Source organism: Dermacentor silvarum, chromosome 2 (genome assembly GCF_013339745.2).
Source record: "Dermacentor silvarum isolate Dsil-2018 chromosome 2, BIME_Dsil_1.4, whole genome shotgun sequence".
In the NCBI taxonomy this organism is placed as follows: domain Eukaryota; kingdom Metazoa; phylum Arthropoda; class Arachnida; order Ixodida; family Ixodidae; genus Dermacentor; species Dermacentor silvarum.
Window position 1 is genome coordinate 205,948,533 of NC_051155.1, and position 116,010 is coordinate 206,064,542.

Genomic DNA, 116,010 nt, shown 5'->3' on the forward strand with positions numbered 1-116,010 from the left:
GGGATGACACCAGTTTTGAGATATTAATTCGCGAACTTTGCGGAGAAATGCATTGGCGTTCCAGTTAGTTTCTTAACAAAACGTCGCTTTATGCATTGAAGCACGAAATGAACTGGGACGCCGATGCATTTCTCCGCAAAGTTCGTGGATTAATATCTTGAAACTGCTGTCATCCCGAGAACTCGTTCCAAGTGGATCCGCCTTGCGAAATCCACGGCTACAATTTGTAAATTGCAATGTGGGCCATCAGGTAATTAGTTAAAAACATAATTAGTGAATTTTTGTTATTAGTTGATTACGCATTTAAAATTTTTGTGCAAGTAATGTCGGCCTCTTTGGGTAGACCAGCTCATTAACTAGAATTGGGCTATCTGCCGCAGGCGACCTTAAATAAATTTTGAAACTAATTAACTATATATATATATATATATATATATATATATATATATATAGTCCTCCTACAGTCTACCTTACAGTCCTCTTTGAGGGAGACAGCTGGCCAGCAAATCCGTGATAACAGACGGAGAAGGCGATATTTAATGAAGTGCGATGACGGATACAGAGCCAAGTGGTGGCGTTGCAACCCCGAGATGTGTGCGCACTTCAAGCGACGCCCATCTGAAGCAGTGAACGTAATTGCATGGTCAGAGTATTTCTACAGACCATCTTCGCGGCGATCCTCTGGGCGCCACCATGTTTGATCACGTGGTGACGCGTCCATGCCTCAGCTCAGCTGCTTCCGTTGCCTCCGGAGTACTCTGTATATAGCGAGCGACAATAAATGTTTTTCGCCCACTCACTCCACGGTGTTTACAAGGGATGTGCATGACGCCCCGGTGCGGCTCCGCAAACCTCCCTACCCTCCCCCCGGAGCCTTGCGGAGTCTTGCGGCCCTAGGCTGGCATCGCGGCCCCCTATGCGGCCCGGCGGGCGAGCGCGGTCTTTCGGGCGGCGCGGAGTAACACGCGCCGCCCGCCCTCCCTCCGGAGCGTTGCGCGCGACTGGAAGACGGCGCGCTTCCTTCCCGCTTCCCGCCCTTGCGTACGCGAGATTAAGTCGCGATCGCCGGCTCACCCTCGCACGCTTTCACTCGCACATAGCGCATACGGCGCGCGGCGACGATTTCATCGCCCGTGGACTTGGAACCTCACGGCGACGCCAACGACAGAAATGCGCCTGGAGCGTCCATATAATTGCTATCGCAATAAAGAAAATTAAATTATGGGGTTTTACGTGCCAAAACCAGTTCTGATTATGAGGCACGCCGTAGTGGGGGACTCCGGAAATTTGGACCACCTGGGGTTCTTTAACGTGCACCTAAATCTAAGTACACGGGTGTTTTTGGCATTTCGCCCCCATCGAAATGCGGCCGCCGTGGTCGGGATTCGATCCCGCGACCGCTATCGCAATAAAAGCGCGAGAACGCAGGCAGTATACATTGACTGCTTCTAGTGCGTCTGGCATAGGCGGTCAACCTAAACAGTTCATCGGGTCACTCAGCCTCACATGACAGGACATAATGATGATGATGGTGATGATCCTCTATCATGGCTTGTACCCAGTAAGGAGATATGCCAAGAATCGAACGGCAGTGAGTAGCTAAAGAAAATGCTTATTTGAAAATGAGAAACGAAAAGTAAAAGATAAAAACAAGATTTTGGAATAACTAGACTATAGTATGCCAGCGAGCAGAACGTTATCACGTTGCCACATTGACAAAATGAAGAAGAAGACGACGACGGTAAGAATAGGAGTCAAGAATTTTCACCATGCATATATATCTTGTTTATAGAGTTGTTCAATGTGTGCCGGTTCAGCTATACTATAATTAAGCCAGTTGTCGCCAACACTCTTTTTACTTATTCTGCTTTTTTTTTCTTGTCGTAAATTAATGGACTATATACGTGGCGCAAATTTTACATTGAAGGCATTTGACAGTGAAGGCATATACGTATGTGAACTGCTAAACAAATGGCAAATAAGCTAACGCTGAACAAGTCGCGCGAGCGCGGGCATAAAGCCTCCCCGCCACTTCTTTCCACAAGAAGTCACCACAATGTGTAACTCTACGAAATAAATTTTACGCCGCTACTGAGCGTCATGCCAAGAATATTATTCTCATCTGTATCTGTGTGGATATTTGCTGCTCACTGTAATGGACATAGGCTCGGTCATACCTGCTATTACGTTCCAGGAGCCCACAGTAATATATACATTGAATTACAGACCTCATCCGTATATATGTCATAAACTTCATGGAATGCCTCGTTCATCTCAATACATTTATCGTGTAAACGCAGCTTGCCAGCAGCTTAATTCTCACCTGTTTCGTCCTCAATGCCGCCCACAAGGGGGGGCGTTCATACGCCGTGAAGCGGCACATGCAGACTTCTTTAGCCCTTATGGCATTCTTTCTTGATTAATGTTCATTAACATTACCTATTGGTTAATTAGTCTTATTTTATGTTATCCTATTCTCATTAGAATGGTTACTGTTAGCTTTACGCATTGTGTGTTTTTTTTTGTTATTTCCGTTATTTTTTAATTGTGTTCACGTTTAACATTTCACGTTCGCTTAGTGTACTAAACATTTCCTGAATGTACGTGCGCATTGAGTAATCGCCTTCGTTGTATTTGTAATAATTATTCATTTTCTGAATATTTTATTCTGCTTAGTTGACATTCTTTATTACTGTATTGCGCTAGTGTATTTTTGAACAGATCTGACCAGTAAAACCGCTGCCATGAACGTGGGCCCTCAGTCACTTTCAAGTGGTTTGCAACCGCTTTTCGTCTGAGGGACCCCCAACTACTGTTGAAAAAATAAAGAAATTGATTGATTAATTGATTGATTAATTGAATGATTGATTGATTGATTGATTGATTCTATTGTTTTCTTCATTGTTTTGCAGACACGAAATTTCAGCTTTGAGGACTCGTTTTATTTTTCTTATTTATTCAGAATCCATCAACTGCCTTTCCTAACGGGGACAGACTGCGAGCATGGGCTGCTGCACGTCGAAGTATACTTCTACCAACAAGCCCAGCATACAAACCATGGCAAGTGCCTCTTTTGTAAGTGCGACAAGAACCTCATATACGCGCTCGTACAAAACGGCGGCACTTTTCTTTCTGCAGACATGAACATGTTCACAGGTCGACCTGCAATTACTATTGAGAGCATTTCAAACATCTATGGATTTTTGGTACATTTTTTTATTTGTTGTCTTTCAACTGAAAGTCTAAAGGACGATCTATGCCTTTTTTTTTTTTTTTGGAAGTAGAGTACGCCGTTAAGAAACAAATATAGATCAAGAAATAAATCAACAAGAACCAGTGCGCAATACAGAGGGATTGAAACGTGAACGCGGAATCGAGATGCTGATTGGTTAAAAACCAATGCGACAGCTATCATTCGTGACTGATAGTTCCTGCCTCCAATACTATATACCTTGTGCCCTTCAACTCTAAGTCGCGATTTCTTATCACGTTTTTCTTACTCACTGAATTCTTGCTGAGAACTAATCACTTGCGAAGAATTTTGGTCCCACCGGCACTATAATTACTTTCCTTTTTTTTTTATTCTTTCCAGACTATACATACAATAGCGCTGATGACATGCCTGCTTATCATCCTCAAAAGTGACGACGCAGCAGTTCACCTGAAGCTAAATGCCATAGATTGCACGTCAACAGGTAAATCTGTAGGATCAGTGCACCGACAGGCCATTGATATATCAGTGGAATGTTTGTTTGTCTTTTCCAGAAATTTTCATAGTCGCTGTGTCCGGAATGATGATCACCTGCATAAGCATCCTCACGGACCTCTTCCTTCTCGTCGGAATTGAAGATGTAAGTAGACCTCCAACCGACGAACGCTGTAAAGGTTAGTTAACACGCATCAGAAACAGAGTGGGATCTTTAAAAATAGCCTGTTACAGATGCCATCATTCTATAGTCTTTATGCTGGATTGTTTGGAGAGGCGGGCATTATTTGCACAAGAAATCAAAGCATATACTCAACAAATTAACAAAAAATCACTATTTAACTTTTTAATTAATTATTTTACGGGACATATTGTAATTTACGAATTGCAGCTGGTGAGTTTGCCAGGCGTATCCAATTAGAATGTATTTCCAGAATGACAACAGTTTGGAGATATGCGCCATTAAAGTCGCCGTAAAAATGCACTGTTGTTCCACTTACTTTTTTTAACAAAACGCTATTTTGTGCATTGAAGCAAGAAACTAAATAGAACGTTCACGTATTTCGTCCCACACTTTCGAAAATCATATCTCGAAACTGATGTCATCCTGGAAATTCATTGAAAGAGGAGACGTCTTGCAAACTCACCGGCCACAATTCGTAAATTACAATATGTGCAGTAATTTATTAAGAAGTTAATTAACAAATTTTCGGCAATTAGTTGAATGTGTTTCAATTTCTCGTGCTAGTAACGTCCGCCTCTTCGAATACTCCAGATCAGGGACAATAATTATGCTATCTGCCATAAGCGATTTTTTTTAAAAAATCCGTAGAACTTAGAAATGATCAACCCGTATTTGTCCATCTCACTTTTATACGATACTGATTTCTATTGGGCCGACGGTCAACCAACCAGTCAACCAACCACCCATGAGTCACGTGTGTGCATATAATGTTCGCTTCGCTTTCACACAAACGAAAGAGTACAAGTAGGGTGCTTGCTTCCCAACACCTCGCGTCGCGAATCAGATGGTTGTCAGTGACGTAGCAGGGAATTTGTTTAGGAGGGAGGGGAGTATTTAATTTGGGGGGTGTTTTCCGCTGCACTCTAGATTTGAAATTCCCTCAGCGTTTATTCCGCGTCAGAGGCGCGGCAGCCACGTCGTGGCGTATACATAAAAGGCATTGTTGTCGTTTCGCTGCTGGCGCCGCCGTGCTGTTCTCGATGCGACGGTGTACGCGCAGCCCACACGGCCATCGGCCGAGCGCATACGCTTCCCCCGCGCAGCGATCACGTGGCCGTGTGTGTTGGAGGTCGCATGATATGCTGCATGTGCCAGGGCGAGCATGTGCCAGGGCGAGCATGCGAGGACAGTCCGAATGGGATGGTGGCTTGCCCACGCCGGAAGTCACGTGAATGAGCCCGAGCTGCCCGACGGCCACGCTAGAGGAGGAGAACGCACGTCTCCTCCTCTATAGTCGGGTACAACTTTAGAAGGCAGCAGCATTTGCCCCCTCAAAGGCGGATACGAGCCTCCACCAATGGTCGCGCACTAAAGTCTTGCGTCATGAGCCGGACGGCCGGTCTCCCCGCCGACGGAGAACATGGCAGCCTGCGCTTCAAGCCGGGGCGAGTCGCGTCAGCGGGGCTATTTCTTTAGTCGCGGAGGAAATCGGCTGCTGCGCTTCGGTCATCTGGGCGGGGCCTCTCCTGTCTTCTTAAGTTGTACCCGACTATAGTCTGGCCGCGCGGCCGAGCGCATCTGCTGCGATGCAAGGGCGAGTCGTGATGGCTGGTGGCTTCATGTGCTCCTAGTATTGCAGATCACGCAATCTGAGTATTGGAGATGTTGCAAAATTTAAATGGTGAAGTGAGCGGCTGCGCGAAATGTCCGCTTTGGGACAAGCACGAGCTGCCTGCTCCGGCGCTCATCACACCAGCGTTGTGGCAGCCGATGCTCGCGGTCGTAGAGTGAAATCTGTTCACGTCTTTCGGCGCCCGACACCACTGTTGTTTAGTTGCGAAGCAAATGTTTACAGTCCTTTATCTAGATCTAGAACTACGAAACTTACTTCGTGTAATTTATTGTCTAATAATATTTTTGTAATAATTTGTAATAATTTAATATCGTATTATTGTGAACGAGTTTCGGTTTTGGTTTCCGGGCGCCGAGTTGGACAGTGATGTCACTGTCCAGGAAGCTTGGTCACGTGGTCCCACAAAGCTGTGACGCACGCACTGCTGCATCGTCTGCTCTCGTACACAAGTTCTGTACCAGCGCAGGCAAACAAAACTACGCCCACAGTTGTCATGGCTAGCTGCGGCAGCTCCGATTCCGACTCTACGTCTGCGTCCGATGCGGCTCGAACATAGATCTATGCTCGAGGCTCTCTATGCTTGCCCGGGGTTGCGGGTCACCGCTCATTGTACGTCACTCTAATGTGGTATGACGTCACTAAAATTTTCGTTACGCTTCCAACACACCGACGGTGTACGTCGATCGGTGTCAATCGCGAAAGAGCATTTAGGCACTCTTTGGAAGCGAATTAAAATTTATTTTAAACGTTTGCTGTGTCCAACACTTCATGTTGAGTGTTTTGCATACAGAGTTTCGTATACAGTGGGCTTTTTATAGCCTCATCACTTGGTGTCTCGACCCCTTTAATGCAACTAGCACCAGTTACGTATAAAATGCAAAATTGGCACCTTTGTTTACCGTGGTTAGAGTGTTGTTTAACAGCTGTACGTTTCGGTACTAGTCTTGAGAAGGGCACTAGAATTAAGATCGGAAATAATAGCGCCACGTCTCGGTAGCCAATGCGGACACGCGCAGGCAGAGCTGACGCTGTATTTGATATGCGATTTTCAGGAGGGGTTGCACAAAATTGCAGATGTTTGTCTTAACCTTCTTAATGCGAAACCTACCGGACTTTCCTCACCGTGGCTGTTGGGTGCTGCAGTCTTGCCAATAGCCCACACTTTAAAAACGAAAAAGAAAATTTTAATTACGTTCCCGATGGTGGGATCGAACCTCGGTCACCCCTCCAGCACAGCAGCCTGAGCTCTAACCATTAGGCCATTTGCACTAACACTTTCCATTTTATTTATTGCATGAAAACATAAGTAATGTCTAGTGAACATTTACATTGCATTTAGACAAATACACGAAAAACAAATGCAAACGAACCCATGCCACACAGTCCCATGAAAGGTTAAAAATAGGGCAAACAAACGCAATGCGATAGCCACTCGATCAGGAAAGGAACCGAAGGTTTTGACCACACTATACGTACTTGTGCCAGCATCTTCTCACACTATACTTCTATCGTACCACCGCTAACTAGTTATTTGAGATGATCGCCGCGTATACGTAACATTGCCTATAGCATGGGTGCGCGAGACACATGCGCGCGCGACAGTTTACTGCAAGGACGCTAAAATGAAATGGACGAATTTAAAGCATTTGATTAACCACTTCCGAAAGCTTCGCTACACACAGATTCCTAAATGTGCGTTGGACCTGCATGTTTTTTTTTCTTTTTGTCTTCATTGCACGTTGGTATAAACTGTTCACCAGCACATTACGTAAGTCAGTTAAGCCAACACTCGTTTCTTGGTGGCATTATTACTATACGATCAAAAACGTAACGTGTTACGATCTTGTCGCACTAGTGCCACTTAAACATTTGGCGGAATCTGCAGCTTGTTTACTGCGCAGAACTGCCGGGTGGCGATGCGCCTGTTCACTTGGTGGAACAGCTTCTGCATATCACTCAAATGTATGCTGGTAATTGGCGCTCTCACCTGGAAGGTCACCAGGGAAAATGTGAGTTATGACGTTCTTGTTCTCCATAATATGTCATTTACATATGCGCCAATTGCTCCGAGATTTAGCCTCATTACTGCTTATACCTTCCGGCTTTTATTTCAGTTCACAGTGATTATCCGCTGGCTGTTACTAATAATTGTCGCCCTGATGATTAAGGTAAGTATACATGCCTGCAACAAAACAAACTGGCGTAATATTTCTGCGTAAGCATACATGCTTTCAGAAATATTACGCGAGTCGATAAACCATACCATCAGTGGCGTAGCCAGATAAGTTGTTCGAGGGGGGGGGGGGGGGGGGGGGCTCACGTTTCAGCGCGGCCGCCGCCTTATATAATTTGTCGAGGCATCAAATACATGAATAATAACTGCATTGCCATTGTCAATACCATTGTATATATTAGAAGCTACAAACAAATTATCGAACGCTACGCACTGTCAAGTAAAATATGCATTTTTTCATAAAAGAATATAGTCTTATGTCCCCAAAATTGGGGCTGAAATAACTGATATCAATGTTTCCGCGTTTTTTTTTTCGTCTATTTATTAAGTACAGAAAAATCACACGAACTTTAGAACTATATCAGTTCGAAACCAGCAAAGCAGTGCATGCAGCTGATATGAAAAAATAATCTGGCGTGGTGTGAGCGCGCACAAACATGAATAGATCACACTGAATGACTGCAGCCAACGACTGTCAAAACGCTGGCAGCGGGCGAAGGTACGTGCGGTCTATCGCTTCAACGGAAACTGAGCGGCGAATGCGCATCAAGGTCAGAGCCGTGTGGAGATAAGAGACGGTGCGGTCGAACGAACGACGAGCGCGGTTGTTGGCAGCGTATAAGTGCGCCCCCCCCCCCCCCCCGCTCCTTCCGGCGCTGGCTTCCCGCTTCCTTGCTTGCGCGTGGGAGAGATAAGAGACTGTGCGGACGAGCGACGAGCGCGGTTGTTGGCAGAGAAGTGCCCCCCCCCCCCCCCCTGCTCCCTTCGGCGCTGGCTTTCCGCTTCCTTGCTTGCGCGTGGGAGATTGAGTGCGTTCGCTCTCCGTGATAGCGCGCGTCCCCGCACGCTGCCTCTGGGGCATACGGCGCGCGGCGAAGATTTTATCTATACGGAACCTCACGGCGACGCCGACGGCGACGCCGACGGCAGAAATCCGGTTGAAGTGTCCATATAATTGCTATCGCAATAAAAAAATCTGGCAAGTTTGCACTCGGTCGCGCAAAGCTTAGGCACAGCGAAGCTTATTGGCTGCTACTGCTGGTATGGACTTGGTTGCTGCTAGGTCTTAACTTGGTTTAACTTAACTACGCATGTAGGAAGGTATTCTCGAGCGATCATTTTTGGAGGTATCTTCCCTTTCACGACATTTCGCGTGAGTAGCGCTGGACGCGTGGGCGCCTACGACCGACAGCGCTCCTGGCATGCCACAAACGCAGGCAGGCTAACCAAGTTTAGTACATTGTCAAGAACGCTGTCGCTTGCCGACGCCGAACGCGTTGGCGACATTTCGCGTGACTAACGCTGGACGCGTCGGCGCCAACGAGCGACAGCGTTCCTGGCATGCCACAAACGTAGGCAGGCTATAACCAAGGTTGGCGCAGTGCCAAGAACGCTGCTGCTTGCGACGCCGAACGCGTTGGAGGCTAGCTGCTCGATATCAATCGGCCAGCTTCGCTGTCTCTTGAGCTTTGCGCGGCCTAGTGCAAGCTCTCGCTTTTTTTTTTTTTTTTTTTTTTTTTTTTTTTTTTTTCTCCTGCTCAGCGGCCGCGGAGAGAATAAGGCAGGGGTCGTGAAGTCAGGGAGCTGCGAGGAGTAGAACGGTTCTCCTCCTCCCGCGGGTTGCCATGCTAACCAGGGCTAACGCACCACAAATTACGCGGGCTTAACACTTCGCTGTTAAACGTAAAGGCCATGAAAGAAAATTGAGGACAAATATTTTGATTAATCTTTGTCATCAAGTAAACAGCTTCGCTGTTAAAACGTAAAGGCCATGAAAAGAACAAGTTGAGGACAAATATTTTGATGAATCTTTGTCATTCAAGAACCTTGTTTACATTTTTGTTCATATGCAACAGCCAGAGAAAAACCTCAATGACGCTGTCTTTCGTTGCAATATAGATTGCGCGGGAGCAGGTTTTACCGGTCGTGTATTGTAATTACACCGAGATTATAGTCACAACAGTGAGTACATATAAAAAGTTGTCGCAGTTTCACCTTAAAGGCGAAGCATCAATTGCGATAGCAAATTTGAAGAGAGCTATACGGAGTAATGATAGCAGCTTTATCAGCTGTATAAACTTGGACATGCAGCAGCACCGGCAACACGCAGAACTGTTGTCGACGCCGTCGGCGTTTTGCCCATGTTCGCTCAAAATGCGTGCGGCGTTGGTGACTGTTGCCGGAGCCTCTGATATAAATAAGCACTTGGTGCCGCAGCTAAATGTCGCCTCCCTTCCCTCCCCCCCCCTCCCCCACGGCCTGTCGCGCGTCGGAAGAAGGCACGTTTGCTCTACATATATGGTGATTGTAGAGGAGGAAAGAGACGCCTACTTCTGCAGCCCTTAAGGGAGCACAGCGTTGAACGCGCGTTTGTTCTCCGCCATGCGCTCACTCCCCGTGAAAGCGCGCGTCCCTCGCGCCCTTTCACTCGCACATACAGCCTTCGGCGCGCGGCGACGATTTCATCTCCATTGACGTCATACGGAACCTCACGGCGACGGCGACGGCGACGCCGACGGCAGAAATCTGCTTTTGAGTGTCCATATAATTGCTATCGCAATAAAAGCAGGAGTTCTTCAAAATATACATTAGAAATGCGAAGATAGAATGGAATATACAAATGCGAAGATGCAACTTAATAAAGGACAAAGAAGTGTCGCTGGAAACAAAGTTCACTGCTTGTATACACAACACCTCGCAACAAGATATTTACATTTACGTATAAGTCTCGAATAAATCTACGTATTTAAACAAACGTCACTGTATATATTGCGTCAAACAAGACAAATAAACATGTTGCGCATGTCACAGATAGTAAGCTTATTTATGCATAGAAAGACAGACGATCCAGGCAAGAGCAAAACTATATGATCGCAGAAATCGTTATATGTATACTTGGGCCATGCGGCGGTCGCGACAGCACGATATGGGTAGAAGAATAGAGGAATAATGCAGAAATCAGTATGAAAATCTGTAATTTAGCTGCCTGTAGAGCGGCAACAAATATTATGCCCCCAAAATTAAACAAGGGTATTGCTTCGGTTCAAAAAAGAAGTAAAATCAGGTAGCTATAGAAAGGAAAGAAAAGGTCAAACAAAAGCCGCAGATATTGCGGCAAGTTGAACTACCCAATATCCTAGTGTGTTTATTGGGCAACGCATGTTTTTTGTTTATCCTAGTGTGTTTGTTGGGCTGGGCTTTCACTGAGCAAGGTCGGTCAAAATTGGTTATTGATGTCCTTTGTAATTTTCGTATTCTCAAGATAATTTTGATCATGATGCTGTTAGAATAAACGGGGAAGTTTCTGCGGTTTTAGAAGCTAATGAACAGTCATATGTTTTCATAATTACGAGTTTATGAACCTAAAGGAACAGAGCTTTTTACTTGCAATGATCTTTGCTGCTTCGCAATCTAAAGGACAAACTTCACTCGGCGGGGAAGTTTAGCGAAGCGGTCAATGACTTCGGACACGTTGATGCCGACGGCTCTGTTGGCGTACAGAAGCTCCAGCCTAACCATGTGTTCTTCAGACATAGTAGAGCGCGAGCAGATTTTTAGTAATCCCATGTTAAAAAATATTCTCTCTGCGCTTGCAGTGGTCACTGAAAGGGTGACTAGAATCTGCAGAAGTTTGTACACATGCATTTACATAGAACCTGCAGTCGCATGAGACAGGGCATCTATTCCGATGCTAAAACCTAAAAACACTCCTTCGATGCCGTTGGCATCCTTGTTTAAGTACCTTGCACAAACGTTAAGCTGTTCGATTCCAGCAATACCCATCGTTTCGTCAGCAAGTATGGATAAGCAGCCTGCAGCGTTTCTATTTGCATCTAGGATTTCTTTGATAATTTCACCACAAATTTCTATAATTTGGTTTCGTACATCTGGGCTTAAATACGAGGCATTACTGGGGCAACCTTCCAAATGGTTATTCAGATATGTATGTCCACAATCAGCTCGCATGCGAAGAAGCGATCTGAAAATACCAGTATTTTCAGCGAGGGCGTTGCTTAAATCCATAGGACCACTGTCCCTATGGCCATGGAGAGCCAGACCTTGTCGCCGGCAAAAAAGAACTGCCTCAATATAAGGCCGTTAACTTTCTTATGTTTTCTCTTATTTTACATTACCTGCCCTGATCCAGCTTATCGATCACATTGGGCGTGCTTCCTGAAAATGTTCGTAGAAAATTATCAGCTGCCAGCTGACAGTCTCGGTGATATTTAGTATTTTCGTGTGTGTGGAAGTTTGCGAGCGCGTGCTTCCATTTCCGGAATGGCTTGGACACGAGGGCTCCAGTGCGCGCATGCTGGCCGAAGTTTATAAGAACATGAAACCCATAAAGTTCCAGAATTGAAAATCTAAAGCACGCCTTTGGAAATGACAGTGCACCTTTCGCGTCAGAAGTTTATGAGAACTGTATACCCATAAAGTTTCGGAATTGAAATCCACGCGCTCCGTAGATTCCGCGGTCGCTGCGAAATGCCGCAACAATGATGACGCAACGCGCCCGCTCGCTATCGAAAAGCCCTTGAAAGTTTGTGCTCGGGCGGAGCTCCTTGCGTTATGAGACACCAGGTGCAAGGGCGTTGCCATGAAATCCAGGCCGAGTTCGCAATGTTGGTGCCGAAATGCCTTGTCGAGCGTGAAAAAGACATTGTAGACAAAATCCAGAATGATTCCCGGCGCCGGTGGTTGTTTTGGTCGGCGGTGCATGCCAGCGCGAAAAAAAATTTAGAGGGGGGGGGGAGGCTGGAGCCTTATCAGCATGAAGCTTACATAAGTCAGCATTTCGAAATCATGAGAAGTTGCATAAGATTTCGCGGTTCACACAATACGCGCGGGCGTTGCGCACTGAGAAGTTTGTTAGGATCACGTGTAAATGAGACTGAACGCATCGACATGTACAGTTAGTCGCGCCAAAGGAACGTGTGTGTGTGAAAACTTTATTCAAAGAGGTCCGCAGGATCGACTTAAGGCGAGGCGGGCCGCTCCCACGTTGGCACTGTCAAGCCAAGCCCTTCAGCGACATCATGGGCCCTCTGGACAGCCCTTAGTTGATCTTGAAGCGATGGGCTTTGGATTCTTTTTTCCCATTGTGTCCATTCGTCCGGGAGGCTGGCAAGAGTTGCGGGGCACCCCGCGAGCATATGTTTGAACGGAACGTGTCCGAATGAAAAGAAATCAAATTTGTGTAGTTTCCGTCGCACATAAGATATGTGGAAAAGTCTCACCGCTGTGCCGACGTTATATTGCGTTTGTTATCGCCTACAAATTCGTGTGAATTATACAGCCAGACGATCTTATCAATTGGTCAAGGGGAGGACATCTGTCGTCTTCCTGCATGTGGCACGGAAAACTACGGTCATCTCTTTTCAGGGCAGTGACTGTAGGTACAGGAGGCAAGTGGTTTGTAACAGCTTGTAACAAGGGTCGATCCCGGAGGCCCTAATCAGAGGCGTGAGTGTCGATCCCAACGAGGTTTTTTTTTTTTTAATTCAGCGCCAAAACACCAAAAAATTCTTTCTTTCCTTTTTTCCTTCTTTCTTGTCCCTGGTTCATTCATAACCGCATATCCGATGCGAATATGCGCCACACGTGATTTTAGTATGGTTAATCGTGACGTAACTGACGAGCATGTGATGTAATTAATGTCATGGGCTATCAGTCATGTTAGTCATCCGTTTTGACAACTGTGCTAAGGCATAACAGGCGGGAAACCGCCACGCGCATCGAGCCAAACCACCACGCCCATGAAACCTAAATGCTTATGATGATAGTCTATTTCTACACGCGGACACAATCCTGGGAGAACTAGCCCTTAACAGCTTCGCTGTAATTTTTTTAGATGCGAAGCAGCCTATGGCGGGGGCTTTGTTCGCCCCTCCCGCGGCGTCCCACACCCCCACAGCGCATGCGCGTCCCCTCCCCTCTCTCTGCTCTCCTACGCTCCCCCCTTTCTCTCCTCTAGGAATCCTCTACTGTACGGAGCGGCGCCCGCATCTCACACCCCCACAGCGCATGCGCGTCCCCTCCCCTCTCTCTCCTCTAGGAATCCGGAGCGGCGCACACGACAGGTGGTGCAACAGCTGCATGCTCCGCTGGGGGCGCCACGGTAATTCCTCGCTATGAAAATGACGGAGCGCGCGCCTCATTCTCTTTCCTGTGCAGCGCCGCGATGAGCGCTCGGGCCGCTGCCGCGAAACCATCTCTCGCTCAAGCTAACCATCTCCCTGCTCCTTCGCATCCACACATGGTTCCCTTTAGCGGGAGATGGAGTAATTTATTTACCAGCGAAGCTGTTCTTAGTCGACCCTACGCCGTCTGTCCGGCGTCACGCAGGTCACGTGACCAGCAGAGGAGGAGGGGCATGCTGGGGGAGGAGACGACCAATCAGAGGCAGAGCTGGGCGCGAGGCGGAGAAGCGATAACCGATCCTGCGCGGCGCGCCCTTTCGGATAACGCGCACCGCGTAGAGCTGCTGCCGACGCCGTCCGCGGTTCACCGCGTTCGCGCCGAACGCGCGCGGTGTCTGTGACTGCAGCCGATGCCTCTGGCGGCGGCTCGGCAGGTTTCGACCAGAGAACTGGACACTCGTCGAGTAACGTCAGAAGTCGCTGCCTCTTCTCGCCTCGCAACGTATCAATATAAGTTCCTGTTGTAGATCTGTGTTTACTTGTGTTTACGCAATTGCATCACGTGCAACACATATATGCACATGTAACACTCGGTGTAACTAACACAGCTTCGCTGTTCGACCATCTTCACGGAGTGGAACGGTGGTAAATTTTTTAAGCCTCCTTGGTCGATATCCTATAATAGTGCATGATATACGTCCTATCGCAAAGGTTTTGACGCGATAGCATCAAAACGGCCTTCGGCGATGTAGGGAGGTACATCCTCGGCGGAGCAAGTGGCGGGGTGTGCACAAGCACGTGACAGGAGGGGCCGCGGTTGCGCAGTGGTAGCGCTGGATTTGGCTGGATTGCGCAGTGCTATCCACCCCACTGCTGTTTGAAGGCATCTATAATAAAGCGATACCACAATCTACTTTCTAGCACCCCAGAATAAATGGAACACTTCAGACAAAATCCTACAGATTATTGCCACCAATCTTGAGTGCGGTACTAAATTCCAAGGCGATAATCATTATTCTATTATGCAACATTTTGATATGCTTACAAGTCGGCACCAGTGTTTTATATACAGTTAAACCTCGATATAACGAAGTCGGTAAAATGGGCAATTTGTTTCGTTATAGCGAAATTTCTTTATTAGGAGTTCGATCTTTTATGCAAATAAGTAGTCTCCTATGGATTTTTATTACATGAAAGGGGCCGCAATATTTTCCGATTTATCGGGCAATCTCAAAACGCAAATTTGAATGAGAAAAAAAATCATTTGTTGAATTTTAGAGTCGGCGACGAAAGATATATGGTTTCAAGTCGTATCGATGATATGTTCACATCGGCGGTACGAAGTAAAGCCGCGCTTTCGCGTCCACTCGCCCTCGCCCTTGCTGATAGTGTCGCCCGCAGTGGGAAGACAATATATCATGAAAAGCACCGGAATCGGCGAGCGAACGCTTCGTCAGCCTCTCGCTTCGACGCGTCTGCGAAACTGAGATTAGGACTACCTGTGTTACATAAGAAATATTTTCGGGTATATTTAAATTTACGAAAGATAAAGTCCGCCCTCTCCATTACATAGAGAAATCTGTTGTACCATGTGTTTATACTAGTTATAAGAAAAGAAGCCGTGACTTTCCTGTTCCATATATTTTAATAAATTAAAATTGAATTGTACTTTCACTAGCTTCAGTGAAGTAAAAGAGTTTCTATGTTCTTCTTTGCTGACATTTTCATTTGTCATTAGATTATGCACTCATTTGCTCTAGTGCGATTGCTGGCACCAATAAAAGTTGAATCTCTCTCTCTCTCTCTAGTGTGTTAACTATTGTGTAATGTTGCGGGGCCTGCTGTACTCTTGCCATGCTATTCATTCTTGACCGTATCCTGTTCCTTAGATAAATGTAATTAATTAAATGCTGCATTTCTGGCTGTTGGAAAGTATTTAATGTACTGTTTGCTTACTATATGTGCACCGAATATTTAAAAAATTATTCAGTATTTGTTATTCAGTGGTTAATTTAGATGTCAAAGTTGTGATTAAGCTGGACTGCCTAGTTCTGCTACATTTTGGAAGCTTACAAGTGTATTTGTTTAAGTGAATAAACACATTATTTCTTGTTTTTAACTCCAACTGTCAGGCCTCAGGCACATTCAGGCTACACTTTTGTAGCTTTTAGTCTGTGGTCCTTTCCCTAATTTTGTTGTATGAGAAAAATAAAGCCAATTTTCAAATAGAACAACAACATGTGTCTTAAAGCTTATAATAACCATTTGATTATTTCAATTCAATTCTGGGGTTTTACATGCCGAAAACATGCTGTGATTAGGAGGCACGCCATAGTGAGGGACTCTGGAATAATTTTGACCACCTAGGGTTCTTTAACGTGCACCCAATGCCCGGTATACGGCGATACTGCATTTTGACCCCATCGAAAAGCAACCGCCGCAGCTGGGTTTTGATCCCATGCCCTCAGGCTTAGCAGCGCAATGCCAAAGCCACTATGCCACCATGGCAGGTAATATGATTAATTAATTAGGCTACTAGGTTACATGTATCGCACACTCTGCGATGCCCACCATCAGTAATATTATGTAGGCACAAAAATTGGATTTGTATTTCTCACAAACATTTATTTTCATTCAAGCCCCCCAAAAAATGTTGTGCAGTATTGAGCTCTTGTAGAGTCTCAAGCCTCACGTCTCAAATTTATGCTGTCGCAGAGTCACTACACACGTCGAGTGCACGCCTACTACCGACAAGTGAAGCCCCTGAACACCCTACAATCAATGTTAAAGGGGACGGCGAGGGCAGCTGCCTTGAACTTGGAGCAGCAAAACAACCCAGGACAATCCGAAAGCAAGAAAGATGGCTTGGACCACTGACCAGAAGCAATTATAAAGGCAGCCCGATGCAGCAGCCAGCAGCCTACCTCAAACTGGACACTCTTCAATCATACCCACACTTTGTCACTGTAAAGACACTGCATGAATGATGAAAAAGCATCTTGCACCTCATTTCATGGACAATGCCCCATAGTTGCACCAGAATGTTCCACATGCAATGCTGTGTTGAGAGCTATAGCAATAACCAAATCTTTCATTTATATTAGTGGACACACCAAACAAATAAATACAATTGCATGACAGGGTCTTCAGTTACTCCCTCCTCAATATAAGCACATCATAATGTCTGCTGTAAAGTTGCGACATGATAGGCTGTGTTGTCAACCACATTAGGGATATCCTAAAATGTGTGTCAGGACATGCTGACACATTATGATCAACAAAGTTTTACGTTCAAAAGCTGCATTGTGGTTTACAAGGGAAGCCGTAGTGGAAGAGTGTATTAGTTTAAACACATGGAGCTCTTTAATGTGCAATTAAATATAAGTGCACACACATTTGGCATTCCAACCCAAATTGCATGTGGCTGTAGAAGCTAGGAATTGAATCGACACTCTAGCAGTCCGCAGCAGACCACGAAATCCACTAGGCCACCAAGCTGGAATTGACACAACATGGCTTCAATTGTGATATTAATGAGTGTTCATCATATCCTCTCCGAGTGACCGTACTGAATGTGCATTTACGTTAGTAGCATGCAACACTATTTGCAATTGTTGACATGATTTAAGTAGCAGCGAGTCTTAACTCGTTAACCCCCAAATTCCAGAAATCCATACTAATTTTCCCAAGTTCTTTTAGGTAGTCATAATTTTTTCGGTCATTTATGATTCTGAAAATATATTACTTGATACTTGATCTCATGTTTCTTACAAACTTGCAACACCTTCTAGTGTTGAAAATTGAAACCAAAGCCAATTACCAACCATGCTCATCATTGGCAATATTGGTACAACCTCCTATGCCGAGTACAGCTCGAGATTGGGGGGTTAAAGGATTAACGGCATTGCTCGGCCTTCGTGTTACAGTAAGAAAGGTGGCTATCCATGCATGCTATTCATCTCTCTCAAAGCAATGTTGAGCACACTGGAAGTCTTACCAGATTTCTTCATTTGCTTTCTCACAATCCTGAAAGCTTCTCAAGTACAAATAATTACAATTTTGACATGAACAACATATTGATAGCGGTGCACATTTCTTCTCAATCAGCTGCCCTGTGCATCCTATTGTCAGCGCCCTGACCTCTCGCAAGGCTTCCAAGCCATTGCTTTGCCCACAGCAAAGTTAGCTCATAATGCTTACACTGAACAATAGCGGGGTCCTCTCTTTTGCACATTACCCACAAATGATATTCACGCAGGTGTGTAAAATTTTTGAAATTTTACCAACAATAAAACCTAGTGTAAACACGCCATTTTTGGTAATGTACAGTGCTAACAGCACTTGCATGCCGCATGTATAAGCATGCAGCCCTGATTATGGCTTGCATGTAGCAGTGGTTTTGCATTCTGTGAACTTTTCATGCATTTTATTTAGGAGAGAAGTCACTTTCCGGGTGGTACTAAGCAAATTAAGCCAGAGATCTTTCCTTCGATGCTATTTTTCTTAAATGTAACGACTCCTTTTAACTCCCAAATACGAATCATTGATAGACTACCAAGAGCAAGATGTGAGTTGACCAGTCCTGTAGAATGAACACTATCGAAACTTTGCTGGTTTTGTTTACAGACAAAGCAGCGATTTCTTAAACCTTGGCTTTTCTAGGTAGCATGCCACGTACGAATGACCATTCATGCAATCGTACACTTACGTGCTGGCTACCCGATTATTTTTTTCTTCCTTTGTGAAAGGCCAACAGCAACTAAATTTCACTGCGGCTAAATTTGTTATAAATGAGTAGTAAATACTACTGAACCAATCTTGGCAAAGCCGCAGGGCTGGTAATTGTATAGTTATCTTCTTAGTAGCTTTTAAATAGCACCTGAGCAGACAATGCTTGCATGTGGTGATTTGTCGTTATGACGTAAATCCAAACATGTCGCCTCCGAAATGTTTTCAGCACGCCGTAGGTGCTGGATGCTTGAGCTGGCTTGCATTGCGAGCGCCTGGAGCTAGGTCGCCCACAAAGATTAATCAGAGTGCGCGGTTGTCCGAGTGCCTCAAGTGCAAGCAGGATCGTCTCAGAACTTCACTGTGACTGCGGTGTCTGTGCTATGTAGCAGACACAGCTATGCACAACTGTAGGAGTACACGCTTGCGCACTTGTGTGCTCCGGTATGGTTGTGCTATGTGGTGCAGACCAGATTTACCTTGCACAAGTATGACCAATGGATTGTAGCCAAATCCAGGTTGCACATTTTGAAGCGCTAACAAAAGCAAGCATACGTGTGGTCTGGGCTTATCTTAAAGGTCACGCCGAAGTGCTGTGAGTCAAGTCTTGCATCAAGTCATGCATCACTTCTGGCAGGCGGTAATCAGCTACAGGATCAAAAATGGCTATTTTTGAAAGCTTTCATGACGCTTCAGCTCGTATTTCAAACATGCACAAAAGCTCATTATTGTCTACACTTATCTTAATTTAGCCTTTTTACCTGCTCCAAAATTTCATTACAGTTGGCCTTGAGGCTTAACCTGGCAACCAGCAGGTTGTGCCGTGGCCTTATGAAAACACTGAAGTCAAACTAGCAACAAGGCAACTATCAGCAAATACTGGTTCTGGTATGCAAGTAGAAGCACAGCTTAAGAACACTTTCAATGTAATGTGTAATTTTTTTTTTTTGACCTGAAATTTTATCATAGAATACCATACATACTTTTCTTCATTTAGCAATTCCCCACCCTCTATATATTTTCTTGTGTGCATGCTTTCGTTCTTTGCTATTCTTTCAGTCTCTCTTTCGCCCCTTACTCTTCCCCCAGTGTAGGGTAGCCAACCAGGAGCTCTTTTGATTAACCTCCCTGCCTTTCCCACCTCATTTCTTCCTCTTTTCTTGGTTTAGTGAAGATATTGTTATGTGTGGAAAGACACAGACAAAAGAGATTATTTACACTGTGTTTACACTGCAGTCAGACCACCAGGCAGACCCTCGCTCGCGCCAGGAGCCCAGACACTTCGTCTCTCTCTCGGCGGCTCATCTCTTCAGCATCTGTCGATATCGTAATACTAACCTCCGGCTTGAGTCTGGCGACGTGGACAATGTCACTGGTTGTCACAGTGGAGGACGTAGTGGGCGTGGCTAGAATGATTTCATTTCATAAGTGACATCAGTCACTTGGCGGAGTACGCGATATTGGCCTGGTGTAACAGGGCAGTAGCTTTTCATAAAGGCCAACTTTACGAGATGGTGACAAAAGCAACACAAGGGTGCTGGGCGAAACATGAACATCGCGGTGACGAAGGTTGTAGCAGTGCTTCTGTTTGTCTTGAGACACTTGCAGTATTTTATAATAGTTCCGACTTGATTAAGCCTTCATCACACATAGGCATGTGCACTTCGGCAACGACTATGGGGAGGTCTTACACCTAAGTATAAATGGTATGACACAAAGTGCCTATCATGTATTTATGAGTTCTCTGTTGAACTGTGTAAGGACTAACATTACAGCAAAAGAAAGACATGGAACAGGGAATTTACATACGAGGTGATGAGTTCCACAGACAGTGCTTGATTTACGTGCATCTTTTTCAACTTGGACTGTGGTGTGCTTCATACAGTATTAACCTCCCTGCCTTTCCCACTACGCTTCTCTCTCTCTCTTTCATACAGTATTATACCTGTGTCATACGCATATATACATTCAGCGACTACTGAAACAAACAACCAGTGGCTCTGCTGAGGAAAATCTTTCTTGAGTTAAATAACAGGAGGTCACTTGTTTCAATTGTCACTGAAAGTGCATGAGTGACGTGGGCATCACAGACCCCTTCACCCATACGAATGTCTCTCTACAGTACTTTTCGTTCATCAGTCTTGAGATGAGAACTTGGTTCGCAGAGGTGTCAATGCTGCTGTGTAATCTTTGCAGCTGGGGCCCCTCAAGAATGACGACGCATGGCTCAGCTGCAGGGCAGCATCCGGATGAGCCGAGCCTGGCAGCAGTGTGCACTCTCGCTCTAGAATTGTGGCCATGCCTTCCAAAAGCTCGTGGAATCCAAGCGAGAGTGCAGCGCGCCGCAGTCGGTTCAGTTCCTTATAGAAGTTTGCTGTCTTTTCTGGCAGCTTCCTGGCGTGCCGCAGAATCTTCTGGATGTCTGCCTGCAGGTCAGACTGGCGGATCCACACGACCGAGTTGTGCGAGTAGCTGTGCTTGTCATTTGGCTTCACAGGAAGTGCTTCACTCCCCAAAGGAGCCAGAGCCTGCGGTCCCAATTGATCCAACTTGCCAAGCCACGGCACTGCCTCAAGCCCTGGCTCAAAGGTAGACAGCATAAGATTTGACTTCTTCTTGCTGTCGGCCCAGGAGTAGAGCATGCCGTACCAGTCCTGTCCTATCTGGCATAGGGCCACCATGCCTTCAACCTTGAGGCTCCCGTGCAACAAGACACAGAATGATGGTTGCTTGCCTTCGTCGCTGTCTTCTTCTTCTTCACCTGTACGTCCTCCTTCCTTGGGTTCAGTGGGTCTTGCCTCTTCAGGACCAGGTGCAGGGCAGCACCAAGTGCCGGGACAGAGTCGGTGGATTAGCCACCTGTTGCAGCCCAAGAAAGCCGCAAACCTGAACGGTGACAATAAGATTTAACATGTTACAAAGATAGCACTGATCTACACACATGCCATGTAGATTCACATCTACATTGCCAGTTATGCCAAAAATGAGATTTATCTCTAGAATGTATAAGGATTGCATGTGCCAGTCACTCTGGTACAAGTGACTGGACAGTTAGATGACCAAATGCTTTTTACTGCAGAAGCTGCAGTTTATGGCAGTCTCTTATAGGCTGCACTGTTGCTTTTCTAGGAATGTAGACAAAAACAAAGTTTTCTGTTACAATGATGCTGGTTCAAATCCTTCTGCAGCTTTAGCATTCTGCTTAGAGATGCTCTTTGTAAGAAGCAAAAGTTAAGGGCCCCACTATCACTACTATCACTTATGCAGGTGGATGACCTTATCCAGGCACACATGGTAAATTCACTGCCAAATTAAATCATTATACAGGATGAATTCTATAAAGCCACATAGGCTAATTTGCAGCATGGGCTTTGCTCATATGAACTAGACTCCATCAAGCTGTCTCACTATATGTGATGTTGCCTCACTCCTATGTTGTCTCACTGCATCATTCTGTCTCACTACTATGAGGCTATGGGGAATGAGCACTGGCCTTGAGGCGTTACGGCAGTTTGAGTGTGTAACTAAAATATGTTGACACCATCCATCCAGAAGAAAGGCCCCGAAAACGGCACGGCATTTTGAATGATAACAAACTCGCACCTGTGTCAACATTTGCTTCAGCCCAATGCATCCAGCTAAGCGCTGTCCATGGCCACACACATTTTGAGGAGTGCATGCGCTCCTACGTTCTAGCACACCAGTGTCCAGCTAGGTCAGAAGCTGGACTCAAGTGCCTCAAGATGAGCTTGCTAGGCTGTGTGTTACGGCGCTGCTGTTGGCACACAAATTTTCAGTGCTGGTTGCTCATAGCCTTGTAGGAGCTAGTCAGTGAGACAACATGATGCAGTTCACCACATATGTTCAGAATACTATTCCTGAAGTTCTACAAATGTGTCCACATCCTTAGCACACCATACCTGGATGGTTGTTGATGGCTGGGCCCAGCCAAAGTCCTGTGGCCTCTTCTGGGGTTCCGGCGGTGGACAGAGGCTCACACTGGACCAGAGCTGGCCGCAACGCAGCACGCCGTGAAAAGGTGCATACTGTGCCTGTGCCAAGTTCAGAAAAGCTTGCTGCACATTACGGATTGACAGGCCTCCTTCGGGCAGGAACAGACGGCCGCCCGTTCGCTGAGCTAGGCGTCCCAGCGGACCAAGAGCTGGGGGTGGTGCGCCAGTTGCAGGGTGCAAGCAGACAGCGTGTAACCGTCCCAAGCCGGCATCCTCTGATCCCCGCCAGCCACTAAGGGCACCATCGGTGACAAGGATCACCTATGTATAAGAAAATCAGGTCACATAACTGTGCTGTGCAATTACAGTCAAACCTTGTTATAATGAAGTCACATCCAATACAAAAAATATGTTCGCGATGCCCTATATTTGTTATAAGCAGCATACAAATGTTCACACCAAAAAATGTAATTTACTTTTGTATATCTGACAGTCTGTCACATCCATGTTCAATATATTGCAATTCGGCTCTATTTCAGTTAACACTTATGCACCACAAGTTAACACTTATGCACTGGGTTAACACATATGCACCACAAGTTCAAAAGTTCAAGGTGCAGTGGTCATGCGCAACCAGAGGTATATGCAAAAGGTAATGTTGCATGAACCATATTCTGCACACGAGGTGTCCCACAGAACAAAGCATACTGATGGGAGAGGAGTGCCAAAAACAGTGAGGCATCATGACACCAACCTGTGCTGGCATTGCAGATCCCCATTCATCAAGGAGCACTTGCCGTGCTCCCTGCAAACCAAGGTTGAGGTCTGTGCGATCGTGGCACTCCATCTGCACCAAGGCTGCCTTGATGCTCTCAGTGTCACGTGTGAATGGCACCACCAGCTCCCAAAGTGATGAGAACACCACCTGCATCATGATAGACATAGGTTCATTTTTTTTTTTTTACTCTGTAAATACATAAGTGAATATACAGACAGTGGGCCAATCATTACAAAGCCAAATTATTACTATACTGGCCACTTCCTTATCATTTGGATCAGTCTGTAACTGTTTCAACCAACATTAGGCCACTATCTGAAAAACAGGTCCATTAGCCCAGTAATGGGGCATGATGACAGAGAACTCAGCACACATGTGAAATCAACACCAGTGCATCAGGGCCTTAGATATGCATTGGGAAGCTTTAGGTGCCAGCAGCAGCTGAACTTGAATGTCTTTTAATAAAACAACAGTATGCATTGTGGTGCCTCTGCATCTACACCAGAACCTTGCACATTGTGGCTGCGTTGAAGGGGTGTATTTTTAAATGTAATTGCACTACCAGGTTTGTTGGTAGATACTTGGAACACGGTAACATACTGCAAGCAGGCTGAAAACACATGTCCTGGAAATGCCACTGCTACAAAGCGGCAGTAAATGAACCTGACAAATGCTGAAATTGGGCTAACGTTGCACTGCTTGTAACCATGGCACTGATTGATCGAACAAAGATTCCTCTGTGCAATCTATGTGTGCTTAATGCTTAATTTAAATGTTTCGTTACTGCAGCCAATGCAGTTGGTGACTGCACTCAGACATTCAGAACGAGCCAAGTATTATTACAATTTGCTGCATACAGGAGAAGTTATCACACTACAGCCACAGAATGTGCTCTAATGTGAGAGAGCACCAGCATGCACAGCAAAGAACTTTGGCGCAAGGACAAAGAGTGTACACCCACATCAAAAAACTGCGAATTGATGCACAAGCCATATGCTTATTAGGATGCTAGGTGGATAATGGATCAGGCAAAAAATAAGGCAATTCTGTTGTCCCATGCTTTTTGATGAACCAGCACATTGAAAAAATTAAACCAGGGGAAAGCACTTTTATGTGTTTACCGAGCTCTCTCGTCCATACTTGGTACTCATCAGTTTGTTATCTAGTGCCAGTTTTGCACTATATTAAAATGCAGGCGATTTAGCTAAGCTTTTCCATTATTAGGACCTTTGACCATGCCACGTACGGTGCAGCTATGCAAGTGTTAAAATATCATCTGCACTCGCAATTTGAAGGAACCAGTGCATACATGCTGTGCGATGTAAAATGCCACGCAAGCATGCGTAAAGATATCCTGGATGCCTCGCAACCGCTAGCAATAAGTAAAGCCTGTTTCACATGGTGCGATTTTGTCTGCGAATTCGCAGCTGCGAGAAATAGCCCCCCCCCCCCCCCCCCCGTCGGACTCTTCGTGCGTGCAATTTTTCGATGTTCGGCGTGCTGATCTTCTCTGCGAAAACGCAGATGTGGTGGTAGCCACTGTAGCGGTAGACGACCAATAGGAGGCGGCTCGCTTATACGTCATCGCCAGTCAGAATGCTTAACGAGTATGCGAAAAACGCAGCTGCCGTAGATCCATGCGAAACGGGATTGCGAATTTCGCATCTGCGAAAATCGTAGCTGCAAAAAATGCACTGCAAGATCGCACCATGTGAAACGGGCTTAAGCTCGCCTTAAGCCCATTTCACATAGTACGATTTCGTCTGCGAATTCGCAGCTGTGGGAAATAGGCCCCGCCAGGACCCTTCGTGAGTGCGTTTTTTCGATGTTCGGCGTGCTGAACTTATCTGCGAAAAACGAAGATGCGGTGGAAACAAACGACCAATAGGAGGCAGCTCGCATTGCTCATTTTTTTTTTGTTTCATTAACTACATGAATAAAACTTTCAGGAGTTTAAATATATAGTTTAGAAACATTGCATAGTCGTTATTTTAGCAAAAAAGGTAGGTAAAACATACACTGAACAATATACAAGTTTGCAAACCCTGTGCTACGAGTATGCGAAAAACGCAGGTGCCGTGGATCCATGTGAAACGGGATTGCGAATTTCGCATTTACGGAAATCGTAGCTGCGAAAAACGCACTACAAGATCGCACCATGTGAAACAGGCTTTAGGTGACGTGAGACTCAGTTACGTAAAATACAGAGAAACATTTTTAACGGCTCCATTTGATTTCTTCTTCCTCAATCGTTTTTGTTTGCTTCCTACGGCACGTGTTGAGGGAGTCGACAATAAGCAAGCAGTCGTGAAAACGCCCCACCAATGTAGATACGGTTTGCACCATCTCATCGGATGGATGAATGGACGGATGGATGAGGCTGAACCCTTTAAATCGGGCGGTGGCATACGCCACCTAGCCATGACTATTAACATATTTTGTACTTTGTGGTGGGGGAAATTTCACCCCTGCCTTGATTTTAGCCACCAATCAGATAACCTCTGTTTGGTTATTTCTACCCGCTTAGTCTATTTTGCCTTCACTGTCCCTAAACCCCAATGCTTTGAAAAAATCAGCCCCGTTGCTTTGCACTGTAGGGTTAAGCCCTTTACAGAAAAGTATGAGGTGTTCAGCCCGTTTCCTCTTCTTCTCCACACGCACCGCACAACGTGTCTATACCTTGGTACTTGACTCGGTACATCTTAGTCCGCAATGCTCCCGTCTTGGCTTCAAACAACAAAGAGCTTCGCCTAGAATTATAGTTGAAGAAACCCGATAGTTGAAGAAGCCCGCCACGGTGCTACACGGTGACCAACGCGGCAACAACGGCGGTGCTCTGACGCACCGTTCTGGTAAAAAGATTTAAAAGCCCGAATTATTCACGTCGCATGTGGAAGCGACGCGCGTCCACGTACCAATGCACAAAATTCCAGTTTACAATGCTGTGCCATGTGATCGAGGAAAGCATTGATGCCATGCACGGCCAGTTGCCGCAGTTGGAGCGATTCCGGGCTGTCGGGTGTCGCAACGGGTCGACACATGGACAGCGACACATCTAGCAGGATGACCGTCGGCATGTTGAACTGTAGAAAGTTTCTCGGATGTCACAAGCGCCGTGCTAGCCGAGACAATCGTTCACATCTTGACTGTCACCGCTTTTGAACTCCGTTACTCTCACGACTTGTGGTTCTACAAAATCCGAAAAAAAAAAAAAAAATGAACGACTATGCATTCTAACAGGATACGCTTGTGAAGTACATATTGCAAATGGTGTCAGTACCACTGGCTACAGAGCTTTACAAGAAAAGACAACGGAAAAGAAAAACACACCAAACACCAAACGTTTAGCAAAGTTTACAAAGCAGCCGGCTCATTTTGTGATCATGATGATGATAACGGTAAAACTGTGATCGTGGCTTTTTAAGACGGTTCGTGTAAAGCTCAAGTTGCCGCAGGTTAGTGCTTATGAATTAACTCGGTAAATTTTAGAAACACACGAATAAACACGCCGAAATGTGTTTGCTACCAAAGTCTGTGCACGTAGATTTGTGCACGAAGTCAGCCTCCAGCCAGAATACTCTAGCCAGATCAAGTGAAGACGAAAAAACATGGCTGTCTGCACGTTGCTTCTTAGGTCTTGTAACAAACTAAACCGCGGCAATTCCTGGCAAACGCTGCAGCAATTACTTACAAGAAACTACGCAAGGAAGCCAAGTGCAGCAGCTGCAGGTAATATCACTTTATGTTCCATCATTTCTCTCTCTAATGTCCGCCGCGCGATACTACGGAGCGCAGTGATAGGATACTAACAGCACATCTCAATTGCCGCAGTGGGACTCAGCATCCAACCCAAGAAAAAAAAGCTACCAGTAGAAACGGATCCAGAAAAACTCGTGCGCTTCTGCTGCGGCAGCAACATACTCAAAGAAGGCCAGGACGTCGAGCTCGGTCCCGATGACGCGTACCCGGCCTGGCTGTGGGAGCTGCCGTTGAACGGACCGCCGCCGTTGTCAGAGATGGACCCAGAGACTCCCGAGTACTGGGAATCTCTGCACCGGCGAGCGCTGCTGACCCAAAACATGTTGCTCAGAAAAGCACCCAAAGTTCAGATGCGCATCAACGAGAAGGAGAAGATTCGAAAGCTGAAGGCCTTGCGCTTCCGCGCACTTGCAGCGTACCACTACGACCCAGGAGTGCCGCTGCGCGAGTACGAGGAACAGCTGAAAAGAAACAGGCTCGACTGGTGATCGCCGTACAACGTGTGCGCTGTAGACTACCGCCAAACTTGCTGGCATGCTTTTGCGGTGTTCTCTTGCCGAGTGCAGCAGTCGGAGGGCCGACAGTTTCTTACTCCGCGCATTTGATGAGCGTCGTGCGTTGGGCGGAATTCATTACTTGCTTGTGGTGCTGTGCAGTGCGTGTTCTAGCAAGAAAGGAAGAGCCATTACGGGATGTCGTGGTACTTTGCTCTGAAAATAGCACATGAGATATTTGGTGCAAATTCACACTTATCTACTTCAACGTAGCTGCATAATATTCGCTTGTGCACCTGAAAGCATCGTATTGCCACGTTTTGACTTTACTTTTGGAGCACTCTTTTCCTGTAAATATACTGTTGACATGAAAAGTTAACAGGCACAGGGTCTATGAAAGAGCCATTTACATGAAGCTCGGGCACACAGCCTGCAAGTTTTAGCATGTTTGGCCTATACGCTTGCTCGCCTTTTGATAAATTGCAGTTCAACATTGCGCTTAAATCGACCTCTGATGGAACCTGCACCTCAAATACCCAAAGGTTCAGGTGTGGAGAAAAGTTATTGGAACGTAGAAGCTGTGGCTAGACTAAGCCCTCTAAATAAGCAGGGGGCTTAGGCCGAACTGCATTCCAGTGTTCCTCCAGGAGGAAGCTAGAAATTTGATCACGCGTGCCCCAGCTGGTGCTCATAACCAGCTCACACCTGTCAGTCTTGCTTCTATCCATGGATCAAAGTGTCAGATTCCGAGTTTCAGCTGCTAAAAACTCACTAGTGTGACAGCACTGATAGCACAGCTGCACTACCATACAACAAGGACAAGGACGTGTGTAGCCATACGAAATGCAGAAACAGCTGTGCTACCAGTGCCATCACTCTGGCGAGTGTCCATACACAGAAGCTACGACCAAAGCATTAAGACACGGGTCGAGAAGTGCTAAATGGCTATGGATGCTGGCCTGTGCATATGTGTCATCCGATTCCTTGCTCCCCCCCAAAGGCTACTAGAGGGCACTAGGATGCAGTTCGGCCACAGCTCTCATGACCCATACTTTTGCATGTTCGCGAATGTTAGCCTGGTGTGGACGGAGCCCGCATGCAAAAGACTTGTGCATTGTTAAGTCGATATTGCGAAATCCTCATTGCTGTACTCGGTCTTGGGAACAGTACAAAATTAAATTAGTTGTGATAAAGACACTACGACCACTTGTGTGTCAGGTTTGTTGCCCTACTGAAATTTCAATCCTCATGCAATTATAAGCTGTGTGGAATTAGTTGTCAACTCCTGCTTAGCTTTTACAGCCAGATGGCAGTGGATAACACTTTGCACAGCTGAAATTTTGTCACAAAAATACTTGTAATACTTAAATGTGCTGATCATACAAGCTTGAGAACTGTGTAGCTATTAAAATATGGCAGCCATTATTGTTCACAGCCTGTCCCCGCAAACAAAAATTGGCATCACATTAATCCTTTGGAGATGATTGGCGACGTTAATGCAATTAGCACTCTTTCTTATGATGGGTGTGCAATTGATATGTTATGATCAGGGGTGGGAAAGCCCAAAGTCATCTTAGAGCAAGTAAAATTGCGTTTTGGAGTTGTTTGGAGCAGACAAAATTGCATTTTGGAGCAGGCCAATCTGAATTTTGGTGGAATAATGGAATATGGCAGTGCACTTCGAAACCACGATGAAAAACAGAATAAACCAACACAAAACACATAATAGAAGCGCGCTTTGTAGCTATAGCGTACTAGAATATGGGCGACTGGGTCGAGCGGTGGCACGGCGCATGCTTTCCTGCAAAACCGTAAACATCAGTGGCACTACAATCGAAATATATATTCCCACTCTGATGCTCATGATAGCGGAAAATGTCATCAAATTACGTGGTCCAATCGACGCTAGAACAATTCCTGGGTTACCATATGTCACCGCGGACATAGAGAGCCGTAATCAGTCCTGGGCTGGCACAACGTAAAATTACTCCAGAAAATGTTCTCAAATTATGTGGTCCAATCGACGCTTGAACAATTTCTGGGTCACTATATGTCACCGCAGAGACAGAGCCCTGGCACAACGTAAAATTACTCCAATCTGCTTTTATTGCGATAGCAATTATATGGACAATCCAGGCGCATTTCTGCTGTTGGCGTTGCCGTGATGCACCGTATAAAGTTCAGGGGCGATAACATCGTTGTATGTGCGAGTGAAACCGTGCGAGAGTCAGCCACCAGTGGCGGCTCAATCTTGCGCACGCAAGGGAGGAAAGCAGCGAGGAAGTGCACCGTCTTCCGTCGCACATGACACAATAGGGGGAGGGGAGGGAATGGGGGGGAAGCATTGTACTTCTGCGGCTGCTACATATGGCGCAGCCGCGCCGGCCCTATCTTGAAAGCAATCTGTGATGGGGACAGAGTGCGCCGAGTGCTGATAGCTTCGTGTGCGCTGTGTTTTCTCCACTTAGTTCGCGTTGAAGCAAGAGGCAGCACGAAGGTCAATTCACTTGCTACAGCTGCTGCGCTTCCTCACTCCAGCGTTTTGACAGCGAGTTCCTGCGGTCATCGAGTGAGATGTGTTCATGTTTGCTTGTGTGCTCGTGACACCATGCTTGTTAACTTAGTAAGCGATTGTTTACAAGTTTATACGGCAGATAAAACTACTATCCTTACTTCATATAGATGTCTACTAATTTGCTATCGCAATCAATGCTTCGCCTTTCGGGCGAAACTGCGACTTTTTATTCCAAATCTGCCATTAGCCCTTCGTGATAGGTCAAAATGGCTCAGGCCTCGCCCATATGGGCATAAACAGAATGGAATAGTTTTAAGTTATACCAGCCCCGGGGACAGAGACGCTTGCCAGCTGAACCAATTGCAACGTGCGCCTCCCTAATATCTAGTTCGCTTGCAGTGCCCTCAGCCAACTTTTTGTTCTTTTGTACCTCAGCTAATGAGCGCCGCGCCACTCGGCCCACTCAACAGTATTCTAGTACACACTACAGCTGCCCTGGCCATTCTGCTCGCCGGCCACTTGCCAGAATCACTTAAATATCCAGTGTTATAAGCGCAAAAATTACAAGAAACTGTGCAGGAGGCACCGTCGCACAGCATGTGGAATGTGAATGCCTGCACTCTTTCGGAGAACAAAGGAGAACAAATCCATTCCTGTGTCCGCTCGCTGTTCATGGCCACTACCGGATCACGCATTCCGAAGCCGTTCTGGTGCAATGTGGCGCAATTTCGGTCAATTTTCTGTGTTTGGTGCAGTTTGACGCAGGAATTCGCTTTTGTATCAAAACGGCACAACGGTCGAAGGAGTTCCACCCCTGTACGATTATTGTATACGCATACCATCTGTGAGTTACGAAACCTTCCCAATCCCAAAGGTAATGCAATGCTTCATGGCATCTCTAAGTGCTAGCCTGCACGTGGGAAGTAGAGAGATGTAAGGATGCACTCACTTCATGAATACATCTGTAGCCTACTTAGGTGATTCAACTACCCAGTAGCCTTGGGACTATTGTGCTGGGGGACCCTGGTTCAAAATCCCATCATAAAAATATTTACTGGGTGACCTCTTGTACGAGACCCCCTCTTTGTCTACTTGGCAAGACAGATGGCACACCAAACACAAAGAAATATGCACAGAAAGCTTCACTTTAAACTGGCACCATTGTGTTATACAGTGTGTGTTGCTTCAGTAATACTCCATGAGAAGGGATCAGCTATACATTTTATTTTAACACAGGCGTTGGAGTACTGGTAACTAGTATCCATACGAGTTTTCAATATGCAATAGGTTCATACAATTCTAGTAAATAAGTACCATATAGATGTAAACACAAAATGCAGCAAATAAAATACCAAAAGGTAGTAGCAGTGCCATGAGCACATTATGAGCCTGCTGACATCATCCAGCCACCAGTCACAAACGCTAAATTGGACGTCTGTGCTATGTGTAATAATGTTCTTCAAATGCATACGTATAGTTGTACGCTGGTTCAAAGCAGTGCTTCGGCTACGTTCACACTTGGTCTGGGAGCACTCACAAGCAGAAATAAATCGCTGAGTAATTCACCCGCTTTTTCGCCTAAGTGGCCGGAAAACCAAGCGGCAAGCCAGATCGGCCTCGGATCGATTTTTTTGCCTTGGCGAAAGCATAATGTCGTTCTGCTACGCCGAAACCTGCACTGACATGGAAACATTAAAAATGGCACCCAAAGTTTCAGCAGCGATGCTAATTGAAATAATGAAAAAAACTCATTGGTGTACAATAAAACTCGGAGCCTCTACAAAGACTCGTTCCAAAAAAGCGAGATTTGGATGAAGATTACCAAGGAGCGGAGTACTAGCAGAAGGTGAAACAGCTAAGCATTGTCATGTCAAACTTCTTGCTTTTGCAAAGTCAGTCAATTTCATCATTGTCGCTTCTGGGGTGTCTGCTTCTTCAGCTGGGCTCGTTGTGCATCTCCAGAAATAAAAAGCTTAAATGGATTAAAACTATTTATTTCATTTGTTCATTAAAAATCAGCACGGGCATAGATGCACGCAATCACTTCATGGAACCACTTATTTTCATGACCAATGGATCAATGAATGAAACAACTGCTTGAAGCTTGAAATGGTGTATGGTGACAAGTGCCACTATGCAGACAAATGTCCTCACAGTAGTTAGATTTGGTGAAGGCGGCGGTGGCAAAACAAATGTGAACATCTTGGACATGTGCAGAAAAGATGTTTTGCCCGCTTTGGAGTTTTCGCTCTCTTTCCGCTTCCCAAGTGTGAACGAAGCTGAAGTCTATTATAGCACGAATATAGATTGTTTTAAGAATCCATGCAATGTGCTCACTAGTGTGAGTTTGCATAGGTGGAAAATTAATCACAAAAAGTTACATAATAAAAAGAATAGCCTACTGTTTGCCCTGAGAAATCTGTACACAGGAAATCACAAACATCACTCATATTGAGCTTTGTCACATGCACCTTTCTGGACGGCTTGCGTCAGGAGGGAGGGAACAACTAACATGTTTTTATGATACAGTGCATGCTTATGTGAAAGAAGCACACAGGAAAACCAGAATTTCACGTATTTGTGCAGCACACAGGTAAGTGAGGAAAATAAAGACTGGATGAAAACACTTAAGTGTATGTAAATATTCAAATCAATTTTAAATCCAAGTAGTATTTGATTTAGAATTTTATATTTCGTTTCTTTGAATATTCGATTACGGCTTCAGTTAGAGTCTAGCCCGTGCATCTGATGTCACTATCGCCGATAAAGTCTACGAGTGCGAACGTATTGGTTGCGAGCTTCCCACAACAGCTTCACACCAGCCACTCCACCGGCCACACTACTTAGGTTGCTAGGCCTAACCAGCGCCGCTTCGTTGGCAGTTGGCAATTGTAGTTGTGGTTTCATGCCAGTCGACATGCTTGCCATGTTTGCAGCATCTAATGCATGGTTCATGCCTGAAATCGCACAGTTCTCAAAAGTTGGTTGGAGACTATGACATTTTTGCTACCAGAATTTTGGAGTCATGCGAAAACAAAAATTTGCTACATAGTAACTGATACAAGTCGGATCTTGCATTTTCAATTTTGTTATAGCTGGAGGATAAATACTCCACTGAAATAAACCATGTCTGACCAAATTTTACATTCACTTCTTTATAATTATATTGAGGTACGGCTGTATTCGTATTCAGTTCTGTAATGTCACTACTAGAACACTCCTAGTTTATTGCAAATGCAATGAAACAACGTGAGTAAATGGGGACAGAAGACAATATCAGAATAATTTGGCACAAGCGCTGTCTGCCAAATCTACATTTATTGTGAATGCGTGAAAACTTCTGCCAACCACAATTAATGATCGCTTGGTAGGCAGCCACTTGTGCAATAGTGTTGCTTTTTTGTCCTTTGTCCTCATTAAACATTCAAGTTGGCAGACAGCTCTTCTGTCATATTCTTTATATTGGCCTCATAAACCTGCTCACTGCACAAATATGCATGCTTTCCAATTTGTTGAGGTCAATGTGCTTTTGCAAAGTTTCCAAGCTCTGGAAATCATTCGGAAATATCAAAGGCAGCATGGTGAAACTGAAAGAGACATCGATGTGCAACCAAATCTTAGGCCACATGTTTTAAACAATTTCTTTCACATACTACTAGACACACAACAGCAAAGCATGCAATGCTTTTTCACAGTATATGTGTAGAACTTCTCAAGGTAGCATTTACAGGCTGCCAATTGTCACGACGCTATATACAAGTCAGTTCTCCTACTGTGGTAACTTTCTAAATAAAAGGCATATGACACAAATGTACATTCCACAGGTCTGTAAATATAAACACATGGGAAAAATTTACAACAGTAACTGATGTTGACTGCACATTAAATGCCACAAATGCCCACAACTGTGGACAGCTATGAATGAAGTGAATCACTTGTTTTCTTAGACCTAAAGGACAGTCAATTGCGTGCACTAAGGTGAATTTACACATTGTGGCTAGCGATCACGCATATATCAATAGGACTAATGTATTACAGTAGATCTCTGAGGAGTAAGGTTAAAGGAAAGGAAGGAGGTATGCCTGTACATGCGAGTCCCCATGTCTGCGAAAATAAACTAGGAGAAAACATTCTTGCAGCTTATCACAATGTGGCAAACATGACACACTCTTACATAGGCGCTCTGGCTGATAAGGAACCTTGCTCAAAAGGACATTCGCACAGGTGGGGTTGTCATTAACTATAAGCGTGCAGGCATAGGATGTTGGCTTCGAAAGAAGCCCTTAACAATGCCAGTTTATGGAATTGCCGAGCTGGTTGATGCTGTGTTCATAACAGGGGGCTCTCCGTCAATCCACTGCAGTTAAAGAAAAAGAGAGAGAAAAGAATAAATGTAAGTTGCAATATCTATATACAGGGTGTCCAAGCTATCATGCACAGAGATTTAAAAATATGCAAATGCCATGTAGCTGGACAGAACCAAGGTAATGTTGTTTGTCATCGCCTGGAGATACTCAGATTATTTTTTTACATTCTGCCTAATTACATAATCAGTCTTAATTAATCAACTTCTCAATATTATAATTAGATGAAAAGTGTCAATGAGCAAACTGCAGAGCAACATGAAAAACTGCAGATACAGCTTTCTACTGCTCAATACGTGCTACATAAACGTGTTTTTCCAAGCGTGAAAGATGCCCGCGCATACATGCAAAGTGACTCGAGCGGCCAGTCGCGCGGCTATTTTGCATGCATTCGTGGGCTTCTTTCACACTTGGAAAAACACTTTTATGTACGAGGGTGGTCTGAAAAGTTCTCGGCCTGATGTAGAAAAAATCGTTTTGGAACTTCAAAATTAATTTTATTTTTCAACATACCGTAAAATTCCGAGCAAACGCCCCCCTTCAAGCAAGTCGAAATTACCGGCAAAGTTAGGGGGTGCGCTATCCCGGAACGGCACCTAAATCCAAGATGGCAACGACAAAATTTTCCCGCCAAAAAAAAAAAAAGAACCACAGTGGGAATGGCTTTAAAATTTTATTGAATACGAACTTTATTAAGCCAAAGATTTGTTAGTGGTGTTTATCACTCTCAAAACCACCGAAAGAACTACAGAAAGAGCACATCGACGCTGCACCGACGTGTCGCCGCGACTGGCGAAACGAACATTGGTTATGCAGCTTCTATTCCAGGCAAAATTATGTCCGCTAGAGTAAAGTGACGTGCAATGTTCACTTTATTAATAACCATGTCTATGGTGAAACGTTTAGCACTAATGAGAGTGCCGATACAAGTCAAGCTCAGCTGCAGTCCATGGCTACCGACAGCGAACAGCGAATCGCGGCTCGGCCATGCTCGCATCGCAGCTGGTGGCACCGCAAATATCAGCATGTTTTCTTCATCGTGTGAAATTATTGCGAGGAGAGGGTAAAGCGGCAACGACGGTAACAAAACATTGCTGCTTGGGAGTCGGCGGTTCGTTCTGAAGCGCCGTCTGCTACGGATTCGAAGTGAACTAGAAAAGGCCTAGCGACGATATCGGTGGCGTGTGATTAGCAGCGGTGAAGCTGCCAGCGACGCCGAAGCGTAGCCGCGACCACTCCTCTGTCGCCGAGCGGTCACGTCGCTGTGCCGCAGGAAAATCCTTTGTGCCGTGTGAGAGGCAGATCTCGCTGTCGGCCGGCGGTTCGTGAACAACAGACCGCCAGCCGCAGTTTGCCTCGATGCGCACGTGTGCCCACTGGTGGACCTAAAGTCCCTAGAAAAAAATATCTAGGGACTTTAGGGGCGCCGGGTGCGACCATGATTTGATGAAATGGCTCATCGGGGCACCCCGATGCGCACCGGTGTGATTTGCTGAAATTGCCATTATTTTCGCAGACTAGATGTGGCAGGCACTGGCCATCAGGAGAACCCTGATAGGATGCGGAGCGGGGGGGGCACTGTCCCGGAACGGCGCAGCAACTTGAAATTGGCCGTGAAGCTAGGGGGGGGGTGCTCTTGCACGGGTGGGGGCGCTTGCTCGGAATTTTACGGTAGTCTCCTCTCAACTCTACACACTTGGTCCATCGATGTTCCAGAGCCAGGATTCCGTCCTTAAAATGACTTTGTGGAAGTTCTGAAAGGTACTCATCCACAGCAGCAATAACTTCTTCATTTGATGAAAAACGTTGCCCACCAAGAAAGATTTTGAGTTTGGGAACAGGTGGTAGTCCGACGGGGCCAAGTCAGGAGAATAGGGTGGGTGCTCCAACAATTCGTACTTCAAAATCGTGCAATTTAGCCATTGCAAGATGCCCTTTGTGCACCGGTGCATTGTCTTGATGAAAGATAATTTTCTTCTTCTGCAAACCTGGTCTTTTCTCACGAATTTTCTGATCCAACTGAGTTAAAAGGTCAGAATAATACTCCCCAGTTATGGTTTTACCCTTTTCAAGATAATCCACAAGCAGAATGCCTTCAGCGCCCCAAAAAACAGAGGCCATCACCTTTCCTGCGGAGGGAACTGACTTGGCTTTCTTTGGTGCAGACGACCCGGCTTCAGTCCACTGCTTTGATTGTTGTTTCGATTCCGGCGTGTAATGGTGAATCCAAGTTTCATCCATTGTTATAAATCTGCGCAAAAAGTCTGCTGGATTTTTGTTGTACAGCTCCAAAGCATGCTGTGACATCGTCATGTAGTTGCGTTTTTGCTCAGGAGTAAGGATGCGCGGCACCCATCTTGCACAGAGCTTGTTCGTGTGTAGTTCGTTATGCAAAATGTGACCTACACGTTCCACTGAGATGCCAACAGCCTCGGCAATTTCGCGCAACTTCACTCTCCTGTCTTCCAAAACCATATCGTGCACATGGTCAATCAATTCAGGAGTTGTTGCACTTTTTGGGCGCCCTTCGTGCGGGTCATCTTCAATCCTCTCTCTCCCCCGCTTAAACTCAGCAGCCCATTTCTTGACTGTGGAGTATGAAGGTGAATCTTGCCTGTAAACTTTAACAAACCTTTGGTGAATTTCATTCGGAGATAAACCTTCTTTTACAAAGAACTTTATCACCGCACGGTACTCAAGCTTCTCCATGCCTTACAGTGCTTCACACTACACCCACTGTGATCGACTGTAAAAGCCAAACTGCTAATTGGCACTAGATGGCGTTTCATCTGACACTTGCAGAGACTTGTATGAACGTGCACATGAGTGCTGCAAGTTCTAGCTCACGTGATTCTTATTGAGGCCGAGAACTTTTCAGACCACCCTCATAGCACGTACTGAGCAACAGAAAGCTGTATCGGGAGTTTTTCATGTTGCTCTACAATTTTCTCATTGACAATTTTAATCTAATTATAACATTTGAGAAGCTAATTAATTAAGACTAATTATGTAATTAGGTGGAATGCAAAAAATAATCTGAGTATCTCCAAGCGATGGCAAACAACATTACTTTGGTTCTGTTCAGCTACGTGGTATTTGCATATTTTTAAACCTTGGTGCGTGATAGTTGGGACACCTTGCATAAACAAAATATATTGCATAATGTTAACAAGCACTACCATCATGTCCAATTGGCTACTACAGAAGATGCTCCTATTCATGCCAATTACTTCCACTCTAAACTACCATGGTATGACTTTGGCTAAGCATTGTTTTAGAGTTTTCCATCATAAATTCATGTTCTCTGCACAAATACTGCAGCAATACATGAATTTCACCACGAGTCCCAAGGAATTGCTGCAGCAAAAGCTACTACTAGTACCCATAGCCTCATGCAGACCGAAAGGCAACTATGGCTAGAGGCACTCAGCTTCCCTAATGACAGGTTCGCAATACCTATTTTTGGTATGTGGCGAACCAAGATACATGTCTCTTGTTTTCTTTTTTCTTTCTGTTCCTTTTTTTCTCACAGACGTAATCTTAGTAGCCACATGCAGTGAGTACAAAAAACCCTGCTGATATGTTCCCACTTTTCCTACCTGCTAGGTCGCATTTGAGTAGGTCCCATCACACAGCCCACAAACTTCTAAGTACCGGAGAACCCTGTTAATATGCTCTTTAAGGGATCGTGGAAAAATAATGTAACAGCCGAGAAAATGTAACAGTGAGGAAGGCCCCAAGTAGCCACAGCAATGTCAGAAACAACCCCGAATGGCTGCCAATACATTGATTAGACGTTTTGATGCTTGTACTGTGACTGGAGATAGCGCGTGTGCACCAGTATAATTAAGGAACACATACTATGTTCCATGACCGTTGCCCCTTCCCCACTATTAATACGCCTCGCCATAAAGCACAGCTGTACTGTGGCGAAACTGACTTTAGGGAACAGGCAAAAACCACTACCGTGCCGAGATACACTTATCGGGCCTGACGATCGCATACTTTTGGCATTTCGGTGTGGGCCCATGGGCAGGGCTTGACAGGCCTGATTGCGAGTATACATTTATTGTCTAAGTGCAAGAGTAAATTTGCCTCTGCGCCACTAAATTTACATGACCACTGCATTTGAACACAACATAAAATTCAGGAACATTACAGAATGGCGACGTATCATATGGGAACATAACGCAGAGGAGTCAATGGGCTTTAGGTCGGTATCGCCAAAAATGTGACGCAGCAGCTGTGAAAACACAATAGCAAAGAACCTATCGACAGGGTTCCACTGTATTAATTTCTCACCTGACCAGGATGCCACAGTTCTGTGACATCTCCATACCTTATGTTGCACTTAAGGCAAGGCAATGACAAACTCAGTGATGTACGAATAGAACACAGTGTTCACTGCACAAACATACTTTATCCAATATGTAAAAAACCTCATTTATCTGCATGCTAGCTTCCCAGCAACATAGCATATCGTGGCTGCTGCTGCTAATTGGCCATCAATTGTGTGGCATTATTTCGTTACCATACTCGACTAGTAGCTACTGCACCCAATGTGCAAAAAGCAAGAAGCAAGTGATCTCTGGCAAGAATGTATCTGTTAACACTCATTCAAGGCCAATTTTAATTAAGCCTGTTGCACTTGAGAAAGAAAGTTCTAGTGACTGTGGGATGCGGAATTTTGATTTAGGGCCACATTTATTTTACGAGAATTGCTGAAAATAAGTAAGTTTGAAAAAATTTGAAGCACAAAGTTTACAAATCTATAACTCGACACCAAGAACAGATATCACAGTTTTCTAAACAGCCTCTGCTGAAACATTTAAAGCGGACAAATTTGATATATTAGTTTAAATCTTAAGTGAATTTGTTACAATGTTTACAAGGGTATTGCAGAAGCTCTACTCACATATTTGTGTTGTTTTTAGGAGTCATGTATATCATTAATTTTGTCCACTTTGGATGTACTACTAGATGCAATTTACAGAATTGTGATATCACTTGTCATTGCTGAGTTATACAGTTGTAAACTTGATAGTTTCGTTTTCCGAAAATTCACAATTTTCAAGAATTTTTACTAACAAATGAACAGCCTAAATCAAAAGACTGCTCGCAAACAGTTAAATTTTAACATTTTCTTTGAAATGCAACAATCCTCATCAAAATTTGGTGCAGTGGTCGCCGACAAAAACAATTTCTCCTTTCCCATGTATTTAGATGCTCCCCCCTAGCTAAAGCTTTCTATTAAGGATGGAATGCACTGTGTTCTAAAAGAGGCTAAAACAGATTCTAGCAAGATTTTAGAAAATTTAGTGTGCCACAATGGCCGATATATTAGAAAATACTTTGAAATTTGTTACGTCACACTGATCTATTGGTAGTGGAGTTTCAGTGCAAAATTGAAACAAAAAAAAGTTTTTTTTCTGCTAGTACTAGTAGTAATCAACTTTTTTTCTGCAAAATTAACAAGAGTAGAGTTTTGAAAGAATATTTTATCAGTCTAAACTTATTTAGTGTCCAAGCATGTTTTCCCCCAAAGGCCATGATCAACACATAATCAGGGTTCTGCTGAATATATACGTTTAGAAGCTACAGTCAACTCTCAAGCAACACAAGATGGCATTTTCAGACCACCTTTTTTTTCTGGTTCTTTACTGGGACTGAAAGGTTACACTGCAAAACATCTGAGATCAAACCAATAAAAATGACAGATTCATGCCTTTTCTTTTTCCACGCCTGTAAATTCTAAATTTGTAAATATATACTGCGGGCCAGTAGGTGGTGGGGGGTGGGGGGTGAGGGAGATGCAATTAGATAGCACACATTTTTAAATGGTTTTCTCTGAGCACACATCGTTAGTGGGATACAACCACACTTTATTAATGATGATTTACATTCAGAAACAGCACACAAGCAACAGCAAACTTGGAACAACAGAAATTGACAAGCAACACACAGTGTTTAGGTCACAGTGACTGCTTCAGCAAATCTGCTGTTGCTGATTTTGCCTACTACAGGAACTACAGGAATAAACTTGCTCAAAGCTAGTAGTAACCCTTTGACGCCCTTTCACCATCAGAAGACTTCCAAAGGTATGGATGAAGACTGGCAAGCTCAACCTTTTCATGAACAAAATTTTTTGTAAGATGCAAAATTTGTAAAATTGTAGAACGAGCCCGAATTTGTAAACATTACGGAAAATTCAGGAGAACTGGCAGCTATGTTTTTCTGCTCACCTGTATCAAGTTGTGTTCTGGCAGCTGGGATGCCTGAAAGTGGTCCTTGAGCAACAGTTGTGAGAAACTGGCATGTGTCTGGATGGCTTCCTGCTCCTGCAGTGGCTGGCCGCACAGTCGGTACAGGTCTGCGCAAAGCAGCATGTTTTCATTCTGACACAATGAAAGAGCAGCTGGGCTACATTGAGCAACTGCTGTCACTAAAAGTGGTAAGTAAGTGGCAAGGAATTGTAAGTCAAAGCTCTGACACATATCGCCATGTAAGGAACAAAAGAGCAAACTTCCCAATGCAGGTCAACAACAGTTTAGTACCAAATTTGGTGATGTGTAGACAGTATTCATTATACAAGTTTATTTCTTAATAATAATAATAATAATTCTCGGTAAACGGAAATCGCCTAAACAGAACTGTCACTTAAATGGAACAATGTTACATTCGTAAACAATGCCCACATTATCTACATCAAACTACAAGTTACCGAGCCTGCTATGATCTCGCTGCAGTTCTGCCACGCAGTCACATGGTTTCTTATATGAAATTTTTCAAGCGAAGAGCGGAGCACAAGTCTTGGGCAGATTTACAGGCGCACAAGAGCATCAACAAGGCCAGGAGCTCCAAAACACCAAATTAAAACAGCTGCCTATCGGTAAAGGTGCATGAATTATGCCAACTAAACGCGTGAATTATGCCCACAACGGTTCTGCTCCAAAACGAAAGAGGGCACCACATTGCCACTAGCTAGCACTAGGATTGCTCAAATAAAAAATTCTGCTTACAAAATTTCTACGCACTTTTGCAAGTAATGGCTCAGGTATGAGCACTTCCAAGGATGAGCGTTTCGTTGCACCATAACAAACTGGGTTAGGTTAAAATACATCACGAAAAACTGGGTCTTTAAAAAACAGTTGTCAGTCCCTTTAAGCCCAGGTGGGGAAGGAAGACGTGCTGCTCTGCTTTCTCCGGTCTGGTTTCAGCTTCTTGCGCGTTTTTTCTAGTCATTTTTACAGGGTCTTTCCTCATCATTTTAAGGCATGTGACACTACGGTAGCTAGCGACGCACCGAACCTTCACCTTTGGCTCGAGTGTCTGAAAAGCAGTGCATGGGAGTTAGGAATCTTGTTCAAAATAATCGTGTGCTGGAATACAGTAGAACCTTGTTGAAAATGTCACGGGGAAAAGAAGTAAGAAATATATTTACACTGTATTTACAAGAATGGCAGTGGCTGACAAGATCATAGTCAGCTCACGAAGTCCTGAGTGTCGTCTTCTTCAAGTCATCTCAAAACGTCTTCTTCATCGCTCTGTCACATGACTCCCGGCGGTTGAAGCACCGACCCGGTGCTGTTTAGGAGGCGGTCGAATGATACGGCTTAAGACGCATGCCGTGGACAACTTCCGAACGAGGCTGAGCCACGGTGGGGTCAAGAGGGGTGATTTCGTAGGTGACGTCGGTTACTTGACGCAAGACACGGTAAGGGCCAGAGTAGCGTGAAAGTAACTTCTCCGAGAGGCCAACACGTCGCGACGGTGACCAAAGGAGAACCAGGGCGCCCGGTGTGTAATGGGCGTCACGATGGCGGGTGTCATATAAGCGCTGCTGATTTTCCTGTGAGTCCACAAGCCGACGTTGGGCAATATGGCGTGCCTCTTGTGCCTTGAGTATGACTTCCCGGGCGTACTCTGATAAGAAATTCAGGGTATCAGGCAGAAGCGTGTCGAAAGGTAGTGTAGGGTCGCGGCCAAACAAGAGGAAGAATGGAGAGAAGCCTGCGGTATTGTGGCGAGACGAATTATAGGCAAAGGTAACGAACTGCAATGCAACGTCCCAGTCACGATGATCAGCGGAGACATACATGGACAGCATGTCAGTGAGGGTTCGGTTGAGACGCTCGGTTAGACCATTCGTTTGTGGATGGTAAGCAGTAGCAAGTTTGTGTTTAGTTGCGCACGAGTGTAGAATGTCATTAACAACTTTAGAAAGAAAGTAGCGGCCTCGGTCGGTGAGGAGCTGTCGAGGGGCACCGTGGTGAAGGATGACGTTTTCTAGTAGGAAATTGGCGACATCGGTTGCACAGCTTGTCGGAAGAGCCCGTGTGATTGCGTATCGGGTGGCGTAGTCTGTTGCTACAGCAATCCACTTATTTCACAAAACAGACGTAGGAAAAGGGCCTAAAAGATCAATGCCTACACGGAAGAATGGTTCTGATGGCAAGTCAAGTGGTTGAAGGCGGCCAGCAGGGAGTGTGGTTGGCTTTTTTCGCCGTTGACAAAGGTCACACACAGCAATATAACGGCAGACGTCATGGTAAAGAACAGGCAAAAAGAAAGCGCCGACTAACACGGTCATAAGTCCGTGACACGCCAAGGTGACCGGCAGTCGGCACATCATGAAGCTGGGCGATACCATTTCGTATGATTTCCTGGTGGCAACATTCCGTTTGGGATTGAGAACACAAAAAATGACCCAATACAGTTACACTTCTCTGTTATCAGTTAGTACATTCCCGACAAACACGGTCTTTTTGGCCAGAACTTTCAGTACATCACCAAATTATGATCGCATGGTATGTTTTCTGGCCACTAGATCCCGTGTGACCAAGATGCAAGGCATGCGCAATCGAGAGCGGTGAGCGCCCACCACAGCAGCTTCCCCGCAGTATTTGCTGAAAATGTTGGCACACACTCCACTGCCTCTTCGGGTACCAGCAGATCTCATTGTGGGTCGTCACACGTCGCATTCACAGCTATGAGATGAACATCTTTACCTATCTGTTTCACGGCGTGCATGGCATCGTGCTGCTTGAAGCGTACTGCACGCTTTAAACAGGCAATAACCCAAACGAGCCGCCAATCCCTGCAGCAGGTGGCGCGAAGTGGGCATCATGTTTCGCTCTGGTGGCATGGCATCATATTCAGCAGAACATCGCTCACCAGCTCGATTTCATTCCAGTTTTCCGTCGCTGTCTCAAAACACTGCACAATAGGAAAACTGACAACACACGTCTCGGACCTCAACTGCTTAATTCGTGTCGGCATCTCAAGACCCAACAATTCTTGCGAAATAAGCCCATACTAATACTCTCCGCCAAAATACTCCGCCCGAAGAAGCTGCTGGCCCAGGCAGAATTCCAGGAAAGCCAACATAAGACTGCGGAAGCCGCAAAAACCATGCGCGTGTCAGGCCTATCGGTTCCGCAAGCTCCGCGTACGTCGACATCTCATGCTGCAACGATTCACACAAAGCTTCGTGTTACGAAGATGTCAACTTCAGTTATGTTGGCCAAATTTTTTAGTGACTTCGGATCGTACCTTTCCCCGGTTATTATGTTTCCTCTTGTTTTGTTTTTTTTCCTAAAATGTATGAATGAAGTTCTGCTGTATTATTTGTAGATACTGACAATTTTTTTTGGAGCCCTATAAAAAAACTATTTTCTCACGGCAATGAAAGAGTTAAAAGTGTGCAGTATGCTTCAAATGGCATTATGCCACACGTTCGACACAGGCAGGTTAAGATGCTTATCGCAATTGGGTTGGCAGTGATAGCTGTGAATGTGGTGTGCGACGACTCGCAAGAAGATTTGCTGGTACCAGAATAGGAAACTGAGGGCGCACCAGCGTTTACGTGACATGGGCGGGCGAGTACTGTGATGAAGCTGCTGCGGCGGGTGGCTACTGTTCTCGATTATGCAAACTTCGCATCTTTTCTTATTGTTGAAAGAAAAAATTGAAGGCATGGCCGGCAGCATACGGACGCTCACACTTGTTTCCTCGAAAACGGCATTAGCACAACCATGTTACCCCGCTCCGCCAACAGGGAGGCGTGGATAAGCACTGTACCTCCACACCAGCCCTCACTCATCAGCTTGGGCAGCAAGATGTTGCAGCAAGAAAAAAATGTTGCTACCTTTAGTTTTATTCAAGGTTCCTAATAGGTGGTGTCCAAATCCACGCCCAATAGGGTGGCGCCCTGTGGAGTTAAAATGCAGATCCTTTTGCTGGTTGAATGCGGCAAAACTGATTGCAGAAGCCGGGAACACATGCATCATAGAAAGCAGCTTTTGGACACCACCTATTGGGTGCAGCTGTTGGCGCCCATTAGTGGACAGAATATGAAAGCAATTTTTAACGATTTCAGAGGCTCTGCACATTGCCCTGCACTGTGTCGGCAATCTTTCACTGACACCTCCCGGAGTCAAAGCTGTTTTGGCACAGCATGGCGCAATTACTGTTATTTTTCCGCTTTCGGCACAACTTGGCACAGCAATTTGCGTCAGTATCAAAATGACGCAATTGGCACAGGATTACCACCCATCTGTGATTACTTAGAAAAGCACTTCAGCACCCCTTTAAGACAAAAGACAAACAAGGCACAATTGTGTAATTAATGCTACAATAAGACAAAATACCACTCAGTAACGCTAAAGAGATGAGGAAAAGAGCACATGTAGGGCCAATTTAAGCTTTCACAAAAAACATGGGCAAGAAAAAAATTTGCTTCAAAGTGAACACTTTGCATCAAAACAAAAGTATTTGATTCATATTTGATATTTAAGATGCATATTACCAATTTTATTGCTTCAGAGGCTTATCACTTGTGCAAATATACTCGCTTATAAAACACACATGGTTCAGGCCAGCTTAGAGAACCTGTGAAACTAATCCACCATTGTAGGCAAGCGAGAGCGCTCTCTCAGTAACTCACCCTTGAGGAGAGCAGATGCCCAGAGCTGAACATGCACATCTGGGATTTTGCTGGCCAGCTGCATGGCAGGAGTGACCATGTTCATGCTCTCCCGACTGTTGCCCAGCGAGAAGAAGATGTGCCCCAGAAGCACCAGTGAGCAGGAGGTGAGACGGTTCAGGTCTTCAGCATTCGCCATCTTGAGCGTCTCTCGCAAGTAGCGCCTGCGCAGCACGGTACGTCCCGCACCCCCATTTCAGTGTTTGATAGAGATGACTGGGCAATAAAAATTAGTTTACACGACTGTGATGATGAGTGCTGGTAATTGATTCATTCTGAGATTTTGTGTGCCAAAACCACAACCTGATTATGAGGTGCCCCATAGTGAGGGACTTGAGGGACTAATTTTGACCACCTGGAGTTCTTTAACGTAGACTCTCAAAAGGGTAAACGCTCACGCCAAATGCAACGTAAACAATTTACTGAGCATGCACAGATTTTGAGCCTGTACCCTAGGAGCACTAGTGAGCAGGAGGTGAGACAATTGAGGTCTTCAGCATTCGCAATCTTGAGCATATCTCACAGCGCCTGCAAAGCACGGTACGTCAATCACCTCCATTTCAGTGTTTCATATAAGATGGCTGGGCAATGAAAAACTAGGTTGATGAACACTGCTATTAAATTAATTCTAGAGTTCTATGTGCCAAAACCACGATCTCATTATGAGGCACGCCATAAAAGGTGACTACGGATTAAAAGCCAACTGGAACGAAATTTCACTTGCTACTAAATTGGCTATAAATGCACTGCATATACTATAAATGTAATGTGGCAAAACTGCAGGGCTGCTAATTGTCTAATTTTCTTATTAGCAGCCTTTATATAGTGCCTAAGCAGACGACATGTGCACCTGGCAGCCAGTGAGCTGTAGTGATGCGAATATGGCAAAACTCCCAGAACCGTAAATGACTGCTAATCACTCAGTTGCGCCTAGGTGTCTAAGCGCATGGCTCGATCAACATTTGCAAGTTGATGGACGTGCTTTCTCGTTACGCACGTGATTTGAGCTACTGAAAGAATGCGGACGCATTGCAAGGCGGTCGGGTGCTTGAACACATACTTGAACACAAACAATGGCTGTGCAGTACACAACGCTGCGCAGAGCAAGGCAGAACACATCTTTCTTGTCCCAGCTTTAAGGGCGTAAACGTGCAACGCGCCACAGCAGGCAAATGCGACGTGCACCAGCCAATGCGCACAAAGCATGTAAACACGACAAAGCTGCATAGGCTACTACATTTTGCGAGCACATTCACTTGCCCGTGCAAGATCCGCTTGCCAAACACTTCCTCGGGATGACTATAAGTACTATAAGTAGCGATGGTGCACGAAAAGCAAAGGTTCAGGGGCGATATTCTCGAGCAATCATTTCCGGTGGTAGTTCATCTTCGTGACATTTCGCATGTCTCTGCATCGGAAACGTCGAAGTAGACGAACCAAAGCCTTTCTGACACAGCACCAGAAACCCTGTCAGCAGATACCGCATGCTCCATTTGTCACGAAGAATGCAACGTGGTGTCCATGGTGTAAATGTAACAGTAAACTATGCTGGAATGTGATGCCGCCAGAGAGAAACAGGCGAAACTTTACCACGGCTGAAGTCCGGCCATGACTTTATGCACACTTTGCATTAAGCTTCAGCTACTTCTCATCCTTCATTACAGATGGCAATAGTTGCCTGCTCGGTCGTCTCAGTTTAGCTAAGGTTAAAGGTGGGGATACAGTCCCCACCAGTTGATGGTTCTGGTGTGCCAGGCAGCGGCCAGTGAAGTCTGATCCGTCATGCTGGCAAAGATCGCTAAAATTTTGCACTCTGTATAGGACAGCACAACAGGGCCCAGAGAAGCTCGGCGATCAGTTGGTACCACAGCAGAAGCGTACAAGTGTGCGGTGAGCGAGCGCTCTGTTGTTTGTCAAAGGTGCAAACTCAGCATGCTCACTTTCAGTAAGCCTGCTCTGTAGGTCAGCATGCACACAGCGCATGCTGACCAGTGTGGACAGAGCACACAAAGCAGCTGGCAGAGTATACTAACTCTGTGGCTAGCAGACATGCAGGACCTTTTCGCTGATACACAGGAATGGTACAAGTAAGGGAAGCAGACGACATGAGCACTGGTTCTCAACAGCCTAAGTCATACGTCACTCCCTGCCTGTAGTATTGCCGGCATTTTTTTTTTTTCAGTTTCGGTATGAAAAACATTAATGTTTGCTAGCGTTCTGTGATGCACCCACTCGAATTTCAAGTGTAAAATTTTCCACAAAGCCTACTCTGTCTAAATTATCTGAAACTGGGCTTTTTATGCGGTCAAAAATTTGATTGCAGTTAGCCTATAATTTTGACCACCTGGGGTTCCTTATCGTGCATCTAAATCTAAGTACACAGGCATGTTTTAATTTTGCCTCCATCGTATTGCGGCCATCGCAACCGTAACCAAATGCATGACTTCGAGCTAAGGAGCACAATGCCACAGCCACTAAGCTACCACGGCGAGTGATGAGCACTGCTTTGGTTATGCTGATTTTATATAAAATCCTACAGTGTAGTAAGACAGTGACCTAACACACTTTCACAACCAACATAAGCTGGCAGAGTCAAGTAAAGATACAGTCTCTGTAGCAGCAAAAATACAATTTGGAGCGTACTATATGCACATATTAGCAAGAAAATTATAATCATTATGGTTAAATATATCATGCATCTGAGATTGAAGATATTATCCCGCACCATAAACCTCAGAAGTTACCTGCTTTTTTCAGCTCGAGTCAACACACCTATACTCAGTGTGCCTTGTACTGCCCATTTTAAATGCGCAGTTGCACCCATACACGACAGACATTGTTTGCATTGCATTGGCGTTGTGCTATGGGTCAAGCTACAAGGCGGTATCCAACACAGTTGTTTGCAGTAGAGTGCATCTTTGAACGTCCCGAATCGCTCCAATACCCTTCCATATCTTCTGTTACCAAGCACAACACCCCGGCTCCACGTGCACTGCCCAATCTCGGAGGCATGGCTCTTGCAAAATGTTTTGCAACTTCACTAGGGTTGGCTAGCTGTGTGGTCACACCAATGAAAAAAATGTATTCATTTGCTCATGACACTTTTTGAAGGGACTGAAGACCACATCATTTGCTTTAAATTTATGAGCACTTTTTTCCACGTGGATCATCATAGATAATAAGGAAAAAAATTAGGTAGACTCAACTCCAGCTGATATCTAGGTAATGCAAAGCATACAGAATTTGGTAGAGAATCGTACTATTTATGAATCATATAACTGTTCCGCAGCTAACAGTTAATGTTTTTGCAGCGTGTTGTGAATTGATGCAGAGTGCAGTACATGGTGTTTGTTCTTGTGATATCTAGTGACCCAATTAGGTGTTAAAGAGGTTCATTGAAGCGCTGCACACACCTAGTGGCAAAAAGCGGCCCAAGATGCAGTATGCTCCTATTGCGTAGTGTCTTAAGACGCCGAGGGGAAACCGAACCAGTTAAACCAGCACGACGCTCGTCTGTGTCTCTTGCTCCAGCTAGTACGATAGCGACCAAGAGGGCGCATCCAATGAAGAGATGCTTGCAGAACACCTCGCACGTGCGCAATGCGCTCACACTCTATGCACTTGGCACCCCAGCCAAATATCAAGTGCAACCTCAAATATAGAGCAAGAGTGCCCGACATTTGATACAAAGCAACATATCAAGAGGCACATTGATGTCATGGTTAATTATGCAGTTCTATGCACTTTCTTTCGGGGCACAAGGCTATTAATTTGATTTGGGCAGAACTCATCTGCTATAACTATCGAAACCATGGTTTGTTTCTTTCTTTTTACTGGCTGCTTCTTACTGCCTGCTTTGCAAAAGAGGCCAGACACAGTGTAGACCACTTATAACGTAAGTCGCCGGAGTCGCGAATATCCGCACTATAACCAAAGCGACAATTTTCAAGGCCCGCACATATGCAAAACATGTGCACCGAGCCACCACGCGTATGCGACAGTCGAGGAATGCGGCTAGAATGTTTGCATTCAATTTACAGTCGAATCTCGTTAATTCGAACCAAATCACGAGGTGGCGCCTCCAACCGGCATTGCTCCGGCACCGCCATAGAGTAAAAGCTTAGGAGAGACCCCTCAATGTCGCGCGCGAACAAAAAAAAAATAAATAAATAAATAAAGAAAGAAAAAAAAGATGCGCCGGGAATTTCACCCTCTCTCAAATGGCAAGGTCGCCGATTCTGCGTTGCGCCGGAACATGCGTGTACGTGCCGACGTCTCAGCCACGCTACCGTAGCCACGCGTAGAAAATGGCAGTGAACCCTTCTTTCTCCTTTATGCTTCCTCTACTTTCTAGTCACGTGTTGACCTTGCACGCTACAGCTACGGTGCAGAAGGAAGCAGCGCCGCTGTCCCAGGCCGGCCAACGCCGGCTTCCCGATAACGGCAGAAAACGAACTTCGGAGAGCTGGCGCTGGGCCGGCTGTAGCGGCGGCGCCTGCATGGCGGTGGGCGCGCACGGTGACAGTCAAAAGTGAGGGAGGTACGAGGGAGGGCGAGGGGAGCCACCGAAGCGGCGAAGATGCCGAGGCGAAATCCGCTTCCCTGCCGCCCTCCTCGCTCACATTCCACGGTCTCTGCGTGCGCCCTTCCCCGTGCTGTACCGGCGCCGCCCGCTCCCTGAAGTTTCGTTTACTGCCGTTATCGTGAAGCGAGCTAGACCGGCCTTGGCAGTTTCGTGGCCCTCGCTCGCTATGCGCGCCGTGATATTTCACGAATCGCACTCAAGATTCTGGTTTCAGCCTCACTGGCTGTTCGTTCGCACCACGTGCCCTTCTCCTCCACTTCGTCTCTTTCTTCCTCGAGCACTCCTTGGGGAGCCCGTTTGAGGGGAGCGTTCGCCGTCTCCGCTGACTTCTGTACTCCCAGGCAGCCACACTGTAACCGGTATTTCGTTTCCCGCAACTGCACTATAAGCGATACGTGTATACATAGAGTGCTATGGGAAAATTAACGGGAGTCTGAAAAGACCGCACTATATCCGGTTCTGCACTATAAGCGGTTACGTTATAAGTGGTCTATACTGTAGTTGATACACAACAAAAACTGTTTAGTCAGACAAGAATGCTTCGCATTAAAGATCTTTCATGGATGCATGCCAATCTAACTAAAGATACATTAAAGACAGAAAAAGCTGTATAAGTGAGTTCTCACATCCTTCAGAAGTACTAGGGGTCCGTTTGCAGCATCACGCCCTCGCACAGTAGCGTTCGAGCGCAGTCGTAACAGGCTGCTCTCAGTGACGACTCTCACGCAGTCTGCGCTGCAGCACCACAGTGTCGGCTAACACAGCAGAAACTGATGCTGCAATTGAGCACAGTTGTCTGCAGTCGTCGCTGGCTGTTCTCAGTAATAGCTCCCATGCAGGCTGCGTTGCAGCACTATGACGTCAACTTTCACTGCCACAGCCGTACAAGCTCCTAGCTGACCTCAAACGTGGAGGGGGTATAATGTGACGTGAGAAACTATAAGTACAGTTTACTGGTTAAAAAAGCGCGCAATTAAGTTGTCTGATCGAATGACATATACACAAGTTAACCTTTATTTTATAGTCACTGATCATTAGTTTCAAAACAAATTCAGGGCTCTTACACACGTAGCATTACATCTACATTTGATATCAACCATGCCGTTGCATGCCGTTGCATGCCACCACACGAAAACCATTGTGTAAATCTGCTTAACAGCTTCACTGCGAAAAAAAAAAAGGAGAGAAAGCAGAGTCCTTCTTCAGGCAGTTACAAAAGCAAACAAGCTCATCTAACAAGTGATAATTGAAACCACCATTTTAAGGCTGCTAGAATACTCACTTGGCATCATTGTAGCGGGCTTGGAAGAAGGCATTGAATCCATGAACATAATAGGCAGCCGCTCGTAAACTGTGTGACCTGTCCATCAACAAGCAAAACAAAAACATCTGCATCAGCGTTAAAGCTTGGTTATGAAAATAGCTGATGACTATAAGGCTATAACTACTCTCACACACAACACTGTCACAAGAGTTCAAACAACTAGACAATAAGAATGTAAGCTTTTTGTAGGTAGAAGTTTACAGCTCTTCATAAAACAGGAGTCGGAAGAATAGCAAAACATGAAATCATTCAACAAAATTACTAAGGCACGCCTATCGAAAGCCATTCACAAGTGTCCATCATGGAGAGCGTTGAGGCTGCTGGATAAGAGCAAGCATGGCATTAGGGGTAGGAAATACAATGGAACCTCGATAAAGCAAACACGGATGTAACAAATTATTCAACTTAAAGTAATTACAATATCTGGTTGGCCATGCTTCAATACCACAGTGCTATCCTGCTATAACAAAAATTTGAAATATGGGATCCAACACAGTATTGGCTATATCGAAGCAAATTTTTGCTTGCAGAAATGTCCAAATAGTCGCCAAACAACTTTCCAGATGCCTGATGTTTCTGACCTGCATGATTATTCAGACTTCCCTGCAGCGCTGCCACCTACCTCAAGCACCAATGTACAACAGCAATAACTAAAATTTCTGATGCTGCGGAATGTTTCTGGCATGAACCGTGCGTGCGATGCCGTACACATGGCGGCCATGAACACAGCTGCCGTATGTCAAGCAGACACGAAAACATAACTTTGGTTGCCTACTCCCAACAAAGCGATGCTGGTTAGGCCTAGCGGCTTTACCAGTGCAGCCGGTGGAGTAGCCAGTGACAAGCCATCATGGGAAGCTATTTATCAATATGTTCACTCTCATAGACCTTATCGGCAACTGAGTGAGAGATTACACGCACAGGTTAGATTGACGGCTGTTGTAGCAGAGTATGGATCTAAGTGCGGATCTTTCTGTGTGCAAGAAGTCTAGCAGCAGCGGCTTGGCTTGGTTGGCCCTATGCAATAATACCGATCGCATTGTTGCGTTCTTGCGGCGATGCTGACGACGCGTATGAAATTAATTGTTGCTATCTTGTCTTGTATCGAGACGACAGGACGCCAACAGGCCATCAAAATCTGCACAAGACTCTTTGCTGGCCCATCGGAGGCACCTCATTGCGATTCTTTCGCAGAGACCTGATCACAATTGTTTTCTTTTTTCTCTGATATATGCGTTTATGTTTATACCGAACATCCAATATAACAAAGATATTTTCGTGACCAATATGACTTTTTTATAACAAAGACGTTCAGCTGTAATATAAGTTACAGCCCTAACAGTAGACAACATCAAAGCTCTATGGATTGCCACTGAAAAGATCTCCAAATGACTTAAAAGCTAAATGCCTGTTTTTGACAATATGAGTGAAAATGGAAACGTTGCAGTAATTTAAAAGTATGCAGGGTCACATTGCTGAATAGGTACTAGTGTGTTACTTTCTGAATGTACAAGAAATACATTTCTCTTCCCGAATGCTGAAACAACAAGACCAGAAGCAAAAGAGTAGTAAAATGAAAAGCTTGGTAAACTAACGCTGATGGTAGAGTCTCCGGATTAAGCCGAACGAGCAGCTCCTGAAGTTCCTTCTCTCGATGGCACCGCAGGTACACGATGACCAAATTTAGGCTGGCCAGGATTCGTAGCTCTGGTGATGCCATGCTCTGCGCTCAGGACAACGACGGGTACTCATTTCAACCCTCTTTAGGTAAAAAATAGGCTAATTTGAACTCCCTCTGTAGTGCATATTCATCATGCAATGGTATCAAACCTTTATTAATTTGGAGGTATTTGGCTGCACACCAATTAATTCAGTCAAGCCCCAAAACGAGGCGAAGCACTGCAAACTTGTGAAGCAAAAGGACCACTAGCATTTAACTGAAATGAAACGGCAGACTACGCAATGCAACAATTCTCACTCAAAAAGGGAGAAAGGAACCACATGAACTGTGCGCAAACACACTTGCATCGTTTTTATTTTTACATTTTGTGGTCCAGTAACTCTGCCTTGCTTTTTAACTCACCCTGAGGACTGTGTTGAATTGAGCTTCAGCAGCTTCCATGCAGTTCATGGACATGGCATACAAGCCCTGCGTGAAAGAAACCATTCATCAAAAATAATAAACGCATCCTATCCACTTCTCTTGCAAACCTCAGCTCCCATCTCCATGACTTACAACCCTGTCAGACGGGTAAATTTAGTGTCACTTTGAGAGAGTGTACTTTGCCGTTAGTGTCATTTGCACACCGTCACACGGAAAGGTTTACTGAAATAAGCTGTAGAGTGTATTCACCAGCGAGTGCATTCATCAAACTCCCTTCAGCACAGAAACTGCATTGTATTGGAAATCATAAACTTCAGAATCTCGGGTTTCGTTACACAGTGACAGAAAAGTTGGTGTGAAACAAACAGGAAGTAATAGAAGCCAATATGCCTTGTCTTCAGTAACACATGGAAAGATTGTTTCGTATTACGCAAAATAGACATAACGAAAGGTACAGAACAAAAATCGCACCATGATTCTATAGAAGCAGTATATTATGACAGCCAAAATAAGCATTGATTATGCTGTGCGAGCCATATAACAACACAACCCGCAATCTATATGTGCACACAAGTACACAAACAAAGCATCAAACCTCAATGTAACGAACTTCAATATAACGATACCTGCTATATAACAATGTAGTACAGTGTAATCTCGTTGATACAGCCTTCACGGGAACTGGAAAATACAACATATCATCCAAAAATCATTTTATCCGAACATAATCGCATATAAGAAAAAGAAATGGTAGATAACAAAAAGAAATGGTATACAAAAAAAAACGTAGTATGCAGAATCGTATCAACGAGATTCCACTGTATTTAACTTTTTATAGCTTCATGTCCATAGAACACCATGTATTTTTAACCTCAAGGTAACAAGGTGTTTATCGACGATTTCAGTATAATGAAATTTCACTGCTGTCACAAAGGAAGACTGAGGCAATAAACTGAAACTACCACAGGTGCCAAAGGTCGAATAGTGGAATTACACATGCGGTTGTTTACGAGCGCACATTTCAGGTTGTACACGGCGTGACATAGGGCGGTCGCCAAAGCAGAGCAACGTCTTCTCCGGCAATGGCGAATTTAGGTGGTCACGGTTTGTGAGATGCGCCGCCAGATTTCCGGGGCCATAAGCTGGCGAGTGCAATGTCGATCAGAGGCACAAGGGGGCACACATATTAGCACATCATCATAACTGCGCATTCTACACAGCATAGTTCCACATTCTGCAAGTGCTTTCTGCCAGCACCCAATTTGCTGTTTTTGTTATCGCCATGTGGCAAGTCACAAGCATGAATAGCAGTAGCGGCAGGAGTACTATTCGGAACGCCCTGTCAGTTGAGGGCAAGGCTAGTATCTTATTTCATGAATTTATTTCAGGATACCACAAAGCGCGCTATCCATGATTTTGAAGTCACAAGAAGCTCTCCTCGACTCTCTGGAACTAACAGATGCTTTTACCGCAAATAGATGCGTTTCCAGTGAGTACACTGTTCCTGCAACAAGTTCTGGATATAAGTAGCCGAGTGATTTTTCGTAGCTGCAAGCACTTACCTGCGGCACCCGAAGTGCCCACATCACAATACCTCAACATGGTTTTATGGAGTAGGTAGCCTACTCTATAAAACCATGTGGATGTTCTGTGATAAAACAGACTCATATATAAGACTTCTGGCAAACCAATGCATAACAGCAACCAAACTTTTCCGGGGCCGTACTGGATCTTGCTTGATTTTCCGCACAAGATGTGCGCGCAATGACACTAAAAGGAACATGTGCCAGCGATGAACAAAGTTACCAAAATTTAGGTTATTGCCTTACTTCCACGAAATTTTAACGCGAAACTTTCTTTTGCGGCATACAACAACTGCATTCTAACTGTACCTCGGTGAGACCAAATCAAAATGCGCCAAACCAACGCCTCCTAGATAGCAGGCCTGTGCACTCTGCTTTATAACGTCATGCTACTTGGACCGAAATTTCCATTGCCAAGCCCGGCGTGCAAAAGCAGTGATGTCAAAATCACCGCGGATTACTTGGGAGTGTCCCCATTAGATTCTATGGAAGTCAGGAAAGGCATCATAACGTCATGAATCGAAGTGCACCGGCCTTGTGCTATCTAAGAGGCGTTGGCCAAGCGTCTCAACACACTCGCTTGCCCATGAGGAGCTGATAACTAGAAGGACCACTCAGCAGCGTTCAATTGGACATTAATGCTTTCGCATTCACAACTCATAAGAAGTGCTTAGGTGTCCTTGGTTTTTTTTGTTATTAAAACTTGTTTCTTTGGACTGCCCAGTTATTGAAGCATTTTGGGTGACCCCTTCCATGCAAAAAGGACTGGTCGGTAACTGTACTTTACATAAAGGTTAAATTTCAATAAAGCGAAATTTCTATATAGCGAAGTAAGGTGCTGATTTTACTGACTTCATTATTTTAAGGTTTAACTGTATATACCCCACTGTGTTCAGTTTGTAGCTTTTTGTTTGAATTAAACTTTAAGTTGGTATTAATAATTTCAACTGTGCTAAAGTAACAAAATCAGTGGTTTTATAATTTTGCACTCTACAGTTCTTTATTTCACTCCTCTATTAACTTTTCGTTACCACGCCTGTTCAGATCGATCACCTCTGATCCATGCTCTAAATTGCCGATTTCGACATGTTGGAACCGTTTCTTATGCACTTAACACCACCCAGTGGTTGATCCAGGCACAGCACCTTTGGAATAAGTTTAAATTTTTCCACTGTGGCGATGTGATTTTTGACGGACCTTTTCGCAAGCTAATGAGCATGTGTTGTAGCGAAAAGGGGCATGGCTGTTACCGTCTGCCGAAGTCGAGAAAAAAACATGCCGTTCATGATTACACTGCACTAACATCAAGTTATTGTGATAAAGAAATGCCCAGTAAGTCAAAAATTTAACTATGTAGTCGGCTTTGCCATCTGACAGTGCTGAGTGGTGCTAATAAGCCGGAAATGATGCCAGCTTTTCACTAGTGAGCTTTGGTTTGGAGCCCGAGTAGTTTTATTCCACCGCAGTGCATTTATTTCTGAAGGCCCGCCGCATGTCGAACATGTGGACCTAGCATTTTCAGCCAGTTTTAAAGAGTTTCAGTTTTGTTTCTCTTGTAAAATCACGGCGTGGGAAGCTGCCGCCTTACTGCCCATTTATCGAAAGTAGCTGTCATGGTGTCGTTCCGCGCGGCTGCCCCGTAAGAAAAGCGTCCAGCTCGAAACTATGCTGCACCCGCACTTGAATTTAGTGATGAGAACTCGAGCTATAAGTACAAAGATGACAGCAAACCAGATTCAAGCTCTGACGCTGACAATGTTTTGAATCAGTCTGGGACATCCGCAGCTGTTGAAACACAAAGCTATTGAAAAATTCGCAACACTTGAAACAGCAAAGCTGGGCGATCGTAGCCCAGCATTTTCCGGAAGTGCGCGCGAACTTTTCATCTTATTACTCATGATGATGATAATTTCTTTTTGCATGTCTCGGACTTACGGCCGTCACTGTGCGTTGCATAGCGCAGCTTGCAACACCGATACTGCGCTGCAATGCCGACAACGCATTCCAACAGACCCGCTCCGTGAATGCGTCTCTCTCTCTCTCTCACTCTCATTTTCTTTCTCTCCCGAGCATAGAGCGCAAAACCTCTTCTTCACCTCACAGAGCACGAGCGTGCGAACGCGCCAGCCGTGGACGAAGACGACGACGCTCAAACGCAATCATATGGTTCGCATAAATGCATGTTCTGCAAATGTGGCTGTATAGCCTAGTGGTTACGAAGCTCGCCTTGGGACTGTGGGTTTAAATCCCGCCTCGGCAAGAAAGTTTATTTTCTTTTATTTCTTGATAGTTTCTTGATACGAGCCACAAACTACAAATTACGGCTGGCTTAAACAGCTTCGCTGTTAAAACAAAAAGAAAACAACAATAAAGCTTTTGAGCGGGCCTGTGTAGCATTCAGAGCGCTAGAGGAGACAAAAGGAGAGAGAAAGCCGCTCTCCGATGAAAATAACTCTGGTTGCGCTTGAAGGATTCTAAAAATTTTTGCCACAGAAGATTCGTGAGGGAACGTCCTTTATTGGTGAGGTTTCACGGCCCCTTTAAAGCACGACAATACTGCATTGAAATAAAGCATGACTAACCAAGCTTAATATGTACTTCGTTGTATCATATAATTCATTATATTTATCTGAACAGGTAAATTAGCGTGATAACGGGCACACACACACACAAGAAAGGGAGACAAAGACTTGTGTCTGTGCCGTTATCGCGCTAATTTATCTCTTGGGTAATGCAAAACCAACTAGCCCACCAATTAATCCTTTCATTATATCTATGTTTTTATATCTATGTTTTTTATATCGAGGTTCGGCTGTATTATTATTACTACAGCCAGGAAACGCTCCTGGCAAACTTCACAACTTATTGCATCCTCGTGTGTTAAGGTTTTTGCAATAAAGATACAAATATTACAATATTTAGCCCCTTTCTCAGCGAACTGTAACTGTCTATGAACTTTACGATGAGCACTGTCTTTATAAAATATATTGTATGATACACACACATAAGACACAAAAAACTATCTGTGATAGCACAAGCATAGGTTTCATTTGAAGTTAACCAGTTTATGCACTTTTTCTCTTCTGTCCTTGTTAGACTATTAGAACAGAAAGTTTAAAATAAACAGCCTTGAAAATTTCTCACCAGAAGTGTATGCAGTTGAGGTTTGTGACGGGCAAACAGACGTGGCTCTTGACGACATATCTGCAGGGCCTGCGATGCCTGTACATGACATTCAGATGTAAATAAATGAATTCAGCTTACGTTTCTGCTAAATGCCCCTGTGCAAAAAAAAAAGAAAAAAAGATCTTTCTCATGCACTGTGAAATATAAATAAGCAGTGATGAGATATACTGACAAGTGTTTGCGAGCTGCAAGTACTCAGACTTTTTTTTTTTTTCCGATCTCAACTGGAAACTATTCGGTAGGAAAGCTGTCACTGCTTAAGTGGCGTTTACGACAAATGAGCAAGTGACAAGCTGCAGTTGTGCAGCTTTGCAGAGAACCTCATGAGTGGCATGAAAATTTCTGAAAAGGAATGCATCTCCATGTATGCTGATGAATGTTCTGCGACATCATTATCCCACAACTGCCGTATGAGTGGCACTCAAGGCTGTTTGCTGGAGGAACACCTGTTGCTGTTATGCTCCTTGTTTTGTACAGCTGCAGGCATTTTCTTATCTGACATCAAGTACTTTACATTGCACGAATGAACAAGCAGCAAGTGATGCTGATACAAGCTCATGTCAATGTAAGTGAAGACCGACAACTCGACAACGTAACATTGAGTGGTCAGCTTCCTTTGTGAAACATCTGACAAATAATGGCAGTTCTGCTTTGCTCTACAATTCTGTAAACATGTTTTTCTTTGTACAGAAGTACCACGTTATCTAGGATAGTCATTTTGTCATCTACATAGGCTGCTTGCAGTTTCTGAGGCACCGAAAGAGGGTGGCATGCACCAGAAACACCTTGAGCAGCCCGCCGTGCTTCACTGCTGATGGAGCATTCCAGCATTCCAGCATGGGCTGCCTCACCCTGGCGGCGCTGTTCATAAGGGGACCGGTGGCAACATGCAGCGGTCAACCAGCGACCATTGCATGACAGGGAATAATGCTCTACGATTGCTTCTACAGATGCTTATGCTGGAGTCCATGGGCATCCAAGTCATTGCATGCCACTTCCTTTCAACTTTTCATTCGGTGTCAAAATGACGCTAACCATTTGACCACTCGTTTTACCATACACTACACCTTTTGTTTCCATTTTGTGGGAATTATGAAGGTTCATATTTCCCCGCGTCCTTACGCGCGCCACGGAAGTGAGGAGAGCAGACGCCTTTTTCCCTCTTCCCGTTCGGGGAGCCAAACGGCTTTTCGGGCGGTGGCGCGATCCTCTTGGAAACCGGTTGCAAACGCAGCGGTGACGTGTACGCGGAGCCCTGCGCTCATTGGACCGAGCCCAGAACGAGGCGGGGCGGTCGCGATCGCCGCGACCGGCGCACGCCGGAGAAATGGGAGACGACTGCGAGCCGCGACGAAGGACGGAGCTCAGGTAACCATCTTGTTCCCTTCCTTTGTCGTGCCCTACCTCGTTCGACCACTATCGACCCCGACAAACGTCGAGGTCGACTCTATAGCCTGCTTCCACGCGAATTCCCATGGAGCAATAAACCCTTTTTATACTTGTTACACTATCGTGTGTTGTCGTGTTTCTGCCTGTCTTTGTACCGCCGAACCCCGGTAGTACAAGGCAAGCACAAGGGAGTTGGCCGTCAAGCCTAAGCCTTACGACAAAGGTGGCTTGAGAGAACCCGGAGACTACAATTTTAACAGCGGAGATGTTCTTAGTCGAGCCTTCACCGTCTGTCCGGTGAACGAACAGCACAACTCGCACGTGAAAAAAAAAAAAAAAGCACGCCAAAGCACAGAGAAAAACCTCACGCATGAAAAAGACACTGAGAGAACTGCAAATATGTAGCAGCACCAACGAGGCAACGCGCAGAGCTGCTGCCGACGCCATCCGCGTTTCTCCGCGTTCGTACCGAATGTGCACAATGTCCGTGACTGCGGCCGATGCCTCTAGCGGCGGCTCGGCAGGTTTTGACCAGAGAACTGGACACTCGTCAAGTAACATTGGAAGTCGCTGCCTCTTCTCGCCTCGCAACGTTTAAACATAATACAACTTCCTGTTGTAGATATGTGTTTACTTGTGTTTACGCAATTGTATCACGTGCAACACATGCACATGTAGCACTCGTAACACTCAGTGTAACTAACACAGCTTCGATGTTCGACCATCTTCACAGAGTAGAAGGGGCAGTGATTTTTTTTATTTCCGTGCAATGAAATTTATGTAAACACTTCACTGAGTTCAAGTGGTTTACTGGGCAACCATGGAGGGCTGCCTCACTGGTTTCTGTCTCTAAGAGACAAAAATTCTGGGAGACCTAAATTTTAGTATAACCTAGACAGTTAAGTTCAGAAGAAAAGAAAAAAAGGCACAGCAACAAGTTAATAGGGCTCAAGCCTACTACAAGGTACAATAGATGACACTTCAAGTGCAAGACCTGATATAATGACTGGAAAGAGAGATAAAAAGCCGCACCTCTTGTATGGCGAGAGTCTTATTGCCCATGACCAAGCGACACATGGCAATATGTTCCAGGAGAAGCAATTGGAATGAATGCAGGATTGGGTTGCTGTCGACAACTAGGCACAGTGTGAAATGTACAAATTCACAATCAAAATGGCATTCTACACTAAAAGGCACAAGGCATAAAGCTTTCCCACTATGACAGCATATTAATGTAAGAATGACTGCTCATTTTAGCCCCTTACCTAGTTACCGTACACGAGCGGGCTCAGTACTATATGCATTTGTCAAGCACCTTCTGCTGAAACTGAGCTCAAGTTTCCTGCTGTATAAACAAAAGGCCATTTTCTGTCCCGAACAGTTAGGAGGGCTCCAAGATCAAGCCTTATTTTTTTCTTCACGAAAGGCAAGTGCAGCCAAAAAAAAAATGAACTAAGAACTGAAAATCCGGCCAAAGTAAATCTGGAGTACTAAATCTGGCAAGTAAACATGGTAATGACGTGATCCATGCTAAATGCTGATCCCCTTGGCAGCCATTTCAAGTAAAATGCTAAATTCAACATTTTTGCAACAGTTACTTGGACTCGGAGGAAGATATAAGAAGTCAGAAACCAACTGCAAGGAGCAGACTGATTTTAGCTGATATCTAGTATGCAATGCTATATAGTTCCCCCCCCCCCCCCCCAAATAAATTGCAATAAATGTAAATCAACATGAAGAATCCTCTGCCTGCTAGATAACGATCACATACAAAGTACAAAGGTTTGTGCCTGAAAATCTGGTATTGTAACAAATTATAGCTTTTGCATTTCAAGGATGCTCAGTATATCCTCATTGTGTGCTGTGCATTAATACAAAGCTTTCCCATCCTTACAATAACAAGAGAAGTAGCTGTGACATTCAAATGTAAAATGCATAGTTACAAAAAATCATTCCTGAGACCTTATTTTGCAACAAATTTCATTTTTCATTCTTCTTGCTCTTCATCATTGGCTCGCACAAAGTCATGGCCCTGGTTACAGCTACTCAGCAGGATGGATGATATAAAAAGAATAGAATCAGAAGAGAAAAAAAAAACAGGATCCTTTCCTTACAAAATAAAGCCCCTGGCTTCTCTTTAGCCTGCTGGATTCTTTAAATGGTCAAAAAAAAATTCATGCTTTCAGAACTTCCCAAAAATAAAATCTGAGGCAATGGGTTAAAGGTACAGTGGAATCTTGTTGATACTATCTTCATGGCAAACGGAAAATAAAGCGTATCATCTGAAAATCATATCATCCAATATATTATCCAATTAAATCATAATGTCACGAGCAATGGAAAAGACAAAGACGTTGTAGTGGGGCTGGGTCAGAGGCTGTCTTGTCAGACTGAAACCTGCTGGAACCTGTGCGCTCTGTGCAGTCTTGACTAGACAAGCGCTAGACGTTTACTGTTAATTAAATACTCCCCATAACAATATTATCGGGGGAAAAAAATGTATATGTATCATCCCGAAAAACGTATTACGCAGAATTGTATCAACGAGGTTCCACTGTACTGAGATGGGATATTTTAAGGCCTCAGGAATGCAAGCAAGCATGGAATCTATACACTGGTGCAAGCACTGGTGCAAATACCGCTGCACCTCCACAAGATATATATGATGACCTGCACTCACTTTTAAGTTTCTCAATTTGCATAAGAGCCTTATCAGTGTACTTGTGTGCTTTGTCCATGTAGCCAGCCTGCATAGAATGCAGCACTGTAACCTGAAAAGAGACAACCATCCTTCCATCATGAAATGGTAACATAAACAAAACAAAATGAAAGGCACAACAATAATGCAAGTCAACTAATTACTTCAACTATTCCAAAAGTTCCTGCAGGAAAATATTCACGAAATTCTTTGAGTTCACAATTGCAGACGCGTGGAATGAGCAGGACCGGAAAAGGCCTCCTGTGGCAAAGGTTTCCCGCAACTGCACTGAGCATAGCACAAAGCCAACAGGCCAACTCAACGGTGACTACTTCAATCTGCGGTAGTACATATAAAAAAAGAAGTCACAGCGGAGGAAGTCGCAACCAGGTGAGTATGCACAGGACCCACACCTACAATACCTAGAGCTTGTTAAGTCTTCAGACAAGCTCGCAGCACAAGTTTGCTGAACTCCTGCAAGCTTTAACCTTAACCAGGTGCAGGGCTCCCCTCTGGGTCAGCCAGGGAATGACTCTTACCTTGACCTCCCACCCTACCCCTTCTGGTCAGAAATGTAACAGCCTTAACAACAGCTTTCATCTTACCATTTGTAGTTAAGGACTGTTCTCTGAAGGAACACCTGCTCCTGTTATGCTTCTTAGTTTATACAGTGGCAGGCATATTCTTATCTTGTGTAAGTACTTTACACTGTACGAATGAACAAACAGCAAGTGATGCTGATTTGAGCTCACGTACAACACGACAACGTAACATGGAGCGGTCAGCTCCCTCTGTGAAATATTTGACATATAGAGAGATAGATCTGGCGCACTGTCAATACCCCTGAATAATGCACCACATGGTTGGGCACTAGCTTCCGACTATGTACTCATGAGTGTTCACTGTCAGGGGTCTCGCAGAACCCCTCAGTCTGCTTCCTTCTGACACTTAATAAAAACTGTAGTCGAATTTCAACTGATGCTGCCCTAAGATAGCATCTTCAACAAACCTAATACAGTTAAACCTGGATATACAGTGGAATCTCGATGATACGAATCTCACGGGGTCATGAAAAATATTTGTATTAGCCGAAATTCGTATCATCGAAACACAATTAAAACTAACCAAATTATGGGGGGATGAGGGGATCAGATCGCGAAAATCGCGAGAAAAATTGATTTTTGAAAACCACGCATTTCGGTATCTGCAACGCCTAATCTACGCTGTATCACAACGATTTGGCTGAAAGCGCACTAAAAGTGGCAGAAAAAGATTTATTCGTCAGTGCGCAGGGCGAAAAAACAGCTTTAAATCGCGCCAGATCATCGCAATTCACGGAGACATATCTCGTATTTCCCGCCACCGAGCGCCGCCATCTTGGTATCGTTCGAAAGCTCAAAGTTTCGCCGTTCCGCTTCTCAATTCGTCCGTCGTCGCCATCTTGTAACAAACCCGCAAACTCAAAAGAAGCGCGGGTCTGCGATAGGTAGTCACACGGGCCCTCCGATGAAAGCGGGCCTCCGATTGGCTGCCGTGCTGAAAGGCGTCTCTCCATTGGTTGTTGCTGTGGCAGGGGCAAGATGGCAACCGCAGTTGTCTGCTTTGTAAACCACGCCAGCATCTTCACTTGACACGCAGAATTCGGATTACTGAGAGCTCCCAGGTTAGTGATGGATCGTCGCTCGTTGGATAAGAAATTTTGGACGAAGCATGCCTTCGGAATACGGAAGCGCAAGCCTCCTACAGCAAGAAAAATACGGCGATTAGCGGGAGAAGCGGAGGAGCACCCGACTGAACGTGCCGCGCTACCTTGCACCGTGGATTACGTGCCGCGCTATCTTGCACCGTGTGACTCCAGCAGCGAAACCGACAATCGCCCTGTGTCATCGGAACCGATAACGCAGTCGACGGAAGACGCGCCAACAGAGGCTCCCGCGCCTCGGCGTACCACCGCGCGAATCAGCCGAGATTGTATCTCGGTTGACATAGCTCGCTGCGACTAGGCAAAATGGCGCAAACGCAAAGAATGCAGCCCGAAGCACAGCAGCCACTCCGTCCGATGGGCGGCCGCCGAAAAGGAGGAAAAGCACAAAAGCAACAAAAGCGCCACCGCTTCAAACTCTTCGCGCCCAGTCGCGGCCTCTGCGCTGTCCAGCGTCGCGTCCGCGCCTCCGAACCAAAAGAGAAAGGGAGAAAGCGCGTGACTGCGCGCAGTTCTCTTTCGCGGCCGTCGGTGGGGCGGCGTTTATTCGTATAACGCGGGTCGAAAATCGATTCGTAACAACCGCACTCTAGCAGGTTGCAAAGTAATGGAGCTTGGCCGGGACTACGGAAAAATTCGTATCATCCAGAAATTCGTATTAGCCGTGATCGTATCATCGAGATTCCACTGTAATAAAATTGACAAATTCCCGAAAAACTTCGTTATAAAGAGGATTTCGTTATATGCAGGTTCGGCACGAAAAAAAAAAAAAGGAAACGCTTACCACATTTACTCGATTCTAACGCGCCCTCGATTGTAACGCGCACCCGTTTTCCGTTTTCGTCGAAGCACTCATCCTTGGAATGTCACACCAGGTACTGGATGCATGGACGCGTGTCGTTTCGCACAAGCGCGAGACATCGGAAACGAAAAGCGAGCGTCACGATGGTGTCGTATCGTCGTATAGTGTTACAGTAGAACCCCGCTGTTACGTTCCCGGGTGCTGAGTTTTCCCGGCTTTTACGTCGTTTTCGGCCGGTCCCGACACAGCTCCCATAGAACCCAATGCATTGGTAACCCCGCTGTTGCGTCACAACTGTGGGACCGTTCCCGCATCATACGTTGCAAACTGCCACCCAGCGCCGGCCCGAGCGGCCATTTTAACTTTTCATGTCGCTTGGCTTGGTGGCTTGACGATTGCATTGGCCGCCCAAAGTGGTGGGAGCGACAACTATGACGTATTTTCGGTTTCCGCCAGCAAAGTATGGCCCTTAAGATCCGTATTTACTATCTAAAGATGGTGTCTATGACGCGTTGGGCCCTAAAATTGGTTTTGGTTTATAGATATTCCGTGTAAAGTCCAAGGGCGATAACGCAGTCGCCGCGCGCTGTATGCTGTATGGTCGAGTGAAAATGTGCGAGGGAAGCCGACGACCGCGTCTGAACTCGCGTGCGCAAGAAAGAAAAGTGGGGAGGAAGTGCGCCTTTCTTCCGTTGCACTCGAGGCACCGGCGAGGGAGCGAGGGGGGAGGGATAGCGGGCGGCGTTGTACTGTACTCTGGCATCAACTGCGTACTGCGAGGCGGTGCGCGGTCGCGCGGGCCATATCTTGAAAGCGATCTGCGTTGGGACAGAGTCTAGGCAGTGTAGGTGCGTCAGCGGCTCGTAGCTTTGTGCGTGCTGTGTTCTCGGTGCTCAGTTTGCATTGAAGCGATAGACAACAGCACGAAGGTCACTTCGCTCGCTTCTGCAGCGGTGCTTCCACACACCGCCAGCGTTTGACAGCACGTGTCCGCGCTTATCGAGTGTGATGTGTCACAGTGTCTGCCAGCGCATCGGCAACATCAAAAGGAGAGTGCCGGTTTGGAGGGCTAGGCCAGCTGCAGCAAGCAACAGGATCAGGTTTGAATGAAGGGAGGGGGAAAGGTCACGCCCGCGGCAGCAAGATCGCTGGGTCGAGGGATGCAGGCCCGCCTCGCACACGTGCGCTTGCTTCGCATTCCGTCGCAGCAGAGAAGGTGCTTCCGGTTGCTGCTCGCACAAAAATGACAAAATTTGGAGCGAAATCTCTAGGTTGTCGGCGGGGAAAATTCGTTATTTCGAATGGGTCTCCCGCTGCCACTTCGTTACGTAGAGGTCTCAAATACATGTGCTTCTATAGAGTAACAGCGGGGAATAGAAAAACTTCGTTATATGGAGGTTCGTTATAAGCAGGTGTAAATATACAGTCGAATCCCCCTGCAACGAAATTTCCGCCACAATGAAGAATTTCCGATTCCCCATCAGCTGCCCAAAGAAACTAATATGTACAAAAAAGTATCTTCATAACGAAGGTGTTTTATTCGGTATTTCCTCATAAACAAACTTTTCGAGAATGAAACTGGGACTGAATTGAAATTAGAACTGCTGAGTAGTCAAATTAGAAGGCCCTTCCAAAGCTGTGACAATCGCATGTCCGCTTGAACGAGGTTTTCGTAAACGAAATCAAATTCAAAGTACCGATTTAAGCCACTGCAATCCATAGACACACGTGGTCATCACGCGCCTGCGTGAGACTGCACGGGATCACTGCAATCACTGCCGTTTTCTGTGGTGTGTGTCCGTTCGAAATGGCTACGCCAACGAAGAAGTGTAAATTTCTCTCTCTCGAGGTGAAGGCACATATGATCGCTGAGGCAGAAAGCGGAAGAAAAAAAAAATCGCAGTTTCGCCCGAAAGGCAAAGCATCGATTGCGATAGCAGATTAGTAGACAGCGATACGAACTAAGGATAGTAGTTTTGTCGGCTGTATAAACTTGTAAACATTCGCTTACTAACTAAATTACCAAGCACGGTGTAACATGAACACATCTCGCTCGATTACCGTAGAAACTCGGTGTCAACATGCTGGAGTGAGAAGGCGCAGCAATAGCAGTGAGAAAATTGACCTCCGTGCTGTCTTTCACTTCAATGCGAACTAAACATCGAAAGCACAGCGCACCGGCACTTGTTGCACTTTGCCCACATCGCTTTGAAGATGAGGCCCGTGCGGGCGCGCACTTTGTGCACGTCGCAGATTTCTTTCAATATACTGTGGCTGTGCGGCCACGCTGTAGCCGCTGTTGTCAACATGATGCCAACGTCTCGTCGTCTAGGGAAAATGACAACCCGCTAGACACACTGACTCCGGCGACTGCTTTGAAAGTAATGGATCCTTTTGACCTCATCAGAAAAGTTATCAGAGCCTACGACTATGACGCTGCGATGGCTCTTTCAATGGACTGTTACACTTGCTTAACACGTTTGTTTGCCGTGAAGCTTAACAAAATCAGGCTTCATTGCGGCGGTGCATGTGCCACAAAATGAGTGTTTCGCGATCGGCTGGGCATGCGCGTTGGGTTAGGCGTCGGCCGCAATGTACGAAAAATGCTGTAACAGCAGCGTGAAATACATTCTCTTGTGAAGTTGACACTTTATTTACTGCCTTTGGTACGTCTCAACCTTCGCCCCCACGCCATCGCGAAGATTTCCCATTTCGGTTTCGTTCGCAGCTTTGCCCCGTTTGCCATACGTATATACAAACCAATTTTGCATCAACGAAGTTCTGCCACAACGAAATTTTTCGCATGTCCCGTGAATTTCGTTGTAGCAGGACTTGACTGTAACTGAATTCTATAAATGAGTGCTTGTGCATCAAAATCAACATCCTACAACAGAACATTCATACTACTACAGCCAAAGTGCCAGTCACTAATAAACGTGAGCTCATCTTTGATAGGGCTTGCAAAAGTCATCTGGATAGTAATGCCTAATAGTAGAACAATTTGCACATTAAAATGTGCATCCATTAGGTGCAGTACTCTCGTTATAGGAGCACTTCCTACAAAGCAAAAACACTAGTGGGATAGAAACAGCACCAACCAAGTAGACCAGGACACACATATGCTCCTTGGGCATCCAATGAAACATATCTCCAGGATTTGATGGGACAGTCTCCTCATCTGAGTGCAACGATGTGATGGTCTGGATTCCCTGCTGAAGCTGCTTCAGGCAAGGTTTCACACTCTTCACCTGCCAACAATAACAACTATTATATTCACTATTATTAACCATCAATAAAAGCACATGAGTGGGATTTATTTGGTCATGCCATGTACAATCAAAAAGCAGACTTCCGCATATTTAAGAGCTCTGACAACTTTGTGTTTCGTCAGCATTTACGACATTAGCAGAGGGTCTCCTCCTGAAGCAAATTGTATTTGTGTTGAATCGGGGAATTTAGCCTGGAAACAGGATCAGCTAAAGTTAAACTACAATCAAGTCAACTATTGATTTAAAGAACTTTTTTTCCTTAAACATTAAACTTTTCAAAAATATGTGCATGTTGAACTTTAATGAACAAAACCAGCAAATAATTTTTTAATATATTTCGGAAATCAACTTTCTGCTTTTTCTTTTCTTTTTTTTTTTGCAAAATTAGCTTTACACGTGTGTAAAAATACATCTGTTAATGTTTACACACAGACAATAATGTGTTACAGCTGTGTAACAATATAGAGGTTCTGCTTGTGTGTAAACTTCTTACTGTTTACAGATTACTGGGTTACGGAAGCCGTGGATGGCAGTAGCAAAGCAGGTTCCATTTTGCGATGCTTTGTGCAACTAAAATGAGTTCGAATTATTTTTGTATTGCGTGAGTGTTCTCGTCGAAGGAAATCATAAAAGGACTGCATGTTAACGATTATGTCGCTGTGAACGCTTTACAACAGAAGTTAGGAGGTACCGACAACTGGGTGAGTTGGTATTGATTCATGCTGTGGGTTGCGCGAATAACACATGAACGAGAAGGAAGAAATGGACGACACAAGAGTAATGTCATCCATTTCTTCCTTCTCGTTCATTTGTTATTTGCGCAACCCACAGTACGAGTTAAGAGGTCCCTGTAGTATTACCTTTACATACCCCCTGGTTACACTTTGCATTACACCATGTCGCTACCAGGGTTGTCGACTGCCATGCACGTCTTCGACATGGTATTCCGCAAAGAGTAATGTGTTTATTGGCCAGTCCGTAAACATATTACATCATTCAGTATGGCCAATACTGAATAATGTTACACCTACGCTACCTTGCGTGACATTGGCTAGAAGAGGAGTGGCTTAGGAGGTAACGAACCTGCCCCGCAGAAAGGTAGTGGCAGACTTGTAGAACGAGGAAGAACACCTTGAGCGCTTCCTTGTGCTGGGTGGAGCCCTGCCATGCTTCCACTAGCTGTCCTGCCTGACTCAGCACTTGATGCACCTCAGCCAGCTTGCGATCCACCATCAGCAGCTAGTGGTGTGTGAAGGAGAAGAGGATAAAAGACAAAAGACACAATAGGCAGTGTTCAATAAACATGCTCCTCGAGTACAGCCTTGCAACCTTGCACATACCTGTCACATCTACAACACTTACTGAAGTGAATTCTCAGTGTAAATGCAAGTGTGATCGATGTGCCCCAATTCTATGTGTTCTGATTTAATGCTTATTAAATAGCTTGCCTTCTACGTGCTGAAAGCAGTAGCTCTGCGGTGCAGTTTCGATTTATCCTAATGAAGTGTCTGCACATTGCTCGGACACTTTTCCACAACACTTGTGAGCAAGTACACCTCTCCACAACACTGTTGCACAACACTGTGTCATCTGCCTATGCCAGCATTTCATTAGCACCAGGTACAATCACCCACAAAATATTGGGAGCATGCGAATGTGTAGCTACACGCCACGGTGTGCCAGTGCAGCTGCAGAGGCTGCACACTGAAGCAAATATATGCAGTGACAGGCACAGGCATGACTTTGTGTCCTCTGCTACTTCATTTGGACCTGCGAAGCCTGCGTCTTAGTGCGCTGAAGTGAATTTTGCTTTCAGTAGCATATCACTACTGTGGCAAGCCAACCTTGAGTTAGTGTGCTGCATGCAACAGACGGCAGTTTCACACACTACCAAGCCCAGTACACTGCCAAGCCTGCGTCACAGACTCCAGTAAGCATTTCCATCGGCGTGCTCAAACATGGTAGCAGACGACACAAAGCCACACCTCTAGGCGTCAATGCATCTGCACAGATTTGCTTCGACGTGCAGCCACCGTAGCTGCACTGCATTTGCATGCCCTGCATTATTTTGTGGGCAATTGTCCATTCCACTTACACTCATGGAGCACTGAGGAGCTAATGCCAAATGACATACGTTTTCAAGAAATCCAGATGCTCCAAGGGTCCAATATTTTATTTTCCCATATGAGTTATGGGAACATACGGGTTTATATGTAGAATGCCCATTGTTTATATGGAACCATTCTTGAAGGATATGGGGGTTACAGGACATGGTTCTTATAATAGAAATACGTAGTACCATGAAGGGGCAGCACCTGCCAAACTAGCAGTGTCCCAATTTCTTAATTGATAAATGGAGATATTTAACAATGGCCCAGTAAATGAGATGCATGGCAGGTTCTTGAGCAGCAAAGATTTCATGCATTCTGGCATTTCTGCCTTATTAAACAAAAATTAAAAAAAATTGCAACAAGCACCTCTTGGAATAGGCAGTGTCCGAACCCGGATATCCATGACGCGTTTCTGGCTCCCAATATCACTTCAGCCGCATTCAACAAGCAAAAGCATAATCTTTAAGATCTGCAGTTAAAATCCAGAGGGTGCCACCCTGTGAGGTATGGGTTTGGACACCACCTATTGATAGGATGGCCCAAGATGCTTGAGACCCACTGTGGCCAAGTCTTTAGTTTCAGTGTTGCACTGAATAAATGAAGACAGCTTCTAGATGAGAAGCTACAGTTTCACATGTGAGCCTCCTTTTATAAATCCTTTTAAGTAGAACCCTGCCAAGACTGACTGAAACAGCCTTCTGCCTGACACTGCTACCATCACAGGTTCAGGTTGTCATTTTCAAACCTTACATGCAACAGTGAACTATAGTACTGGTACTTTCTTACATTTTTACCTTTCGTGCACCAGCTAGTGCCAAATTTGTCGTATGCATTTATGTTACAACTTTTTTTACATGTGTGGACGTGTTGATTTTTCAACTTTCACAGCCCTGTAACTGTTGCATCGGACATTTGTTATACATACCTCCAGGTTTTCTACTCTCTTCTGTAATGCATTTGCAACTAGAGGTAACTGACTGATGTAAGAAATGTGTCCTCTGGTATGCTGAATTAAAATTGAATTGAATTAGAAATAAATTAGAAACAAATAAAATTGAATTGAAATAGAAGAAACCCGCATCAAGCATCTGAGTATTATTTGAACCATTTGGGGCATACTTGATGCATTTCATGATACTGAAACCTTTTGACTTGCAGCACCCATAAAATTAACACCACACACAATCGAGAGAAATAAAGTTAGACTTAAAATGGTGCTCCATTATAGCTGGCTGCTGCTAAAAGTTGCACTTTTTTTGTAGTGCTGTCACCACCCTGAATACTGGAGCATACGGCAATGACAAATACATCCAGTGAGCCAAGCATACTACGTGGTTATAACTCAATTTATGTTGGCCAAAAAAGTTGACCTGTAACAGTTACCAATGGGTTAGTGCACACTGTGTTAACAAGGAGTAAACTCACCATGCCTTCGCTGAGAAGGAAAAGAATACGTGTGTACTGTGCTCCCATCATGTGAGCGTACTCTGCCCCGACACTCAAAAAGCTGCAGGCACTTGGGTAGTCTCGTTCCGTGGCAAACATTTGCTGTGGACAAAATAAGCCAAGGAATGCTTGTAATAAAGCGATTTATCATATTTTTAATTTGTACCCTGCCCAGCTTTGCTTCCATTGTGGTGCAGTTATATGCGGTCCTTGCCTTTGGCCATTTCCCTTTCTTACTGTAATTATGTAAATGGGCCTTTGATACTTCTCATGTACACTGGTATAACAAACAATTCACAGAAAAAAAATATGCTTCGACAAATATTCAACCACTTTCGTTGCACCCATGGCATGAAATCTCTACAAGTGATCAGTGCTTCCCCCTTCTAAACAAAGTGAAATATAAAGTTTGCATGAGGTCTTGTTGGGTAAGAAAGGCTTACCAATGTTATTAACGCTGACAGCGTTAAGGGCCCAGTATTGCAGAAAATCCGGTGTCCGCATCAGCGGCATTGTCCGTTAAGAAAAAATTATATTTAGGTATATGTACATGCCACACCTTGCTATATGACCTGCAGTACATGCGGGTTATATTGTCACCCCATTCTATCATTAAAGTTGCTCATACCTTGTCTTACATTCTTGACAAAGTTATTCCTCGGTACTTTGAGAATGACAGCCCACAAACAAATGTCATGAAACAAAACACCGACAGTGCATGCCTTTTATGTTACATCTTCTCCGACTGAAATATTAAAAGTGCGAAACAATAACAGAAACCTCCAAATGATGTCATTTTTTTAGCATGGCTGTGCACTAACCTACAGGATCGGCCCACGCAAGAGGCCGAGTTTCTACCAGAAAGCTCGACCTCGAGCATAGCATTCGCTGCCAGCGTTTCCCGGAAAACATTACAGTTACATAAGCTGCAATTGCCAGGAAGCGTGAAAAGAAGTCGGGGGATCTCTGAATGCTATTGCATTCCACTCGTAAAGGCGAAGCTTAAGCGTCCTCCAAGTTTTTGATGCATGCGCGTAATGCCATTAAAAATTACATATCCGGTCAACTTAGAAAGTTCTAAACAATAAAAACTGTTTTCACTTATCTGGTGCACCATGATAATTACAGTAATTAAACAAGAGCAGCCCATCCCTAGATGTATGTAGAGTGCTGTGTTCATTGAAGGAAATATGTGTGATACTAGAGCATCGCACATTGTTTTTTGGAATGCGAACATGATGAGACTGGCCAAACAATAAATTGCTTTGCTTAAATCGATACAGCAGATTCATAAGCTGCCTAAAAGTGAGGCTTTCTTATTGAATGACTAGAAATTATTGAGCAGAAGTTACACCGTCATTTGGAACTGTCCTCACTCGAATCGGTCTTGTTCCCCAAAGACTACAATAAGTGTTGTTTTCCTTTATATTCAAACAGAAACGAATACTTGACAACTCCAAATAATGAATCCTTGAATAAAAAATAAAACTATTGAACCAGTATTCAAAATTTATAATATTTGCATGCCCCTAGTTTATTCCCACTTGGTTGCTTTCCCATGACAACGGTCCCGAATACAGAAATTTTTACTTTTCTTTAGCTGCTACTAAATTGAATTTGTGACAGTAAGGGAACTTATGGGCCACGTCTCTATTTCAGTTTGCTACTCCTCTTTCATTTCTGGGAAGCCTTTTGCTAGCTTAGTATAATATCCACTGAGCACAGTCTTTAATCTGGTGCATGACCTCAGACTTAGATGCCAAGAAGGGCATTTAGCAGTGGTGAACAAATAAACAAAAAATTTTATTTTTTTCCTTCATTTTTTAAAGGACCTGACACCACCTCCGACATTTTTTTACACATTTTTAAATAAACAACCGGATCACGACCATCATCTTTCGCGAACATGGCAGCGCTATGCACGTGGGGAGTGCCACAAGTTTTTTTTTTTTAATCCCACACTTCTCTCCAGGCTTTTCCTGTCCCTTCTTCACATGCCGTGACGTCATCATGGCAAAAGCTCATAATTGGTCAGTCGACGCGGGACGATAGCGCCAATGTGATGAGCACCGTCTGTACATTCTGAAAATGATTGTGTGCCACTATTCCTTTTATGAAGCTTCCATTCAGTCGTGTCGCGCGAAGGGTGATAGGGTAGGACAATGTAGGAGCCTTTCTTGGGCGTTTTGATGCAACCCGTAGCTTTTGCTGCGCTGCATGGAGTTGGTGAGAGTATGTGGCAAGGAGGAGAGAGTACATGTGGTGAGGGGAGTGAAGGCAAGCGAGAAACTGCGACAGCCACATAGTCATTCACCAAACACCTGTAACTTTGCTATTACAGCATCATTTTTTTTAAATATTGTTGCCATATGTTCACTGTAAAATGATACACAGTTGCCACTATAACAAATTTTTGACCTCAGAGTGGTTTAGGGACCCTTTAAGGAATACTGAAATGACATCTACAAGTTGTAATTTTCCTGTGCTGAATAAAGTTCTGACGGTCTAAACATTAGAATAAATACTAGCAAGTGTCACAGCGCCCTAAATATTTGCTGCAGCCTTTGTATTTACAAGCCAGTTTCGGTACCCAGCAGGTGCGTGCATCATGACATACCTGATGCATTCCTGCGATTGCTGTGGCTGCCCTATTTGAGTGCAGCCAGAAGAAATACGTTTATGAGCAACATCACACTAACTAGCCTTATTGCTATACAACAGTCAGCAAATTTTGCTCTGTGTCATGATGTCATGAAAATGACAATGATGCCAGGTCCAGCCATCCAAGGTCAACTTTATAATAGTATCAAATATAAAACATCTTCAAGTGTTTCCCAACCTCCACACTTGATAAGTCTTATCCTTCTGATAAGAAGCGTGCAAGAAGCGTGTAGTACAGTTTCTACAACTTCAAAAATATGTATTAGTACTTCCTTTAACACGAGCATGCTTTAGAAAAAGCGAAAATATATATGTACTCACAACAATTCTGAAGATGAGACGGCAATGCCAAAGCGTAGAGTGCCGGGAACACTCGATGGCTGTATTCAGGATTTGCTTCGCCAGTGCTGTCTGGTTCTGGTTCAAGCAATGCAGAGACGCAATGTAGCCATAGCTCTTACACATATGTGCCTAAGGGGCTGCCTTAAATGTTTGTAAGGCATCACTTCTTCGTGCATGGGCAGCCACGATAGGCGATGCCGTTTCCGTGCCTTACATCATGATCATGCAAGGAAGGATAGGATCCTTTTAGGTGTTCGGCTATGTTGGTGCACCAACATTAAGTTTGTTACAGAGATGTGTAAGACTGTTACACCACAATAAGCAATGAAGAAAAGCAAAATATGATAAAAACAAATTAATGTTTAATTGTTAAAGAAAAACTAGTGTTCCTTCTTGCGTGTTTGTGGCCGCAATTTCTCCTCTCAAGAGAGTTAACAGTGCGTCCACAACAAAAATTTCTGTAAACTAATCTACATACCTTTTAAGTACGAATGCAACTAAATGCAAGAAACTTTTAAGGCAACAGATATATATATATATATATATATATATATATTTTTTTTTTTTTAATTTTTTTTTGGCGAGCACAACAACATTCTTGTTTACAAGAACATTACTAGGTGCGGCCTAACATCAAATGACTGAAATCAGCGGTGTTATTTAATGCCAAATGTCAAGATTACTATAATAGTGAAATGATTGATTACGCCATGACGTGGACAGCATAAAATAAGTGCCACAGTAATGTTGAAATGTTTTGCTTCGCATGTTCCGCATGCTCTATCTCAATTTCAAACCAATGAATTATAAAGGACATAAACACACTTACTCTTCTTTCATACAGATCGGCCAATGCACTAGCCGCCTGAAACTTCACATCATCCATACCTGCGATCTACACAAAACGTCAAGGAATTAACGCTTTTTCTTTTTCCTTTTCTGCCTGGAGCAGAGACAACTTTGGCAATCGGTTTCAAGGATACATTCTGGGAGAGGTACCACTGTAACAAAATAATGCATAATATAAGCACAAAATGAGACATGAAAACTAGCTTGAACTAAATGTTGACAGTTGTATATGATTAAAGAGCGTAAAGTGTCTTGACAAAAAAGTCATCGAAGCTTTCAGTAATAAGATTGAGCATCCAAGCTGCTGCTTTACAGCACTCTTGAATAAAATGTTAAATGCGGCACAGAACCAGACGAACTTTCCGTCCAAGGCAAGTGACACCAGTCACTTCGAAGTTTCGTGTGCCGAGTAGGACAGTTAAATAGCTACATCACCACTACCATCGCTTGTTCACCAATGCATTGGTGCAAGATGAAGTATCGTAACTAGCGATGCTTTACAGCTAAGAGAAGAGGAATAATAGAGCAAACATACTGCTTTCTCGAGATGTGACTGAGCAAGATCAGCGTTGTTGGTGTACAGCATGAGGTTTTGACCCAGCTGAAGGTGCGTCAAAGCCTCGATCCTGGGAGCAGGGTTGAGCTGGAACACGGCTAAAAGGCAGCGTATACAGTTTTTCATGCTCGGAGGGCTCATGGTGCGGAACTCTTCGGCCAAACCCAGCAGGGCCAGGTAGGTCGCGTCCCCGCCTGACGCCATTGCGGTAGCCGCTGATGCCGATGGCGTGGTGATTGCCTCATTCAATCGAGCACTCGTCGCTCGCCTCCGTCGTCAACACAACAGCTGCTGCTGAGACTCTGCGAATCCTTGTTGGCAGTAGTTCTGAAACTTCACTACTTTAATGCTACCAGCCAATGGCATTTTACCAGCACATAGCCCAACAGCAAAGGGCTACGCTGTAGGCTGCATGACTAGGAACGTTTGTAAGGAATTAGATATATTGCCGAGGGAAACCACGCGATCAGCTGTCAGAAATGCTCACGAGAGACAGGCATGCCGTTGCAGCATCGTCGTGATGCGAAACTTGGACGGTTCAAAACGAGCATGTTAAACAACAGGAACGAGGAACAACAGCACAGCTAGATATTTGGTGAGCGTCTCATACATCCTCGTCCGTTATTTAGTGTGTATCTTCCCAGGCGGCCTTGCTCCCAACAACGCACTTCGCAGATTGATGCACGGATTTCAACGTTCCGAAACGCCGTAGTACAGTGGCTAGCCACTGTAGCCGTAGTGGTTGCTTCAAATCACTTTGACCCCTTGATTACCGCTCGCGTAAAGTTCGGTGTCACGAGCGCCTTTATTTTGCATTCTGCTCTCCCGAACTGCATGCTCGTGAAGCAATTAAATGCAATGTAGTTGCATCCAATAGAAAATATGAATTCTTACCGTCTTAGTTTCAGTTTCGGCCAAATACACGCTGTTGCTTCACCTACTTACTTATTGGCTTGTTTTTAAGTTGCATTTTTAAAGTTTCCGCAACCCAGCTACAGTTGATGCTAACAGCATTAATGTGCTAAATTTAATTATATCGGCATTACCACCAAGCTTGGTCATTATTCCCCAATAATGGAGACTCATTATTGTCGCTTCTTTCAACAGCACACGGAAAACAAGCATCAAGTACTCATTTTATTCAAAAATACAATTTAAGTCAACAACTGCGTCCTGTGACTCGGCACCAACATATAAGTATCTTGATTGCATAAAAACTTGCCCCAACTCGGAACGGCACAGGAGCATTTTGTACAACCTTTGCACAGTCATTAAAAAATTTGTGACACAAGTTCCTGATAGCTGCTCTTCGAGACTGTAAAGTCTGCACATGAAACAAGTGCGAAATACTAGAACAGTTGTAACAAACATCCATGTTGATGGGTGACGAAGAATTCTGAAGAGCAACAAGCCTCGCACACAAAGGCACACCTTGATCTTTGCACAGGCAGGCTTTTTGATCATCCACGACCATGTGGGGATAAAACATAACACAAAACACAGGTGGTTGAAGATGACACCACCACGAATGCCAGTGCTTGCAACAACGCACCCATAACACCAGCGTTGTTTCACAAACTCTTGGTTATCACAGCCAACGGTATATATACATATAACAAGGAACAGTTCCTATAGCACATTGCCACCAGACAGTGCCAAAGCAATACTTTTTGCCACATGCACACTGACAGAGGCAACAAACGACTTGTCAAAAGGCACCAGAAATTTCAGTACTTATTGGCTTGATGATAATGCATTGCATGGAAACCTGCAAATGACAAGTCAAAAGCAAGCTAGCCAAAAGTGCATAAAAAATATTAACGTTTCAGCATCATCTAACATGCACAGACATCTAAATAAGACAAAGCACTTCAGCATCTCATTATGACATAGTATATGAAGCAATGTGTTTGTTCTCAAGCAGTGCAGTCATGACTGCTTGCACAATGACTTAACACACTGACTTTGCGCAGAATGACTTGGTAGGACAGGGTGCCACCTAAGATGCCTTGGAATGATAGGCACACAAAACACTGAGCAAGATTGAGCAATGGATTCTGCTTATGTTCATAGCATTGGTTTGCAAGACGGTGAAATCGGCAGTAAACACCACATGTTAACATGTATTCAGGATGTGAAAAGCCAAACAAAATGCCATTATGAAAATTTCACTGACAGTCAGCTCACAAAGAATCCAAGAATCATATCCTATGCAAAATAGAAGGTTATTGTGTCATGAGAGGTGGAATGACCAAAGAATAAGAAATTTTAAATGTGAATTCACAGCTTTTGACATAAGCTCAGAATATACACAATAGCCAAACACAGTACACTAGTATACTGCTCACAGCTAAATCGTATGTACAAATGTGAAAGTAAATAACATGGAAGACAGAAAATCTCAAGGCCTTGCTACTTGAGTGCAGCCACTGTATTGCTCACCGGAAAGTTGCAAAGGCCACAAAAAAACTACACGAGAAAAAATAATAGCATTCCAGCCTTAACTGTCCATGCTATGCATGCGACACAGGGAACACAAAGATCAAGTGAGCCAGTTTAGTGTTTCTTGAAGGATGTTCAAATCTGTCCTCATTTCTGAATTATATTTCATCCGACACTGAGTCTCATAGAAGTCATAACACAAAGGATCTGAAAGGCTCCTTGCATTAACTGCTGAGGGAAAGTAAGGTGGCAACTCGTCCTTGATATAGTTGTTAGACAAGTAATCTCAACAAAAATTCAAGCATCAAATGCCACAGTGATGACACGCATAAAGTGAAATACACCATGAAATTAACTATATATAGTTGGTCGCATGTCACTAAATATGCATACGAGTTTGCCTACCCTACAGTTAGTACTGTTAAAAACTTGTGGAAGGCCACAATGACTGCAACTTCTTTGAATCCCCGGCTGCAGATATCCCTTCTCTTCGCGTGCTAAATGATTATCAGTAATTAAGGCATACACAGGAAAAGCAAAAGATGCACACTTTGGGCAAGCCACAGCAGCCAGCTCATTTTTGAAAGAGATGAAGCAAAACCCAAAAGCTTAAAAAATGCGATGTTATGGGAAGTGCAGAAGTGGCACTGGGTTGCGACTGAAAACAGCAAGGTGCATCGACTGACACCTGTTACAAACATCACAATTATTTAAATGCGGTTACTGAGCACAATGCTGATGTACTAAAAGAAAATATTGGTACAAGCAAAACCTAGAAATCTTAAACTCTGTTTCTCATTAAAGAGATGAACTTGTGCATCCTTGTGAGCAATGGTACTAGCTGGAAGTTGGTGCTACTCTCACTAACAGACACCAATGGAATACTCAATGATTTGTAGTTAACAAGTGCCTCCTCACAGGTGTTGAAAATGCCTGCTGAGCAAGCAATATGAAAAATAATATAAAAATAAGGCATTCAAGAAGTGACAGTTCTCAACACATGCACACAATGACAAAGCCCAACACCGCTGCAGCTGTCCATCACAACAAACAAAGAGCAAATGCAAGCTGGACATCTAGTAACAGTATATTGAGCTTTGTGCTTTACATATGAATGCTAAAAAGGTGTCAAGTCACTTTCGTATATGGGACCGGAGCTGAAGCCCACTTACCTGAAAGGCTTCATGATGGTTATCCTACCCTTTGTAGCTAATCCTACCCCACACAATCCTGAATATCCCAGCATCTGAGCCTTGTCAAACCTCACAAATGTGAAATACAATTATTTCTGCTGATCTGGAATCCCTCTTATGCTGCCTAAAGAGCCTGCTTCACACTAGAAACATAAACAGACCTTCAATAGAGAAACAGCGAGGGGGAAAATGGGGCCAAGCTGTATCGAATAACACTTGGCATACAACTTCATTCAATACAGATTGAGCGCGAGTCTTCGAGAATAATACACAGCAACATAAAGTCCAACATCAAAAATGTTGAGCAAACGTAAGCTAGCTATAAACGTTGAAACTAAAACAGGCTACAAATCCTTCACTGTGTGCTTGATGCTCTTTCCCCAATTTGAGGTAAGGATGGTCGCCTTCGCTCCTGTCAGTCTCTGCCCACCACATACTTTCACTCTGCTATTGCAGCATTAGCGTCATCAGTATCCTTAATTTTTCAATCAATTTTCTGTAACATGTGCTCCAATACACCAAAGGTAAAGCTCCGTTGCTGCAGCATGCACCAACTCTCGCCTTTTACCCATGTTGTGCTGCCATTCCCCTGAGCTAGCTGAAAGATGAATTTCTCCAAGAAAAGTATGGCGACACTGACTTGTAAATTGCACTGAAACTTGACTACCTCAAAGGAGGTTGTGGGACGTGATTTCTTGCAAAACTGTACCCTGGTTGAGCCAGATTCAAAGCTGCATCAATCACGCAGCTCAAGTTGGCCCAAAAGCTACACCTAGCTACCTCACAGGTTAAAGCAAAATGGAATGCACTTCCTCTTGAGCCACGTTCGGGCAATCTCTCGAGCACCAAGACAGGCAGCATAGCAAGACTGCCATCGTCAGCTGGTGCGTAATGCCACGCTTCGACCTTTCCTCCAGGTCATGGGCCACCAGGCTTTTAGCACTTGTCGGACCGTGAAAAGTAGGTGACCTTCTCAAGCGGTGCAGTGACGCTGATCCACTTGCCACCGCGGTGCAACTTTTGGTCCTCGCACCACCAGCCTTGGGGCAGGTAGACATATGCTGAATTTCGACCCGGTTCCAACACAGGAGCTACAATGAGGTTGTTGCCCAGTGCAAACTGGTGGCCCGCCCCGTATGTGTTGTGGTCTCGGGGGTCGAGCCACCACAAGGGCCTCACTAGAGGTGCTTCCTCCTCCAAGGCCTCCTTCATGGCTGGTTCCACTCGCGTCTTGCGAAACTGTGTGAGCACCCGTGATACCTGCACACAAATGTAAGCATGCTCTCAGAATGCAGGAAGGTTTTTGGTTCAATTTGCATTATTAATCCTCTAAGCAGTACTTCAAAAATGTTGTACACTTAAAGGGGCCCTGAACCACTTTTTATCGAAGTGGAGAAAGACATTTGAAGTGAAAATAGGTTATTTCAGAAATACTCTGCTGCAAAAAGTACTTCAATGCGTTCAGCAGAAGCAGAGTTATTGGAAATCAAACACAGCCTCCACCGTGCTCTCCTTCCTTCCTCAATGCTTTGAACTGCGAAGGCTACGACGGAGTGGGGCAGGGCCACAACGCTCCGCCTTCGAAACGTCACCGTGGCGTGCAGTTCAAATTTCATTTTGGATGTTAACATAGACGCCACGACTTCCGATTTTGGTGCCTACGATGCACTAAACGTAAGCCAAACGCAGTTGTCCTCAGCGCGTTAACGTTGATGCCACGACTTCCGATTTTGGTACCTACGACGCGCTAAACGTAAGCCAAACGCGGTTGTCCTCAGCGAGCCGCAGTGCGCTTATCCAGTGGACTCGTGGCGGCACCCCGCGGTGGCCGCGGTGTCGCCAACCGCAGCGACTAATAGCAGCCACGTATTGGAATGTGCTTTATTACGTAATAAAGCACACAGAAGAGAGTGAGGATCATGGCTTCTGCTAAAACGAATTGAAACGAGAGTGTTTGAGAAAAGTTGACTTCACGCTCTGCTTGCGAGCTCCACGCACGACAGGAAAACTTGGCTGAGATGTTCACAGCAGCATATGCTACATGCGGATTATGTTATTTCAGCAAGCCTGAGGGGTGGTTCAGGGCCCCTTTAACAGCCTTTATGCTAGGGGTGTGCAAATACCGAATACAGGAGACGTCTGTTAATTCGATCACAACCAAAGGTCCCGACAGGCAGCCATACATTTATGAGCCCAAAGTTCAGTTATTTCGATCTAAACATTGGTGTTCGCTGGATAACTTGAAGCTGGCTGGTCAGCATCACCACAATACAGCCGTGTTATGCGTTGAAGCATATCAAGAATGAAAAGGGGTCACAATCACGCGACATAGTAGACGTTCCTTAATAATACAGGCATACACGCGCCATCTCTGGTCACAGTACGAGCAGCTAGACACTAAATAAGCATATTGGCTGCCATTCAGAGCTGTTTCTGAAGTTTCTGTGGCGATTTCAGCCCTCGATTTGCCCACCATGCGTGTCTCGTATATGAGACAGTTAACAGGGCCTAGTACGCGTTCCTTAATATGCACATGCCGTGCACAGAGAGGCAGACAGAAACCATCTGTGATTTGGGAAAGCTAGGGAAAAAGAAGGCGGTAAGATGAAAAACTCTGAACGTCGCGGGGACATTTAGGGCCAACAAAAGTGTGGAGCTCTATCTAAAACTTTGAAGGCCTGCCAGTAACTTTATTAGATGTCTCAGTGCTCGTAGAGTAACTGGAGACGGCGCAGTGCGTGTGTAAATTAAGGAACACATGCTATGTCCCATAACAGTGGCACCTTTCCCCACTTAGTATGCTTCACCTGCATAACACAGCCGTATTGTGGCGAAGCTAACTTCAAATAAATAAAAGTCGCAGTTTCGCACGACAGGCTAAGCATTGATTGCGATAGCAAATTAGTGGACAGCTATACAAAATAAGGATAGTAGTTTTATCGGCCGTATAAACTTGTAAACATAGGCACACTAACTAAATTAACAAGCACGGTGCCACGCGCGCACATGCAAACATGAATGCATCTCACTCGACGACTGACGAAACTTGCTGTTAAAATGCCGCAGTCAGCACGGCAGCACCAGCAAGCGAATTGAACTTTGTGCCGGCGCTCGCATGAATGCGATCTTAGCCGCAAAAACACAGGGAGGGCGGACTCTGCCCCTGCCGCAGATAGCTTTCCAGATATAGCCGCGCGCTGCGCAAAATGCGCCCCCCCCCCCCCCCCCCCGCCCACATCCCCCCAGACGACCCCGGCCCAGGGGGAGCGCATGGCCGCAGTAAAGCGCGGCCCCTACACCTCCATACCCTCTCTCCGGAGTGTTGTGCGCGACTGGAAGACTGCGCGCTTCCTTCCCATTTCCCACCCTTGCGTGCGCGAGCCCCGATTGCCGGCTCACTGTCTCGTGCTTTTACTCGCACATACAGTGTACGGCACACGGCAATGATTTTATCGCCCGTGGACTTTATACAGAACCTCACAGTGACGACAATGGCAACAGCAGAAATGCGCCTGGAGTGTCCGTATAATTGAATAAAACAAATACTGCTAAGTGAAGCAATGGCGTGTTTCGGCGTCTTTTCTTCTTTTGTTTAATTCGACCGGCCGGATAATTCCACCAGTTATGCCTGTCCCGTCAGGGTCGAATTAACAGAAGTCGACTGTAGTAGATTTCAAACCAAATAATGCTTTGAATCAAGAAAAAGATGCTCAATATCAAATTAAATATAGAATATAAGGAAATTTAACACAAAAGCTTTATGCTTTCAAATCCTGTGAAAAAAATAATAATGATGATGATAACAGCGTGCTGCACATGCTCAGGAGCCTACTCACATTACATAACAATGTTGCTAGCTATCAGTAATGTAGGTACCTAGGAATGAAGATGTATAGTACTCGTATTATTGAGAACACCAAATTAGTATGCCAGCACTGATAACAACTCAGTTCGTATACGAAAGTTTGGAAAATATTTTTGTATCGATAGAATGTCTGTTGAATAGAATCATCTACTTTTTTCCTCTCTGAAGCAGAAGAAATAGTAAAGTTATATTGTCCTGAATACCAATTTGGTTTTAAGTTTAATAGCGGGCCACACTGTGCTTAATCACAATCTTCTATTGCTCGGAAAGTTTCGCCTTCCCAGTTTTCTTCCAGAAAACAGATGGGTTTTTCCATGTTTATGGCAGGTGGTTTCTGTAGGTTATTGTCAGCTCGTTAAGGCCAATCTGCGAGACAGACAAAAGCAGGGACCGCACATCACGCGACTCGGCATTGCTCCGCACGGTCGTCAACACAGCATGGGTCAACCGCTGAAGCGCCTATGGTAAAGAGCGGGTGCATTTTCACTGTCAGGTTCCATGTCGTTTGCTATTTGTCGTAGATTCCCAAATTGGGAGGCCCACGACTAGTTCGTCCAATGCGAATGTGGTGTCCAAGACAGGTACCTGTTTATATGATGCCCACTGCCTCATATAAAAAAGCTTATTCGTTGCTAGTTGCTACAAAACTAGCCCCCAACGCTTCAGCCAATCAGAGTGTTTTTCTAAGAAATAGTCACCGCGAGGAATTGGAATTGGAGCATATAGCCCCTGGCAACACGTGCAACCTTTTGAACATGTCCTGGCCTTCAGGCTGACAGTGGATCAAATTTTTCATGCACAGCTTGTTTTAGGAGGTTCACTCAAGACCATCATTTTTGATGAAACAGAAAACAGAAGCCAGCCAATTCTGACCTTTGTAAGCTCAAAGTCATCATTGTAGTCACTCGGAAGCACAGAAAACTGCAGCACTGGCAGAAACACAGCCAGCTGCCACCACCGAAAGTAGAGCTCTCTCTCGGGCTTGGTCCCAGGGGCCACCAAGTCTCCACCTACACAGCCGGGACTGACCACACGGTGGCCCAGAAGGCCCAAGGTCAGAACCTGGGAAACAAGCGCATCCAGAATGTGGGAGTCAGTATTTTGTCATAAGTGTGCTGGCTCTTCTAGGAAGACCTGCCATGCAACAGCACTGCAGCGCATGCTGGACTATTGTGAATGTGCACTCAAAAGCAAACGAACAATGCACTCATTCTATACATGCTTGCAACTTCCCTAAGTGTGTGTGCTCTGACCTTGCATAACAAGCAATGAAAAGCTCTATACAAAGGGTATTAATAACCTTTCAAGGTTACAACACAGTGGCTTCCAGCCATATGGACCAAGAGGTCCACACAAAATGAGTAATCTTTAAACATGGATACAGTGATTTTAGGCACACAGCATTAGGCATGCAACACCTCGCATTCGCAACCAAAAAATAGTGCACCACATATTAAAGACATAGATACGTATGACTAAATTCGATGTAACATTCAATCTCAATGTTTTGGCCCGAAATATGATGTACGTACTACATGGGATGTATTACAGGTCTGAACTTATTTACCACCGAATGAGCAGAATAGCACACTTCCGTAACCAAAACATCGTAAGTTGCATACAGGAAGCACAGAGGTGCACAAATAATACATCATTTGATGTAACCTCATACCTACAAGTTTCAGTTCTAATATATGAAGCAGTTATTCCGTAGAAAGTGTTGCGGATCAAAAAACAAATGCTATGCAAAACACGTAGAGTGAAAGTTCTATAACTGCACTATAGTTGCATAGCTTCTGCAGCATTGTCTGCTAAGTATGAAATCAAGTATAGCAGATGTCATGTCGGTGTACATTTACAGCAGTGCAGCACATGCAGCTAATGAGGCAAGCTGCACTTGCCTTGGGCAGGATGCCCTGTAATGCAGCCCAAGTGGATGGCTGCGGTGCCAGGGTGACAAATCCTGCACCACCTGGTGTGCCAAGGACAGGGCTGCTGCGGGAAGCAACTTCAAGGTAGCGCCCAAGAAATGCTGATGCCCATCGTCCTTGGCCATAAGGCAGTGCTCGTGCTTGGCCACCGCGAAACACAAAGCCGTCTACTCCAAGCTGCAAGTGCAGGCACAACACAAAGAAAAGTGGGCTCCACAATGCATCCCTGGAAAATAGGTCACATCCTTTGGTATTTGCAATGAGTATCGTTTCCGTAATGGGCCCATCAATATGCCCTAAACTACAGCACTTCCTCAAAAACGAAAAGAAAGTTGGAAATAATAGCCTGAAGGAATAGAACAAAATGCAGAAGTGAAGTTTAGTGCCCAAAGACTGACTATAAATTTGAAAGTTGTGTTTACCAAAAAACAAAGAAAGCATCAATTTGAAGCCATAACATTAAAACTTAAAAATCCGATACTGCAGTTGTAGGAGATGCAGTTTGATTTCTAGGTATAATGTGATACATCATCTGCTGCACTTCACGGGGTAGAAAAGCAAGGGGAAGAAAATGTAGGGACGTGAACCAGGCAAGCTAATGGTTTGCTTCCCTACACTGGGGGAAAAAAAGGGGGGAATAGAATGAGGGAGCATGTGAGCACTTCCCCCACAGAGTAGGACGCGTAGGAGGACTACAGTCTCTGAGGCCTGTGTTGTAAAAAAAACTGCAGTAGAGCCTGAATAGCTTTCTGCGCCATCAACGTATGTGGCCAGGGTCCAAGAATGTTTGATTCAGAGAATGTTCTAGAGTCCAGTCAGCTTAGTGCAGTCCGTAAAGAGATGCACTGGACACCGTACTGAGGGAAAGTGCACAACAGGTGTTCAATAGTCTATTCAGATCCACAAGAGCCACACATTAGTGTATCAGTCATTCCAAGATGGAAAGAATAAGGAAATGCAAGAATATCTATGCACTTAAATTTCAGCACTGACTCGGAAGCCGACCATGGTCGAAGTTGATCCCTATCTCTCAACTTCGACCATGGTTGAAGTTGAGGGATAGCGGGTGGCATTGTACTCTGGCATTAATTGCATACTGCGTGGCGGCGCGCGGTTGCGCGGGCCATATCTTGAAAGCGATCTGCATTGGGGGCAGAGTCTAGGTAGTGCAGGTGCATTGGCAGCTCGTAGCTTTGTGCGTGCTTTGTGTTCTCGGCGCTCCGTTTGCATTGAGCGAGTGGCTGCGCTCATCGAGTGTGATATGTTCATGTTTGCATGTGCGCGCTGACACCGTGCTTGTTAATATAGTTCATAAGCGAATGTCTACAACTTTATACAGCGACGATAAAACTACTATCCTTACTTTGTATAGCTGTCTACTAATTTGCTATCGCAATCGATGCTTCGGACGAAACTGCGACTTTTTTTAAAACGCAAGAATTAAAATAAAATTGCGGGCAGTTCACCACCCGAATCTCATTTCTCAATTTTTCCGATTTCTTGGCTCTTCAGTTTCTTCTCTTTTTTTTTTTACAGTCCCACAAAAAACTTATCAGTGGGGTTGTAATGTATTATTATTATTATTATTATTATTATTATTATTATTATTATTATTATTATTATTATTATTATTATTATTATTCGTAGACCTAGTACAGAGTTCCGCCGCTAGATGGGGTTAGTAGATACCTTCACGAAATGGCTGTGCAGACGGCAGCAGTGTGTAGCTGAACATGTGAGCGTAGTGTTGTGTTTCTCTGACTGTTGGCGTGTTCCGCCTGCGAAGTCATTATGGCAACGTTAAAAGTACTAAGATTGTGTGAAATTTTGCTTCCTGCTTTAAAAATCGGCAACGGAGTCTCACCAAATGCTTCAAGAGGCGTTCCAGGAGCATGCTATGAGCCGCACAAGTTTTCGACTGGTTTGGGTGCTTTAAACGTGGTGAGATGAGTGTTGAAGACCAACCTCGTCCTGAACGCCTGGACGTCTAGACACATTCATGCGCATGGTTTTTTGCTCCTGTGTGAGAAGGCGCGGAACAAATTTAGCGGAAACACGTCTCACGTGCAAATCCTCCCTCAAAACCTACTGGCATGAGCTCCAACTCACGCCTGTCTCTGTTGAAATTTGGTCTATCGTGAAACGACGATCCTCGTTGATTTTTTGGCGAAGTTCCTTAATATTTTCCTCGTTTCGCGACGTTGCAGTTCGTCCAGAATGGGGTTTGTCTTCAACACTCATATCACCACATTTAAAGCACCCAAACCAGTCGAAAACGTGTGTGCGGCTTATAGCATCCTCCTGGAAAGCCTCTTGAAGCATCTGGTGAGACTCCGTTGCCGATTTTTTAAGCAGGAAACAAAATTTCAAACACACACTTTGTACTTTTAACATTGCCATAATGACTTTGCAGGCAGAACATGCCAACAGTCAGAGAAAAACAACACTACACTCACACGTTCACTTACACACTGACGCCGTCTGCACAGTCGTTTCGTGAAAGTCTCTACTAAACCCATCTAGAGGCTGAACTCTGTACTACCATCTATGAATGGCTGCGCCCTCTCAGCCCAGTTACTTTTGGGTCCCCCTCGTATATGTTTGTGCACTTAAGGGATGGAGTGGTGTAGGCAGAAAGCTTCAAACTAGCTAAATCGTGCACGTCACGCAGTTCGCGACAACATGCGACACACTTCGGGCTGCCGGATGAGCCAGCGACGGGCAAACCCGAAGTGCCCCTGCAGACGTAGGTAGAGAGGTAGGTATTTTAGGTAGAGAACAAAGCATAACACAAAGCACAATTAGGCGAATTCTTCGTGCCGTGAGTGCGTTATCAAAAGCAACGAAACTGTATTTTTAGCACATTTTTTATCTGCTCGACTATTCGAAGCAGGTACGTGGTGGTGCAGGTGTGGCACAACATCTGCGGTAAACAAAAATTTGGCGCAATTGGCGTAGCGCTTCCATCACTGACTTGCAGCACTTTCGAAAGAAGCAAAGGTGCTGTTGCAGTGGGTGCTCTCTTACCGTCCTGTTTAGTTCTCTAAGCTGCTCCAAGAACCAGTCAGCAGCCCGCTCCTCAAATAGGTTGACCACAGCACAAAGGCTGCCATTCCAGCGGGTCAGCAGTGGAACCTTACTCTGGTCAGCCAGAAGGTACTCTCCATCCATAGCAGCCCTGGATGCAAAATAAATGTCTCCAAACACAAGAAAACTCTGTTACTCCTCCCTAACTCTCTCTGCATAACCCTGGATGCAAAAATGGTGCTTATTGGTAAAGGAAATGAAAAACAAACTTCCCTCCTTGAATCTTTCTCCAAAGCAACAGTACAGTGCAGCACAATAGTAGCATCCTAAGTGTCATTGTGCATATGCATATTTGTGTCTTCTTGTGCAAAGAAAGTTCAAAGAACAAAGTTGTTTGCTTATATTCAAATGCAATGCAACTCATTTTCATTTGTAAACAGTTACCTAGCATTGGCCAGGCGATGCCAAAATCTATGAAATCACAGGGGGACAGTGGAGGAAAGCTAGTGGTGTAGCCACTTGCCTTTCATTTTTGTTTTTTTTTTCTGTGATACTAAGCTCCTAACTCCATGGTAAATTAACTTATTTTCAATTCTAGGAGCACAATCTGCCAGTCTACCTTGTTTCTTCTATTTTTAGTATTCCTTTAATGACATATAAATCCTCCTAGCAATGTTAAAAAACTTCCAACAGGGCCAGGCATTTTTTTTTTTTTCAGAGTCATTTCAAGGATTTTTCATACAACACATCCACCAATCAAGTGTGGTTTATTTGAGCCCACAAATCGTGATTGTAAAGACTCGTTCAAAAAAAGTTAAGCATCGATTGTGATAGCAAATTAGTAGAGAGCTATAAGAAGCAAGGATAGTAGTTTAATGGTTGTAAGTTGTAAACATTTGCTTACTAACTAAATAGACAAGCATGGTGTCACGCGCACACAGGTAAACGTGAACACATCTCGCTAGATGACCTGGAAACTAGCTGTGAAAACACCGGAGAGAGAAAGCGCGCCAGCAGCAGTGGGCAAATTGACCTTCACGCTGTCTTTCGTCTCTCTTCAACGTGAACTAAACGTCGAAAGCACAGCGCATACGAAGCCACCAGCACTCGGCACATGCACTTTGTCCCCATCGCAGACCGCTTTGAAGATGAGGCCTGCGCGAGCGCGCACTTCGCCCACATCGCAGATCGCTTTCAAGATACGGCGCCCGCGTAGCCGTGCTGTGAGTAGCAGCCGAAGGAGCAGAACGCATCCCCCCTGTCTCCGTCGCCTCACCCCCGTGCCTCGTGCGCAAAAGAAGACTGCACGCTTCCGGCCTGCCTTCCTCCCTCACGTGTGCTACATTGAGCCGTGATTGCCGGCTCACCCTCGTGTGGCGATTATTTTATCGCCATTTGACTTTATACGGAACCTCATGGCGACGACGACGGCAGAAATGCACTTGGAGTGTCCGTATAATTGTTACCACAATAAAACAGCATAATGCATCTTGTAATCATATCTGACAAAATACGCAATGGCACTGAAACATACACATGCACACGCACCTGAAGTTGATAGAGTTGAGGCAGAAGTAGGGATGTACGTCCAACAAAACCTTGTTTCCCTTGTTATGGAGAATGCGGACAATCTCCGCCGGATGCGGGAATGCATCCTTCCAAAAAGTCAGGTCACCTTGAGTGTGCTGCCAGCCGTCACGAATCAACACAAAGCCACCATTGAAACCATGGTTCACAAACCGGTTGGCATACTCATGCACAGTTGCTTGTGTCAGGTTGCCGTCCTCACCAGGCCTAGGCACGAGCACTGGATGCCTGACAAAGACTTCCTCTGCAGCCGTGAAATTATTGAGCTCGGGACGGCGCGGCGCCGACGCCCTGTGAATGGCCAGCACATCAGGTCCCGTGCACAGCGTGTAGTTTAGCTCCTCCTTTGCGGCCAGGCAGAGTCGTTCGCTGCCAGAAGCATTGAAGCTGAACATAAGAGCCTGATTGGGACTTGCCAGAATCGACACCCCACGTGACGACAGCCAGTACGGCTCTAACACAGAACCCAGTGGGTCAGCACGACCCGTTTCAAAGGCCATAGTGTTGAGCTGAAGATTCGCCAGCGGCCAGCTCAGGTTTGCCACTTCACCCATGCCAAACCAGTGAGCGCCGGTGAGGTCATAGCAATCTACCAGTTCCGTGTGCACGCTCGCAGCCCGCCAGTGCACTTCATAGCAGGCTATTTCATCCTGCATGGGTGCAACACGCATCTCGAGGCGAGCACGATACTTCCACTCGTAGCAGTAGCCGAGGTGCAGCACAGGGCAGATGTGTGCTTCCAGAGCTGGAGGGATCACCTGTAAATGATTATTCGTGTGTTTCATATGCCTCTCTGGTGTAAATGCTACAACTTGCGGATTTTTAGTAGGCAGTTTCAAGTAGTTCGAGCACGAAATACCCTCTCTCCCTTTAGCCACAAAAGAAGCAGCCATTTTTTAAATCACATTAAGTTTTAGTTTAAGGTGTAAAGGTTAGTGATTCAAATGATGACACAGACTAGATTACAATATGATGCAACATTGCTGAGGTTTTTGTGACATTTCAAGCATGTGGGTAGTAGCCAAAGAGCCATGTGCTGTGCTGCATGCCTAAACGTTTCTGTTATCAATTTTCAGGAGTTTTAAGAGTGGGGCAACACCATTAGTGAAGCTACATAAAATATCGCCTAACTTTTTTTTTTATTGATATCAAAATTTAATAAGTGAAAACTGACTATTTCATTATTTCTACAAAGATCAAGTGCCAAACACATTCAGTGGGTGGCTACCATGTTACTTTACTTTAGCTGCTGTAACATGGTACTCAGAAAGTCTATTTCATAAGCCAATAGCTTAGAAATATTTAGTGCAGGCATCACTGCAACTCTATTTAAGCAATGCACGGTCTGATTTCGAGAAACGCAGTAAGTGTATTCTTGCAGATGAGCATGGCAAGTGCAGACGTGGTCACCTGGCCAAGTTCTCCCTGAAGCAGGGTGCGGCCTCCACGGTCAAGCAAACGCAGCCTTCGTGTCTGCGGATCAAAGTCCGACTTGGTGGAGAGTCGGGTGGCCTCCTGGAATGCCTCGTGCAGGTGCCATGTCAGGACGACCACACTCACTATGCTGAGGAAGAGCACAGCAAGAACAAGCCGGAACCGGAATTCTGGTGTCCGGCTCTGGCGCACCAGAGCCAGGGCCTTGGCTGCCTGCAAAGCAAGTAGCTACGTTGTCAGTACAGCAATGAGGCAACAGAGAGCTTGTATGCACAATAACAGTAACAGCAACTTGGGAGGATTTACATCTCGAAGTTAAGCAGTGGGCTATGAAAGGTGCTACATTGTCTGGTCTCATAGTATTACTTTTGATTACCTGGGGTTCTTTACCATACATTGAAATCGAAGTGCACAATAGTTTTCTTGTTGTAACTGCATCAAAACACAGCAGCTGTGGCCCAGAATAGAAAGTATGTCCTAACAGCAGAATCCCATATCCAATGAGCAGCTGCAGCAGCTACCTAAATGCACACACAGGGCACTCCATGACAGAATAGACCTGCTCATCTTTATGAAACTGAGCTGCAATGGCTTATGAAAGAACAGCATATAAGTTAAGTAGTGTAAGTACACACCTATAAGGTATTTGGTATGGCATAATAAGGGAAATTAGTGCAAAATCAACAAACCTGTGTATGCACGTGCTGCCTTTCCACCTTGTACTTCATGAAAATTTTGCACTGTCTTACTTAGTTGGTGGCGCAGGAGCATACATATGCCCTTAAAGACATATACCGTTTGTCTTGTTTATTGTATTATGTTTACATAATACAATAACACCAATTATAGATATGAGACATATACTATACAGGCAGAAAAGATTGTAGTATGGGTACAGCAGTATATAAACAAGCAAACAATTTGTGTAGAAGCCAAAAGCTCAAAGTTCTCTACCAAACAAACCTGAAGATGGAGTTTATTGTCAAACAGCATGAACAGCCTTTCAAATATTAGCCTTTCAATATTATTATGTCCTGTGATGAAAACTGGATTAGCAAGTAAAAAAACAGCACTTGGTGGAACCATGGTACATTAGATTGATTAATTTAAAGGGAGTGAGAGAGAGGGAGAAAGAAAGGCAGCAAGGTTAGCTAGACTTCGTTCAGTTTGGACTGGCAGCAGGGAATGGGAGAGTGAAAGAACGAGAGAAGACAGGAATTCACATTAATTACATACCCTAAATATAATAGGTTCTTTAATGTGCACTTAAATCTAAGTACACAAGTGTTCTTGTATTCAGCCCCCTTTGAAATGCGGCTGCCACAGCCAAGGATTGACCCCATGACCTTGCCATGGCGCATTTGAAATATAAAACAATTTTTATAATAATCAGAAAAATTCAGAGGGTTATACATCTCAAAGCTGGAATGTTGCACAGGAGAGCTCCAGATCAGTTGTGATCATGCGGAGTTCTTTAAACCTTACACCACCACTCCCGAGATAACTTGGGCACCCACCCTCACACAGCCCCTGCCGCCCCCGAGTATATGCGTTTTACAGCAAAGCTGTGTCTGCGGACCCTGTGCCGTCGTCCATTCGCTAAAACCCACGTGACCTAGCGGGAGAAGAGAGGAAAAGAAGAGCTCAACCCTGTGAGAATTCTGTGAGAGGGTGCAGACAAAAAGAAGAACGAGGAGGGGGTTGAAGCAAGTCGTGCCGTCCAATACTCGCGTTGGAGGGAAAAAGCGTGAGGCGCACCAACCAATGACGGTGTACAAAAAAAGTATGTCAACGGAGGAGTGGGGGGTGAGAGGAGTTCGCGTTAGCATTGGTTGTATATACGGAGCTTTGGTCAAGGACTCTTGTCTGGGAACGTCGTAGAAAAGCATGAGGAACGCGCTAGGAACGTCGTCGCCCGTGGACGCAGACACGTCCCATGCCCCGCAAGTAGCGCTGTTCACAGCTTCGCAGTTCGACCATCTTCATGGAGTGGAAAGGGCGGTGATTTTTTTGTGTTTTCAGAAGACTCCCTGCCTCTTCAGAAGCAACTCGTGCAAAGAACATTGCGTGTCTGTTGTGCCATGTATGGAGAGGTCATCTAAACACACATAACTTGCTAAATTTCTGACAGCGGGTAGAACAAATGTCTCAGTACTCTGCCTTGACAGGGTAGCCATGGCGAACCAGTGTGACATGTCCGTCTACATTGTGACAGACGAAGGAATCATGAATTATTTTATGAATTTTGAAATGGGAGAAAGCAATGATTAACAACCAGCTTCTATGTAGCATGAAATGTGAGCTCAAGCAAAAAAAGAGAGAGAGAGAGAGAGAATGAAAAGAAAATGGCAGAGGCTGAGGAGCAATTTGGGAAAAGAAAACCTGGTAGTCAAAGGGTGGTCAAAGAGACACTAAAGAAAAGGGTACGGCAATATAGAAAGGCAGAGGATCCTTTGAAAACTGCATTTACATTTCCTTGGCTAAAAACGATTGATTATTAAAGAAGAGAGTGATAGCTGATCTTCGCATACTGCAATTCATGCCAAAACGATAATACACATGATGCTTGAGTGACGTGGCGAACTTTACGGTATCTCTGTGGGCATTCCAGCTGGCTTTTAAAGGGGTAGCATTCCCAGAAAATTACCCGAGTCATATTGTTACAGTGCAACCAAGAGTGCCGCCAGTCAGAAGAAGACAATTTAATGTGTAGAGGTAGAATCGGTCTCGCCAGCCACATTGTTTATGTATCGTTGCCTCTCTTGTAAATATAGTAAATACACCTTTATATGTGATTTCCGCAACGTAACGATATTCAAATGAAATATAAACTTACTTTGGTAAAGAAAAAGCTTTCCTGAGTAGACGCTTTCAAAATCCACAACGTCATGAGGAGCGGGTGCAGGATTTTCAAAGTGAGTATACGTGTTTAGTTTCTGCATGTTCTCTGACCAGCTAAAGTCCGCTAGAGGTAAGACTGATCTATCTAGTAGGCAAGTATACTCATTTCTAGTGTCCCTGTGACATGCACATAAGTGTCAGTATAAGTGTCAGTATACAGGTGTTTTTGATGTCTGCCACCATCAGTGGATCGAAATCAACCCCGTGAATTAAAGCTCAGTGGAATTACGGCATAGTTATCGAGTCAATCGAGTCAGAAACACTTTGCAACTACACTTCTCTCACATACAACACTATGCGAAACATGTAACATATTGTTACGTAAGGGAAAATGAAAAGAGTAGTCATCAAATGACAAGAAATATGGCTACGTATATACTGGAGGTCCACGTACAACAAATTCATTCAAATGTTTTAACTATTAACAATTGTGCAATGTTAACAACATTCCATTCTAGCAGAGCTTAGAACACTGAACATTATAAAGACTGCATATGAAAAATAGCAAAATTACTCCTCCTACAACACAGATATAGATAAATATTCAGATTTATATAATTTATTTTACAGTGGTATCATTAGTATCCAAATAACTAAATGTCAGGCAGACAGACAGACAGACAATGAACTTTTATTGAGGTCCTGAGGGACTAGTTGGCGGAGACCCATTGGGGGCCCCCAGCTCGCCGCTGGCTGCTCCCGTGTCGGAATCGGGAGGCCAAGCCTCTCCGCTCTTTCACGGGCCCTCTGGACGGCCGTGGACTGAAGCTTGAGTTTCGTACCAGAGATGGCCTCGTCCCAGCCCTGTTCACTGGTGAGTGACGTATCCCGTAACGCAAGACACTGCCAGAGCATATGAGCTAGTGTTTCCTTTTTTTTTTTTCATCATTTCTTTCTCAGGCACATGTGCTAAGTGGAAGGAGAACAAGTTGTAGGAATACAGATGCGGCCGGCGCCTTTCCACGGGCATTTTGCCTATTCTGCTGTCCCTACGTATCCCTCTTTCCACCCGCGACGGTCGTTGGGGGTGGCCTTTGACATGAACCAGTTTGCGGTGGTGGCACTCGCACTGTTGGCCGCGGCAGCGCGTCTGGTAGAGCGAGCACGGGAGAGACTTCTCAGGGACATCACTCGGTACATAATCATTTTTCTTCTCGTCTGCCAGCCCCATTGTTTAGGCATCATTCAGAATTGAGCTCGTCTGTAATGCCTTGCACTTACAATGAGCACGTAGCTTGTGCTGCTCCTTTTCCAAACACTAAGCTGAAAAACGGTGCCTAGTGCACGCATGTGGTCATATTTACCATGCCGAGTCGCACTTGTCGGAGGCCCAAGCACAGAGATTGCCCTAACTATCGCGGGTGGGCCCACTGGTCATCGCGAGAGCAAGCAGAATAGCCGTGGACACACTTTTCCCTAGCAGCATGTTGGAAGGAGCCATTCTCCCACAGCGACGTGCTACAGAGCCCCTTTTTGTATTTTTCACCCTTTGATTCTTGCTTCGGCTCAGGCCGAGACCGGGCGTTTGTTCGGTGCTGGGTGTTGCAGGAGACAAACTGTTGCCATCAACTTAAGGCAACAGTGCATTTTATTGAGTGTGCAGTGCTCATTTCCCCTACTTTTCAGCCTTAGCACATGCACAGTGGCGGGCTAGAGTACGTCAGGCGGCGACTGACGCGGCCCTGAGGCTACCTAAGCCCGAACCTACGGTGGTCTGTACTCCTGTGAGATACGAGACCCCAACAAGGTGTGCGAAATTTTGAGCTGTCTTTAACCCTCTGCTTTTAATTACAACTACACAAGTTCCAACTAATGTTGTAGAAACAAAGAACACTTTCCAGACCACACTCACTCCACATCTACAAAAAAGCTGTGGAATGCAGTGGGCATGCTTAAAGGAAGACTTCGTGTGACCATGAGGATGCTATGCACACTTGTATTTCTTATGTTTCTTATGCACGCTGTCTATTTATATTTTGCAGCACCCTAACAGAAACTGAGCCTAATAATGTGTTAGTGCATATCACGTAGCCTGCTATTTCCTTTGTAATTATTTAAAACTAACTTTTGGAAGTTTCACAGAAGTTAGTCAAAATGCTGCATCCCTTTTATTTTTTTTCTTAACTTCATCCAAATGCGTAGTACAGAAACCCCAAAAGATACTGTTACACACTAGCCTGCCCTTCTCATTCAGTACTGTGCACAAACATTTCCGAGTACAATTTTCTAATGTCGTCAACTCCTTGTTGCTAAAATGAAGACAAATTTTGTGTGGTATAGATATAATTGCATTTCCTTAAGCAATTCTATATCTTAATGGAGTGCATACACGAATGCAGCAAAATAAATAGCATTCAATTGTTCAGATATGCCGAGGTATAAAAAAAAATATCATCAAATATGGAACCTCATCATGAAGGGGATACACCATGTTTATTATGCTCTGCTTCAGTTATTCCTTTTTAATAAAAGAGCAGCCTAAACAGGAGAACAATACTCAAAACCCAAAGCACAAAACTGAAATGCTGTGCCCATTCCATTCCATTTGCCAGGCAAAACAAGACAATGAAACGTTTATCGAAAAGAGATAACCGCAGCTACATAACTATCACTCTACCATAGTCAATTGTACAGGGAACAAGGAAGAAAGGGAGGGGGGGGGGGGGGAAGAAACTGTACTTCGACACACAGTCCACTTTACCTCAGGTCAAACATTTAAAACAGTTAATACACATTGGGTTGGCAGATTATGCATTTCAAAGCCAAAAAATTAAGAAAAATCCAATCAGCAATAAAATTCTGTGTTGTTAAACATTCCATATGATTAGAAACTTCATTTGAGGTGATTAGTTCTTCAAAATCTCCTTAATTAACCAGCCAGATTTTACTTAAGCTCCATCCAAACAAACCCTACGGTAGTGCTGTTTTAACATCATTGAGGCGCTCCTAATTTAACCTAACCTAACCAACAAAACCTTCTAAAGGCATCCCATTCAATCAAATAATAAACAGTACAGGTACATAAATAGTACAGGTAATCTGAATGAAAGTAATTTGCAAGTGACATTTAACACAGGAGAAGTTTTTCAACAAGTGCAATGTTGTACGAGTGTTCCCAGTAAAAAAAACACCTAGGCTCAGTAAAGTCTACAATATATCCCTGCAAAGGTCAACAATTTATTCTAGTCTTTAGGCATCACAGTAAAGCCGCAGTTCAGCTAAGCAGGCACTAAAAATGAAGCTGCATGCTCATAGTACAGACCTTTCGTGAAAACCAGTAAGAGCACCCCATCGCCAAAGAAGAAAAAGAGGAAGAGAGGAAAGCAGCTAGGCACTGGTGCTACAGCTGTGCAAAGGTTTCCATTATGGTGCTGCGCATAGTCCGCCACAGCACGACAGAGACAGTGCAACAAGAGGTCCACTGGGCCGCCCTAGCGCAAACTGCGAAACCCGCTCTCCGTGCAATTCGCCTGCCGACACATGCCCTGGACAAGCGCCAACTCCGACGAGCTTGCCCAAGGCATCACTTCCCAAAAAACAATGAACCAGTGAAACAGCCCAGCGTAGGGGTGCCAAGTTCCAATTCTAAAAAAAAACTAAACAACAATATTAAGCTAGCGAAGACGTCGCACGGGGACAAGTACCCATCCTCTTTCCCCCTCCCATAGTGCTGAATTGAACTAAAGACAACCTCTCTGTAGAAACTAGAAAGAATGTACACGCATGTGAATGCACAGTTGCTGTTAGATTGAACACGCCTTTCAAACCTTTCAATTTGTTGAGTGGTTGGAAGTAGTGTAAATTGGTGTCAGTGCTTTCCAAGTACTAGTTTGGGCACTCTAGTTTGGGGACTCTACTTCCTGAAGTCAGCTATGTTTGCATTGCGCAGCCCACATGTGCTAAACAAGGCCACTTGAATCACACCTTCCATGTTCAGGTTAAATATGACGGGCCCTGTGCAAACACATGCACTTAAAAAGCTCTTCACAGCTGCGGCTACTGACCATGAGACTACTTCCAGACACAAACAACACAAATTGATCAGTATGTGAATACTGATCACTCATCAGAATACCCCCATTCTCAGACTGCTTTATGTAAATGCAGCAACAGTGCAATGTGAACATGTTCAGATGACCCTTTGTCTTTTTCTGAAGCATCAGGACACAACAATTAAACATCAAAAGTTTAAAAATGCTGAAAGGATAAGTTGCTCAGCCGTACCACTCTCTAGCAAGGCAGACAGATGTGCATACATGTTTTTTTATTTAAGTATGTGCACAGAACTCTGACATACAAGCAATTGGTTCACATTTCCCTCTCTTTCACAGAATTAATGACCTCAAATAGTTTGCAACAATGAACCGAAAAAATCACCACATGGCCTTCACTAAGTACAACTGCAAGTTTCAAAACTTTCATGGTGCATACTGTCTACTGTCATGGTGAACTGTCTAGGTGCATAAAAATTATTAAATGTAAAATATCCATGTGCTTAGAATTTTAGAAGTTCAACATTGAATGCTTTAAAGTAAGTTAAACAACACTGCATTCCTCCTACCAGGTGCATTGCAATCTACTTATACCTGGAACATGCTACGTTATATTTTTCTTTCTCATCTATAGTTGTCAAAAAATGCACAAAATATTGCCTTCTCTTATTGACCACAATGCAAGAGGGAGGGAGAGAGGTGAGGACAAAGGTACGCTGGGGATTATACACATGGAGTTGGTGACCAGCTTTGTGGTTAGGTTTCAGAGCTTAGTTTTCTTTTATGTCTATACACAACAATACGAAGACTGATTCAGAATTCAGATTGATTCAGAACAAGAGTCAAGTTTGTGGCTTAGGGAATTTATTAATGGAGCGATGTTTGTAATTGACAAGAACAAAGGGCGTAAGAATGCGAGTTTCTGTTTTGCATTGAAACTGGCTGCTACAACAGCAAATGGCTGGTGAGACAATCTCTTTGTCCCATTCTCTGGTTGTAGGCACAATCATGCAAATGCTTGCACTATGTCTGCAACCTGGCCATGCAATTTTTTTTAAGTTAATTTTTTTATTTTTTTTATTTGGGGGGTAATATAACTGCGTGTTACAATCGGTGGAGCGGTAGAATCATGTAAATACGGTATTTAAAGTTGATGCAATAGTAAAACACAGAACACGTCCCCTGTGTGCATGTTCTTTACAGTCTTATCTGTCGACATTGAACACTGCCTTATCACCACAAACCAGATGCCCAAGGAGAACTGTTGCCACACAATGCCACGCACCTTATTGGCCAATCCAGAGCGCTTGGGCTCTTCCTTGCGCTGTGCGAGATGCGTGGCACCAACAGCCTTGGGGGGCCGCACGGTGCTCCATGTGGTGTCATCGAGGTTGAGCTTGAGGGCTGGCCCGCCCGAGAGGCGGCGCGCCAGCCCTGGCGTAGATGGCGGCGTGTCCCGTGGAGTGGTGTTCTGCGAGGTGGCGGCTGTCGCTGGCTGGCTGTTGGCCTCCTGCTCTAAAGAGGGCCCTGCCACACTTGCAAGTGGCAGCAGGTCCTCGGTGCTGGCAGCACCTAATGCCTCTGGCAGGCTGGTCAAAACAAAGCGGGTCATGTGGCTAGCACATAATAAAAAACGAGAATGACTTAAATTACGTGGCTTAACACCCCAAAACTGCACAGTAGGTTATGAGGGACACTGTAATAGAGGGCTCCGGAGTAATTTTGACCACCTGGGATTCTTTAATGTGCACACAAAGCACAGTAAACAAGCACTTCTGCATCCTACCCTCATTGGAATACAACCGCCGCAGTCGGGAATCAAACCAATAACCTCTTACTCAGCAGTGCCCTAGCCACTACGTTACCAGAGCGAGTAACAAAAGTGACAAATTTCTTCTGGGCCAAAGTGACACATCAGCAAGGATTGTTCGAGCGGTTCCAACACTTTGAGCACTCCGAGTCCTTGACCTTCACACAAGCAACTGAGAAACCTTATCCAATGTTTTATTTTTTATTTGTATTTTATATAGGTGCTTTTCATACGTGAGCTGCATTCAGCAATCAAAGACAAGGGTCACGGCCCACTGAAATAAAGCACATGGATAACAGATTCAGTTACAGAGAGTCGAACCAGGAACATCAGTCTTGTCTTTTGCTTTTGTACACATCTCAGCCAGTGCGTAAGACATAGTTCTAAGCAAAGATAGGTTGCTGCAAGTGCTTCACCAGATATACAGCTCACTCTTTCAATAAAAGGCGCTCATCAATGGTGCATCCACACAGTGGTCCCTCAAAGCCTCCTGAGCAGACTTGTACGTAATGAGTTACATGTAACTGATTACTTGTAATCAACTACAATTTTTGACAGTTTTGTAATTTAACAATTACTTTGTTTACTCAGTAACGCCCACTGTAATTCAGTTACTTTATTCAGTAACCGATTACATGTAACCAGTAACATTATTGATGAGACAAGCTGTAGCAGGCTTTGAGAACCTGAATTTGGCAAGAAGTACAGTAGAACACCCGAGACCCTGCCGCGCAGCAGTGTTGTGAATGCACATGTTCAGACAGGCAAACCAGGAAGCTCAGTATTTGTTTCCTCAGTGAACTGGTACTGGCATGTCTCGATAGCGAAGGCCACTAAGGACGTTAATGCTAGAAAATCACGTACGGATGATTTCTTTAGGTTTCCATTAGCCCAACTGGGAGAGTCTTTTCCAAGTCCCAGCAACAAGAAAGTCTTACACTTCATGTAGGATCCAGATGCTGAGTAACCACAATCTTGTGTGCAAGATCCGTATACGTTACGGCATCAGTGCACACATAGAGCAAACTGGCTAGCCTCCCTCTCTTTCCCTCTCGTTTTCCTCCTCGAGCAAGTATTCAGTGTGGCTGCTGATGTCTTCACAACAAAAATGAGGGACGATGACCAACGAAATATTTTAAATGCAATTATTAGTGCAGATAAGCAATGTATAAAATGCTGCCAAGTACGCACTGAAAGTGCCTGGCCAGGTCATTCTGTTTACCATATCTATGCAATGCTAAAAAAGTTAGGAGGAAAGTAACGTAGAAGTAATCGATTACTTATGAGTAATTCCTCGATTACTTTTGTGGGGCTGTAATTCGTAACTGTAATCAATTACATTTTTAATAAAGTAATTGTAATTGGTTACTTTTTTTCTGTAACATGTACAAGTCTGCTCCTGAGCACCTTCAAAGCACACTAGAGTGTCGAGGTCACAGTTTAAGAAACACCAGTTTTTCCACAGTAAAGGACTTTGGAATAATTCTGACCAAAAGGAATTTTTTTTTTTAACAGGCATTAAAATTGCAATAGACAGGTATTTTGCAGTTTAAAAACACTGGAATACAGCCACTGCATCATGGAATTGAACCTATGACCTCACACTCAGCTGCAAATGCCACACCCACTGTATTAATGATCAAACAGATGCTTTAGTGCCTCATGTAAGTCTGCAACAACTTTCATACTTCTTTTTCAACTATGCGCCTTAGCCCCCTGAAAAAGGTGTGTGGCTTTACAAAATTACATATTACACCCGTAACTCCCCAGAATAAGTTAAAAAGTTTTCCAAAGAAGAAATGGCTAGAGAGATCAGTTGCAAAAGTGAGGGGGCTCTGTCACCCATGAACACTGGTCTTTAAAATATATCATGAAAGCAGATCAGACAGACAAGTTACTAATGCATAAGTTTTTGTATTCAATTTAGAGTGACAAAATACTATGCGGCATCCTTTTTGTCCTCCAGTCTGAAACCAAAGTGCAGGCCCTGCCCAGGTTGCACAAGTGGGCACATCGCTGGCTCAAAGCCTTCAAGTATGATTAATTTCCTACGGAATACATTACTGCACAAGCCAAGTGAAATCCCAGACACCATCACATAGCTCACGCTTCCCCACACTCTTCAATAGGATGTTCCTTAATTCTTAGGCAACATATAAAAGGGCAGGGGACAAATAACTTGATAGGGATACGTGTGCTACATGTAAGTGCTCCTGTGGGCCACATAATTAAGGTCCCTGTTATAAGGCTTAAAGGGACACTAAAGAGAAACACTAAATTACTTTTGACTATTAATCCTTTAAGCTGGGAAGACAAGTTCAGTTCGTCAAGTGCAAACTTGCAAAAAAGATTAACAATGAGACAAGCTTGTCCCAGTGGGAAGACCATTTTAGCTCCTGTACTGCTTCGTGCTTCTTCCAGATGGCGTGCTTTATTGTGTGCTTGTTGTAAATAACATCAGTTGGCACAAGAAGCTGTAGAAAAGTGAAGTTGGGAGCATAGACTCACTTGTGTGCAGTGGAGCCTACCTTCGTTAAAGTAAATTTTTTTTTCTTAATAAACTTTCCTTTTTTGACAAATTTTTGCAGGGACTTGCTTTACATGATCATAAGAATCGTTTGCACCTAATGTTGGCAGCATACACCAATTTGTGAGCAGTGAAGCCCACCTTTGTTACAGTGTAAAAAATTATTTTTTCTGGTAAAATACACCTTTCTGACAAATTTTTCGCGTGGTCTTGCTTTACATGATCATTAGAATTATTTGCACAAAAACAAAATCTGTCTTTTTTGCAAGTGTTCTTCATTTTTACCGTCCTTAAAAGGTTATTAAAGCATTCTTTCAAAACTCTCAGTTAAATCCCTACAGCATGACCTTTTATTTTCTTGTGCAAAAATTAGACAAACTTTTGTTAAGCCAGATATGCCTAAACCAAACACAGTTTTCTAAAGAAATGCTGGGCCATGCTTTTATGATGCAACATTGCTTCGTATCATGTATGATACACCATGAAGTTGCAGGTACATTTTGTGACCATGCAAAAAGACACTTCAGTTGCAGAAAACTTTTTAAAAATATCAGAACCATTGAAAAAAATTTTTCACAGATTGCTTTAAGAAATGAAGTGTTTTTCTAACAGCTCCAGCTATTAAACGTTTTATTAAAATTTTATGACATCGTCCTTGACGATGATGTCATCATAGCTTCAATATCTAGGCCGGATCATTTACAGACCTTGGTTTTATGTTAATTTTTGCTCTGCGTAGTCTTTAGGAATTTGATGAAAGCCAGAAGGAAACCTTCCTCCTCTTCTACCAGCATTATTTGTTGCTGCTGTTATTAACTCTTAAAGGGTGGCAGGTCCCGTCCTATCTTCATTGTAAACACTGCTAAGATGTTCATTTTCCTACATATTCTACACCGTTAATGGTGCTAAGAAAGAATATAGCCCGTACAAACATATTTAGCCACAGAATTTCTTTTTTTTGCGAGGAAGCAACTCTCTACTCTAATCCACAAAACAACCCCTAACTGCATGCTGTATCATATACGATACAGGAATTAATACTTGCTTCACAGAACCACCGAAATGTATTTCTCGATGAACATCACAGTAGGCTAATAAACTGTAAAACACCGTGATTTTTCTTGTGCACTGATTTCAAGCATATAAATTGTGAAAATAACCTGCACATTGTGTGACGAGTTGCCGCCATACATTTTTTAAAGGAAAATTACCTGAAACATTATTTCCAATGCTAAGGTGGCTATTCTGCTCTCTTAGAGAGGACATGGATTCTAGGTGAATATGTAGGATTTTCTTTCGTTGAGATTCTGTTATGCTAGAAGACATGTATGATACACCATGCAGCAAGAGGTTAACCTTGCGGTAAGAGATTAGTTACTAGAAGAGAAAAAGCCATACTTCGTTTTCTTGAATTTGGCACCGAACCTCCTGCACCAACACATTGACCGTCATTGATTTCAAAGCACTGTCTTGCATTTAGGCCATTTGTGCCACCGTAAATGTTCGCGAAGGTCACCAAGTTTAGTCTTTAAAAATTTTAAATACAATGTCGTCCAACTTAACCAATAAAAAAGTCAACTAAGTTCAAGCAGACCCCATCAAAATCTGTGACATCACAGCGAATAAGTGCAGAAATTTCAGGGTGCTGTCGCCACCTGCCTTTCATTTCTGCATCTTTTCTGTCTTATCAAGCTTTCTTTCAAGGTAACAGCGGTGTTTTTCTTTCTTTGTTTGGCAGTGTAGAAGCACGATTTAATAATAAAGATCAACTTGTTTTTCTCTTTAGTGCCCCTATAAGAACAAGCAGCCAGACAAGAAGCTAAGGACTGCGCAATGAGTGACGAAATGAAAAATGATAGGCGTAACGTTAAGAAACAGGAAGACAGCAGCGTGGATGATTGGGGGTAGCTGATATTCTAGTTGAGATTAAGAGGAGGAAATGAAGTTGGGCAGGCCATGTAGTGCGCAGAACAGATAACCAGTTGTCTATTATAATTACAGAATCGGTGCCAAGGGAAGGGAAATGCAGTAGAATATTGACAGAGAACTAGATGGTGCAATGAAGTTACAGGATGGTGTCACGTGATGCGAGAGAGGGGGAACTGGAGATCAATAGGAGAGGTTATTGTCCTGCAAAGGACATAAAATTGGCTGACAATGATGATTATGCTGTAATGATTTAAAGTAAACCAATAAAATATATAAGGGGTCCAACAGTAAGCATATGCTGCACCTTCCTACTAAGAATTTTTCAGGACTGTTTTGACACTGCAATAGTACTATTGCTCAAGTGTTTCTGGCAAAAGTACATGTTCAAACCATCAGGTAGCACTGGCTACTTATTTACTAGAGCCAAATGAGCTTTACAAACTATGATGAAAGGCAACACCACACTTTTTGCCTTAACAGATTATCTTAAAAGAGACATTTGATGTTTACAAAAAATGCTGACATCAATTTAGTATCACCTTGCCTTTCATACTCACTCCAGATTTTAGGAATTCAATACTGAATCTTTCAGCATCTTGAACATAAGTGCTAATTCTAAGGTTACATTCAATATTCTGAATATTCCAAGCAGCCTGCCTTGTTCTCCAACATGATAAGCTCTGTACATGCTCACACACTTCTAACAGCGAAGATTAGAAGATTCAGTGAACCATCACTCTTGTTCATAAATTTAAAATGTTACGCTCTTCTCATACATCATTGGGATTAATGCCTTCACGTTTGCCTGGCCCCATAACTGGAATTCTGCACTTCTCCTGTATGTACCAGCTCTTTTAACCTGAGGAACTAAAGTCAAAGCATTTTCTGCACCAAATAAGCTTACCTAACCCAGCCCAAACTAGCTTGTTCATATGAAAAAGTACACACATTGTCCTAAGGCATTACTTTATCAGATTAACAATTTAAAGCATGTTAATGAGCACTGGGTGCTCATAAACTATATCTCATTTTTAATTAACAACTAAATTTAACTAAATGCATTGTTGTATCTCAAGTCAGAAATTCAAAACCGTGACATTTTTTTTCCCATCCTGCAAAGCGTAAATGCTTTACTATGTGATTATCTAGAAGACTTGGATGTTCTTGTCTCGCGGATATCAATGCCGATACTGAAAATGAATTAAATTAGTTTTACTGGAACAACAACTGGTAACTTTGATTACCTCAGCACCATAACAGCATCGGGCTGCTAAAAAAATCCCGCATTTCCAAATCATTGATAACAACATGAAATCACTCAACCTTAAATATGCCGGGTGTACAAAATTAAGCTTTATGCAATTTTTAAAAATCGCCTGTGGCAGGTAGCATAATTCTTATCGTTGTTGAGCTGGGTTATTCGATGAGGCGGACATTAGTCGCACGAGAAATCGAAACAAATATTCAACTAATTAACAAAAATTAACTCATTAACTTTTCAGTTAATTACATTACGACACATATTGCAATTTACAAATTGTAGCCGGTGAGCTTGTCAGGCATATCCACTTGGAATGAATTTCCAGAATGACACCAGTTTGGAGATATGCACCATAAAACTCGCCGTAAAAATGCGCTCTTCCACTTACTTTTTTACCAAAATGCTGTTTTGTACATTGAAGCAGAAAAGTAATTGAAACTCCCATGTATTTCGTCCCACACTTTGGGAAATATCTCGAAACTGGTGTCATCCTGGAAATTCATTTTAAGTGGATCGTCTTGCAACTCACCGGCTACAATTCGTAAATTGCAATTGTGTTGTAAAGTAATTAACTAAGAAATTCATTAGTCAATTTTTGTTAATTAGTTGAATATGTGTTTCGATTTCTCGTGCTACTAATGTCCACCTCTTCGAATAAACCAGCTCAGCGATAAGAATTATGCAACCTGCCACAGGCAATTTTTTAAAATTCCGTAAAGCTTAATTTTGAACACCCTGTATATTAGCACTGCTATGTTAACATTCCAGCTGGAATTCAAAGGGTCTGTAAGCTTTTTTACTGAACTATTCACCACTCTCACACTCTCTTTTTTCTCTTATGAGACAAATTTGGCAGCATTTGAGATTCATAGCATGTACGGTTTCTAAAGCATTGAAAGAATATTGAAATTACCCAACCTTCAATATATTGATCAACAGTTTAACCTGCCCCATGGCTGGACATAAAATTTTATAAAATGAGCTACAAGCTATTTCATCAAAATGTTTTTCATGAGGTTCAGCAAACTTGTGAGATGTATGCAGATATGATATGATATGCAGACAACACAAATGCTCAACATCTGAGTTGCACGAGCGTTAGGAGGTAACAGACACGCTAGCAACACTAAGGTCTGTTCAGAACGTTTACTGCGCCGAGCACCTTGCCTGCAACAGTAACGATAAGAGAAAGCGTGCGTCAAAAGAACCAATGGATTAGTAAATAACATAAGCGCTTAGATTAGCAAAAATGGGTTAAAAACGCGAGTGCTCGCTTCTGGTCACTACGATACACAACCGTTTCGTCGCTCAAAATTCGCGTGCCTAGATTACAAATCCTAAATGTATAGTGAAGCATGATAGGCGCACTAGTGTTCACAGTGTACCTTAGGATTTAGGATACCTAGCAATTTCTCCCCCCCCCCCCCTCCTCATACATTTTTTTCCCCAGAAGTACAATAGCTTAACACAGCGCCCTAATGATAAGGGGAGACATTCGCTCAGCATTTACTGACCGTTGCAACTTCGCTCCGGCACGCCCATCTCTCTTTCTCCACCCAGTCATCTGCGCGTTCTGAGCCATCCGCAGAGACAGCGGTGCGTGGAAACGTTCGACAAGCTCAATTCGCGGGGCGTCTTTCGTGCGACGAAAGGAAAAAGAAAACAGAGAAAAATGAAACTCAATGCCGCCTGCGCGGCACGTCTTGTGCAATTCTACTAACGCCCGATCCTTGGAACTGTCACCTCGAACAAGGCGCATGCGCGTGAAGACCATGCAACCTTCAGCAAGCCGCACAGCGCGCAATCTTTTTGCAATGTCAAGCGCGATCCGCTTTAATGTGCAACACCGGAGCCGCCCCGAATCCGTCAAAACATGCAACATGCGCCGCAGGTCGCGCAGTGCACAGCGATCCGAAAGTAGCAAGTTTATCAGCGGGGCAGGTCAACTCACCTCATCGTGTGCGCCGCTGCGACTACGCTGGTCAAGAGCTCGAAGTGGTCGAACAGTTCATTGAGTGCCTCTTATCTGCAGCGGGAGAGAACTGACATTCCTGGGCACGCAGCGTACGGGATGCAGCCCCGAGGAGTGACGCAGACAACAACGACGGAAGCGGCGTCCTCGGAGCTGTCACTCCTCCACGCATGGATCGCCGCTCGCGCGACGCACCTGCACTCACAACAACAGCGACTCGGCGCACGGTCTCTGCTGAAGCTTGAGCAGCACGCCGCGTACACAGGTTGGGGTAAACCCCACTATCGGCGGCGGCGGCTTTCAGAAGCCATCACCAAAGTGATAACAGCGCCGCACGCTCATCTCTGACGCGTCATATTGTGCACTCGCACTAATGTCCTCTTGAACATGCTTGACAAAAACAACAATTTGTCTCTGGGAACCATGCAAAAGCACTTAGATAACGTCAGTCCCAATGCCAAGTTTACAAGGATTCACTGAAACCCTTCCACCACACAGCCACCAATTAGATCGGATTGGATTTGTTAGCGCGAAACAAAAGCCGTTGTTGATTGTCCTTGTTCGTAGCCCTTACACGCAGCAAGCATATTTCAATTTTAATGCGTATATATTATTCAAATTACATTAAATATACATTATCAGTAATTTATTACTGCTGCTGCAGTCACAAAGTTAGTACTTACATGCAGTGCATAACTACTTTTGGCCTAGTTAGCGCGTTCCTTCAAATGCTGACAGCAACACTGTGCAGGTCGCAGTTTCTTTTCACGTGTGCCGCGTTGTTGTTGAGCAGCAAGGTAGAACTCGGGCACAATGAGGATTGAAAAGTGTTATTTCTGCTCATCACCTATATATCCGGGACACGGCATTCAATTTGTGCGAAATGATTGCAAGGTAGGTCCCCGAAGCTATTCGCATAAATTCACAATTTGTTGCCTTGTACGCTGTTGATGGCCTGTTGACGTCACTGGGAACCATTTGCTTCCGCAGATTTTCAGATTCTGCAGATCGAAATGCCACAAGCTTTTCAAGAAGAAGCGCAACCCAAGGAAGACCAGATGGACGAAGGCTTTCCGCAAGGCTGCTGGCAAAGAGCTGACAGTCGACCCATCTTTTGAATTCGAGAAGCGACGGAACATTCCGATTAAATACAACAGGGAGCTCTGGCAGAACACCGGTAAGATAACCGTGGTGTTGGCCCGAAATTGCCATGATTTTCGCACCCTTGATCGTTTCTGTTTTTCTTTTTTTCTTGCAGTGAAAGCTATCCAACGGGTCGAAGAAATCAAGTCTAAAAGGCAGGGACATTACGTCATGAACAGGTCAGTGACTATTGCACGTGTTATTACCAAACACAGACACCCCTGGAGCTGTCGTACTTGCCTAACAGTGAATATCGGAAGTAATTCTAGCTCACTACCTCATTTTAGAGTGACTCGATCCGGATTGTGGATCCGTTACGCAAGTATTGCCGTTTCACGTGCGCTTCGATTTATCATATATATAATGTCACGGCGGCTTCGATTTTAGCATTTGCGAGCACCTAGACCACGTTATTCTTGGCGTAGTAAGCGCTTAGTCAGTCTGCTTCGATGAAACAAAAAGTAACACAAACTAGAAACCGTTATCTTCAAATGTTTTTCGCGTTTGAACTCGTTTACTCTACGTCCTGCAGTGGACATAAATAAATAAGCAGGCAGGCCCCAGTGTGTCTGACGATCAGTGTACGCAGCATGTGCGATTTCGCAGAGAAATTAAGCACTTCCGCACGTAGAAAAATCGCACGCACGAAGGGGCCCACGGCACATTTGCCGGATCTAGGTCGCATAAAGTACTCCAGACGGAGCCCTGCCTGGCACACAGTAGGGTTTGTTGTGTACGTGGTAGCAGACGAAACCGAGGAGAAAATCAGGCACATAACACAACTACCAGCTGCTTTACTTAAAAGCCAGTAGCACCCATCAGATGTGTACCTGTGGATAAAACTCGACAGACTCCAATGATCTAAACTCCACCTATGCACAAGCTGTCGAAAGTAAAGCTGACTTGTTTGCATTAAAAAGCTGCATTTGGATGGGGGTGAAATGCAAAAACGCCTGTGTACTTACATTTAAATTTAATTACACTAAAAAACCCCATGTGGTCAATTCATCCAGAGTCCCACACTACGGCGTGTTTGATAATCAGATTGTGGTTCTGAGCACAGAGCCCTCAAACTGAAGCTTAGTGCTTTGCTTGGTCAGTTCATCCATCACAGTGCAGATGACAAGGTCACTTCGAAGTCTTTCAATTTCTGCTAACTGATGTCATCACTAATGCAAACATCTGAGCATCCAATGACTTTTCACACATTGAACCACATTTGTAGAATTGATGTAGGATTGAACCTACGGTAGCCACCAAGCCTGTACAGACGTCCTACCTCCTCTTGCATGCTGCAGACATACCTTGCACCCACTTTTGAAATGACTTTACAGCACATTTTATTGTTTGTTTTTTATGCATATATTTCAGGTTGATGAAGGGCAAGGAGCTGGACAAACAGAGGGACATCAAGGAGGTCCAGCGGGACCTTTGCCTCATCAGATCCCCAGCAGCTACGCTCAAGAAGAAAGAGCAGGCAATTGTGGAAGTGATAGAAGAGCATTCAGACCAAGAGGAAATGGCAGTGGAGTGAAGAGTGTGCAGGGATGTTGTCTTTGTCGCAGCATATCCCGCTCACCTATAGCAGTGCTTAAGCAGGCAGTGGTTTTTCTTGGACTCACCACCAGAAGCCAAGCCTATGCTTCATTGTATTTACCAGAAAAAGAAAACATTGGAATGCTTCTTGAGTGCATTTTGCGTTTGGTTGTGTTGCATTTTCACTTGAATGATCCAAGCATGCTTGAAATGCAACCTTACCACTTGTCAGAGTGGTAACAAAACAAGGACTGTTCACCAATTACTAAATTTTGCCCACTAGCTTCGAACCTTAGTAATGCTTCAATGGGTGCTAGTTGGTTGAACATCATGGTTAGGTGTGCTGCTTTATAGCGTAATAAAAAACAGGTTAGCAACAAGGTGACACCTTGTTTATGTAACCTTGTCGCTAACTTGTCATCTGTTACGCTACAAAGCAGTGTGTCTAGCCACGATGAACTAGTAACTTGGAACTAGCTTGGTTAAAATGGCATTACTCAAACCTAGTGTGTTGCTTTTGGATGTTAAATCCAGTCAATTCATTTCGATTACTTTGCACTGTCTTCATATATTTGCAGTAACAGATTATATTGGTGCTGCCTGTAAACGAAGAACTTTGGCTCCTTAATGGCTGATATGCAGCAGCTTTGAGAATATCTAGTGTTTCATCTGTTTTTTGCAGCCTATGCAGGGATAATATTACTTGAAAAAAATTCAAAACAAGTGTTTAAGGTTTATTAGCATTTTTCAGTACCAGCACATGTCATTGCAGCTTTGTGTTGATCATCCAGTGATGAGCTGCTTAGATATTGTTACGAAGTATATTGCAGTGCTATCAAAAAAAAAAAAAACTGCAATTGATGAGCAAGGCATGTTTATGCGGCCCTGAAACAGTGTCCGATATATATCCTTTTCTTTTTTACAAAGCAGATTGCATCCGCAGAAGTAGTACTTTCCCATGTGGTGCCTTGCACAATTTTGTGCAAAGTGAAGTAGTTATTGGCTAGATTCATAAAAGAATGTCCACTCTAAATAAAGAAAATATATTGAGAGAACCACGAAATCTTGTGCAATGAAATTTAGAGATATTGGGTGAAGTTGAATGTGTATACGTGTGTGTATGTTGGGGGGGGGGGGGGGGTAATGAGGTGCGTGTGGAGGAATCGCCACAGTTGGGGCTCAGTAGAGTATTAAGGAGTGTGTCATTTCAGAACTGTTAGGCCTATCAGGACACGGCATGGCTAAGAATCTCTGGGTCTGGACAGGCCGCCACTGGAAACTGAACCTGCCAATGTTCAACACACGTGCCCTCTCGACAAGGCTAGCTTAGCTGAGCTGTTTGAAGAATTATCAGGCGTTGCCTGGAATATTATTGGCCTTAGCGAGGTAAGAACAACAGTTCTGGCTTATACAGTGCTGACTAATGGCCACCTCCTCTGCTACAGAGGTCTTCCAGATTAGAGAGAATACGGGGCAGGATTTCTAATTCATAAGGACATAGCGGGCAACAATGATGAATTCTACAGCATTAATGAGAGGGTAGCAGTCGTCGTAATCAAGCTGAATAGGAGCTATAAAATAAAGGTAGAACACGCCTATGCCCCAACCTCCAGTCATGACGATGAAGAAATAGAACAGTTTTATGAAGATGTTCAATTAGCGATGAGAAAGGTGCAAACTTGGTATACTGTTGCGCAAGCAATTGGCAACTACGGCATCGATTCTAGGAACACTAGAGGAGAGATGTTGGTAGAATTCGCAGAAAGGAATGGGCTCCGAGTATTGAATACCTTCTTCAGGAAGCGTAACAACAGGAAGTGGACCTGGAAAAGCCCTAATGGAGAAACAAGAAATGAAATAGATTTCATACTCTCTGCCGATCCCTGCAAAGTGCAGTATATAGAAGTGTTAGGTAGGGTAAACTGCAGTGACCATAGGTTACTGAGGTCTAGGAGTTCTCTCAATTTGAAGAGAGAAAGAGTAAAATTAGTCAAGAAGAAACAGGCCAACCTAGACGTGGTAAGGGCAAAAGCAGACCAATTCAGGCTGGTGCTCACAAACAAATATGCAGCTTTAGAACAGGAAGATGAAGATAACATAGAGGTAATAAACGAAACCATAACTAGACTGATCTTAGAAGCAGCAATTCCGGGAGGTAAGGCACCTAGACAACCAGTAAAGCTCTCCCAAGCAACGAATGACCTAATAAAGAACAAAGCATGAAAGTGTCAAACTCAAGAGATCAGATAGAATTTGCTGAACTATCAAAACTGATCAAGAAGAAACTAAGGGATATTCGAAATTATAATGTGGAAAAGATTGAGGAGACTGTAAAATATGGACGCAGCATGAAATCGGTGAGAAGAAAACTTGGCATAGGACAAGGCAAGATGTATTCATTGAAAGATAAGCAGGGTAATATCAGCAATTTCGATGACATAGTAAAAACAGCGGAAGAATTCTATACTGACCTGTTCAGTACCCAGAGCAGCCAAGCTACTTTCATTCGAAGTAGTGATGAACAGTATACAGAGGCTCCTTCTATAACTAGCGATGAAGTTAGAAGGGTCTTGCAAGACATGACCAGGGGAAAAGCTGCTGGAGAAGGTGGAATAACAGTCAATTTAATCAAAGATGGAGGAGATAAAGCTTGCGGCCCTTTATACACAGTGCCTCACGACTTCATGTGTACCAGAGAGCTAGAAGAACGCCAACATTATACTACTAATCCATAAGAATGGAGACGTTAAAGAATTGAATTATAGACCAATTAGCTTGCTTCCAGTATTGTATAAAATATTCACCAAGATAATTTCTAATAGAATCAGTCAACCAAGAGAACAGTCTGGCTTCAGGAAGGGATATTCTAAGATGGATCAAATCCATTTTACCAATCAGGTATCGAGAAATCTGCAGAGTACAATCAACCTCTCTATATGGCTTTCATTGATTATGAAAAGGCATTTGATTCAGTAGAGATACTAGCAGTCATAGAGGCATTGCGTAATCAAGGAGTACAGGAGGCATGTGTGAATATCTTTGCAAATATCTACAAAGATTCCACAGCTACCTTGGTTCTCCACAAGAAAATCGGAAAGTTACCTATCAAGAAAGGGGTCACACAAGGAGACACAATATCTCCAATGCTATTCACTGCATGCTTAGCTGAAGTATTCAAGCTCTTAGAGTGGGAAGGTTTAGGAGTGAGGATCAACGGCAAACATCTCGACAACCTTCGGCTTGCAGATGACATTGTCCTATTCTGCAACAATGGAGACAAATTACAACAAACGATTGAGGACCTTAATCGAGAAAGTGTAAGAGTGGGGTTGAAGATTAATATGCAGAAGAGAAGGATAATGTTCAATAGCCTGGCAAGGTAACAAGAATTCAGGATCACCAGGCAGCCTCTAGAGTCTGTAAAGGAGTATGTTTATTTAGGTCAATTACTCACAGCGAATCCTGATCATGAGAAGGAAATTTACAGAAGAATAAAATTGGGTTTGAGTGCATACGGCAGGCATTGCCAAATCCTGAGTGGGAGCGTACCACTGTCGTTGAAAAGTGTACAATCATTGCATTATACCGGTGCTACATCATCATTGTCAGCCTATATTTATGTCCACTGAGGGACGAAGGCCTCTGCCTGTGATCTCCAATTACCCCGACTGCGCTTCCCTTCTCTTGGTATCCATTCTGTAACTCTAATGGTCCACCTCTTATCCATCCTACGCATTACATGGCCTGCCCAGCTCCATTTCTTGCTCTTAATGTCAATCAGAATATCGGATATTGGTGCTAACATATGGGGCAGGAACTGGGAGGTCAACAAAGAAGCTCGAGAACAAGTTAAGGATCGCACAAAGAGCGATGGAATGAAAAAGGTTAGGCCTAACGTTAAGAGACGGGAATAGAGCGGTGTGGATCAGAGAGCCAACAGGGATATCCAATATTCTAATTGACATTAAGAGAAAGAAATGGAGCTGGGCAGGCCACGTAATGCGTAGTTACAGAATGGATACCAAGAGAAGGGAAGTGCAGTCAAGGACGGCACAAAACTAAGTGGGGTGATGAAGTTAGGAAAGTTGCAGGCGCAAGTTGGAAGCAGCTAGCGTAAGACAGGGGTAATTGGAGATCGCAGAGAGAGGCCTTCGTACTGCAGTGGACATAAATATAGGCTGATGATGATTTGCAAGCGGCCATGCATTCTATGCAGCAAGCACAGCTGCATTTCTTCATGGAGCCAATAAGGAGGGTGCATGAGGACTACGTAAAGGTTCCATAAAAACTGGAAATGGCCTCTGTGGGAAACTACTCTGAAGATATAACAAGGAAGTGCACCAGGTGTAACAGCCTTTTTGTATTGAAGTGTGCTTTGCTAGAATTGTTAGGGTTATTCCGCAAGGTCACGCAAGTCTGCAAGGAATATTTTATTTGATAGTCTGCTCAACGAGGCAGCGGCGGTGGAGAGGAGTATAAAGTGGTCTACCCTCGGTCTGTCGCTGGAGCCAGAACCTAGCCATTTCACAGCCATGCCTGTGAAATTATTGCACAGCAAGTATGAGTCAGTGTACTCGTGAGTATGCTGACCTATGTATACAGTGGCAGTCTGTTTCAAATGCCTACTATGGAAAAGCAATTTGGGAGAAAAAAAATTTGCCTTATGCCTAAGTTCAGCCTAATGAGAAGCTCACAAAGCATATGCTACCAACTGCCTTGTAAAACCAAACCGTAACTACGAAGAAAGGCTGGTACTCACATAGTGTTAAAGACTAAGTGGTCGTAGTTGATTCATTTATTACATTGCCCAAGGATATTTGGCCAGTGGTAATGCTCCATAACTTGGCCAGTATAAAGGTAAATATTTCCATAACACTGCATTATTTAGCCAAACTACAGATAAAAATTTAGTTATGCGCTACACCTAGCACCTTAGGAACAAACAATTTAATCTCGGTACAAACAGTTGTACTTGAACTGTGAGGTCGTTAAGTGAACAGTACGACGAGACATTGTTCACTGACATTGTTCACTTCAGTGACTCAGCTGCAGAGTGAGTTGCATTTGTAAGGCACTTCTTTTCAAGTTGACTGTTTCAGTACAGGGTGCAGCATTGGCATTCCAACTCATCACATAACCATTTTTGCTGTAGATAGATCTGTGTCATAATGAAACACAGCATTGTGCCAATGCACTTGTCCACGTGAAACTTCTATTTCTTTTTCTCGAGAATGCAGATATTGCCTTCTTCACTACATTTCTCATAATACGAAAATTGTAGCTTTGCCATATACTACAGTTATGTTAAAGGCAGCCTTAACATGACCATCTATCTGTATATTCAGAAAAAGGCCCAGGAACTGCAAGCAATCTAATAATCTT

General features: G+C 44.4%; 6 protein-coding genes across 8 annotated transcripts; 3 read left to right on the forward strand and 3 right to left on the reverse strand.

Annotated features, from left to right (window-relative positions):
• Positions 1 to 3,609: 3,609 nt before the first annotated feature.
• LOC125943283 (uncharacterized) lies at positions 3,610 to 16,927 on the forward strand. The gene is made up of 4 exons (XM_049662196.1): positions 3,610 to 3,695; positions 3,766 to 3,851; positions 7,425 to 7,691; positions 16,612 to 16,927. Exons 1-4 carry the CDS (start codon positions 3,614 to 3,616, stop codon positions 16,771 to 16,773), a joined length of 597 nt encoding a protein of 198 aa, XP_049518153.1. The 5' UTR covers positions 3,610 to 3,613; the 3' UTR covers positions 16,774 to 16,927.
• A 1,563-nt stretch (positions 16,928 to 18,490) lies between these two features.
• On the reverse strand, positions 18,491 to 26,746 carry LOC119442468 (integrator complex subunit 14-like). Its single transcript, XM_037707364.2, is given in 5 exon segments — positions 18,491 to 21,441; positions 21,443 to 21,510; positions 22,545 to 22,898; positions 23,332 to 23,502; positions 26,271 to 26,746. Coding segments are annotated over 5 exon segments (1,437 nt in total). The 5' UTR covers positions 26,433 to 26,746; the 3' UTR covers positions 18,491 to 20,759.
• Positions 26,747 to 26,931: 185 nt separating this feature from the next.
• LOC119442471 (39S ribosomal protein L54, mitochondrial-like) lies at positions 26,932 to 28,805 on the forward strand. Its single transcript, XM_037707366.2, has 2 exons — positions 26,932 to 27,084; positions 27,187 to 28,805. Exons 1-2 carry the CDS (start codon positions 26,964 to 26,966, stop codon positions 27,600 to 27,602), a joined length of 537 nt encoding a protein of 178 aa, XP_037563294.1. The 5' UTR covers positions 26,932 to 26,963; the 3' UTR covers positions 27,603 to 28,805.
• A 2,521-nt stretch (positions 28,806 to 31,326) lies between these two features.
• LOC119442470 (MAU2 chromatid cohesion factor homolog) lies at positions 31,327 to 76,396 on the reverse strand. The gene is made up of 16 exons (XM_037707365.2): positions 76,058 to 76,396; positions 75,657 to 75,674; positions 75,503 to 75,568; positions 74,653 to 74,748; positions 71,650 to 71,772; positions 69,197 to 69,352; positions 67,943 to 68,092; positions 62,323 to 62,413; positions 60,675 to 60,778; positions 58,212 to 58,289; positions 53,464 to 53,529; positions 52,976 to 53,103; positions 51,339 to 51,416; positions 45,433 to 45,635; positions 40,730 to 40,857; positions 31,327 to 34,480 (listed from the first exon to the last, which is right to left on the reverse strand). The coding sequence occupies exons 1-16, from the start codon at positions 76,280 to 76,282 to the stop codon at positions 34,421 to 34,423; spliced, it is 1,770 nt and encodes a 589-aa protein (XP_037563293.1). The 5' UTR covers positions 76,283 to 76,396; the 3' UTR covers positions 31,327 to 34,420.
• Positions 76,397 to 77,196: 800 nt separating this feature from the next.
• LOC119442472 (myogenesis-regulating glycosidase-like) lies at positions 77,197 to 108,554 on the reverse strand. Of its 3 annotated transcripts, none has more exons than XM_037707369.2 (8): positions 107,929 to 108,554; positions 99,736 to 100,039; positions 91,534 to 91,770; positions 90,085 to 90,881; positions 88,537 to 88,687; positions 85,480 to 85,686; positions 84,452 to 84,640; positions 77,197 to 80,973 (listed from the first exon to the last, which is right to left on the reverse strand). In XM_037707369.2, exons 1-8 carry the CDS (start codon positions 107,931 to 107,933, stop codon positions 80,650 to 80,652), a joined length of 2,214 nt encoding a protein of 737 aa, XP_037563297.1. In that variant the 5' UTR covers positions 107,934 to 108,554; the 3' UTR covers positions 77,197 to 80,649. The 3 variants fall into 3 exon arrangements, with proteins under 3 accessions (XP_037563297.1, XP_037563295.2, XP_037563298.1); XM_037707367.2 differs by lacking the exon at positions 107,929 to 108,554 and adding an exon at positions 107,492 to 107,875; XM_037707370.2 differs by lacking the exons at positions 99,736 to 100,039; positions 107,929 to 108,554 and adding an exon at positions 97,721 to 98,876.
• A 133-nt stretch (positions 108,555 to 108,687) lies between these two features.
• On the forward strand, positions 108,688 to 111,683 carry LOC119442473 (probable ribosome biogenesis protein RLP24). The gene is made up of 4 exons (XM_037707371.2): positions 108,688 to 108,843; positions 108,940 to 109,126; positions 109,208 to 109,271; positions 110,464 to 111,683. Exons 1-4 carry the CDS (start codon positions 108,763 to 108,765, stop codon positions 110,624 to 110,626), a joined length of 495 nt encoding a protein of 164 aa, XP_037563299.1. The 5' UTR covers positions 108,688 to 108,762; the 3' UTR covers positions 110,627 to 111,683.
• Positions 111,684 to 116,010: the final 4,327 nt, after the last annotated feature.

Excerpts from the sequence above, each read along its gene's own strand:
- LOC119442470 (XM_037707365.2), bottom strand. The coding sequence starts at position 76,282 with ATGGCGTCAGGCGGGGACGCGACCTACCTGGCCCTGCTGGGTTTGGCC. Across the intron at positions 53,530-58,211 it reads CTCAACTGCATACACTTCTG|GGCTTGTATGCCATGTCCAT; the intron begins GTGAGAAATTTT and ends TCTTTCACGCAG. Across the intron at positions 40,858-45,432 it reads GGCATCTGCTCTCCTCAAGG|ACCTGTACCGACTGTGCGGC; the intron begins GTGAGTTACTGA and ends TGCTTTGCGCAG.
- LOC119442473 (XM_037707371.2), top strand. The coding sequence starts at position 108,763 with ATGAGGATTGAAAAGTGTTATTTCTGCTCATCACCTATATATCCGGGA. Across the intron at positions 109,127-109,207 it reads GGAGCTCTGGCAGAACACCG|TGAAAGCTATCCAACGGGTC; the intron begins GTAAGATAACCG and ends TTTTTCTTGCAG. Across the intron at positions 109,272-110,463 it reads GGACATTACGTCATGAACAG|GTTGATGAAGGGCAAGGAGC; the intron begins GTCAGTGACTAT and ends CATATATTTCAG.
- LOC125943283 (XM_049662196.1), top strand. The coding sequence starts at position 3,614 with ATGACATGCCTGCTTATCATCCTCAAAAGTGACGACGCAGCAGTTCAC. Across the intron at positions 3,696-3,765 it reads CATAGATTGCACGTCAACAG|AAATTTTCATAGTCGCTGTG; the intron begins GTAAATCTGTAG and ends TGTCTTTTCCAG. Across the intron at positions 3,852-7,424 it reads TTCTCGTCGGAATTGAAGAT|AACTGCCGGGTGGCGATGCG; the intron begins GTAAGTAGACCT and ends TTTACTGCGCAG.
- LOC119442472 (XM_037707367.2), bottom strand. The coding sequence starts at position 107,859 with ATGTTGCATGTTTTGACGGATTCGGGGCGGCTCCGGTGTTGCACATTA. Across the intron at positions 100,040-107,491 it reads GCCGGAGCGAAGTTGCAACG|CCTGCCAGAGGCATTAGGTG; the intron begins GTCAGTAAATGC and ends TGTTTTGACCAG. Across the intron at positions 85,687-88,536 it reads TTAGAGAACTAAACAGGACG|CTTGGAGTAGACGGCTTTGT; the intron begins GTAAGAGAGCAC and ends CTGCACTTGCAG.
- LOC119442471 (XM_037707366.2), top strand. The coding sequence starts at position 26,964 with ATGGCTGTCTGCACGTTGCTTCTTAGGTCTTGTAACAAACTAAACCGC. Across the intron at positions 27,085-27,186 it reads GCCAAGTGCAGCAGCTGCAG|TGGGACTCAGCATCCAACCC; the intron begins GTAATATCACTT and ends CAATTGCCGCAG.